This window comes from Rousettus aegyptiacus, unplaced genomic scaffold, assembly GCF_014176215.1.
Source record: "Rousettus aegyptiacus isolate mRouAeg1 unplaced genomic scaffold, mRouAeg1.p scaffold_m13_p_6, whole genome shotgun sequence".
NCBI lineage: Eukaryota > Metazoa > Chordata > Mammalia > Chiroptera > Pteropodidae > Rousettus > Rousettus aegyptiacus.
The window spans coordinates 94824017-94963014 of record NW_023416309.1 but is presented as its reverse complement, the minus strand read 5'-3'; the positions used below and the strand labels follow the sequence as shown (position 1 = coordinate 94963014).

At 51.7% G+C, this 138998-nt stretch overlaps 5 protein-coding genes, 1 long non-coding RNA gene and 1 pseudogene across 12 annotated transcripts; 4 read left to right on the top strand and 3 right to left on the bottom strand.

The window, feature by feature from the left end:
* Window positions 1–27939: 27939 nt before the first annotated feature.
* Window positions 27940–30583, top strand: LOC118603785. The gene is made up of 2 exons (XR_004951248.1): window positions 27940–28137; window positions 29039–30583. It is a non-coding gene; the product is annotated as an uncharacterized LOC118603785 (long non-coding RNA).
* A 901-nt stretch (window positions 30584–31484) lies between these two features.
* On the top strand, window positions 31485–60192 carry ITGA3 (integrin subunit alpha 3). The gene is made up of 26 exons (XM_016158465.2): window positions 31485–32153; window positions 39269–39396; window positions 39717–39796; window positions 41537–41786; window positions 43056–43142; window positions 43489–43696; window positions 44142–44338; window positions 45969–46057; window positions 46184–46320; window positions 46484–46570; window positions 47504–47571; window positions 47650–47786; window positions 48385–48534; window positions 48631–48728; window positions 49083–49230; window positions 49471–49539; window positions 50126–50205; window positions 50321–50398; window positions 50847–50949; window positions 51107–51289; window positions 51473–51595; window positions 52317–52430; window positions 53373–53471; window positions 57476–57601; window positions 57975–58116; window positions 58857–60192. Exons 1-25 carry the CDS (start codon window positions 31948–31950, stop codon window positions 58083–58085), a joined length of 3156 nt encoding a protein of 1051 aa, XP_016013951.2. The 5' UTR covers window positions 31485–31947; the 3' UTR covers window positions 58086–58116; window positions 58857–60192.
* Window positions 56171–56286, bottom strand: LOC118604078 (annotated as a pseudogene).
* Window positions 60193–64255: 4063 nt separating the features above from the next.
* Window positions 64256–78614, top strand: PDK2 (pyruvate dehydrogenase kinase 2). 5 transcript variants are annotated; one of them, XM_016158474.2, is made up of 12 exons: window positions 64256–64482; window positions 66299–66440; window positions 71284–71406; window positions 73567–73638; window positions 74006–74190; window positions 74441–74530; window positions 74725–74802; window positions 75792–75868; window positions 75959–76057; window positions 76239–76346; window positions 77013–77126; window positions 77702–78614. In XM_016158474.2, exons 1-12 carry the CDS (start codon window positions 64365–64367, stop codon window positions 77840–77842), a joined length of 1347 nt encoding a protein of 448 aa, XP_016013960.1. In that variant the 5' UTR covers window positions 64256–64364; the 3' UTR covers window positions 77843–78614. The 5 variants fall into 5 exon arrangements, with proteins under 5 accessions (XP_016013960.1, XP_016013962.1, XP_016013963.1 ...); XM_016158477.2 differs by lacking the exon at window positions 64256–64482 and adding an exon at window positions 64870–65729; XM_016158475.2 differs by lacking the exon at window positions 64256–64482 and adding an exon at window positions 65766–65965.
* Window positions 78615–79046: 432 nt separating this feature from the next.
* Window positions 79047–95599, bottom strand: SAMD14 (sterile alpha motif domain containing 14). Of its 3 annotated transcripts, XM_016158471.2 has the most exons (10): window positions 95276–95597; window positions 91702–91756; window positions 85143–85309; window positions 84382–84670; window positions 83581–83668; window positions 83409–83483; window positions 83163–83322; window positions 81779–81898; window positions 81536–81691; window positions 79047–80724 (listed from the first exon to the last, which is right to left on the bottom strand). In XM_016158471.2, exons 2-10 carry the CDS (start codon window positions 91742–91744, stop codon window positions 80569–80571), a joined length of 1254 nt encoding a protein of 417 aa, XP_016013957.1. In that variant the 5' UTR covers window positions 91745–91756; window positions 95276–95597; the 3' UTR covers window positions 79047–80568. The 3 variants fall into 3 exon arrangements, with proteins under 3 accessions (XP_016013957.1, XP_016013955.2, XP_036078018.1); XM_016158469.2 differs by having other exon boundaries at window positions 81536–81898; window positions 95276–95599; XM_036222125.1 differs by lacking the exon at window positions 85143–85309 and having other exon boundaries at window positions 81536–81898; window positions 95276–95599.
* Window positions 95600–99155: 3556 nt separating this feature from the next.
* PPP1R9B (protein phosphatase 1 regulatory subunit 9B) lies at window positions 99156–115762 on the bottom strand. The gene is made up of 10 exons (XM_016158466.2): window positions 113872–115762; window positions 109670–109802; window positions 108262–108382; window positions 106396–106500; window positions 105246–105381; window positions 104529–104681; window positions 104365–104418; window positions 101438–101667; window positions 101000–101096; window positions 99156–100789 (listed from the first exon to the last, which is right to left on the bottom strand). The coding sequence occupies exons 1-10, from the start codon at window positions 115249–115251 to the stop codon at window positions 100736–100738; spliced, it is 2463 nt and encodes an 820-aa protein (XP_016013952.2). The 5' UTR covers window positions 115252–115762; the 3' UTR covers window positions 99156–100735.
* A 12627-nt stretch (window positions 115763–128389) lies between these two features.
* On the top strand, window positions 128390–138729 carry SGCA (sarcoglycan alpha). The gene is made up of 10 exons (XM_016158546.2): window positions 128390–128537; window positions 129450–129569; window positions 129670–129824; window positions 129998–130070; window positions 130357–130555; window positions 131790–131952; window positions 132837–133045; window positions 133273–133299; window positions 138080–138272; window positions 138538–138729. Exons 1-9 carry the CDS (start codon window positions 128501–128503, stop codon window positions 138258–138260), a joined length of 1164 nt encoding a protein of 387 aa, XP_016014032.2. The 5' UTR covers window positions 128390–128500; the 3' UTR covers window positions 138261–138272; window positions 138538–138729.
* The last annotated feature ends 269 nt before the right edge of the window (window positions 138730–138998 follow it).

Genomic DNA, 138998 nt, shown 5'->3' with positions numbered 1-138998 from the left:
AATTAAACAAAACTTTCTTAATCTCTTTACTAAAAGTGTACCTTATTTAAAATCTGTATTAGTCTGTGTTCTCCAGAGGAACAGAACCAGTAGGAGAGTATAGATAGATAGATAAATAGATGGATGAATGGATGGATGACAGAGATACATATCAATCTACATATGTACATAGATAGATTTATTATTATTTATTATATTATTTATTATATTATTTATTTATTATATTATTTATTATAAGGAATTGGCTCACATAGTTATGGAGGAATAGAAGTCCCAACATCTGCAGACAGCAAGCTAAAGACCCGAAGGTCCCAGCCTGATATTCAGATCTTCAACAGATTGGATGAGGCCCACCCAAAGCAGAGAGAGCAATCTGCTTTTCTCGGTCTACTGATTCAAATGTTAATCACATTCAGAAACACCCTCATGGACACACCCAGAATTGTGTTTAACTGAATATCTGGGAACCATATAACCCAATCCAGCTGACACATAAAATTAGTCATCACAGAATCCAACTTCAATTTCACCAGTCCAAATTACCTCTGTGCTTTAAAATCATTTTCCCTGAGAAAGAAGTTAAACTTCTGATGACATTCGAGTATTTAAAAATGATGAGTATTTTAGGCATTAACCGTCTATGTGATGAATTTCTAGATGCAAAGGACCCGATTGATAAGCAACTAGTCTGTAGATACAAAACAGCTGGACATTTTTGAAGAGCTGTAAACTAATTTCCACAAGTTGAAAGACCTGCTGTTGCCAGTAAATAAACTCCTAAGTATTCCATGCTCAAATGTTTTTGTTGAGAGGCTATTTAGTTCAATGTCAGCGCATTGGACTGACATGAGTAATCGGTATAACGTGGGCTTGATAAGAACAGAGCTGCAGGTCAGAGTGAATTTTCTGTTTGACTGTCTGCAGTTTCACCACTGCATAAAAGGCTAGAAGTTGTCCTAAATAAAGGCTGTAGGCAGTTCAGAAAGTATTACTGGAATAGAAAACAGAAAGAGTCAAATTATTTTACCATGTCATGGGACAGAAAGAAATAGGTCATTGCTCTTTTTAAAAATTAAATATAAATAATATCTGTTTAATTTGTCCTACTGTATTTACATTCTCCTTTTTAATTGATTTACATTTACATATTTTAAGAATATGAAATAATATAGCTCACGAAACGTAAATGTCCAATAAAGAGTTTTAAAGAGTTAAAATATGTTGAATCACTATATAAGTACTTCTGAAACATATATTGTATTTCAACTATAATTAAAAAAAGAAAAGTTGGGCAGTTTCCACCCATAAGAAACTGGAGGACATGATGTAGGGGAGTGAGTAGCGGCTGCTGCTTTAGGGCAGGGCTTGGCAGGGGTCGCAGTTGAGTCTTGCCATACAACCCCCCCGCCCCCCCGCCCCTACAAGAGCACAGTGGACCGGGTCTTTCTCTCCCCACACTGCGACAGCCAGAGAGAGTCTGCTACCAAGAAAGAGCCAGAGAGAAGGTGGCAAGAATTAAAGAACAAAGCCTGGAATGAGGTAGGAGTCAGGGAAAGAGGGAACAAAAGGAAGGGAATTAAGAGAGAAAGAAGAGAGAAATGGAGAAGTTTGAAAATACAGACGAAGAGAAAGAGAATCATTAAAGAAAAGTGAGGAATAAAACAAGAAGAAAGAGGATAATTCCCACTCTGGAACCGAGAAGCCTGTCTGGGAATCAGACACCCCCACCTTGGGAGCCAGGCCTGGGGCCCCCCTGTAAATCTCTCCCTGTTGGTACCACAAACACTGAGGGACACACCCATTCCCATCCTCCATCCTGCTGCCGAAAGTCCAGGCCTTCGTTTTAAAAGGTATACGTCAGTAAAATGGACAATGGTGTTCAAGAGAAGCTACAAGAATATAACTCTGCATCAATTTCTCCTCTTTTATTGTTTAATCTCCATGTAAACACAGTAGGGCACCACTAAGCCTCAAAACCAGGTCTATTTTGCTGACAAAAGTTAAAATAAATTGAGAGGTTTAATTAAAAAATAAAGAAAAGAGAAAGGAAAAAACTATCAAGCTACAAAAAGACGTGGAGAGAGAGGTCGGCGGAGAAAAATAGCGTAGATGACAGAGGCTTTGTTTATCCCTCTTGTGACCAAATCAAAGCGGTGACCGAAACATGGAGCAAACAGCAAGCAAAGTCGCCTGGGATCTAGATGAACAGAAGCACTACAACTGGGGAGAGAAATAATTAATCAAGGTAGCACGCAGCAGAGACGCGAAGCTGCCCAGTCCCTAGTGGCTGAGTGGAACAGAGGCTATGGCAGCGGCAGACCTCTTAAAGGGGCTGTGTCCGCCAGCGGACTTTGACGGAGACGGTCCTGCTCTCTCTGAGCACCGGTGCTGGGTTGACTGTGCGAGGGCACCAGGGACTTATAGGGGGACACTACGTTGTTGGAGTGAGGCCCAGAGGTGAGGCTCTCTCTCAGTTAGAAGTACCGGCTGTTCCTCTGTTGAACCCTCCCCCATTCCCAGTGTGTGGACGCAGCGTCTCCATAACTGAGACATCATCAAACTGGATAACAGAGGTTGCTTTGCCTAGAACATTCCCCGAAGCTCTGCCTCCTCCAACTCGCGGCCCCACTCAAGCCACATCCAGTTGTGTCCTCGGTGAGTCCAGTGACAGCTGGCCTCAGTTTTTGGTGTGGTTTCTTGAGGGAACTATAAGCACAGCATCTGTGGACTGCTTGCTGAATCTTAACAGGTGGCCCCGGAGTGACACCGGCTGGGGCTAAACTTAGCCTGCAGCAGAACCTCTCTCAGGACTGTGTCGCTGGACACCTACTACACAAAGCCATGCTCATAAGGCCGGGAGATTTAGAAGCTTTACTTAGTACATAGAAACAGACAAAGAAAGGCAGCCAAAATAGGAAGATAAAGAAGCATGAGAGAACAGAACAAAGATTCAGAAATAATAGAGTCAAGAAATCTAACAAATGCAGAGTTCAAACCACTGGTTATAAAGATGCTCAATTAAATTAAGAGACATGTAGAGGAATTCAGTGAGAATTTTAACAAGAGATTTAAAAAAAAACACACAAAAATGGAAATGGAAATTATAAAAGAGAACTAGTCATAAATAAAGAACTCATTATCTGAGATGAAGAGTATATTAGAGGGAATAAAGAGAGTGGATAAAGAAGAGGAAAAGCCAAGACACTCAATCAGAATGGCAAGAAAAAAGAAACCAAGACTATAATAATAATTTAAGGAGCCTATGAGACACAATTAAATGTAAAAATATCCGTATCCTAGGGGTACCTGAAGGAAAATAAGAAGTTGAAGAGCTATTTGAAGAAATAATGTTGGAAAACTTCCCTAACCTCCATACCCAGGAAGCTCAGAGATTCTCAAAAAAGATGAACTCAAAGAGGCCCACACCAAGACACATCATAATTAAAATGCCAAAGGTTAAATACAAAGAGAGAATATTAAAAGTAGCAAGAGAAAAGCAGTTGGTTACCTACAAGGGAGCACCCATAAGACTGGCAGCTGATTTCTCAAAAGAAGCTATGCAGGACAGAAAAGCTTGGCACAAAATATTCAATGTGATGAAAAGCCAGGATCTACAACTAAGAATACTGTATCCAGCAAAGCTATCATTTAGTTGAAGGGCAGATAAAGAGCTTCTCAGACAAAAATAAGCTAAAGGAGTTTATCAACACTAAGCCAATATTACAGGAAACATTGGAGGGACTTCTTTAAGAAGGAAAAACATGTATCAAAAACATGAATAAATAATGGTAATAATTACATTCCTATCAACAAGCACCTCAAATGGAAAAGAATTAAATGCTCCAACCAAAAGATAGAGTGGCCAAGAAAACAAGACCCCTGCATATGCTGCCTACAAGAGACTCACTTCACATTAAAAGACACACACAGACTAAAAGGAAGGGGATGAAAAAAGATATTGCCTTGATGGACCTACAGGGTATTGCGCTAAATGAAATAAGTCAGATAGAGAAAGATAAACATCACATGATTTCACGTACATGTGGAATCTAAAGAACAAAATCAACAACAACAACAACAACGGAAATAAACTCATAGACACAGAGAATATTTTGAGAGCCACTAGATGGGAGGGTTGTTGGTGGGGGGGCGGAGATGGCGGAAAAGGACAAAAGGATTAAGAACGACAAATGGAGGTCTACAGCCATGCCACCCCGGACAAGCTCGATTTCGTATGATCTGGGAAGATAAGCAGGGTCAGGCCTGGTTAGTACTTGGATGGGTGCTGTAGGCTTTAAAAAAAAAAAAAGAAAGAAATACAAATGGATAGATACAAAATAGACATGGAGATATAAAGTATAGCGTAAGGAAAATAGTTAACAATGTTGTAATAAATATGTAAGGGGGAAGAGGGGTACTAGATTTAGTGGGGTGATCACTTTGTGAGTTATATAGCTCTCTAATCACTATGCTGTGCAACTGAAACTAATGTATACTGCATGCCAGCTATAACTGAAAAAAACTCATTGAATTGTACAATGTAAATATGAGGAAGTAATTGTTTATTATATTTCAATAAAACCAGAAGAAAAAAAGAGTTAAAAGAAAATTATAAAATATCAGAAGACAAAAAGAGATGTTATAAAAATATTGTTATATTTTCCCTCACACATATTACTTATTTAATTGGCCATACTATCCATCAGCAGTCATTGCCTCTTTTAACTAATCTTATTGTTTTGATTAAATAGCAACATTTATGGGCCAGAAAAGTAAATAATAGAGAATAACATAAAATTTCAAATAAGTACCTATTTCCATATTTTTATGTTAGAGTCATAAAACATGCACGTTATATAGGATATTATTTGTGCATGCGTGTGTGCATGCATGTGTGTATGCATGTTTGTGTCTGGGGTGGCCGTATCCCAGACTGGCCCTCTAAAAAGTTGGTCACAATGAGTAAGAGGTTTTGCTGCCTAATGAAAGACAGGGCACCCTCCCCCCATGGAGCTCACCTTACAGAGTTCAAATGATGTCAGCAGGTCCACCATGATGCTCAGTTTTCCGTGATTCCCTCTCCCAGCTTGTGCTTACATGACCCTCACCCAGCGGCCCTAGCTAGGAAAGCGTTTCCCCAGACTCAGTGCTGGGAGTGAGTCCCTGCATGAGCCCTTAACTACTTGCTGCATCCAAAAGGAATGGCCAAGCCTGGGTCCTGTGCTCACCTCAGAGTGGGAGGGAGCCAAGTCTCTCAAACACAAATTGAAAGAGTGGAGAAGTGGCTCCCCAAAGGGAAACCGAGGTGCTCTTACCAGAAGAGGGAAGAGATGCCGTGCAGGCAGAAGCATCCTCAGCTGTCCATTACCTTGTGGGCGGGGAGCCAAAGTGCTTTCTGCTAAATTGTTTTGGGCCACATCCCTAGAGCCAAACAAACATGCATCCACTTTATCACTTACCCTATTATATTGAGATGATCTATTGATGTGTCTCTCTTATGGGTTGGACAGAAAGTTTCTGAAGGACAGAGACCATGTCTGATCCCTGCTCCACCCCCAGCGCCTGACTCAGCCAGGGTATCCCAGGATGCCCAGTGTCTTGCTCTTGCTTTCAGCTCACGCATTCCTTGCACAAGTTCTTACACTCTTATGGCCTTTACATATACAGCTCTAGCACAAACCTCCCCCTGAGTCCAGAGCTGGGAATGCTACCATCTTCCGGACACTCTAACTTGGATGTCCCACAGGGGGCTCACGCTCCACCTGTTAGAAGTCGAACTTGCCGTCTTCATCCCTAAACATTCTCCTTTGCTGCTCCTCTCCTTAGCAACAGCACCATCGGTCACTCCATTTACTATCCTCTCATTTGCCCATATCAGCCAGTCCCCAAGTGTTACTGATCTTACCTCCCAAATACCTCTCAATCCTTCTGGCCTCCCCTTCTCACTGCCCTGTGCTGCCCAAGCCTCGGCATCCCTCTGCTGACATGCATCGGGCGTCCTGCTCCAGGCTTCCCTCAGTCTGTCCCTCTTCTGTAGCTGGACCCCAGCTCGAAGCTCTTTGCTGCTTCCTATCACTTTCATCTTCACCTTCAAGCCCATGCCAGCAACACTTAGGCCCTGAAAGCTCCTGGCCCTGCTGCTCTGTCCAGCCCTGCAAGAGCCTTGCATTCCCTAGGGGCCGGCCTTGAACACACTCGGCTCAGTGTCTGTCTTTCTTTAGGGGTGAACTCCTTCCCATCCTTGGAGACCAAGCTCACCTCCAAGCAGCCCTCCATGATACACAGTCCAGTCTGCCAGCCGAAAGCCTTGCCCGTGAGCTTCTACAGCTCTCTGCTTTTCTCATTCCTCCCTTCCATCCCCTTGTATTCATTTATTCCTTTTTTTCCATGGTGTCTTTCTCTCTAGGCTGTGAGTGCCCAAAGGCAGGGATGACATCCTTTTCTCAGTGACTCTAGCCAGAGTTTTTCACAGGGTTGGCACATAGTAGGTGCTCATCAATTGTTCATGAGTGAATTTGTGGACCAGTTACAGCGAGGTTGGTGAACTTTGTAAAGGGCCAGATAGAAAATATTTTTGCCGTTGCAGGCCATCTGGTCTCTGTTACAACAGGAAAGCAGCTGTAGACAATACATAAATAAAATTGTATTTACAAAATCAGAGGCAGGCTGGATTTAGCTTGTGAATTGTAGCTTGCCAACTCGTGAACTACAGAATGAACTCCCATGCCCCGCCCCTTTCATCCCCAGTGAAAAACCTGCTCCTGCTTTTTGTTCTAACCAGTTTCCCCTCTCAGCCCTGTCCCCCATGGCCCTCCCCTCCATCCTCAGTCTTACCCACCCGCCCCTTCCCAGGATGCTCCCCACTTCCTGTGCCTCATCTTCTCTTTCAGGCTCACAGCTACCTGTGGATTTCAATCCAGCCTCCTCCAGCCCAGCTACCACACTCCCTCACTCCCCCATGGGCGCAGAGACCAGGCCTTTGGACAAAGGATTAAAAAGCAGATTCTTGCTATGAATAGCACTTCCTTAGCAGATAAGAAGCATTTAGTTTGCAAAACATGTTTACCCACATTATTCGCTCTTGTCAGCCCCCGCCTCTCTTATCTTTTGCTAGGTTCTCTGAGGACTTTCCCCAGGGGCTCGTCCTCCTGGTCCCTACCCTGGCAGATGTACAGGATGTCAACCAGCAATGTTGGTCCCCAAGAAGGTGATCACTTGGAGGGGGTTTGTTGCCTCCTTAGAAAACCATGGAAAGGCAGACATAGGAAGGCATGGGAGATTTCGTTTTCTGGTTGGAAGCGGGGAGGAGAGAAGACAAACGGCCAAGGATCGGCCCGTGCCCCGCCCATGGCCTGAGTCTGAGTTCCGGTGGTTAGGCAGGTGGCAGAACCATTTATGTGGGAGACTTGAGCCTCTGAGCCCAAATGTAGCCCCCTTGGGGCCCATATGTCTAAACTGAGCACTGCCCTGGAACCCCAAGGACTGGCCATTTGGGAAGCACTGAGCGACAGCACCTGGAAAGGACACTGGTGTTCTCCCAGGGCACCATCAGGGGCCCTTCGAGTGGCTTTGTGGGCAAAGGTCTTCAGCTAGGAGGCTGGCACAGGGGAAGAGAGTGATATGGGATTAGCCTAGCACCTGCTGCTATGGGAAAGGTTTGTGGTCACTCATGGGCTTCCTTTGAGGGCTCCAGAGATCCTTGCTGTTCTAAATAAATTAGGTTCTGTGGCTAAAAGGGTAAGCAGCAAATGATTTCACCATACCTGGAACACTTCTTTATAGGGACAGAAAGAAGGGGACATTTGAGAAGTCACCATGTGTTCTGTAGCTGGCCCGGAGGGTGAAGAACAGATTGGGTGGAGGCAGCTATAAAAACTGGGCCTAAGAGAGGAAGAAAGAAAGGCTATAAACATCAGTCAGGCATGGAGAGGCAGAGCCACAGGATGCCAGAGCCAGAGGTACCCCTGATTATACGGATGGGGAAAATGAGGCCCAGAGAGGGATTACAACCTTCCCAAAGTCACACAATGATGTCTCCTGTATCCAGGCCAAGCATTTCTCTGTATTAGAGCTGCTGAGCTCGCTGCAGGCCTTTGCGGGTCCCCACAGCTCTGTGGAGTGAATGGCAGAGTGTGGCTTGGAGCCCTTAATGCCCAGTAGGGCTTTCCCTCAGAGCCACCTGGAATCTGCCCTCCTTCCTCTGAGGAGAAAGAGGTCAAGTTTCTTTAGACGCACGGAGTAGCAGGTGCAAATGACCCATCCTGGAACAAACCAAGTAATATAATGTATTTTGAAGTGGGGAAGAGACAGGCAGATAGACAGATAGAATTCCTGGCCCTTCCTCAGGCTGACTTTCCTGTCTGAGTGAGGGGAGGGGAACCCTCTCATTCTCTGTCTGCTTTGAGGACAAGAACAAATATGAGGGAAACATAAAAGTGAGACCGCAGGTAGGATTTTCCAAGGAGCAAAGGTGAGGGAGGAATCTCTGTCCTTGGAGGTTTTAAAAAATAAGATAAATCTGCCTGTTTGTGCTGTAAAATAAGGTAGTATGTCCTGAAGGCAGGAGGAGGACCAAGGTGGCCCCTGGATCAGTCTTAATAGCTACAATCCCAGGAGATTGGCCATGGGGAGAAGGACCATGCTGGACCCTGACCATGGACTGCAGTTATCCTAATAGCCACCAGGTGGCAGGCCTTCCCATTTTTAAATGGATGGGAACTCGCTGCTGGGAAATCAGATTGGCTGATGAATTTGTTTACTCATCCATCATTTATTCATTCATGGTTTTTATTCCCCAGGCACTTTGGACTCCTTCTATGCGCCAGCAGGCCTTATGCTGGGTGTGAGACGGAAAGAAGAGTAGCCAACATAAGGTCTCTGTTCTAGGCGCATAGCATAACTCCTCTCCACTCAGCAGCTGGTCATATGCCCAGGTCAGAGTCCATAACAGTACCCCCATGTCTGTGGGGCTGGACTGCTGCCTGGGTCTGTTCCCACTGCAGTCACGTGGAATGGTGCCCCTCACCCTTTATTCTGCAGTGAGAGCCAATGGGCAGTGGGCCCTGAGCGAGGTTTGGATTACCTCCCATCTGTTTCAGGTTGCCCGCAGCAGGTCTCATGTGTAGCCACACAGCTGCCCCTGGGGCTGAGGTTTTCTCCATCTCTGTTCCTTCTCCAGACAGGCCCAACCTCAAACCACCAGTCCCCACCGCGCCCCCCTTTCCTCTCTTCCTCCCTCACCTCTGCTCTGTTCTGGCAGCCTGTCTCAGAAATGTCTATCCAGAGAGCAGAAAGTGGGCGTCGGGAGCAGACGCAGGTCCCAGGTCCCAGGTCCCAGGGGCCCTGGGGCTGCTGTACCCTTTCTGCCCTCCTCGAATTTGCTCCCACCCCAACTCCATCTCCTCTGGGCCCCGGTGCCAGTGTTCACTGCCAGAGCATGTCTCCCATGTGCTGGAAGCACCCATGTCTTAGCTCTTTTCTCCATCCCCACCTGAGGTATAGCTTTAGGAGGGAAGAAATCCCACCTTGTGTATCATCAAAGCCCCAGGACCTGGCACAGTGCCTGGCACATAGTAGGTCTCAACAAATGTGGGCCGAAACATTCAGTGAGGATGGCCCCATGGAGCCATAGGAAGGCAGGGCAGGCAGGGGTAGACCTGGATGCTAAGAACACACCTGAGAGTGTCCATAAGCCCAAGTAACTGCCCTGAATTGAATCGGAGGACCCCTTGGACCCACCTCGATGAGGACCGCAGGAGCCTCAGTCTGAATCTTATGCATTGCATTGGGATTCAGGATCCGGCAGGGGTGGGGCAGCACCCACTGGGGTCGCTCTTTGTACAGAGCCCCTAGATGGCTTCCTTGGCCAGCAGCCATGGAGCCCTGTCCTCTGGAAGAGTGCCAGCCACTGCTCTGCCTTGTTTCCCTCTCCCCTCTTTTGCCCCAGCTTCCCTGGCAACTGGGAATGTCCTCTCTCAACCCAGGCCTTACGCCTTCTGACTCACGGTGCAGCTCAGCTGGAAAGCATCTGGCCATGCCCATGGCCCTGGCAGCTGGCCCATTTGCTCTGCGGGAGACCTTCTACATAGTCTTCCATTAGGATGTGTCTATTGAAAACTTTCTCACACCCAAAAAAATCCCCTCTGATAAATGACGGTGGCAAAGCACCCCACCCCCAGTGCTCCATGCCAGGTGGAGTGGGAGTCCCAGTCTTATCAGCTCATCACATTCCAAACATTCCCCATGGGTGGGGGAGGGGGTAGCCAGCAGAGGAGATTGCTGCTTGACTTGGATAACTTGCATCTCAGTTTGCTCCTTTCTCTCCACTCTGGCCAGGACCTCGGACCACAGGCTCAAGTTCCCTCCATGGGCCTCCCAGGCCCTTGCACCTTGGACTCATGTCTACCTTCTTACTCTTTCATTTTCTGGCCTGTTCTGTTCTTCCTTTCCCTCCATTTTCTCTCCTCTCTCTTAACCCTCTTCTCTCTGTCATCCCTAGAGTTTGTTGTAGGAAGTGGGGAGACCAGGCCAGGATTCTCTGCCAGGACTTCGTCTCTATTCTAAGCATTGAGAACTCCGGGTTTGGTCTGGCCCCAACTTGGCACCGCCTCCCTGTGTCTTGGGTCCAGCGCCTGCCTTCTCTGGCCATGGCTCCTCCCACCCTTTGGAGCCCTGGGGTCCTGGGGTCCAAGTTCTTGTCCTCTAAGGCTCTTATAGGCTGATGGTCTGGGACCTACATACCTGGAAAAAGTTCCTCAAAGCCTTTTTCTAAATGGCACAGGACTAGAAGCGAGGGCCAGCTTGTTCACCTGCCTCCCACCTCCACCAGCCCTGAGCCCCTTTCCTCTCTTGCTGAGGGAGGGGCTGCCTGCCCACCCAATTTACACAGCATCTGTGGGTATTGGAGCCAGTACTTGGGCAAAGTTGTATTGTTCCTAAAACACTTACACACACATCCCTTTGCCCTCTGACCACTTCTCAAATCTTGACCACAGAGCAGTGGCTGCAGAGTGGCTAGGATCCAGGAAACTCGAGTTCTAATTCTGACTCTGCCACTAACACGCTGTGTGACTTGAGGCTAGCTACTACCCTGCTCTGAGCCTCAGCTTCCCTGAGGAATGTAGAAATGTCCTGGTGGCCTCATATTCCAGAGCCAAAGAGGAACCCGCAGTGATCCGCTAGACTAGACTGAAGTTTTGACCAGGTTCTGATGGAGGACTTGGAGGGGACTCATCATGGAGGTGTTACCCCTTGGCAGACAAGTCTGTTTCGTTTTTTGAGTGGGGAGCAGGCCACTCACAGGGGCTCCCTGTCCCCCCAGTGGTCCCCAGACCATTCTCTTATCAGAGAAGTGTGTCCAAAAAAGTAGTATGATGTGGAGTATCTACACACATGTGCGTGCGTGCGCGCGCGCATGCGCACACACACACACACACACACACACACACAGCCAACATCAAGCATAATGGTGAAATACTGAAAGCTTTTCTACTGAGATCAGGAACCAGACAAGGATCTCACTGTCATCACTTCTTTCCATCACTACACCGAAGTACCAGACAGGGCAATAAGGCAAGAAAAAAAAAAAACATTAAGAGAAGTATAAAGAAAGAAATAAATCTGCCAGTCTTCAGATGACATAATGTTGCACAGGGAAAAAAAACCCAAATACACAAACTATTAGAATAAATAAGTGAATTTAGCAAGGTCGCTAGATACAAGATCAGTACAAGAAATCAAGTGTTCTCCACTATATTACCAGTGCACAATAAGGAAAAGAAATTAGAAAGACGACACCATTTATATGCCATAAAAGTATTAAACACCTACCTAGAAATAAATCTAACCAAAAAAGTGCAAGATCATTCAATAACACAGAAAACTACAAAACACTGAGAGAGAATTTAAAATACCTAAATTAATGGAGGGATATAGTATGTTCATGGATTGGAAGACTCAATATTATAAAGGTATTAATCGTCCCGCCAGTGTAAGAAAAGTCCAAACCTGTAGAGAATTTTTATGAGTTTATTTGAGCCAAACTGATGACAACTGTGGGGAAGTAAAATCTCAACAAATTGAGAAAATGCTCCAGAGAATGGTGGTTTTATCGCTCATTTTATACATTAGAAGCAAAGGAGATGTAAAGAAGGTTACATGAAACCCATTGGTGGTAGATTAAGGGGGTAGGAAAAAGCAAAGTGCAGAAATCTTTAGGAATGGATGAAAAGTAAAATAGAGAAAACACATACTTTGTTTATATTGGTGGGTGCAGGACAGTTAATGATTAACATTTATAGCACATAGGGATGGTAATCACGGGACAAGACAGCAACAGGGGTCTGTGGTCTCCTGCTCTGGTGCAGTGGGCGTGCCCTGAGGGGTCCAGGAAAAGGAGAGCACTCTGATGTTTCAAGGGTATGTTATCCTGGATGCAAAAGATAATAGGCTTACTTAAGGTAAAGGCTGACTTTTGTTGAGGAAGCTACATGCTCAGGCTGTGACTACATGCCATGATCCATTTTTAGTTCAGACCATCATATGTGGGTCCTTTTGGTCTCTGAGTTTGTAAGGTCCACCATGCAGGCTTCCCCTGAGCTCATCGGTTTAGTATGTGGCCCCTTTTTGGTCCACACTCCCCAAATCAATGTATAGACTCAATGCAATCCCAATCAAAATCCTAGCAGGTGTGTGTGTGTGTGTGTGCGTGCACACACACACTAACAAGTTGACAAATTCTAAATTTTGATAAATTTACAAATTTGTTAAAATTTGTAATGACAATTGACTAGCCAAGACTCCTTGAAGAAGAACAAGGCTGGAGGACTTTTAGCACCAGGTATTAAGTCAGGATGGTATTAGTGCAAGGATAGACCAGTAGAACAAAATAGAGATCCCCAAAACAGATCCACACAAATATGGCCACTTGATTTTTGACACAGATCAGATGATACTGCCATATTTTACTGGGAAAAGAATGTTTTTTTCAATAAATGGTGCTGGGTCAATTGGATATTCTAGAAAAAAGGTATCTTGACACCTACTTCACACTGTATGAAAACGAAATTCCAGATCAATTGAAATCTACATATAAATGGTAAAATAACTAGAAGAAAACATAGCATATCTTCATGACTTTGGGGTAGGCAAAGAGTTTTTAAACAGGATACAAAAAGTACTAACCCTAAAGAAAAAAACTCGATGAATTATTCTCCATTAACATTAAGAACTTCTGTTTATCAGAAGTCGCCATTAAGAAAGCAAAATGCAAGCTACAGAGCTGGAGAAGACATTTGCAATACAAAGGGCATATATCCAAAATATGTAAAGAGCTCTTACAGATCAATAAGAACAAATGGACAACCCGATAGAAAATGGATGAGAGACTTGAAGAGGCACTTCACAAATAAGCTTTCCAAATGACCTGCAAACACATAGGAATGTGTATCATCAGTCACAAAGGAAATGCAAAACCCACAATGAAAAAGAGTGACACTACTAAATACTGGCAGGGACGTGGAGCATGTAGCACTCTTGCACCCAGATGGTGGGAGTGAACTTTGGCACAACTTACGTTGGAGAAGTTTATGGCACCATTAGCTAAAGCTGAACAGATTCGGTCCCTGTGGCCCAGAGATTCCACATCTGGACGTGTAGCCAACAGAAAAGCAGACATTATGCTCCAAAGACATGCACAAGAACGTTTGCCATGGAATTATTGTCAGCAGCCCCAAACTGAAAACAAACAAACAAACAAACAAACAAATAAACAAACAACCCCCCCCCCCAGACATACCATCAGCAGTAGAATAGATAAATAATGGAGGTATATTCACATAATGGTGTATTCGTATAATGATATAATGAACAGCAATGGAAGCAACAGACTATAAGAAACAATGCAAATGAATCTCACGGGCTTAACACTGCGTAAAAAAAGCCACACGTGAAAGAATACATATTGCATGATTCTGTTGATAGAAAGTCCAAAGGCAAGAGAAACTGCTCTGGGGTGATAGAAGTCGGGATGGTGCTTACCTCTGGCGAAAGTGGAGATTGAGGGGAGGCACAAGGGGGTTTGGGGGATGCCAGAAATAGTTTATTTCTTGATCTTGTGACACTTTAGTAAAATATTCACATTACCGTAAAATAAAATGATGGTCTAGAGAGAGATTCACTAACTTGCCCAGAGCCACACAGCTCTCAATCAGGCAGTTAAAAGTCCTAGGTTCTTGTTCCTGCTTTGTTCCTTACTTTGTAAGGCCCTGGGTGAGTCATTTTGTTTTTTGCGGGGCTCAGTTTCTTCTCCATCTCTGTGGAGTGGGAAGAAAATCACATTTGCTATTGTAAGAGCTGGCGGCAGAATTCCTCTGAGGCAGAGAGCTCTGCCTGGGAGGATACTTTGCTGGACTCTCTCTAGACATGAAATGAAGATTAGTGTGGCTCCAGCTGACAGCCTGGGAGCACTCTGGGTTTCCGGAGAGAGCTCCTGAAGAGAGACATGCAGCAGGGAGGGCGGCGTGCAGAAGAGACACAGAGAGAGAGGGTCTGAGAGCCATCAAGACAACAAGATGGCGGGCACGGAGAGGGAAGCTGTGGCGTTTGAAGACCAGTGGTATCTGACATTCGGTGCTGGGTAGAAAAGTGGGCTTCCTTGCTCTTCCCTCACCCTCACCCCTCAGAAATGATCCGCCAGCCTCACTACCTTGGATGAGTCGTACTTAGGGAGGAATTAAAGGGAGAAGAGTTTGCGTTCCACACCTGGGTTGACAAAAAGCACAGAGCCAACAGCCCACAGGTGAGCGGCAGAGAAGTAAAGTCAGCAATCGCTGGAAATCAGAGGGAGAAGAGAGCACCCATGACCCTCGGGGTCGGGGCTCAAGCTTAAAACCCCAGTAGGGTTTAAGAGAGGATGAGTGAGCCTGGATGTCTGGAGAACTCAAGCTCCTGGGCGAGTGACCCTTAGGTCCCATGTAAAGTGAGCAGGGGAGATTAGACATCGTGTGGGGCCTGTCCCACTCAGTGACCTTCCACCAAGCTCCTTCCTACACTGGAGCAGGGCTGCAGAAGGTCAGTCCCTCTCAGCCAGACACTGTATGGACATGGTGGCCCAAGGCCAAGATGGCTGGAGGAAGCCATGTAAATTCACCTCACTGACATCCAGAAGGTAGGAGAGACCACCTTCCTACCATGCCCCACCCCCAGCCTTATCCTTGGGCAGAAGGACTCTGATCCCCAAAGAAACCAGAGCTTAAATGCAGACCATGATCCCTAAGGAGAGAGTTAGCTCTGAGGGCCTGGGAATAAGCTGTCTTTAAAATCAGGGGGCAGCTCGGGGGAGCTGAGAGTGAAGGCCGGGGGGAGAAGGATGTTTACCTGCAACATCTTATTTTGATCTCACAAGTTGGAATTCCCAACCATCTGCAGTCTTTACTGCCACCCTGTGGGGCCAGTGTGTACAAAAGGGGCCTCGCCTCTCACAGAGCTGTCCGCGGCAAGACCCCAGCCCGTCAGCAGTGCTTTCCTCACTCTATTGCACAGATGAGGCTCTGAGAGCCCCCGTCACATGCCCCAGGTGCACAGCCAGGAAGCCATGGTGGGGGAGGCGGGGGTCATGGAGAAGAGGCAGTGCCCTGGGTACTGAGTTGGTGGGAGGGCACGGTGGTTAAAGAAACTTCGGATTGGTGTGAGGATGAAAGGCCAGCAGGGGTGGATATAGTTGCCAAGAGAAATAGAACTCTCCTCATCAAGGCCCATCTGGAAACGCCACCTCCTCCAGCAAGCCTTCCCAGATGCCTTTATCAGAGAGGCTGTCCCCATCTTCATTGCCATCCCTCCAGCCTCCCAGAACACGGACCATACCAGACCCTACTCTGAGTGGGAGGCTTGCTCTGCCTGTCTCCCCACTTAATAGTGACTGACATCTGAGCAGCAGGAGTGGGGGCTCCTCTGGGTCTCCCCCAGGTGCCCAATGTGGGCTTTGTGCAGGGTAGGTGCTCACCAGCACTTTGTGGGTCAACCAGAGAGAGGTCAGCTCTATCTGGAAGACTTCCTGAGGGAGGGAGCCCCCTGGAGCTCAGGAGAGGCAGAAGGACCTTCCAGAGGTTGGGGGAGAAGAAAGGGAAGAAGAGGGGACTTCCGCTGGGGAGAAGTGCTCAGCTCTTCTGCGATAGCCACATATCCCACCACACACCTTGCTTCTAAGGTGGACCTGCCCTTGTTACCCTGGCTGGGAACCCCCACAAGGTGCGGAAGGACCAGCCCACTCCCCTGACTATTGTCAGCCAGGAAAGCCCAGATTTGTGGGAAAAGAGGCCATGACTGGGCAGAGGGCCCATCCTTTACCAGAGCCCTTGACACTCTCACACTCTGCCACACAAACCCTGGGGGCCTGGAATCTCTCAGGCTGACAGCCCCTCCCCACACTGGCCTTGTGCAGAATAGGGGCAACCAGGCAGCTTCCCCTCTGTCCTCATCGTAGTGGAGTAGAAGAGGCTTTGGGGGAAAAGGGAGTATAAGTTCACTTGGTCAGGAGAGGCTTGGCTGACTTAAAGTTTAGCGACTTAAACCACACCAAGAGGGAGAGATGCGGTTTGCTCCTATGTTGCCGCCCCAAACCTTCCAGGGTTTGGGCGGGGACTGGAAGGGACAGAGAAGGCCGAGGGCCTGGGATCTCAATACTCCAGGAGGACCACAACCACTTCTTCTGGTCCAGTCCCCCTCCTCCCACCAAACCTCTTCTAGATGGGCAGCACCTGGATTCCTTCCTGTCCCAGCCTGTCTGTTTAGAGATGAGAGATGAGAAGAGGGACAGAGGGACAGAGAGAGACAGGATAAGAGGTCAGAAGCGGAGTGATGGAGGCAGAGAACAGGGCAAGGGAAAGGCTCCAGAAGGGCCTTGGAGTGGGGCAGGCTGCCCATTGTTCTGGCCCAGAGGGAAGGAGCTGCACAGGGCTGGCTCCTACACACTGCCCAGATGGTATTTTAACTTTCTGGGGGCCCGCCCCAGCCTCCCTGTGCCCGCAGGTAGTTCTGGGTGTGTATCTAAGGGCTGCTGTGCTTGCCATGTGACAGTGAGCTCTGGGAGGTGGTTGCTTATCTAACAACAGGCCCAGGGCAACATGCCCACCCCTGTCAAGGTTCTTGATTATTTTTTCCTGTGGGCTCTGCCTCCGGGGATGCTTCCCGCCCAGGATGTAAGGCAGGCAGCAGCTTGTCTGGCCCAACCTGGCCCTGGGGGAGCCCCCACTATGAGGAGGCTGGATGATCTGAACCCGGGAGACTGGAGTGACTGCTTCCACCCCCATCCTGGGAGCCTGGGAGCTTGGGAGGCCCCCTTCCTGTCCCCAGTTTTCTAACCATTCCTCTGAGAGCAGGCTTGAGCCTTTGGGAGGCAGCCAGACTCCTGCCAGGCGGGTGGGCTGTGGGAGGGATCATCAGGCAGCCGCTACTGTTCTGCGTCTCCCATCCCCCACATAGGGTGAGCCAGGCTCCTGCCTCCTCCCACTATCCCCCCCTCCCCTCCACTCCACCCCACATCCAGGGCCTGCCTGCTTGCCCGACTGAGACAAGAGTAATGGACACAGCCAGGGCCTGATCCCAGCGCCTTGGTTCCGGGCCCAGCGCTAGCGCGCTGTCTGTAAACATTTGGGGACTGAATGGTGCCCACCCCTCCACACACAGTGGACTCTTTCCTGCAGCCTGGAGAAGGCCACAGTGTCCATCCCTCTACCTCCGAGCTGGGATTAGTGTTGAAGATCTCGGGGTCCAGCCTGCTGGGCCCTCGACCAGATCTGGCCACAGACAGGAACACCATCTCTTCATTATCCGGGGCAGTACCACTTCAGCCATCTCCTTGCCTCCAGGGTGGTCGGCATGAGCTGCAGCCCCAGAACCCTGAGCCTTGTCTCTTGGGTGTAGAATCCTTTGCTGAGGGATGTTCTTCCTCAAGTCTAGCTTCCGCCCTTCTGGTTGGTATCGGAATGGAAATGAACCCCTTCTGGCCTTCAGAAAGTTAACCGTGTCCCTCACTCCTCTCTCCTGTACCCCTCCTGGAGTGCTGTCCATCTGCTGTCACCCTGGCTGGAAAGGCCAGTCTTGGGTGGATGCCTCCAAACTCCTTGAAGGTCCCCTTCCCTGCCCCACCAGGAGCCTGGAGGAGACACACAGTTCTCAACCTTCCTTGATCTTTCCATTTTCCAATAGCCTCAGATTGAAACAAGACCTTTCGAAGGAAGGACGTCAGGATAGCTCTCACACCAGGAAGCTGAGGATCTGAAGGAATCACCAGCTACCTGCTGCAGGGGGGTGACTGAAGTAGCCTCCAGGAGCTCCCTGCCCTCACTTCGAGTGCCTCCCTCCTCAGGCCTCAAGCTGGAAGCAGGGCTGGGTAAAAAGCAGTCAGGCCTGCTTTTCTAACCCTGCTTCTTGGTCTCTGCAAGTGGATATCTAACCTCATCTCATGAGACTCCCTCGGCCCACTGTCTTGTGTAGTATTGGGCAAGTTATTGCAATCTTCTGGTGCTCAGTTTCCTCATCTGTAAAGTGGGGATAATAATTGTACCTACTTCGCAGGATTGTTTTAAGAATCGGTGAGAGGATGCATGTAGGGTACTTAGCACAAAATAGAGAGTAAGTACTCAGTAAATGTTAACTAGTATGACTAAGACTTTTAAGAGACTTAAAGGCTAAGTTCCCCAGGCTCTCTCAGCCCCGAGCTCTGAGTGTGCTTCTCACAGCCTGGGAGAAGGAAGGCTATTCAGGAAAATAACGTACTTTGGGACTAGACAGACTCTTGCTCCAACCTTCATGGCTCTGATCAGGCCAACTTGCCCCCCCACCACTGTCACCACCCCCCACTGGGTTCTCTCGGGCCCCCAGATATGGTGCTTTCCTCCCCACTCCAGCACATCCCACTTCAAGGAAGAGAGACATAAACATAACTGGAATGGATGAAAACCCCCAACATCCTCTCCGGAAGCACCAGGATGGTCAGGGCTCCTGTCTGGATCATGGAGGGTCAGGGAGTGGGGAAGCACCCATCCAGAAGCTATGGAAAGAGGGGTCAGGGTGGTCCCTCCAAAGGCTGTGCCCAAACCCCTGCTACCCCTGCCTATGCACCTAGTGGGTATGAAGTGATCTCATTGTGGTTTTGATTTGTATTTCCCTAATGACTAATGATGTCGATCATCTTTCGAAGTGCCTTATTGGCCATTCGTATATCTTCTTTGGAGAAATGTCTATTTAACTGTTTTTTAACCACTTTACCTGCACCAAGCTACTAGGCTGTCCTCCCCCCTTTCATTCCTCCCCCCGCCACAGTCTGTCTTCCCTCTAAGTGCCAGGCCCTTCCTCTGCTTAACTTCAGTGGCTTCCATGGCTTGCAGGCAAACCTGCCCAAATACTTTCTGTGCAAAGTGTTTTGTAAGAGTTAAGAGAAGTTTCTGTGAAGATGGTTCCATGGTCACACTCTGGTCAAAGATTTGGGATATGCTGCATAGTCTAACCCACTCCAGGAGTTTGCCAATGCATGTTGGCCCAGAGAAGTTCCAAAGCAAACAATTCCCTTAACCTGGCATTTCCCAAATAAATTTGACGATAAATTCACACTCCTCTTCTTGTGCTTTCTTTTTCACAGCTTTATTGAGATATAATTTACATATCTCACAACATACTCGTTTAAAGTGTATAATTCAATGGTTTTTAGTATATTCAGAGTTATGCGACCATCACTATAATCAATACTGGAACATTTGAATCATCCCCAAAAGAAACCCCATATCCTTTAGCTATTGCTCTTAACCTGTGCCCCCTTGTTTTTCTCTCTCAACCCCAGGCAACTACTAATCTACTTCTTGTCTATATTTGCCTGTCCTGGACATGTGATATAAATGAATCATACTATATGCAGCCTTTTGTGAATGGCTTCCTTCACTCAGCAAAACGTTTTCACGGTTCATCCATATGGTAGTGTGTATCAGTACTTCATTCCTTTTTACGGCCAAATAAGAGTCCATTGTGTGTATCAACTACATTTTGTTCATTCATTCATCAACTGATGGACATTTGAGTTGGTTTTACTTTGGGGCTATTATGAATAATGCTGCTATGAATATTCATGTGTGGGTTTCTGTTTAGACACATGTTTTCATTTCTTTGGGTATATACCTGGGAGTGGAATTGCTGGGGCAAACGGTAACTCTATGTATAACTTTTTGAGAAAGTTTCAGACTGTCTTTTGAAGCAATTGCATCATTTTACATTCCCACCAGCAGTGAATGATAGCTCCAATTTCTCCACATCTTCACCAATACTTATCTGACTTTTTGGTTCTAGCCATCCTTGTGGATGTGAAGTGGTATCTCACTGTGGTTTTGATTTCCATTTCTCAAACAATTAGTGATGTTGAGCATTTTTCATGTGCTTTTTGGCCATCTGGTTGTCTTCTCTGCATAAATGTCTCTTCAGATCCTTTGCCCATTTCAAAACTGGGCTATTTGTCTGTTTATTATTGAGTTGTAAGTTCGTATCTATATATTCCAGATATAAGTCCCTTATCAGATATATGATCTGTAAGTATTTTATCCCTTTCTATAGGTTATCTTTGAGCTTTTTTGAAGGTGTCCTTTGAAGCACAAAAGTTTTAAATTTTGATGGATTTCAGTGTCATATTTCATTCGGGCTGCTATAAAAATTGTCTCATGATTCTGGAGGCTGAAAGTCCAAGATCCGGGTGCCAGCATGGTTGGGTGAGAGTGGTCTTCTGGGCCTCAGGCTTTTGGGCCATCATTCGTTGCCTCACATGACAAAGGGACTAGGGAGTTCTGTGGGGCCTTTTTTATAAGAACACTAATCCCAATTATAAGAGCTTTGCTCTCAAAATCTAATAACCTCCCAAAGCCCTCACCTCTTAAAACCATTACCTTGTGGATTAGGATTTCAATATATGAATTTTAGGGAGACGTAAACATTCAAACCATAACATTCAATTTATCTATTTTTTCTTTTGTTGCTATTGTGTTGTATCTAAGAATCCATTGGCAAATCCAAGAACACAAAGATTTAGCCTCATGTTTTCTTCTAAGGGTTTTATAGGTTTAGCCCTTGTATTTAGATTCATTTGGAGTTAAGTTCTGTATGTGATCTGAGGTACGGATCCTACTTTGTTCTTTTGCATGTAGATAGCCGGTCCTCTCTTTCAACTCCCCTCGTATATTTATAAAACATCCAGCAGCTTCTCATAGAACTCTGGTGCTCCAGGGAACACCGATTGGAAATGCTAACCAACAAGATTAGGCCCAAGATTCTTGGCTTGGCCACAGCCTCTCAACATCTGCCCCCAACTTGCCTTTTCTCAATTTATTGAGCCTGGCCTCTTGCTGTGCCTTAGATTTGCACTGTGCACTCTTCTGACACTTTCCCCCATTCCTACCACACACACACCACCCATTTTTGCCTGTTTAAATCCACTCTAAGAAATAATAATAGCTTTCTATGTACCAAACATTTTCTTAAGCACTTTATTTACATTATCTCATTTAATTATTATGCTAACCCATGAGGTACACTCCTGTTGCCCTTATTTTACAGATGAGGAAGTCGAAGTTCAACATGGTAAAGTAACTTGCCCAAACTTACACATTTAACAAGTGATGGAGGAAGCATTTGAACCCAGGTCACCCGACGCTGGAGAACCTGCTCTTAACAAATCACTATCCTCCCCTCAACCTTTGCTTTTCACCGTCCTTCTTTCCACCACTTCACTGGTACCAAAATATATTTACCGAGCTCTACCATGTGTTTCGCTAAAGTAACAAGTTAGCAAGTGAGTAAAAGAATAAATAAAACAGCATTGTTGGAGCTGGAAGGGGCCCAAGTGGTAGCGTTCATTCCAGGATAATAGTTCAATCTGACAGGCAGGGAGGCTCCATGACTCATCCAGGGTCTCTAGGTGGGGCAGAGACTGTGGCAGGACCAGGTCTCTTTACCTCCTGCCCTGCAGTTTTGACACCACACCTGCTGTGCCTCCATTCGACATATGTCCATTAAGTGCCTTCTCTGTGCCAGGCCCCCAATCTGAGCTCTGTCTGGGGCGAACAGAAGAAATGCCTAGAATCCTGCTCTGTCTCTCTCCTCAGGGACAGGGGGCTTAGGCCTGGCAGGGTCCTCCTGGGCTTCAAGACCCTCCTGGTTGCTCCCCCATGCAGGGCCTTTCCTGGGCTCCAGCCCAGCTGTCTCTGTTCCCTTGGAGGGAGCCCTGGGAATGGGAGGCGGCCAGCAGCTGGCCAGGGGCACAGGGCGGGCCAGGAGGAAGGGCTTTGGGTAGGGTTCATTTCCTGGCACCCTTGTTTGCCACGTGCCCCTGTCTTCTGGTGGCTGTTTCCGCCCCACCCACAGCCTCCCTGGCTGAGTGGGCAGCTGGCCTGGAACTGGAATTCTCCCACCATCCTCTGTTTTGGCTGTCTTTCAACTGGGCCCTTCCCTGGGAACCCAACGGACCTGATGAGAATCCTGCTCTTCCCTCCCCCGCACCCTACCTGTGTGACCTTGGGAATGTCACTTTGTCAGTCTATGCCTTGGTTTTCCCTTCTAGAAAAGGTGATAATGGGACTGACTTCACAGGCTTGTCATGAAAAAATAAAGGACATAAAAAGCCTAGCACAATAAGACTCTCAATAAAAACTGGTATCTCTTTTCTCAGCCTAGCTCTCCCTCATTTTCCTCCTCCAGGAAGTCTTCCAGGAAGCTCACTTTCTCCCGTCTCCCGCTCTCTGTGTTGGATCCTAGTCTGAGCCCTGAGAGTGGCCTGTGATGGAGGTGCTTTGATGGGGTTACCCGGGTGCTGATACCCCTACTAGCTCTTGGGTGTCCATTTCCCTGACATAGACACACACACTCACGTCCCACAGTGAATGGGACCAAAGGGGACCCTCAGGGAGCGACATCAGTTTTGCAATAGACCAGATTCGATCCGATGCACCGCATTGACCTCCATGCCAAGCAGAGCTTTATAGTAGGAGCTACTGGCAGGATGAGAGAGGGGATCTGAGCTCGCTTTTCCTGGTGAACAGGGCTGCTGAGGGAGAGATAGCCACTGCTACCTCACCCCATTCCAATAAAAAAAAGCCAGCCACGAAACATTTACTGAGCTATTGCTATGTGGCAGGCACTGTGCAACTTCTCGTTTACTTTCCACAATGACTCTAGGATTAGGGTGCAATTTCTAACTCGATATTACAGATAGAGAAACTGAGGCACAGAGCGCTTAAGCAACTTTGCTAGAGCTAATAAATGACATCTGGCCAAGTGTGACAAATGCTCTATCAGGGAGAAACAGGGCTATGCTGGAGCAGGAAGCATCCGTCGAGACCCAGGGAGCCTGGGAAGATGATGGTCAGTTGGCCTTTAAGGAAGGGGAGCTGTCAATGGGCAGGAGGAAGCTGGAGCATTGCTTGCAGGCAAAGGCCTCAAGAAAGAGGTATTTGGGGGATGGAGGCCTGCCCAGTGAGCTGGGTTGTGTGGGGAGGGTGGGTGTGGAAGGCAAAGGCTAAAGGTGAGTAGGCAGTCGTAGAGGATTTCCTCAAGGAGCTGGGCTTTGGGCTTTCTTCTGCAAGGCATCCAAGGTTAGGTTTTGGAAGGGGTCTGATCAGAGGGGAGTAGGAGGAGCTCCTGGGGCCAGGTGATGATTATATAAGGGAAGAGAAGAGAAGGGCACGGTGTGTGGCTTAGTGCCTGGTCCCCCTTTATTTTCAGTGAACTAACCAAGAGTTCCCAGAGTTGGGCATTATCATCACTACTTTACAAAAAAAGAAACTGAGGCTCAGAGCTGACTAGGGGTGAGTTAGAGGCTAATGCAATATTGGTATTGGGGACCCCATTGCCTTGGGTAAGGGACTCCACTGTCTGGGGTAGGCAACCCCACTCTCTGGGTTGGAGTCAGGGCCTAAGCCGTGTTTGTGCTCTGGCAGCAAGGGTGGGTGTACAGTGCTCTGAGGTCTTCTCAGGGCATCTGTGACTGCAGAGGAGAGGGTAGACATGGGGTGAATAAACTGAGACCCCTAGGGTTGTGCTCGGGGTCACCAAGAAAGCTGGGACAACAATAGTGCAGAAAGGAAGGAAGGAAGAAAAGAAGGGAGGGAGGGAGGAGGGGGAAAGGAAGGAAGGAAGGAAGGAAGGAAGGAAGGAAGGAAGGAAGGAAGGAAGGAAGGAAGGACAGAGCTGAGGGACTGAAGCCCAGGTGCAAGCGGTGAGAGGCCTGTGGGAGTTGGGGTCCCAGGAGGCTATCATGGGTGAGTTTGCTGTGGGCACAGCCTGATTGTATGGAGCCAGGCTTGCATGGCCTGAGAGACATCAAAGCCAAGGCTGATGCTCCTCTCTGCTGTGAGTTTGGGGCGCACCATCTTAGGGTCTTTCCTGGGTTCTGACCTCCATGTCTATCTCTACCCCTGTCCTGGGGCTTCAGACCATTGTTACTAGCCAGACCTGTACCTCCACCCTGGAGGCCCTAGAGGTCCCCCCTCTCTGGCTGCCCCTGCTGGTGACCTCTTCATGTCCCCTGCACCCTGTAGCCACCAGCTCCTGCCCTTACCCCTCACCCAAATATTTCTCAAGTCTGTCTACATGTCTATAGCAGAGCAGACTTCACCCCTTCTTATTTCCAGCCCTGGATCAGCCCCTAGATGGGTCTCGTTGACTATCAACGAGAAACTTTTGACTCAACAAAGGCTGTCAGTTTACTCCTAGGCGTGAATCCATCAGCTCCCTTCAGTTCCAAGACCAGCAAGCTGAGGCCCAAACTCCTGGTCCTAGTGCTTTTCCGAGTATATCCTTTACCTCTAGCTGTTCTGTGCTAATAGTTAACTGGAGAGAGCAATACCAGGGGCCTGTCTAGAAGCCCTGCCCGCTCCACCCATGGCCACTAAATCATTCTTTGTGTCTGACACCCTTCCCTCAGCACCCTTTCACTCCCTTCCCCCGCCTTCACACTGCCTGAGTCATTTATACCCTAGGGCCCTAGTTTCTGTGGGTGATATTGTAATATCCTCCCCATGTGCTACTCTCTGCCAGGTAGGGCTGCCTGCATTTTAATGGGAAACTTCCAGAGAGAGGGGCCTTAAGCTTTGGAGGGTTGCCCAACAGTGAGAATTTCTGTGATCCCAGAAAAAAAGGGGAGGGCTGTTATGAAGAGCGGGATCTTCTGCTGCCTCCCAGATCAAGCCCCAGAAGGGCACCCTGCCTTGTCAATCATCAGACTCAGGGTCCTGAGCATGGGGCTTGTGCCTCCCCTGTCTGCCCTGCAATCTACTCCCTCTGCCCATGGCTACTCAGGGGTGAGATCCACATTGACTGGCCAGAGGTGCCAGGATGAGGTACAAGGGCTGGGAGGAAGTTACAACCTGTGTTACTCAGGGCCCCGGCCTGTCCGGGGCAGGCGGGGAGGAGGAAGTGAGTCAGTGGGCACAGCGATTCATGCCTCAGAATCCTGACTTTCCTTTTCAACCCGCTGAGCCAAGACGTTTGTCCCAACAGGATCCTGTGGTGGGGGAGGGGACTAGAGCAAGAGCCTATTTACCAGACAGAGCTGTCCTCTCACTCACATCCACTGGGCTCCCTTTTTTAAAGACATAAAGATTATGTGGCCTACTGAACTCAGCTGGACACACAGTGGTTGAAGACCCACTGTGCATGAGGGACTGTCACTGGAAATCCAGGTGTAAACACCACTGAGTACAACTACCATCTAGCAAATGACCTCTGAGTCCCAGTTTCGATTTTTTTCAACAAATCTGAGTCTAGTATCTTTATGTCCACCTTACAGTGAGGAATCGGAAGCTGAGAGAGCTGAAGAGACTTGTCCAAGGTCACAACCCTGTTAGTCTATAATCACACTAGAAGTTCACACTGTAAGTCGGTGCAAGGCCTGGGAGATTCAAGAGCGACTACATGCATGGGCAGGGAAGGTGTTATACGAGGGGCAGGGGTAAGGAGGAAAGGGAAAACTCGCGAAGGATTCAGAAGAACGAGTGAGTATTTTCCAAATGGATGAAGGCGTAAAGGGCATTCCAGGCAGAGGGACCGGCATGTGCAAAGATCAAGTGGCGTGGACCGGCCCCAGCATATCTGTGGAATCCCGCTGGAGACGAGGCACTGAGACAAGAGCTGTCACAGGGGAGTAGGCTGCGGGGACAAGGGAGAGATGCCGAGCCCGTTCTGGACACTTGGAATCTGAGCAGCCTGTGGATGGCCAGCCGGGTGGCTGGCAGGAGTTGAACATCAAGGCTGGCACTTGGGCGGCGTCATCAGCAAGTAGGAGAAGGCTAATGCACAAGGCATGGTGTGAGAGACCATGAACAGAAGCCCAGGGTGGGCTGAGGAGGACAGTCAGGGAAGAGGGCCAGGAGACATGCAGAGGAATTTAAATACAAAAGACAGTCAACAGGTCACTGGTGCCACCCTGGAGAGACCAGAGGCAAAGATTCAAAGACAACTATTGGGTTTGCCCATCAGGGGAAGCTGGTGCCAGAGAGAAGTTCTCAGTGAGATGAAGGAGGCTGAAGCCAGGTTGAGGACCTGGAAAGGGCCATGATAACCTAAGAGCAGGATCCCTCCTCCAGGGAGAGAGACAGGTGACTCCACTCAGATGATGTGACTTCTAAGCTGTGGTGTCCTGGAAGAATAGAAAGTAGTGATTAGGGTGGGTGGGTATGGGGCACCTGATGGAGGGCCTCACACTTTGCACCTTGGGCATCTCAGTATTTTCAGCTGTAAAGTACACAGTAGGCCATGTACACAGTAGGCTCTCAATAAATATTAGCTCCCTTTCCACATTTAAATTTACATAAAATGTTCGGAGACATGAAGTCACATAGGCACACTCATATAAATGCATAAGAGACCACGTGCAGACACATGTTTCAATCGTCATACATGTAGGAGTGTTCCACTAACAACCGCATGTGGTCCTCCACCCCCAGCAGAGTCTCTAGGGAGTTAGTAGGAGTGAGGGGAAGTAGATGAAGCCCCGCACCTGCCCAGATTTCCCAGCTGAGCACAGAACCCTGCCAGTAAGAAGGCATCTTCCCCAGAAATGGCAATGTCCCCGGGGGCTGGTGACTCAGCTCAGCTGGGGCTACCACATGGGCTCCCATAGCCTCCCAACCTTGAAGGGACCTCCTTGGTATCAAAGAATGCTGGAGTCCTAGAGGGCAAGCGAGTGCAGCAAGGCCAGGCATGGGTGACAGTGACAAAACCATGAAGAGGGCTGGAGGAACTAGAAAGATGGGGTATGTGGGAGGGCGTTAGCTGGCAGGGGAGTTTTCCGATGTTTGGGGTCTGCTCACCAGGATCCTGTGGGGGCTCCTGCCTTATTATTCTCAGAACCCCCCTACTCTTTTCCCTCTCCCACCCCAAGTATGCTCCACCACACCTGCGTCCGAAGTCAAGTCATATTGGTACCCTGGGGCCTTCTCACTCCCTCTGCCCCTCACTCCTTGCCCAAATTATTACACCAGTCCCTTCCTGCTCTCTCAGTCTCTCTTGGAAATGCCAACTTCATGCTGTAGCCAAATTGTTCTTTCTAACACTCCACATTCCCCCACAAAGCACCAGCCCTAAAATACAATGTAACATGGGTTTAGCCTGTTTAAATTTGAGAGCTTTCAGAATGTGAGGCCAGGAAGAATCCCTGGCCTATAGAAGATGCTCTGGTTCATCTTTGACACCCTTGGGGGTTCTCAGCTCTGTGTGGGTACACAGCAGGTTGTCAATGAATGTTCGAGGCTGACAGATTCTGAGCCAGGAAAGTCGCTGGGACTGGCCACTTGCCCCACCCACCCTGCGCCTGTATCTAGGTCACTGGAGAAAGGAAATCTGATAAACCCATTCAAGTTTCATAGCTCCTCCCTCCCTCCTCAGTTATTTGCATTTTCAATTCAAGTCAGAGATAGAGGCCTGAGTCTTAGTTCAATAGCAGAGATTTGGTCCACTTAGTTCAACAAATATTAGGAGCTTTGGAATACAAAGAATACCCGTAGAGGAATAATGAGGAATATTCTCTAGCCCTTTCCTTTCACAGATGGGGAAATCAAGGCCTGGAAGAAAAAAGTAACTTGACTGGAGGAGGAAAGGAACTTGCTTAAGGTAAGAGAACAGGAGGTGGCCTGCATTCAACCCCCATGGCACCTCGATTCCACTCCATCACTCTCTCTCCACTAACTGCCTGTGTGCGTCATGTCCACACGCTGGCTATCCGGTGAGAAATGAGGGAGCAAGTGGTATGGTCTTGGCTCTTGGAGAGTAAGATGGGTTGAGTGGGGGAGGCAGGCAGAGGAAGGCTGGTGCGTACATATCAAGCACTGAATAAATAGAAGCTGCCTTTATAGAACTTTGACTTTGTTATTGTCGCAACTGGGAAAACTTCACCTCAAACCAGGCTCCGACTCTTCTGCTTTCTTCTCTCCTGAGGCTCCCTCTTGCTAGTCCTTTTCTTCTTCCTTGTCCAGATACTCCTCCTCTAGGAAGCCTCCCTGACCCTGCAGCAGAACCCACGGTTGCATTTTGTCATAATCACCACAGAGGCAGATGGACTCTATCCAAGTTGTTGTTCAATGTCAAAACTGATGACGCCACACACATATCAGGAAGAAATGAAAAGTTTTATTATTTACATAATTGAGGTCTCTGAGGGAGCAGGGCAGGCCTCTTAAGGAAGTCTGAAATAGCTTGAGAGCCAGGAAAGGAGATTGGCCCAGGATTTTTACTGGGTTAGGGAGTAAGGTCAGGGTCAGCATTTGTGCAGGAAGAGTTTGCATGGCTCAAATCTCCCATGAATGCCAAAGGAGGGAGCACAACACCCGTGCTTTCTCATCAGCTTGCCCAGGTGGGGGGCACAAGAGGAAGGGGGAAGGGTGATGGCTTAGAAGCTGCCAGCAGTCAAACTCCAAAAACGTGACTCAGACTCCTCATTACAAATATTATTCACGTGCCCTTGTTTCTCTCTCTCTGTCTACATTTCTAAACGGGTCACTTCTCCACGGCGAAGAATTGACATGATGAAGTCAACTGAGAGATGAGATGAGGTTGTGGATGATGTCACTGAAACCAGAGCATTTCGGACATTTGACACGAACTTGGAATTTCTCTTTCTTCATCTCTCCAGCCCAGAGGCCCTTCCAGTCTCCAATTCTCCCTCTACCATTCCATCTCCCCCAGATCTGTCTGACACTCCCCTACATTCCTTAGCTTGGGCCCTCCCTCTACCAGGCGTCCCTGCTCCTGCTCCCACATTCCCTCTGGACACTCCCCTGGAATGGAAAAACCATCCCTCATCCCTTTCCTGCTGTCAGCCCCAGGGTCGGACATGCTGGTAATTCCTGTTGGGGATGGCCAAAGAGATAACGCCTGGCATGGAGCCCTTCTGTGTCATCGCGGGATTCTCGAAGCTATTTCAGGAGGGACTCCTGCCCACACCGAGTGTCCACTTTGGCCCCTGAGCTCTTGGCTCTGTCTGCCTCCCTATGTCCTGGAACAAGGTGGAGGAGACAGCAGCAAGCCAGAAAAAGATCAAGATAACAGTTCAACTTTCAGCCCTGTTAGCTTCCTGTTCCTTGACCCCAGATATCTCCTAACCCCTGGAGGCTCTGGGCCACAGCTGTGGACAGACCATGGAGAGAGGCTGGGTGGCTACGGGCGTCACAGCCTTTGAACAAATGCTATCCTAAGGGTAGACAGGGATGAGTGTCCGTCTTCTTCCCAAACACCACAGAGAATGCTGTTATCGCAGCTGTTACTATTTAGGCACATCTGGTTGCCTGACCAACATCTGCCTGGAGTCTGTCTCTTAAAGACACAGCTGTGGTCAGTAGCTTCCAGTCCTAACTCTACCTCCCATGAGCTGCGTGATCTCGGACATCCAGGTAATTGGTAAGTCAGATGAGGTTGATAATCCTGACTTCGTAGGGAGGCCGGGGAGATGAGATGAGAGTCTGTATGTGAAATGATTCATCAGCTGTAAAGTTTGGCCTGAGGCCTTCCCGGGCTCTGATTCTAATTTTGTACTCCTAATTCTTTATTCTTTTCCTTAAAGAGGGCTCCAAAGTGTACAAGCTTCAGCCCCCACCAAACCTAGATCTGCCCTGAGTACTGCACGAACGTTAATTATTAGTTTAAGTGGTTGAGAAGGGCTCTCAGGTCAGACAACACAGGATTAAAATCCAAGCTGTGTGGCCTTGATCAAGTTGCTTAACCTCCCTGAGTTGTCTCATCTTAAAACAGAAAAGACACCCAAAGATTGTCGTGAGAATGTAATTTAATATTTGTAAAGCACTTAGGGTATTCCTGCTGCGTAAGCACTTACCACATGGTAGTATTCTTATTATAAACTCTTAGACATAGAGGCTCTAAAGTGAACTTCAAAGGAGTGAGTGCGGAGGGCTGAACTCCTGGACCAAAATAAGAACCTTCTTTTAGCCTATGGAAAAGAATTGCCAGGGGAAATGGGTCTCTGTACAGCAATAAGAGAAATCCGAGTTAGACCCAAGAAAGTACATAGTGACCTTTTAAAAAAATAAATAATCAAATTTATTTATTTTCATAGTGACCTTTTGAAGTTCCCTTTCAGTCGATTCTTCTGCGGATAACCAGACCTTCAGGCTCCGCCCACCTACCTCCAACTGGCACCACCCACTTACACACCTGTGGGGGCTGGTGCCCCTGCCCAGTCTCCAAACACTAGATCTGAGCCTGAGTGGGAGGAGGAGAACTTTGGGATTCTGCTAGGCTGGCTCTTAGAAGCAGTGGATGAGACATTGTGTAGTTTGGGCCCAGGTCCCTGCCCACGCAGGATTCTCTTAGAAGGGACTCAGTCCCACATCGACGGCCTTACAAGGGAGACCAGAAGGCGCAGCCTTTTGGGGGAAAATGTTGTCTTGTTGTTACTTATAATTATGGATGCTTGGTTATTTACTACTGCTAAATATTTGTCTAGCTTTGCTGAGGGGTCATTCCCAGCTAGGATCAGGGGTGGGGCAGGTGGGCAAGAGAAAGATATCTCGGCGAGGACAGCGCAAGGGCCGATTCCGAGGAAAAATGCCCAGAGACCTCCAGCAGCCTCTCAGAAACTCATAGTGTGATGGGGGCGAGTTGGGCTTTTCAGCCAGCGGCGCGCGGGGGTCGGTTCCCAGATGTGCCAACGCCGGGCGGCGGTGGCCACGCCTGGAACGGCCTTTCCAGCAGCAGTAGCAGCCGCAGCAAAGCCGCCGGACAAATCCCACCCCGGGCCCCATGAGTCCAATCCGTCTTGTTTGGGAGGCGACGCAGCTTGGGAAGCAAGGGGCGGGGAGGGGGAAATCCAAGCCTTTGGGGGCTCCCGACAGGTGTTTGGGGGAGAGGGCGGAGCCCTGTTAGGGAGGATGAGGGAGGGGCGGTGCTGCCCCTTTAAGAGGCGGTGGCCGAACCGGGACCTTTTCTCCTTCCCCGGAAGGAGAGCGAAGCCGCGGCTGGGCGCGCAAGGTGGGGAGGTGCGGAGCTGGGCTTTGGGAGGCGGGGCGCGCGCGGGGGGGTACCCCGCCTTTCCGTGCTCCTTGCGGTGGACCGGTCTGCCTGCTCAGATCCGCCGCCCACCCGGGATCGCAGGCGTCTGTGCGGCCAGGGGTCGCGGCCGGGACAAGCTGGGAGCACAGTGCCCGGGGCGGGTGGGCGGTGACCCGACGCAGGGCAAGCGGAAGAACAGACCCGCGGACCTCCGAGGCGAACCTGAGAGCGCAGACCTCGAGCGGACGTGAAACCAACCGGGTCCGGGGGCCAGGAACTGCTCAGCGCTGCAGGGCTCCGCGCCGCTGCCGCTGCCCGCCCGAGCGTTCCCAGGGGCGCGGGGAGCAGGTGAACAGGTCCTCACGCACAGCTCCACGCCCTCACGCGCTCTCGCCCCGGCCTCCGCTCCCGCTTGCAGCCATGGGCCCGGGTCTGCGCCGCGCCACCCGCGTCCCGCGCCGGATGCTTTGCGCGCTCGCCTTGATGGTGGCCGCTGGCGGCCGCATCGCCTCTGCTTTCAACCTGGACACCCAATTCCTGGTGGTGAAGGAGGCCAGGAACCCGGGCAGCCTCTTCGGCTACTCGGTCGCCCTCCATCGGCAGACGGAGCGGCGGCGGCGCTACCTGTAAGTGAGGCTGGCGGGGGTGGGGTGAGAGAGAGTGTGTGTGCAGGGTGCGGATCGAAGCTGAGTCCGAGTCCTGGCCCGCGGGCTTCCGGGCCTGATTGCCGCTTGCTCCTTCGCCTGCTGAGTCTTGGCGGGAAGTGGAGGGATTGGGCGTGGGATGGGGGTCAGTAATCATTGGCAAGTGTTGACCCAGCCAGAAGCTGTCTAGACGCAGCTCCTCATCCCTTTCAACCTCCCTGGGGAGCAGAAGTGGGGTTCTCGTTCCTGAGCCCCCTTCCATTCTGAGAATTGAGTACCTTGAGTACAGCAAGCCTTTTCTCTCCAGGGCTGGGAGCTTGGGGAAACTGCAGTATAAACACCTAGTGGATCCTCCTTCCCTGTTTCCTAGGAAGAACCTAAGGGCACATGTATTTAAGCTTTGCTCCCTTTATACCTTGCATTTAGTCTGCGGCCACGCTGCCAGCCACACCCTCTGCAGAGCCAGACTGGAGGGCTTCTCAACCCGCTTGGCCGTTGGGGTGAGGCAATGGTGGTGGGGCGAGTCTTGGCGTTTGGAGCTGTCCAGGAGCTCTCTCTGACCCCTTGAGGGTGGGGGAGTAGAAGAGAGAGCAAGGGCTTTCCCAATTCCTGCTTAGTCTCCTTCCCCCCCCCCCCCCCCCCCGCACCAATCCAGCAGTGACACCCTCTCACCAGACATCTTCCCTGCATTCCACAAATTCATGTTGAATCTTCAACCCTGAGTGTGTTTGTTTGGTTTGAAGAGGGAAATGGTGTTTTTCTCTTTCTTCTGTTCTCCTTCCCCAACAGCTGCAAGGAGAAGGAGGGGAAGAGCTAGGCACAGGGGAGAGAGGGGAAGGAGATTGCATCCAGCTGCTTCTGCCTACCCCACCCCCGCCCCCACCCCCACCATACGCACTCATGTCCAGAGGGGCATGTCCAGGTTTCAGATGTTTCTCTGCCATTCCCTCAGTATGCTGAGGTCAGAATTTGGGCAAGAGGACACTTGGAGGTGAGGCTGCCCCAGGAGGTAAGGAGTTTAGGACAGGTCAGGAAGGCCCCATCACTTTAGGCTAAGTGACCAGACAGACTTCTGCTCCTACCTGGTGTCTGACCTGGTTGAGCAAGAGGACCTTGTCAGAAAAAGGGTGTGTTGAAACCTCTCCAAGCTCTGGCTAGGGCCTGCAGAAACTTGAGGAAGCTTGGAACGTCCAAAGTCCAACCTCTGCCCCAGCCTTGGCTCTAGCCCTGCTGGCCCAGCCCCTGTCCAGTCTACCTACCTGAACTTGGCCTCAATTCCATTTACCTTCTGCAGAGACTAGGGCCACCACACCCTTCCCAGCTTGGCCCCAGCAGCTGTGGTCTGGCCTTGGCCAACCCTTCATCTTTTGGAGACCCTAAGTGACCATCAACACGAGTTTCTATATTGATGCTCTTTCTGCCCCTACCCAGAAAAAGATTTTCCGATTTTCCAATTTTCCATGCAGAAGCTGCATGATATAAGGCAACATAATGTAGAGAAGATTAAAAGAGCAAGAGGAAATAATGGAAAGCTGGAGTCAATAAAGGATTCTGCACCACCACCACCACCACCACCTTTGCTATGTAACCTTGAGCAAGAAATTTCCCTTCTCTGGGCCAGTTTTCCCTAAAGAGGGGCTGGACCCGAATCTATATTCTCCTTCTCTGTTGCCCTAAAAGAGGCAACTTGGCATTGTGGAGAGAGAAGAAGCTCCAGGGTTCCATTGCCAACTTCCTGTCTTGGATCTATCACGAATATCTGAGCCTTAATTTCCTCGCATGTCAGGGGAAGGAGAACAACATACCTTCATGGGATGATAGTGGGGCTTGAATAAGATAATGCGTGTAAAATGGTCTACATATGCCAACACACAGCTGACGGCTCTTGTGCTAAAGCCTGGATGCACCCTCACCTTCCCACAGCCTTCGCCGAAGATGGCTGAGCAGAGGGCTCTACTTTTCTTCTTGAGCAGGCTGAGATGGCATTAGGCCTGCCAAGAGCCCAGAAAGTTCTAAAACTAATGAACCTTAGAAAGGCAGGTTGTTCTAGATAGAGTTTGGGGTAATTCTCTTGGGTATCTTCAGTCCTTCCCAGGAGTAGTTCTAGATCTTGGCTCATCTCCTCATCTCACTGAATTCTGCTCCTTGGCCCTTTGGGAGAGCCAATTGGCCCAGTTGGGCTTAGCTGCAGCCAGCTGTGTAGCCAGATGCGAACAGCTGCCCAAGTGCACAGCTCAGGGAAACAAGCAACTTGAATTGCAGTCTTCAAAGTCCCTTTGGAAAAAGGGGAGGGTTCATGGTCCTGAAAAGCTCTGCCTGGGGTTCATAGGTTTTCTGGAGGTGCAGGGACCCTTGAAAATATATATAAAATCATGTGTGTTTACACAGTGTTCTGGGGGCAGGAGGAGGGGAGAGTATAGCTTTCATCATATTCCCAAAGAAGGCCTTATTTCAGAAATGGTTAAAAACCCAGGTGCATACCCTCTTTTCTCCCTATTGCCTCCATCTCTGGACTGGGGTTCCCTGCCTACAACATCAGAGGCTTACCCCAATGCAGGCCCCAATTTCTTAGTCTCTGGATGTGAGAGGTGAGGAGCTGGGCAGAAGACCAGTGGGGAAACTGAGGGACTATTCCTAAGACTATTCCTAGCACTATTCACTGACCCCCTGCCCCCAGCACCTGCTCTTTATTTCCTCCTGGGAATCCAGGTGTCCTAGTCTGGCCTGACCTTGTGGACTATGGGAGATAGCTCTGGGGCCCTCCTTTCCCTTTCGTCTTTGCCTGGCAGTGAAGGTTTCTGGGAAGCCTGGGGCTGGAGTAGCTGCGGCTCCTGGAAGATGAGGTCATACCTGAGGGAGGCAGGAACTAGGATTACCTGCTGTGCTCTCCCAAAACATGTTTCCCTGGGCAGAGCAGCCACCTGGCAGCCTCCAAGGCTCGTTCCAGAGGAAATGGGAATAGCAGCTGCGGCTGCAGGCAGAAAACCTGCATGTGTCGTGTCCTTCTCTCTCCAACTTACGAGTTCAGGCCAAGGAGCTTTAAATTAGGTGGGAGTCAGGGGAAGCCTGATCTTTTAGAAAAATAAGTAAAAGGGGCTTGGTCAGAGCTAAACAAAGGAGGAAGAGGATGTCCGTTACAGCAGGAGAAATTGAGATTAGATGACATGAAGAATGCCCTAATGGATCAAACATAAAAAAACTCTAAGGAGCAAGGAAGAGGGGAAGTGAGAAAAACAGCCTTGTTCTTTTTTATCAAAGTCTTAGGCCAAGGCTTCTTTTCCTTGTCCCCTCTCATTCTGTCGCTTCTTCCAGCTTGTTGCTCTGGTTCTAGGGCTGAGTCACCAGAGGAGAGAGGGGGCTGGGTGGGTAGCTGGGGAAGTAGGGGGAGGACAGAGAGGGCTGCAGTTTCAGCTACCATAGGAACAGCCTCTGGGGAGTTGGCTAATTCGGGCAGCGGAGCTGGCACAGAGCTGAGATCTAGGCATCTGAGAGCTGACCCCACCCCAACCCTGGCTCAGAGCTGGAGCATCCCCTCCCCAACCTGTCTGAGGTGGAAGAGGACCCTGAGGAATAACACATGTGGGCCAGTTGGGCTGTGTGCTAGACCCTCTGGCTCACTCCATGGCAACTGAAATCTTCCCAGTGGAGCCACCCCAGCACCCCCCTGAGGTGAGGAGTCTGGAAGTTGACTTTTATAGGCTGTTTCTCTGAGCATCACCCCACCCTAGTGCCCCCAGGGGGAACTTCTTTTCTTTGGGATAAGCCAGTCTGGAACCCTGATATCCCTGGGTCCCATTCCCTGGCCTCTTCAGATTCTACTGCTTTCTATTTGACTGTGCCATTAGCTTTGAACTGCCTAGAGAAAAGTGATGGGGCAGGCGTGAGGAAGTGCTTTTCTAGAACTTGGAGCTCAGGGGCTCCCCAGAGGCCAGGAGGGGCTGTCCGGTTGGAGCCAAGGGAGAGGGTATAGAGGCAGCTGTTTGAAAGCCCTTAAGAGGTCATTTTTCCCCCACCCCCGCCCCCACCTTCCACAGGGGCTCCCTGCCCACCTACCCCAGCCCAGCCAGACTCCAGGAGAGGTTTGGTCTGATCTCCTTTCTTTCTTGCTCCAAGAGCTAGGCAAAACCTCACACCTAACCTCCTCCCTTCTGATTGCTGCTGGTAGGGTGGACTCAGTAGTGGTCTAGAAGGGGTCAGCTTTTGGACTCTGATCTAGACCAGATCCAACAGCTGGCTGCAGAGTGCTCATTTGCATATTAATTTGCATTGTCTTTGCATATCAGTAAGGTCTCTCCCACCCCCTGGATTCTCCCCTACCTGGCTGTGGCTGAAGGCAGCTGGACCAGACTCTCTGCATACCCGCCTTCCCCCATCCACTCTCAGTCCTCTGGCTGTAGACCCATTGGATCCTGGGCTGGGAGCCAGAGGGCCTTAAAGGGCCTCTGAGCAGTCCAAGTTAGAACTAAAAATACTCCAGGGGGGTGAGGGGGGGGGGCTCCCAATGGAATCTCTGGGGAGGGAGGGGCCTGGGATTAGGGCACTGGCCCTGCCCCACCCCAGTCAGTGGGCACAAGATTGCTGCTGGATGAGGGCTGGGAGGGTATCAATGATAAGGAGATTTATTTCAATCCAACTGTCATTCATACCCAGCTCCGCCTGCTTGGTTCCCTAGGAAACTTTGAGGAGGGGTCCCTCAACTGACTCCCTCACACATCTTGGGCAGGGCAGAAGCAGAGACAGCAACACTACCATTGCATAGCTCCTCAGGGACCCCTTGCCCACTGAGGGAGGCCTGGACTCACTCCTTCAAGGCCATTGTAGCTAACCCGCAGCCTCCACCTCCAGCCAGATCTGAGCTCCCACCCTGGATTGACTCTCTGCCAGGGTCCCACCCCCACCTTAGTGATAACCTGGTTTCCTTAGGCCTCGGGAGTGCTACCATGTCCCATCCTCTGCTCCCTCTAAAAAACTGGACTAGTCTGTTAGTTGCCCTCTCCTCCGGATTCCCTAACCTGGTGGGACTGAAATTGCTGGGTGCCTGGGAGGAGGTGTGGGGGTGTGCTAGGGCCAGTCTTGGTGCCACAAGAATCAGACAACAGTGCTCACATTGGCCATGGCTTCATGGTCAGAAAGCCCCTTCGAAGAAAGAAACCACTTGCTCCCAAACAACCTTAGGAATTGGTTGGACAGCTGCTGTCCCATTTTACAGATGAGGCACTCAGGGCTCAGAAAGGGAAATGAAATGTCACCTTGAGGCAGAACAAACCCTAGAACTAGGCCCTTGGGCTCCCAGGCTGAGGTGTTTCCCACAGGCCGTGGCTTCCCTCTCTCACCTATCAGGCATGCTAGGGGTGATGGCGAGGGGTAGTCAGGCAACAGACTCACCAGGCACCCTCTCCAGGCCAGACAGAGGGTGACTAACCAGCCTGGCTGCCACACTGGCCCCCTGCCAGCCCTCCTGCCTAGAACTGCTCTGCTTAACAAGGCTGCACTCCTTTTCCCAAGAACACTTCCCCAGGATGAGGGCTAAGCTGAGATGTGAGGTGCAGGCAGAGATTTCAACCCCTTCCCAGTACCCCCAGGCAGTGCATTCCTGACAGCCAGTGGGAGGAGGCACCCAGGCCCTAACATGCCCAGGGCCTGCCCTGCCTACTCCCTGCAACCCTCACTAACAGAAGGTATAGGCGGGGCGTAGCCCGGCACTTTGAGACTCTGGCAGGAGGCCCAGAGCCCAGCTTCTGAGCTGGGAGCCTCAGGGAGATAGTGTTGCTGGGCCCAGATGGAGGGGTTCCTAGGAGGTACCTGCCATCCAGGAGGCTGGGTCCATTAGAATGGAGGAGGTGGTCCTGACAGAATGCCCAGAGGCTGCAGAGAGATGATGCCAGGAGAGCAGGAATAGTAGGACAGGATTCTCAAACTGGGATGCACAAAATTTGGGAAGCATGTTAAATAGGCATGTTGCAGGGCTCCATCCCCCAGATTCGATTCAGATGGTCTATGATAGGATGGGGAATTTGCCTTTTTAACATATATACCAGGGATTACTGATGCAGGCAGTCCAAAGACTGTCTTTTGAGATATTATTTTAAGGCTGATCCCCTGTCTTCCTGTCCTCTAGTCACCTCCCTGGTATGAGATGGGTTGCCAGGACCCAAGCCCCCTTGAAGGAACTTGTAGTCAGTGTCCATAAAGATAGGCAGGCTGGGGACAAGGTAATAGTCCTCACCCATCCGCACTCTCATACCTACCTTCCAACAACACTGCCCTAGGGCCACATTGTCCAAAATGGCAGGTACCCAGTCCCACCAATTACCCATGTGCCTGTCTTAAGGTGGCAGTGGGAGGTAAACATCGCCTAGGTCAGTTAGGAGCCCATGCCTCCTAGATCTAAGTCCTCAGATAGCCTAGAGAGGAAGGACCCGGGTTTCCAAAAACCGACGCCATCCCACTCCTCACATGTTCTCCCCTGGGGCCCCCTGGAAATTACACCCTGCACCAGGATTCCTCCAGTCTTGCTTTCTTCAGGTCGACCTTCATCTAAGAGGCCACATCATTCCTTTCAAAACCCAGATCTGCCCATGTCACTCCCTTGCTTAAGATCCATCCATGACTTCCCCAAGACCCTTCCTACCCTGCCTTCTTGACTCTCCCCCTGTTCCCAGATTCCGTCTGTATCAGGACCCTGCAAATCCCTGAGTCACCCTGCTTGCTCATGCTTCCTGTCCCTTGAACATACCGTACTTGTGCCCAAAGTACCCTTACTCCCCTTCTTTACTTCATGAACCCTGGTCATCGTCCTGAAACTCAGACCAGGTCCTCTCTTCCGTGGGCTTTCCTGACTGCCACTCATGCAGAATCTGGACTGGTTTGCTCCCTGCTTTCCTTTCATGAGGCACTGACTGCAGGTACCTGCTTTCTTGCCTGCCTTCCCCTTCACTGGGCACTCCTGAAGGGCATGGGCTGGGATCTATTCATCTCCGACCCCAGAGTTTGGCTCACACAGCCTGGCACAGAGCAGATGCTCAGTTAAGGCAAGTCGTTTGAAGTGGGCTTTGAAGAGTCTGAGCCCAGGCCCCTCCTACCTCCTCGCCCCTCAGGCTCCTGGCTGGTGCCCCCCGGGACCTTGCTGTGCCTGATGGCTATACCAACCGGACCGGTGCTGTGTACCTGTGCCCACTCACTGCCAACAAGAACGACTGTGAACGGATGGACATCAGAGAGAAAAGTGAGGGGAAGGGGCTGGGGATCAGTGCTGGGACAGGAGCCTGGTGGAGGGGGCAGCACAGAAAGAAATGGTCCGGAGGAGATAGAAGTCTCACCTGGGCAGTTTCTAATCGCTCCTTGTCCATCGAAGAGGGAATCCTAGAGGGGAGTGGGGCCATGTGGGACTCGTGGAGCTCAGACTGTGACGGGCTGGGGAGAGGGAATAGGGAGGGCTACACTGCTGGAATGGAGTACCCAAGAGGGACCAAGCCCTGCCCTCCAGAGGCGCTAGGCACTAGGAGGATGAGGCGCCCTGGTTCATGATCCCTCCCATGCCCACAGGTGACCCTGACCATCACATAATTGAGGACATGTGGCTGGGGGTGACTGTGGCCAGCCAGGGCCCTGCAGGCAGAGTCCTGGTAAGTGGGCATTCACTGTCAGCTCCCCCTCCTCCAGCTCTCTCCTTCATCTCCCAGGAGCTGGGAAGGAAAGTGTGTGGTACGTGAGCCAGGATCTCGCAAACGTCCATTTCTGTGGCTGTCTGTGTCCCTTGGGTGTCCTTTGATCCTTCATTTATGGGGTGGGGAAGGTGGGGGGGGAGTGTGTGGTACTCTCCCAAGGTCCAGCATAGCCTGGGTCCTGTCTAGATCGCCACTTCCTCCCTACTCACCCTCACCCTCATTCCCGCAGCGCTCACACTTCATGGGAACAAGCTGAGGGAACTTCAAGGAGGAAAGGGCAGACAGGGCCTCAGGGCTCTGCAGCGTGGTCTTGATCCTTACTGGGCGGCTGGCTGTGGAAGCGGCATAGCCATGCTCACCCCAGCTCACCTGGATTGGGTTTGGGGCCACTCCCTACTGACAGTTGTCACCTCCCGCCCACATTGCTCAGTGCCGTCCCCCCTAGGGTGTCAATTTCTGAGTCCCAGACAGACAAATATTTTTCATTTTTAAATTGATATAAAATTTCCATATATCGAAATGTACAGATTTTAAGTGTCCGTGAGTTTTGACCAGTTATATACCCATGCATGTAATTTATTCAAGAAATGGCATATCTTCATCACTCCAGAAAGTGTGCCCCTTCCAGTCGTCACCCCCATAGCCAGCACTGTTATGATCTGTCACTTTGAATACTGTTTTAAGCTCCGAGTTTGCATCAGTTCCCTGAAAACACCTTTTCTAGACCCCTGTTATGGATGGTGTGGGTATTAGAACCTGGGTCCATCAGCGTCATCTGCTCACCCATCCATTTATTCAATAAGTTTTTAGTGAGCACCTACTGTGTGCCAGTACTAGGAACTTAGTGGTGATTCAGGTCAGGCTTGGCCCTGTGTGAGTGATGCTCACAGCTGAAAGGAACACAGAAAGCAAGCCCACAAGAACTAGGCCTGGGTTTTGCCTGGCCCCTGGCTGTTTTAACAAATACCCTATTCTGATTGATTTGCCCAGTAACTACCAAACACCTCCAGTGTGCCAGGAGAAGCTCTGAGGGAGACAGTGCACGCAGCCTAGTGCTTAACAGCTCAGACTTCAGAGTAGGACAACCTTGGTTTGAACATTCTTTGCCTCTCTAGAAGTGAGATCTTAAGCAGAAACCTTTTCCTTGTGCCTCAGTTTCCCTATCTAAAATGGGAAAAGTAGATGTCCCTACTCCATAGGGTTGTTAGGGGGCTTAAAAGAGTTAATATGTGAAGAGCTTAAAATTGTGACTGGCCTATAGTAAGCACTCATTAAGTGTTAGCAGATGCTATTATTTCATCGTTAAATTATTTTAATGGTGGTCTTCTGGTTAAGAAGGCAAGGTCATCTGGGGACAGTAGAGAAGCAGGTTCCTTAATCTCCTTGGTATCTAGCTCCTCCTAGACCCCAGAGCCTGAACCCCACATTCCCTCACCCTTTCCCCTTTCATCTTGCCAAGATCTCTGAACCACTCTCAAATCCAGTACCTTCTGGCCTTCCAAAAAGTGTTTCAAATCTTCGGAACAGATTTCTGAACTCTAGACAGGAGCTGCAGGACCTGGCATCACTGTGGGAAGAAAAGCCAGGAGGCCCCTTTCAGCTCCTCCCCCACAGAGCCAGAGGCGCACAGGGCTAAAGAGATGGCTGGCCCTGGGTCCCTGCTGTAGACTCAGGCTGTGTGCTGGGGTGGGTCCCCAGGTCTGTGCCCACCGCTACACCCAGGTGCTGTGGTCGGGGCTGGAGGACCAGCGGCGCATGGTGGGCAAGTGCTATGTGCGGGGCAATGACCTAGAGCTGGACCGCACTGATGACTGGCAGACCTACCACAACGAGATGTGCAACAGCAACACTGACTACCTGGAGACGGGCATGTGTCAGCTGGGCACCAGTGGCGGCTTTACCAAGAACACTGTGTACTTCGGTGCTCCCGGTGCCTACAATTGGAAAGGTGGGGACCATGGGGGTAAAGGAGGAACAGAGACCACTTAGTCAGTCACTGGACAGCCAGCTGAGACCCTCCATACTATAGGATAGAAGAGACAGGACTCCTCTGCCAATGTTAGCAACCACCACAACCTCTACTATTTTAAAGCAGTATGTGCTAGAGGCTTTACACATATTATCTTAATTAATCTTAAAATACTCTAGGAAGCAGGTATTATTATACCCATTTTATAGAAAACTGAACCTCAGAGAAGTGAAGTAAATTGCCCAAGCCAACAGCAAATTTGAAACCTGAATTAGAACGCAGGTCCATTTGACTCCAGTTTAACCATTTAAAAACGTATTTAAAAAGTAAATAACTACTAAATGGTGCAGTAGGGTTTGGTAAAATAAAGAGTAAAAGTGCCCCTCCATTCCCTCGTCCCATTTCCCAGCTTATACTACCAAGAATCTTGTGGATCATCCAGACTCATCTTCAACACACACACACACACAGAATCGAACTAAACATGCTGCTCTGCTACCTTCTCTTATCATTTTCAATAAACAGGGCAGTTTTTTGTTTGTTTGTTTCATGTCAATACATATAGGGCAATCTTTTGGGGGCTGCAGAGTAAAACCTTTTATCAAGACGCAGGCTTGTAACTACCATGCCACCCCCTGATGGTCCACACCCTCTCCATCTTTGCTTCTCCACCACACAGGTTGTAGCAACAGGGACTCCTTACCCTTTACTGTACCTGACTGTTGCAGAATCAACAGGCAGAGGGAGCCCAGAATCTTGTCCTCTTGGCCAACAGGTGGCCTGGGGCATAGAAACACCTCCGGGCTCACCTGAGGCCGAGGCCTCTGCTCGCCCCTATAGTCCTACCTCCCACCTTTAGAACCTTGGCAGGACTGCAGGTGCTCTCCAGCAGTGGAGGCCAGGTAGGCAGGCTGAGTTTGGGGGCAGGACCAGGAGGAGATAATGGCATGGAGTCTGGCCTCAGTGTCTAGAATTGGAGAAATGTCATCCAGTATCCAGGGGCTTGGATGAGCAGATTCCAGCCATGTCTCTATAACTAGCTCCCCATCGCTGAGACTTGCTTTTCTCATCTGCAAAATAAGAGTCATTATCTTGTATGACAGAATAGTTAAAGAGGAAGTGATTTGCAAGTGACAAAGTAATCACAAATATTTTAAAAAGGTTATTATCCTTCTCTGGGGAGGGTGCCTGGACTGATGGAGGAAAGGGATGGTGACTTATACTTCCCCTCCCCAAATCCTTGTGAAGGAAACAGCTACATGATTCAGCGGAAGGACTGGGATTTATCCGAATATAGTTACAAGGGCCCAGAGGACCAAGGAAACCTCTATATTGGTGAGTCCAGTTGTGGTTGCCCAAGGGGTGGAAGAGGAAGAGGGGGTCTCAGTCCCTGGCAGGCTGGCCCTCTCACCTTCAGGTGGAAGAGTGAGGCCAGGGTGCAGGTGTGACTAGTGGCATTTAGTTCAACTAGCATTTATTGAACACCACCTGTATGTACCCAAGATGCAAAGCCCTTACCCTCGCAGAGCTCACAGTCCAGTATGCAGGCAGGACTGGGCACTGGACATTCAGTGTTCACTTTCCTGCCCAGCTTCGAATAGAGGAATAGAAGATAATGGGTTTAGATAGAAGGAGACAAAGCTTACTGGGCCCTTGATTGACCACCTTCCCCCCTTCCCAGGGTACACGGTGCAGGTGGGCAGTGCCATCTTGCACCCCACGGATATCACCATTGTGACGGGTGCCCCACGGCACCAACATATGGGCGCTGTCTTCTTGCTGAGCCAGGAGGTAGGCGGAGACCTACGGAGGAGGCAGGTGCTGGAGGGCACGCAGGTGGGCGCCTATTTTGGCGGTGCCATTGCCCTGGCAGACCTGAACAATGATGGGTGAGGATCCAGGGACATTCTCTGGGGCCAGGGAGAATGGCGAGGGGGACGGGCTTGCCAAGGCAGGGAACTGGAGGCTTGCAACTTTTCATTTGTTTGCATGTTGTTTGCAGGGATTTGCAAAGTCAATTTTGCCTGTTGATTTGCAATTAGACTTTATGGGATTTGGGGTATCTGCACGTCAGTCGCATGACACCTGCATCTCTTTGTCTATGGCTCTAGTGGATGTGGGCTGTTTCGGTGTGACCTGTGCCTATATGGCTTCTTCGCATGTGTTTTCCATTAGATGGGTCATGTTGGCATTACATGTCTTTCCCACGACCTATGGCCGGAGAGGCCTTTGTACAACTGTGCGCCCTGGCACAACTGTGCCTGCTAAACAAGAGTTATGCTGCATATCTGGGACTGACCTCACACTCTCATTTCCCCCTCCTTTCCTGTGCAGGTGGCAGGATCTCCTGGTGGGTGCCCCCTACTACTTTGAGCGGAAAAAGGAGGTAGGGGGTGCCATCTATGTCTTCATGAACCAGGCAGGCACCTCCTTCCCTGCCCACCCCTCCCTCCTTCTTCACGGTCCTAGTCACTCCGCCTTTGGCTTCTCCGTGGCCAGCATTGGTGACATCAACCAGGATGGATTCCAGGGTATGAGCCAGCATTCCCACCCCAGCACCCCCACTGACTGAGTGCCAGCTGCATACCAGGTTTGACAGGGCCAGAAGAGGAGATGGGATGGGGCCCAGGCCTGAGGAGCTCACAGCAGTACTAGAGGACGCACAGAGGGATACAGCAGAGGCGAGGAGTGGATATGCCACCGGGCATCGAAGGCTGTGCTGAGTGTGCACGGTGGAGGGGAGCAGAATGGGCGCGACATGAGTGTGGGAGTCTCGCCTGACATGCCCAGATCTAGTAGGTGGGAGGTGTTCACATCAGAGATGAGGCTGGAGAGGTAGTATGGGGGTGGGGTAGAAGTTTTGAAAGCCAGGCAGAGGAACTGGGGCTTTATATTTGGATAATGGTAGAGGGGTATCCAGAAAAATTTTTGGGTCAGAGAAGTAACGTGATAGCTTGGTGCCTTGGTATCTTGAAAGATCATTCTGGAGGGAGATATGGGATGGATGGGGGGGATCAAGGCTGGGGTATTAAGATCAAGAATGTAATGTATCAAGTGAGAGATTTTAAGATCTAGGATAAGGTGGGAGCCACAGATATAGAGGATGTCACCAGAACTCTGTAGCACTTAGGGACCAATCAGACCTGGATGTCAGGAAGAGTGACAGATCAAGAGATTGAGCCTGCTTGCCCTGGGAGCACCTGGCTTATATAGAAGCCACTTCTCTGGCATCCTCAGTTTCCCAGAACACAGCTGAAAACCAAAAGGAAGGCAAAGGAACCTCTAAAGAGGCAAAATAGGTGCCAGAAAGTTCAGTTAACAGAGCCCAAGCACTTACTGATACGGGAGGCGTCCAGTTTCCACTCAAGACCTACTTATTCTTCCTTTACATACTTTTCTAGCAAGCTTGGAATTCTGGTTACTTAACACCTTATCAGATCTAAGGCAACAAACTAGGAGGTCAGTAAAGTTTAAGAAGCTGAAACATTTTGAATTTATTTGTGAAAATAATAGTGAGAATTTTAAAAATCTGGACATTTGAACAAGTAAAGGTCACTATAGAGTTGTGATTAAAATCTGAGCTCCCCATGTTAGACAGACATGAGCTCCAATATCCTTTTCTCTACTCACTAGCTGTGTGACTGGGTTTTCTGAGGCTGTTTCCTCATCACAAAGTGGGGACAGTAGTACCTACTGCTGGCACTCTTGTGAGGATTAAAGGAGTGCTTGATAACTATCTGGCAAAGTAACCAATGGGGAACGTTTGCTTTTGTGACCCTATTGGTAAATGACATTAAAAATACAGGTGTCTGGAGGGGAGTTTGTAGGGGAGATGGAAAGCACTGTCATAAGGGAAAATAAACATCAGCCCGTGGTCAGGAATCTGGCGTGTAGGCCTGCCCGAGACATTAACTTGCTTTGTGACTTTAGGTAAGTCACTTCCCTCTCTTGGACCTACTTTCCAACATATAAAAGGAGGCAGTTGGGTGCCCAGTGGTCCCAATTTTAATCCTGAGCTGCAGAGCTCCATTCCCTGATGGTCTGAACACTGCCTGGCCAGTTGGAGTCAAGGCCGTGCTGGGCTCTGTGGCTGGAGCACAGGGTTGGGGATACGTGGGCACACATTCCGCAAGGTGACCCCATTCTGCCTGTCTTCCCCAGACATTGCTGTGGGAGCTCCATTTGAAGGTTTGGGAACAGTGTACATCTACCACAGCAGCTCCAGGGGGCTTCTCCAACAGCCCCAGCAGGTACGGATGGACAGGGACTCAGCGACTCTACCCTCCTTTCACTTACCCACCCCTCCCTATTCCCCCTGGGTCTCATTCCCCAGAGCCTATCCCAGAGTTTGTCCACATCTCTCCCCCTACCCTCAGATGATCCACGGAGAGAAGTTGAGAATACCTGGGTTGGCCACCTTTGGCTACTCCCTGAGTGGGCAGATGGATGTGGATGAGAACTCCTACCCGGACCTGCTAGTGGGGAGCCTTTCAGACCGCATCGTGCTTCTGAGGTGAGCCAAGGCGACAGCGGATAGGGGCCATTCTCTTTCAACCTTGTCTGCATGGAGCCCTAGCTCTGTCCACTGTCAACGCCAGGTCCACACAAGCCTGAGTCTTGGCCTGGCCTGGCTTGGGGCAGCAGGAGGTGCTGATATCTATGTATTTTTTATGCAGGGCCCGGCCTGTCATCAACATCCTCCATAAGACCTTGGTGGCCAGGCCATCTGTGCTGGACCCCACACTCTGCACAGACACCTCTTGGTGAGACTCTCAGCTCTTGCTCTGCCCACCCACTCCTTATGAATAGGCAGGCCAGAAGGGGCCCTGACTCCCAAACCTCTTCCCTGGCAACTCCTGATACACCACCATTAGTGGGTTGATTCTTGGGGTAAGCATTGCCCTCCCTAACCTACCTCATTGAAAAGCAAAATTCCTTGCAGAAGGTTATAGGTGAATTGGGGGGTGGGCGGGGGTGGAGGCAATAAGGCATGGTGGTCTGGACCGCCGGCTTCAAATCCCAGCTACGCCCACTGCAGGGGTAGGGGTGAGTTCTGTGGAGTGAGAGCCTAGAGGAGGAAGGATGAGGGGGACAGGTGGACAGATGTTGGGAAGAAGAGAAAGCCACCTTGAGCAAATTATTAACCTCAGATTCCTTGCCTATTAAACAAAGCTAATAATAACCTATTCACAGGGTTGCGATAATTAAATGAGCTAATGTACAAAAATCCCTTAGCATGGTACCCTGTGTACCCTAAGTGCTCAAGAAATGTTAGTCACTAAGGTGTGACCATGGTGGTGATGACCCCCCATGTCTTTGTGTGAATATTGGATCAGAAGGCAAAGGTAGACCGACTAGGGAAGCATGGGGGTAGGTGGTATCAGGGGTCTGGACTGGGGATCCTGCCCAAGACCGGTTGGGCCACAACAGACAAATGACTTCAGGCAACTCCTGCTCTCAGGGCCTCAGTTTCCCCATTGGTGACCTCTATCCCTGTTTTCTATGGCTCTACTGGGAGTGGGGAGGGAAGAACCCAAGGACACCCGTGACCAGCTCTGTGGACTCCCCAGTTTTGCCCCTGCCTTTCCCCTGAAGGATGCTGTTGCCCCTTGCGCAGTAAAGGGGGTGAGAGCTAGGGCCTGGATCTGTATCCTGCAGTGACCAGGCCCTCCTGTACATCCCCTGCCCCCCACCAGTGTGCAGGTGAAGCTGTGCTTTGCTTATAACCAGAGTGCTGGGAACCCCAACTACAGGCAAAATATCAGTGAGTGCTGGGGTGCAGGGTGATGGGGAGGGCATGCTCACCTGGTCACTTGCTGACCACCTCATCCTCCTTCTGCAGCCCTGGCCTATACACTGGAAGCTGACCGGGACCGCCGCCCACCCCGACTTCGCTTTGCGCAGAGTCAGTCAGCTGTCTTGCATGGCTTCTTCTCCATGCCTGAGATGCGCTGCCAGACGTTGGAGCTGCTCCTGATGGTGAGGGAGGGGCAAGGGGAAGGCCATGGGCTCCACATCCCTGGAGGAGGTAGCTAGCATCCCCCCAGGTCCAGGGTGAGGGACTGGGGTCTCCGCAGAGACCGAGGTGGGGGAGTGTGCCTGGAAGGCCATAGGTTTTCAGGGGGTACAGTGCGCAGCACCCAGCACTTGGCAGAGGAGAGACAGAGACCCTCAGAGTGGGGATGGGGCTAAAGGGCTCTTCACCTTTGAGAAGAGTATGGGATGTGTGACTCCTTGTTTGGCTAAGCTTTCGGAAAAGGGGTCCATGAGTTGGGAACAAGCTCAGCTCCTCTCTGGGACATTGGGAAGGAAAGGAAGAGCTCAACCTGGGATGAAGGGAGGTTCATACCACCCCAGACGAATCTCTGGGGAGGAGGAGCCCCATCATCTCACTGGGGATCAGGGTGGTAGGAAGGGGGTCAATTCGTGATCGAACCAGAGTGGGGTTCAGCCTTACTGGGGTGTTTTCAGGGTGGAGGGGGGCCTCAGCTCCTCTCTAGGGGCTCGGGGTGGTTTGAGGATTCAACTCAGCCGGGAGGGCAGTGCAGAGCTGGGCTCAGCTCGTCCTCCTTCCCAGGACAACGTCCGTGACAAACTCCGTCCCATCGTCATCTCCATGAACTACTCTTTACCTTTGCGTATGCCAGAGCGCCCCAAGGTGGCGCTGCAGTCCCTGGACGCCTACCCGGTCCTCAACCAGGCGCAGGCTCTGGAAAACCACACCGAGGTGGGTGGGGCCTGACTGAAAGGGTGGAGCTGGGAGGGCTGTGGGATGAGAGGGCACTGTGGGTAATGGGACTTTCACGCCTCCGGCCACTTCCAGGTCCAGTTCCAGAAGGAGTGTGGGCCGGACAACAAGTGTGACAGCAACTTGGAGATGCAGGCAGCCTTCGTGTCCGAGCAGGGGCAGCCGATCAGCAGGTGCTCTTTGGGTGGCTCCAAATGGCCGAGGGTGGAGTGGCCTCTATTGGCTAATGGGAATTGGGGGCGGGGCTTATTGGTTAAGGGAATTAGAGACCTGCGCAAGATCTGAGGGGCGGGACCTCAGAGGGAGGCAAGTCTGAGCCGAGGGACTTTAATTGGGCAGGTAGGCTGTGTATGGCTGGCCTTCGCTGGCCAGAAAAGGGGCTTTCTTCTCCAGGTGAGCCTATAGGGCGGGGTCTGGCTAGAGAAGGAGCTTTCTTTACCTAGTAGACACGAGGGGTGGGGTCTAATTGATCTGGGGTGGGCCTGGGGCGGGGCTCTGGACTCAGTCTGGAGCTCCTCCCTCCTCAGGCTCCAATACAGCAGAGACTTCGGGAAACTGCTCTTGAGCATCAATGTGACCAATATCCGGAGCAGGCAGCGGGCTGGAGAAGATGCCCACGAGGCGCAGCTCACCCTGGCGGTACCTCCCGCCCTGCTGCCGTCCTCAGTGCGCCCTGTGAGTGCCCACCCAGGGCTCCGCCACATATTCGCATCCCATATGCATGCCATTTACATGTGTTGTCCTTTGTCATGTGTCCCCTCTCCTTTGGGCTGGTCCTCCTCAGGTATCTACAGAGCCTCTGTTGCTTGGGGAATCCTGTTCTCAAACCTCTAGGACTTCAGACCCTGTGCCATGGGGAAGGGGTGGGACCAGCCCTACTCTGACCACCCAGACCTGACTGTCTTCTTTCCTCAGTTTGGGGCCTGCCAAGGCAACGAGACTATCCTTTGCCACCTGGGGAACCCCTTCAAACGGAACCAGAGGGTGAGCACTGTTCACCCTCTCTCAGACCACGCCAGTGAATTTCTTATCCTTCTTGCTTCTGCCTGCCTGCTTCCAGGGCTTCCTTGAAGCAAAGAGAGTAAGGAAAGAGATAAGTAAGTGGGGGCGGGGTGGGATCCAGAGATTGAGAAAAATGGGGCCAGTAGAGACCTATGTACAAAGCTAGAGCAGGTGGAGGTAAGGAAACTAATTTTGCTGATCACCAGGCCCCAAGCCTAACACTTTGCTTCTTTTATATGACATAATTCTCGCAACCTTCTAAGGTGGGAGATGCTGTTTTACAGAAAGGAAACACAGGCTTAGAAAGTTTCAGCAACTTGCTTAAGGTCGTATAGCTCAAAAGTAGCAGAAATGTCATTAAAAAATAAAGAGGAAAGGAAAGCAAAGCTGAGGCTGGGAGATTGAAAGAGTGGAGATGGGTGGGGAGGTAGAGACCCCTCACTCAGAATGGGGAGAGAGGAAGACAGAGAAGCAACTCGCAAGCATCATATTCAGCCATCTCCCAACCATGGCATCACCCCTGCTTGGCCCCAAACACCCCTCTCTGCCTCCCTGCTCCTTCTGGCAGATGGAGCTACTCATCGTCTTTGAGGTCATCGGGGTGACCCTGCACACAAGGGAGCTCCAGGCGCAGCTGCAGCTGTCCACGTGAGTGACCTTGCAAAGCCAGTCTATGTCAGGGTTAAGGTGTCCTGGGGCCTCCCCCAAGCCCCAGCCTCAGCTGACATATCTCCCTCACTTACTTCCTGCACTCCTTTTCTAGGTCAAGTCACCAGGACAATCTGCAGCCCATGACCCTGACTTTACTGGTGGATTATACGCTCCAGGCCTCACTCAGCATGTGGGTACCATTCCTGTCCCTTCACCCCAGCCTGTTGCGCCTGAGCTAGGGCCTCCCTGTCCCCAGGTTGTCTCACGAGCTCCTCTGACATACCTCTCTTGGTCTAGTATCCTTAGGCCTCCACTTCCCCTGGGTCATTGCTCCCCTTAACAATGAGAATCACTATCATTATTGTTAATATTATTATTATTCCCCCTGCGAAGCAGGCATCAGTGGAGGAATCAGCAACTCCGGAGCTAAGGTGTTAGTGTGGCCCTACCAGCTCTTGACAGCTTTTTGTGCTAAAGATTTTATATTTTTCATCTCATTGACTTCTCACAACAGCTCCACAATATACCAACAATTAGTAACTCCACTTTACAGATGAGGAAACTGAGGTTCAGAAAGGATAAATAACTTGCTTGAGACCACACAGCTTGGGCAGAGCTGGAATTTTTCTTACCTCTAGGGTGAGTCGCCGGCTACAAAGCTACTTTGGAGGAACAGTGATGGGTGAGTCTGGCATGAAAACTGTGGAGGATGTGGGGAGCCCTCTCAAGTATGAGTTCCAGGTAAGGAGGCCTCTTGAACCCTGGGCTGGAGACTCCTGGGAAGGGCAACGGGTCATGTCTTTCTGGATCTGAGGTCCGAGAGTATGAAGGTTGGGGATTGATGAAATGGAGGTGGTTTTCCAGGAGATGGTGGCCATGAAACCCTCTCTGCTCACAGGTGGGCCCAATGGGGGAAGGGCTGGCAGCCCTGGGGACCCTGGTGCTAGGTCTGGAGTGGCCCTATGAAGTCATCAACGGCAAGTGGCTGCTGTACCCCACGGAGATCACCATCCACGGCAATGGGTCCTGGCCGTGCCAGCCACCCGGAGACCTTGTCAATCCTCTCAACCTCACTCTCTCTGTAAGGACACCACAGGGATCTTTCAGTTGTACCTCATTTGCATGCTTCAGGGCAAAAAGGCCAATGTCTTCCCCTCCTTCCCCTCACACCCCTTAGGGCACCTGTGTCTCCCCCGCCCTTTCTTCCTCTTCTCAACTCTGCTTCCATTCCTTCCTCCCGGAAAATCTCGTCTTCCTTCTTCAGGTCCCTGGGGATAGGCTGCCATCTTCACATCGCAGGCGAAGGCAGCTTGACCCAGGGGGAGGCCAGGGCCCCCCACCTGCCACTCTGGCTGTTGCCAAAAAAGCCAAGTCTGAGACCCTGCTGGTGAGTGTCCAGGGCAATATTAGAGAGGATTGTGCCCACACGCCCAGGGGAAGTACAAAGCTAGGGGGTTAGGTACTACTTACCAGAAGACTACAAGCTGGTGAAGTTATGTGGCCCCTGTCCTCAGGAGTCCCCAGTTAGAAGGGACAGACTCATCTGCCCTCAGAGGGTATCCCATTGCCCTTGCCCTTGGGGAGTAGCCAATACAGTGGACCAAAGGAAAAGACGCTGCCTCTATTCCCAGGAGGACAACCTGTTGGGGGTGATACAGCTACTTAAAGCTTTGCTGGTAGTTAGGGCTGGGGAGTGGGGAGGGACAGGACAAAGTGGGGCAGGGTGCCCTCTGTCAGAAGAGGCCCGGGAAACAAGTCGAGGCCTAGATAGATGGAGAGGTAGGAGGTGGTATCCCAAGTGGAGGGAGCTGGCATGCACAAAGGCTCAGTATGGGAGGGGCCTGGCAAAGGAATGTTGGTGACTGGGCCCCATTTCCATGAGCAGCGATCAGACTTCATGTTACCCACTTCCTGGCACCTATATGTGCTTGGCCCAAAGAATGTGCCTTTAACGTGTAAGTGTGGGGGGAGGGGGAGGGCACGGGAGTGAAAGGATGAAGCCAGGTCTCTTCGAGTCAGCCCGAGGAGGAGTTGAAGGTAAAGAGGTGAAGCATGAAGAATTTGGAGATACAGACTATCTCATGTCCTGCATTCCTTGTCCACCTCAGAGCTGTGGCAGTGACCACACCCGCTGCGTGTGGCTGGAGTGCCCTATTCCCGATGCCCCTGTCGTCACCAATGTGACCGTGCAGGCTCGAGTGTGGAACAGCACCTTTATCGAGGTCAGTGCCTGGGTCTGGAGGTCTCTGCTGTCCTCCACCTGGGTGGGGAGAACAACAGGGAGAGGGTAAGGCCGGGGTCACAGCAAGGCCTCATGCATGTGTGTGTGCATATGTGTGAGTTGGTGTTTCAGTGACAGTATTATGTTTGATGCATGGTAGGCTGTACACCTGTCACTGTGTGCTGCGTCGGTGTTACTTTGTGTGCGCGTGTGGCTATGACATGTTTGTTCCAGCCAAAGTGACCTCTCAAGTCCATTGTTCTGTCATGCGTCCATGACTTTCCCACCTCCACGCCTTTGCCACGCCACTCCGTCCCCCCGGAATGCCAGCTGCCCCTCCGTTATCTCTGCATGCAAACGCTTATTCAGCCTACAGGGTCTCCCTCAGATGCTTCACCACCAGCGAGGTCTTTTTCAGCTGAAAATGACTTCCCCTCCTCCGAAGGTCCACAAAACCTTCTCAGAAGCCGCACGTGCCACTTGTCATGCTCCACTCTAAGTCGCAGTTGCTCACGTGCCAGCCTTCTCATGCCACCTAGACCAAATTTCTGTAAAGGAACAGATTATAAATCATCACGTTTGTGTTGCAACTGTGCGGTTCCACCACTGTAGCTGTCATAGATCATACATAAGTGAATGGGACTGGCTGTATGCCCAAAACACTTGATCTACAAAAGCAGGTGGCAGGCCAGGTTTAGCTCACAGACCTAACCTAGACCGTGACCTTCATTGTCTTTTGCTGTCCCAGCATCTAGCATAGGACCTGATGCATAAATAAATGAATGATGTGCATTTGTGTATGGGGAGGCCTGGCTGTCAGAGCCTTTGGGTGCTGCTCAGGGATACTGAGTGGTGGGAGGGTGCTCCAAGTCAACGATGCTTAGGGTCAGGAGGCTCACAGGGGCTTCAGTTGCTTCTTTTGACCCACTCTTACTCCCTCCAGGATTACAGGGACTTCGACCGAATCAGGGTAACCAGCTGGGCTACCCTGTTCCTCCGAACCAGCATCCCCACCCTTAACATGGAGAACAAGACCGTGCGGGTGAGTGAGCGTGTTCACGAGACAGCGGTGCCTGGCCAGAGAGCATAGGAGCACAGGGCATCTTTTCAGAGCGCTATCACACAGTTTTGCTATGTGGTTCTCGATCTCGGCAGCACATAGGGATCCTCTGGAGAACTTCGAGTGTCTGGATCACACCCCTGAATAATGAAATCTGAGTGGAGGTGGGACACTGGTATTGGTATGTTTCAAAGTCCTTCAGTGGATTCTAATGTGCAGCCAGGGCTGAGAACCTCTCTTTGAGTTTATTTGATGCACACAACATCTCTGTGAAGATAATCCATCTCTGTGGGAACTTGGAGAAAAAAGTTACATCCAGAAGAATAAATATGAAAAAAATTGCTAATAGTTTGGTGTGAAAAGGATGTAAGTAGAGATATGTAGGAGATACATATAGGAGACAAATGGAGGGTTGGTGAAATACGTTATGGTACATTTCCTAAAATAATAAGGTGGGAGACGGAGTTCCAGAAAGATTGATTGAACAGTATAGAAATTTATTTTATTATACAGATGGCATTTTTAATCAGTGGAGAGAAGTAGATTATTAAGTCCTACTGGGAGAACACATTTGGAAAGTAATATAAACTTCCACCTTACACCATAAAAAATATATTTGAGTTAGATTAAATATTTAAATAGAGGAAGTAAAACACAATATGCCAGAAGAAAATTTAGAAAATAATTTAATGATAATCTTTATTTGGGGGAAGAGAGTATTCTTTTATTAAACCCAGAAGTCACAAAGGAAAAATTCAACAAATTAATTTAAATCTATATAAATTTTAAATCTATATACAGGAAATATTGCAGGTTGGATTCCAGACCACTGCAATAAAACAAATTTCATAATAAAACAAATCACATGAATTTTTGGGTTTCCGAGTACATAAAAAAGTTAGTTTACACTATCATCTGTTAAGTATCCAATAGCATGATGTCTAAAAAAAACAATGTACACACCTTAATTAAAAATTCTTTATTGCTAAAAAATGCTAACCATCATCTGAGCCCATTGGAAAAATACTATACTTGATCTTAGCCAAAAGCCCAAGAAGTGATTGTTAGAAAAATAGAATAGACTTGCGCAATGCAGTGTTGCCACAAAGCTTCAATTTGTAAAAAACGCAATATCTGTGAATCACAATAACATGGAGTGCGATAAAACAAGTATGCCTGTACAGCAAAAGAGATAGTTAAGAAATTAAAAGGGAAAGTGATACCTTGCTTTTTAAAACATCTACAGCATATATGACAAAATATTGAGATATATATATATATACATCTATACATATATATACACACACACATATATAAAAATATATATATAAATATGTAAGGATAAAGGGCATAAAGATAAATGGGTAGTGTATCTAGGGTGACGTACAAATGTTCAACTCAATAGTAAAGATGTGATAACAGCAGTGAGACTTTTTCCATTAGATGGGAAAATACGAAAAAGAATAATGCTGGCTGGTGCTGATGAGGTAGAAGGCAATGCTTTTGATTGGTGTATAAATTGATGGATTCTTTTTAGAGATGAGTTTGTCAATATCTATTAAAGTTTCAAATGCACATTTCCTTTGATTTAGCACATGATAATATATCTTAAGGAAATAATAGGAAAAGTACGTAAACATAAATATATAGAGATATTTTAAAGCATTGTTTATAATGACATAAAATTGGAAACAAGCTTAATATCTTTCAGTAGATTAGTTCAATAAATTATGCTGCATTTCCTACAATGGAAATGCAGTCATCATAAGAGATTAGGTTGATCTTTATTAACTGACATCAATAGATGATAATATTAAGTGAAAAGAGAAGCAGGTTGCAAAGGAGTGTATGCAGTACACATAGATCCCATTATGTGGAAGAAATAACATATATAAACATATACATTAAAACTTATGGAAAGGGATTCACCCAAATGTTGAAGGTGTTTATTTCTGGGGAGTAAAATTAAAAGAAACCTTTAATTTTCTTTATATCATCGATATTTTATTTATTTATTATTTGGAATGATTAAAACACTGAGAGGAGATAAACTTTTCCTTCTAGTTATCTATTTATTTTAATTTTTCCTCCCCCCCCCCCCGCCCCCCGCTTTTGGTAACATCTGCTTGTTCTCTATATATCTGGATTTGTTTCTGTTTGGTTTTACATATCCTTTTTTTTTTTTAGATTCCACATATAAGTGAAATCATGTTATTTGTCTTTCTCTAACTTATTTCACTTAGCATAATACCTCTAAATCTACCCATGTTGTCACAAATGGCAAGATTTCATTATTTACTATTACTGAATAATATTCCATTGTATATATGTACCACATCTTCTTTATCCATTCAGCTGTTGATGGACATCTAGATTGCTTCCATATCTTGGCTATTACTAGTAATGCTGCAGTGAACATAAGGATACATATATCTTTTCAAATTATTAGGTTTTTTTTTTTCCTTCAGATAAATACCCAGAAGTGGAATTACTGGATCATACGACAGCTCTATTTTTAATTTTTTTGAGGAATCTCCATACTGTTTTCCACAGTGGTTGCATTAATTTGCGATCCTGTCAATAGTGCACAAGGAGTCCCCTTTCTGCACATCCTCACCAGTACTTATTTGTTTTGTTGATTTGTTTATAGCCATTCTTTATATTATTATTATTATTATTTGTGCCTACAACACCTGGTCTTCCTAGGTGGTCTCTCATCCAAGTACTAACCAGGCCCGACCCTGCTTAGCTTCCAAGATCAGACTTCGGGCTTGTTCAGGGTGGCATGGCCGTAGACCATGGACTGTGGCTCCACTGGGGTGTGAACTCAGGACCGTCCACTCGTAAAGCAGACGTGCTAACCGCTACACTATGGAACCATATCCTTGATAGCCATTCTGATAGGTGTGAGGTGATATCTCACTGTGCGTTTGTAGTTTTAATTTGCGTTTTTTCTGATGATTAGTGATTTCGAGCGTCTTTTCATATCTGTATGTCCTCTTTGGAGAAATATCTACTGACGTCCGTCCTCTGCTCAGTTTTTCAATTGGCTTGCTTGGTTTTGTTGTGTTAAATTATATGAGTTCCATATATATCTTGGATAGTAACCCCTTATCATGTGTATCACTTGCAAATATTTTCTCCCATTCAGTAGATTGTCTTTTTGTTGATGGTTTTCTTTGCCGTGCAAAAAACTTTTTAGCTTGATGTAGTCCCATTTGTTTATTTATTTGTATTTTTTAAAAAATCAACATAATTTTAAAAGAAATAACACTCATGTATAGTCAGAAAAATATATATGTAAAATATAAGATAATTTTATAGTACAAATTATATATATATATCTCCGTAGTAGGAGAAGGAAAAGAATAGTACTCTATGCTATGTGTTTTTAAATTTTTTTGTAAATGTTTATGGAGTGCTTGCTGTGTACCAGGTATTGCTCAAAGCAGTTTACTCATATTAAACATATTTAATCCTCCCCAGCAACCTATGAGGTAGATATTATTACCATAATCCCCATATTGCAAATGAACAGAGAGGTTAAAAGACTTGCCCAAGGCCACACAGCTGGTGACTAGCACAGCTGGGACTTGAACTCAGGTAGTCTGGCTCCAGAACCCATGCTTTTTTCCACTTAGCTATATGCCTTACGATCTCCTTATCAGAGAGCATCCAATGGAGATTTGGAAAGGTGAAATTACTTGTCCAGAGTCACCCAGCTAATCAAGGAAGGGCCTGGTACCCAAGTCCGATATGTGGGTCCCAAATTCAGGTTGCCTCCCAGGTCTGAGGCTGCTCCTTTGCAGCCAGGAGTTAGATGAATCAGCTGCTGTCAATGGGCAGGCAGGGGCTTTTTCCAGTCCCTGAGTGCCCCCTACTGGCAGTAGGTCGAAGCAGGGTCAGGGACCAAGATGGGACAGAAAAGATGAACTTGGGGCCTGAGGGAGCAGGCATAGAGCTGAACCCCTTCTCACCCCCTCCAGTTCTCCGTGGACATTGACTCTGAGCTGGTGGAGGAGCTTCCAGCTGAGATCGAGCTGTGGCTGGTGCTCGTGGCTGTAGGTGCCGGGCTGCTGCTGCTGGGGCTCATCATCCTCCTGCTATGGAAGGTTAGGAACCCAGCCCGCGCCACCTGGACTCCTGTCTGGGACCTCCTGCCAGCAGACCCTTGGCAACTCTCCCTTTATCCCACTCCTCACTTCCATCTCACCCCCACCCTTCCCCATGTCCTCCTACCTCTTCCCAGCTTCCAGTCTCCTGCCCATCCTCACCTCACCCACTGAGATGCTCTTGCCTACGTTAGTGGGGGGACCTTCAAGCCACAAGGGAACCCAGTAACTCTACATTCTCGTCACACCACCCAACTGGGGCTAGGACTTTGACCTCCAGGCTCCCCAGCCCTAAACCCCAGTCCATGAGTGCTGCTGGCAAGAACCCCCAAACTCTCCCTGATGGCCCCTCCCCACCTCCTCCCCTTCGCAGTGCGGCTTCTTCAAGCGAGCCCGCACTCGCGCCCTGTATGAAGCCAAGAGACAGAAGGCGGAGATGAAGAGCCAGCCGTCAGAAACAGAGAGGCTGACCGAAGACTACTGAAGGGGGCGGCCCCTGCCCCCGGCCCACCCGGGTAACACGGCCTCCAGGCTCTCTTCCCCGAGCCCCTCAGCTGGCCGGGGCCTCTGACTCTGTCCTGTCTACTCTTCTTCCTTTATGGGCCCTCTCCACATCTCACTCTGTCCCCAGCACCACCCCAAAGAGCAGGCCACTCTCTCTGCCTCCCCCCCCCCAACACCAAGGGAAAGTTCAGGGCGTCAGCTCTCACCACCCTCCCCACTGAGCCCCTCAAGGACTTGGAGCCCCAAGAGGGAGCCCTAAAACCCTTCCCTTGTCCCCTTTGCTGTCTGGGGATTGGAAAAGGGTTAAGACCAAGATGTTGTAGTTCACAGGGCAAATTCCCGGAGCGCTTCTATACCTTCTTCCCACCTTCAGGGAAGGGGGAGATTCGTAGAGTCCTTCCTCCTGGGAACTAGCACTTTTCCTCCTGGGAGACCCCTCCAGGGTGACAAACCAACCTCATATTATGGTCATGGTAGACCACCACTCTTCCAAGCATCCCATTAGCTGCCCCTCTGCCTCCATTTGCCCCTCCCTCTCCTTTTCCTCTCCTCTCCTCTCCTCTTCCTCTTCCTGTGGGGCTTGGGGTGGGGAACTTGTCCTTCCTGTCTCAGCACAGGAAGATAGCCTGTGTTTGGATCAGGGGTCCTGGCTTTGGGGACCTCTAAGTTGGTGAGGAAGGGGCTGGGTACATCTTCCCAGTGGCTCGAGAACCAGTTGCTGATAACTGTCCTCTTTTCCCCCCAACTTCAGTGTGACTTCTTTAAACGGACCCACTATTACCGGATCATGCCTAAGTACCACGCAGTGCGGATCCGGGAGGAGGAGCGCTACCCACCTCCAGGGGAGACCCTGCCCACGAAGAAGCACTGGGTGACCAGCTGGCACACTCGGGACCGATACTACTGACATCCTCCCTGATCCCGCCCCCGCGCCCCCAGTGTCCCCTTCTATTTATCATAAGTTATGCCCTGACAGTCCACAGGGGCCACTGCCTTTGGCTGGCACCAGCAGGCTCAGGCACACACACCTCTTTGAGCGCATACATGTGTCGTCTGGCCACAGGCTTTTCCCTGCAGGAGTGCTGGGACCGCGGACCTTGCTATGCCAAGCACGTCACAGACCCGTGCCCTGGACACATGTGGATACATGTTGGTCCCACTGTGCTTGTGCACCACAGATGGTTTATGGACATGTGTGTCCCAGCCTCTGCTAGAGCCAGGAGGAAAAGGCTCCCAATGTGGTGACACCTTTCTTGTTCACACTGGACCAATCTCGAGCCATAGTCACTGGATGGACTCTGCTCTCGAGATTAAAACTACTGACAGGAAACAGCCCGCCAGGCTCTAAGCTATATAGTTCCTGGAACCCATGCCAGAGAGCGTGAGATCTGCCTGAGGTTGTCTAAGGGGGTATTTGTAGGACCCAGCATGCTCAGACACAGAGCAGAATGAACTAAAATGAAGGTCCCCAGGATGACTTTCTTTCATGGATCTCTGTGAAGCCTCTCTCCTCAGCCACAGCATGTACTAGCAGGGAACGTGGCCTAAAGGAACAAAGATAGACATCCTGATGTGCTGTGCTGGGCCTGCCCTGGGAGCACAGTGGAATCCTCAGTAGAGGAGGGGACCAGCCCTGGGCCAAGGAGATGTTGGACGGATACATAAGAAATACCAGTTCTCACCCATCACTACCATCCTGGGCTCTGAAGGGCCTGGAAATACTCCCACAAGATCACAGAGGGAGCGACACTTGAATGTAGGACAGGGAGGAAGTCCTGTCCCTTCCTCATTGGCCAGACCCCACTCTGCCCCCACTGACCAAGGGTTAAGGGCCAAGAAGTGGAGTTCTTGGCTGTCCTTGGCTTTCATCACCTGTCAGCTCTGCCTTCTGCCCCATGGGCTGAGTCCTGAGGCCCATTCTAGAAGTTGAAGCTGGTTCCAAAAACCCTCTCCTGCCCCTTGCCTATTGGCATCTCCCCTTACCCACTTCATGGTACTGTAGTAGGGGAGCTCCCTCTCCCTCCTTGTGCCTTCTTTGTATATAGGCTTCTCACATCAACTAATAAACAGCTCCCTGTTTGTACACACTGCATCTGCTTCTACCTACCCAACCCCCGGCCCCCCCTTACTAACCCCATTTGATCTGATGGCTGACATCTAGCTGACCCCCAGATGGACATAGCCTGGTGCAAGGGTCTTAGAGTTTGAGAGGGTGAAGACTGTGGAGGAGATACCTGCCCCTTCTCTCAGGAGTGCCCTAGCCTAAGGGCTGGTCATAGACAGGAAACCGAAGTGTAGAATGTAAGGTGAGGGGAAAGACCTGAGTAGACTGGATGGAAGCCAAAGTGGCTTCTTGGTGGCCAGTGAGCTGGCCCTGTGGAGGGCGGAGGAGAGAAGTGATGCTCTGCAGAGTCTGGAAGGGGTAGGAAGCTGTGGTCCTGGATAACGGTGGAAGGAGGCTGCATCCAAAGGTGGAGAGCCGAGAGCCCTTGTCTAGGGGCTGCATTCAAAAAAACCTGCTTTTCTGCCTCAGTTTCCCCATTACCAGCCACAGGCACCATGATGAGTAGATGATCAGAAGGTGAAGCAGTGACCTAAGGCTGGAAGGACTGAAAGGTCATAGTATCCATTCCCTAGCCTCTGGACAGGAGAGCCTGGAGCCCTCGTCGCATGGAAGCTCCCCCAGGGGTGCTTAGGTGCTGAGCTGGCATAGTTCACAGTATTGGATCAAGCCCTCCACTTCCTCTACGCTAAGGTCGTCCCCTACACACAGGCCTAGGGAATGGAGCAAGGCTGCTTTCCTCATGATGTCTTCATCCTAAATTATGGCACAGGTCCTTCTATTAATTGTTCCCAAGGCTGTGACCTTTGGCAAGACTTCACTGAAGGCTGGATTGTATTGCCCAGAGAAGCCTAGAGGCAAGTTCCTAATTCAGCTCCTCTGGGAGCCCACAGACCCAGGCCCTTCTCCCAGGAGCTGCTCCTGATGTCTGCCTGGGTATCTCCCAGCCTGCCTGCCCCACTGTGGCAGCTGCCTGCTCTCTACTCCCTCCACCAGAGCCCACATTACATAGAGTCCTGGGCCCAGCGACCCCCTCTTCCTATGCTGCAATTTATCCCTTCCCAGGTTGATTGACAGCAAAATGTCCATTTCCTCTAGAAAAACCTCATCCCCTACCCAGAGCTCTCAGAACCAGTCACCAGAGACCTTAGTTTGCTTTCAGAATCTGGGTTATTCACTCAGTCATGTGGGTTATCAAATGTGGATTATCAAAATCCTGCTCGGGTTGAGCAAACTCAATTAAGCTCGGTCTAGTGCTTTGCAGCCACCTCCTGCTAAGAAAAAGTTGGTATCTACACATCCCTCTGGCCAGCTTTATACACCAGTCGCCAGTCTCCTGTGAGCTGCTGCTTGGATGAGAGCACAGCACTGTTTGTCCATCTCTCTCTCTCTCTCTCTCTCTCTCTCTCTCTCTCACACACACACACACACACACACACACACACACACACACACACACTGGTGAGACTAAGTCATCATTTTCAGGACTGGTACAGTTACAGCTTTTATGAAAGAAATAATGGCAGAGATGCAACAATGTCTACTTTCTACAAAAGGAATCTATAACCCAAGCTTACTGAGCTCCTTGGAGCCACAGCACCTCCCAGCTGTTCCAGAAGAGGGTCTTGGCTCTTATATCACTAAAATGACCCACAAGGTGATGCTGCCCCTTCTAGGCAGCGGCAGGACTGCACTTCCTGGGCCCTCTTGGTTGTATGAAACCATGTGACTAATTCTAGCCAATTAGTTGTGAGCAGGAGGGAAGTAGATCACTTTTGGGCTGAGACAGTGAATTACTGGGTGATTCTCCCAGTTCTGCTTTCCTTGCCTCTGCCTGCTGTGGAAGCGTATGTTGAGATGAAGCTCTTGTCAGTCTAAGTCCCTGAGAGGCCCCCACCAACCTGTGTTGTACCCGTAGTAAGAAGTTTGAGGATTTAGGGGATTTTGTTACCTCTGCATCACCTAACCTAGTTGACTGATCCACCAAACCATGCCACTGCCAACACCACCCTGCAGCAATCTCTGCGGAAAGAACTGTAATCCAAACACATAACCTACATTATGGAAGTCCAGCTCTAAGGGTAAGATCATGGGAAATCTCTTTTCTTCTCCTACACCTAGCCTCAGAGGTTATGGCCTTTTCCTTGTTACTTTAATTTTGACAATAATGGTAATAGCTGCCATTTAGTGATTCTTCGCTATGTGCCAGGTATAGGGGTAGGCTTTTTACATATAGTATCCCAGATACTTTTCCAGGCAACTTAAAGACTGTACTCACCAACATCATCAATTACTTATTTGCAAGCTGGATGGATACCTGGTGGTCCTCCCTGATACCTTTGTGGCATGTCTCCCTGGTGACCCCAACTTCTTTTTTTCACCCTGTTTACACTTCTTTGTGTTAGGTGCTGTCCCTGGTGCTGGAGAGAGAGCAGTGAATAAGGCAGACATAACCCTACGTTCAAGGAGCTTAAAGTCTAGTGGAGCAGACAGATGAGCCAGCTGATGATTACGACCCTGTGTGATGAGAGTTAAAATGGCGCTAAGATCAGGAGGTCAAGGAATACTTGGAGGGGGCCCATAACTCAACCCAGCAGCGTCAGTGATCTGAAGAATGGGAAGGTGAAGGTGAGAAAAAAGAATGATCCAGGCGGAAGAGACAGCATTTGAAGCAAGCAGCTTGAAGATTGGAGGCTGGCTCAAGGTAGATGAGAAGTATGGCTGGGAGCTGAGCAGAGGAACATGGAGAGATGAGGCTGAAGAGTTAAGCCAAAGCAGATCACCTGAGAACTCGAAAGGCTCTAGTAAGAAGTGGGGAGCCACTGAAAGACTATGAGCATGGGAAGTAACAAGTTCAGATTTGTAGCTGAGAGTGATCCCTGGGCCTCGGTCTCCTTATCTATAAAATGGGTATAATAATAGCATAATAGAGTTATCTGAAGAATTAAATAAGAAAATGCATGCAAACAGTGCCCGGCCTGTAGGTTATTATTCATTCAGCTGAGACTTTCTCCCATTGTGACCCCTTGCATATAGCTCCATGATGGCTATAATCACATTGTTATATCTATTTAATTATTTATTTATGAAGTGATCTCCCAAATTCAGAAATAAAACAATCGAGGGGAAGACCATATCTTAATCCTGTCTGTGTTTCCCTGTTCCTGGCACAAAGCCTAATTAGGCACTTGGCAAGTTCAGGTCAAGGACAGAACAGTGAAGAGCACAAACATCAAAGGGGCGAGTCGGACGACAGGACATACCACGTCAGACCGCAAGAGGGCGTGCTACGTTCTTACCAGAGAGCCAGGGCTGCTGGGGAAGAGTGGGCTTCCCGGCTCCCAGCACAAATCACCTTCCAGGACGTTTCTCCAGGGAAGCCCAGGGCGGAGAAGATTGTTTTCTCTGGTCAAATGAGCTAGAGAATAATAAACTTATTTTGAAAACTGCACTCGTAGCACTGATTTTAGGGGCTGTCTCCACCACTGCTGGTCGTTAAATCAGGGTTTTGACGTTGGGTGTTTCTCAACTGGAAAAGCCTTTTCTTGAACTACTTGGATGCCTGTGGAAGTGGGTGGTCTGCGCACCTAGATGAGGGATTATGTGGACTTGCATCCTGATCCTGAAGTTTGCGAGCATTCAGTCACTGCCGTCCGGACTGGGAACCCCCTGAAGGAGAGCAGGTCGGGATCAAGACAGGTGACACGGGCTCCTCTGGGAGGACAGGGATTCGTTGTAAGCTACCCAGACAATTTCAGGGTAAGCACGTGAAGGTGATTCGGGAAGGGAGCGAGGAAAGTGGAAAAGGAGGAGGAATAGCAGGTCTCTGGAAGGGAGGGGTTAATCCGCGTTGGGCTCGGAGGGGAATCCAGCCTAGTGTGCGGGGCAAGGAGGGATCTCTTCGCCGCCGGGAGAAAACAACTCGCGGCTCTGAGCCAACACGGGTTAACGGGGAGGGCCCGGGGAAGCCACGTGCCGAGGCTGGAGGCTATTGGCTGCTGCAGAGTTGTTTGTGAGTGGCCATTGGTGGTGTCGGGGCGCCGCCTCCAGCTGATTGGCGGCGGCTTGGAGGACCGCCAGGGCCGCGGAGGGGAGGAGGAGGCCGAACCGCGACGCCTGGCAGGGCTGGGCCGAGCCGAGCGCCCGAGCCACCGGTACCTGGACTCCAGTCCGAACCCGAACCGCGGTGCCGCCACCATGCGCTGGGTCCGCGCGCTGCTGAAGAATGCGTCCCTGGCAGGGGCACCCAAGTACATCGAGCACTTCAGCAAGTTCTCTCCGTCCCCGCTGTCCATGAAGCAGTTTCTGGACTTCGGTACGTAGTGGACAGAGGGCGTCTGAGCGCCGGGACCTGCGGGAGTCTGAGTGGAGCGAATGCAGGGGTCCCGTCCAGGAAGGATAAGCGCGGAGAAGAGAGGCCCTGAGTGATAGGGAAGGGTTGCTTGAAGGAGTACAGGAAGGAAAGGGTTAACAGGGAGGCAGCGACAGCCGGGCCTGAAAGGGCTATGGGTACCCTGGCTGAAGAGACTCCGTCTGGACTATTAATGGGAAGTGGGGGGCGGGGACCCTAAGAAGGAGGGATCCTAGGTGTCTTCTTGATTTTGTGAGGGGCCTTGGAGAGTCATTCAGGCATAAAGGGTCCTGACGATAAGACTGGGAGACAGAGAGGAAATGGGGGTGGGGGCGAGGATGCTGGTGGGAGTAACAAGACAGCGTTTGGAGGTATGGCCACATGGAAGGAGACCTGGGCCGGGCATCCAGGGGTCATTTGTGGAAGGGGCTCTTTCAAAGGATGCCCGAAGGAGAGAGACCCTGACCAGGATACTTCCACCCAATGAAGGAGCTGGCCCCCAGTTGGCCCAGTGGGCAAGGACACTTGAAGATCAAATCCCCTTGGGCCTGGGTGCTTGTCCCAGCTAGGCAGGGGCCCAGGGCACCATGAGATGGAGTCAGGCAACTCGCACCCACCCTTGGCAGCCCCTGGGTTCCTAGGCCAGGATCACCTTCCACAGCGTTCTGCAGGGAGCTCTGGAGCAGGAGCAAGGCTGTGCCAATGTGGTGACTGAAACAGACATTGTGTGGGACTTGTCTGTCCACGTGGTATTTCCATGGTGCCAGCTGGGAGTTGGGGGTTGCCCAGGTCTCTTAAGAGTTGAGACATTGCCTGGCTCAGGTTACATCTGCGTCACTGCTAGGAAGGGGCAGGGAGGGGGCCGCCAGGACACGGAGCACCTGTTCCTCTGGTCTCGGCCTCCTGCCCCCTGCCCTGTTTGAGCTTCCCCCCTGTGGGGAAGCCACCTATGCCTACTCCCAACCCACAGCAACTGTCCAGTCCAGACTGGACCCCGATTACAGAAATGTCACAGCTGGAAGGGGCTTACAGTAGAGTGTAGTCCACTTGCAGTACAGTGGGGGAAACTGGGACCTTAAGAGAGATGGTGACACCTCCTGGGTGACAGAGTTGGAAGGAGAAGCTGGACTAGAACGTAGGTCTCCTGACTCTAGCTTGTGGCCTCATTTAATCCTCTACCCCCGCTTTCTGAAGCAAGGCCAAGGACCAAGGTATTTGGGTTACCATCCGTTGACCCTGTCTTCCTCACAGTTGGGTGGATATTAATGCAGGGGTAGCTCTACAGTGGTCATCAAGCCCAACCTTGGTGAAGATGAGCTAAGCCAGAGATGGCACTAGGAGTCTTCAGCTACGGTGGTCCAGGCAGAGCTCCCTTCAGCCAGGGCCCAGTCCTGGGAAGGGATGGTTTCCCCTGGCTGCTCTGCCCACCTAGATCAACTCCCCCAAAGTGAGTGTCTGCTAGGAGAGAAAAAGAGAAGAAACGAAGTAATTTAGGCCAGAGGCCACTCCAAGTGGGCCCCGGATCAGCCCTGCACCCTGTGGTTGAAGGAGAGCAGATTCAGCTGGGGGTGAGGAGAGGAAGCAACCCTCCAAAGGGTTAGGCAGCATGGTGTGGAGGGTGGAGCACTGCAGGGCATTAGGGGATCTGCCTACTCTGTGCCCCCAGTCACTTCTCTGAAACCTCAGGAAATGGAGGACTTAATCAACTTGATCCCTGAGACGTCCTCTGGTTCCAATGGTTTGCAGCACTATGGGCTCATGTCTCCCTCTTTCCTACCAGGGTCCAGCAATGCCTGTGAGAAAACCTCATTCACCTTCCTCAGGCAGGAGCTGCCTGTGCGCCTGGCCAATATCATGAAAGAAATCAACCTGCTTCCTGACCGGGTGCTGAGCACACCCTCGGTGCAGCTGGTACAGAGTTGGTGAGACCCCCGGTTAGATCCCCACAGCTCCACTCCATCGCCAGATGCCCTGGGCGCAGAGATGGAGTCTCCAGGCGGGAATGGACACAGAGGGCAGGCACGGGGGTGGGGTGAGGAGTTGCCCAAGGTCAAGCAGAATGCTAGGTCAGAACAGGGACAAGGTCAAACCCTTAACCTTGTATCTGTGGGACAGCCCTATGCCTACCACCCTCCTTTCTCTGGAAACCCTGGATCCACCTAGGAAATCATTTTCACAGCCAAACCCCCAAATCAGGCTGTTGTCAGCATTCTCCCCCAGCCCTGGTCATAAAAACTCAGCACTTGTGGGGCAGTATTTACCTGGGGTAAATTTGTGGGAAACAGAAACAGAAAGAAGCAAATCTTCAAATCACATAATACGAGCTACAAGTCAGACGGTTTGAATGTTGGAAAACACTCGTAGACACAGGACCTACCCCCCAAAGAGCTTTAGAGGGCAAAGACCGAAAGTTTATTGCACAGAGCCGCAGTAGCAGAGGGAAAATCCTCAGTAAAACTCACGAACTCCGTCCAGGGTTCAGAATTGGATGACATTAGCTCACGCCAGTCACATGAAGAATAAACAAGTTTACTTTGTAACTAGGCATGTAAGTAGCTAATCGTGGTTAGTCCTTAGTGGCACTTGTGCAGAAATCTTTTGCTAGTTCTGGCTGTTGGGGGTGTAGTCTGTCTGTGGTTTCCTTTTGGGTTTAGGAGCACCAGACTGACTTTCAGTTCAATGTCATGCTAAGGGAACCCTTGATCTCAGGGGAAGGATAAAAGAGGGCAAACTACGTGCTCCGTAGACAGTGGTAGCAGCAGTGAGCTGCTGAAGAGTTAGTTTTATTTAAATTAAGAATCAAAAATTACTTAAAAGTAACATGGATTAGGGTCTCTTATCCTCATTGCAGAAGTGTAACATGTTCACTTTGATATTTGGAAAACAGAAAAGTAGGTAGAAAAGAATGCCAACCACTGCCCTCCGCCCCATAACCAAACACTGTTAAGGCTTTGTAAGGTTTTGTTAGTGCCCTTCCAGCATTTTTTTCCTATGCACGGACCTGCATATGCATGACTTGTTCTTATTAAATGAGATTTGGGAAGGAAGATGTTTTGTGCAAGGCTGGGCACATAGTCAGTGTACAGTGAATGTTAGTGGACTCAGAAAGTTGTGGGGAAGTTGAAATGGGTGCATGAAATGGTAATGTGTCACTGGGCCTTACATGGTACCTAGGTGAGCCTAGACCTAGAAAGAAGGGAGGGCCAAAGCACTTGCTTATATAAAGATGTGGAGGCAGGAAACCACTGACTAGGGCATCCGAGTGCTGTTAGTGAAAGCTAAAGGTGGGATGGGGGGACAGAGATGACTTTCATGTAACCCGACCAGGTCCCGTCTTGCTAATCCCTTGTCCAAGACCTCTGAGCTCACTGGCATTTCCCACTATAGGGCGGTTTGGAAGTCGTGGGGATGAGACAGAAGGTGCCATCTGCTCTCTTTATCCCGCTTCCAGCTCTGTCTGGCTGATTGACTTCGCTACCTCTCCAGCTGGTCCTTGACTCCAGGACATGGCTTCTCAGGCCCCTCCCTGGACACTGTGTTCCGAGGAGAGCCAGGGGACTGTGAGGAGGGTGGGGAAGGTGGAGCAGGGAGCTTCTGAACTGCCCACGATGCCCCTGTGCCCCCTTGGATTCTCTTCCTGATAATCAGTAACACTTACCGAGGCTCGGCCTGACTTATTCTTCTCTCAGTAATGTCAACCAACAGCAGAAGACGTTAGGCGAGAGAGAACACTTCCCAATGGATGATCAACTTAGAGAAGGGCAGGCGGAGGGCTTGCTGAAGTGTCTGACACACTGAAGAGACAGCCTGCTGCGATTATTTCCAGAATGGGCATTGGCTGCAGCAGGAGGGACTGAGGTCTGAGGGAAAGAAGGACTTCCTGACAGGGACAAGGTGGCTGCCTTGAGAGAGTGCAGACCTACTTCTGCAGAAGAACCTCCTGCCGGCTTGGATGGTAGAGGCAGTGGAGGCGGGCAGAGTTTATATGAGAGAAGGGGGACAATCTACCAGGGAGCCTGGAAAGAGGGCCACTAGTCTCAGAGTCTGATGAATAAGGAACAAAACCTCCTCTTTAGAAAACGGAGAAGCCCTGGGCAAATGGTAGTAGCAGCAGTGGTGGTGGTAATTGTTAATGTGCAGTAATAGCTAATGGAGTTTGCACTCAGCCTGGGAGAGGCACTAGGCAGGGATCACTGTGAGCAAGTGGCAAATTCCTGATTCCAAATAAACCTGATCAAGTATTTCAACTAGGTAAACTCGATGTACTGGGAACCTGTTTTGGAAGTGACTGGAACGTGGTAGAAGGCCTTTGGTTTGGCATCAGCAGGCTTGACTTTGGCAGACACTTACTCCTTGTCAAACCACGTGACCTCCCTGAGCCTTGGCTTCCTTGTCTGGAAAATGGAGATTCAAGCTGTTTCTGAGGGTCAAATGCCACTGCTAGATGTGAAAGTGTGGGGAACATTATCAACACAAGCGACATCCCGGGCTTCTAGGCTGCAGCACCTCCAGGCCAAAGGTGATGTGATTATGGCAAAGGTTCTCTTAGACAATGTGGTAATGATAATGATGATGATGACAAAAGCAAACATATCTGGAGGGCCTGCTGTGCGTCAGGAACTGTTCTAAATGTGTCCGCATATTAACTATTTAACCTTCACAACAACCTTAGGAAGTGGGCCTTGTTATTATCCCCATTTTATAGACAAGGAAACTGAGGTTCAGAGAGACTAAGACTCTTGTCCAAGATCACTCAGGCAGTCAGTGGGAGAGCCGGGATTCCAACCCAGGCTGTGTGATTTGAAGGGTGCATTCTTGAAGGGAAAGGCAGGGTGCTGTGTTCTGGGGCAGTGACCTGGAGTCAGAGATTTCACATCGCAAGTCAGTGGGAAAGCGGGATTCACATTATGGGATCTTTTTTGACAGCTAGTGTTGCTGGAGCACAGAAGGGGCCACTTTGATTCCTTTCAGGAGAGGAAGACAGCCTGAAGGATATGTGGAGTTGGTAGAGATGTGCTTCCCAAAAATGGAGGGCGAAGGGAGAGTTGCAGAGTGGAATCCGATGGCAGCCGCTCCTGTCACTAATAGAGTCTTTGCAGGGGTTGTAGGGAGAGGTGTGGGAGGCCATATGGAGCACCTTCACAGGAACCTCCCTGGCATGTTAGCAAGGTATGTGGACCCCAGACTCTGCCTGTGGAGGACTCCACCACCATCACCATGCAGGCTCCTGGCACACAGACCTGCTCTGCCAAGTATGGTGCTGGGGCTTTAGCCAAATCCTCCCATTGACTCCCTCAGCCACTGTTCATATAGTCAGAGTAGAGACTAGTAGAGACCTGCATCATCTTCTCTGAGTGGCAACTGCTCTGAATCCCATTTTATAGACAGGGACCTGAACTGTTCAGTGGACTCTTTAGGGCACAGCCAGCAATGGGACCCAAGCTAGCCTGGCTCAGTGCCCACACTTGCCACCTCTCTGCTTCCAAATGCGAGACATGTCTGTCACCTCTCCCTTCCTCATACAGCCATCCTTGTTCACTCTTCTTGTGCCTGGCAGCTGTGGATGCCCACAGGCACACAGACTAACACACACTCTTCTTGTGCCTGGCAGCATGGCGCATGCCCACAGGCTCACAGACTTACACACACTCTTCTTGTGCCTGGCAGCATGGCGCATGCCCACAGGCTCACAGACTTACACACACTCCCTCACTCACTCAGCGCTCCTTCCTGCTCCCACACAAGCCTGTGCCCTGCGCCCCAGCACTGCTTACTCATTTCAACATTACTCCTATACACACACTCTCTCCCTTACCTCCCCGACACGCACACGCACATGCTTCCTCCCTCTCCTCTCCCAAATGTCACCTCTCCTGACTCCCAAATCCAGGGCGCTGGACTGGCTACAAAGCACCAGAAGGAAGGGTTGGGACTCCCACATTACCTTGAAGTGGGAGGAGGCTCCAGATCTCACCAAGCGAATCTTGTGTGGCTTTATGTACTGCTGAAGCTGGCAGGCCCAAGCCTTCCCTAGGCACTATGTTGGGCCTCCCTCTACCTGCTGAGAGCAAGTGAATCTCGAAGCGATGCATCAGTCATTGTACCACTGCCTACAGGCCTCCCATGTCGAAGCCCAGTTCTTTCTCCGACGCTCAGAGGGGTGTGCAGCCCAGGAACCAGCATGGCTCCAGCCCCAGTGTCTCTCCCTTTAGGACAAAGATCTGGCCCAAGGGTCAGAACTGGTGTGCTAGGCCCCTGGGGGGCTTCAGGCCAGGGCTGGGGTCCCCTGGGGGAAATCCTTCTCATCTTCTGCTCTTCCTTCCAAGAGAACACCCAGGACCACTCCCCTGCAGGAATGGCTCTACAAGGGAGGCAGGCAAGGATTCTAAATACTGCTTCACAGTTTTGGAGACCGAGGCCCCATACCTGGGCTGGCAGGCACTGCCCATTGCCAATCCATCCTGATGCCCTGTGCTGTACTTCATTGGCCATGTGACTAGTCCCCATTTCTGTCCTCTGTGGTTCATTAGGCAGCTATGGAGGGCTGGTGCTAGCAGCTAGGGCACTCACCCTATTCCTGGGTACTGGGACTCTGATTCCCTCACTCCTGGCCAAGTACCACCAAGCTGGTCAGGGCCTCCTGGCTCCAACCACCTCCCTCTCTGTCTGCCCCCTGGGTCTTGGGAAGGGTTCCAGGGCTCCCATTTTCCAGCTGGTCAGCAACCCTGCCTATCTCTGCCTGTCCCCAGCATTGTTCACTTGCAGGTCCTCTCCCCCAATTCCTTCTCCCTCCAAGAAGCACGTGAGCACGAAGCTTTATCCCGGCATGATAAGGGAACAAGAGATTGGAGTCACATGGGTCTGCAAGAGAGAACCTCTGCTCTGCAGGTTAACTTCCTCATCTGTAAAATGGGGCTAGCAATGGGTAAAGAAGGGGAGCAGGCAGTCACGGAGCAGAGCCCTGGCACAAGGCCTGTGCCCAGTAAATTTTGGGTGCCACCACCATCGACATCAGAGTGTCACCATTAGAACCAGTGTAGATGGTGAACAGTTGGCCACGTGGTGTAGACTTGGCATCAGACAGACCTGGGTTTGAATTCCAGCATGGCTGCTTACGACGTGTGGCCTGGGGCATATCATTTGCCCTCTCTGAGCTGCAAAAAGGAAGAAATACTGTAGGTCCTGAAAAACCTTCTTTTATTCAATGTCATTTCATTATAATGCTGATGAGATGCTATAAGAACTTCACTCTTATTTATTTCAATTAGCCCATGGTAAAATTGGTTGTGCCATAGTCATTTTTTCTTAAAATTACAGAACCTATGACAATGTTAAGTGAGGACTTACTGTACTGCATGCTTATAAAGGCTGCAGAGAGACGAGAGACCCTGTGTAGACTCTGAGCACAGGTGGGCACTAACGGCCACTGTGTAAGTGCTGGCTGTTGCTATTCTCCAGGAAGATGAGGTAAGGCTTTAGGCATGACACTCTGGTTGTCTGCTGGGGCTGCAGGGATGGTTTTCGTTCACTGGGCTCTCTCATCAGTGACTGCACTGACCCCTGGGTGGGGTGAGCAGGCAGGGCACACCAGGCCTGGAACAGTTCTGTTCTTGCCATTGGTGGCTGTCCAGAGCATGACAGATTAAAACATGGTGTGATTCAGAGCCTATATTCAGTACAACTTGGAGGAGGGTATCATGTGCTGCCTGGGAAGTCAGAAGATGCACTCAGCTGTTGACAATGTTTGAACCACTATTCATAACAAGAGCAAACATTTAGAGTGCTCACTATGTGCTAAGTACTGTGCTAATTATCACATTTAATCCTCACCAAAAAGCAGTGATAGCAATAGATATAAAACCCTTCTTTTTCCTGATGAGGAAAGTCAGGCCCAAAGAGGTTCCATGACTTACCTAGGACTACACAGCTCAAGGTGGAAAAGCCAAGACTGGGACCCAGCAGAGCCAGCTCCAGAGCTAGCTCTCTCATCCTCTTCTCTCCTGTCTTAAGCAAGAGAGGAAAGGGCCTTTTCTAGAGAGACTGTTAGGCCCCAACGCCCCCGCCCCTCCCCCCACCTCCCACTCAGGGCGCTCGGTAGCCCCTCCTTCCCGCTGGCTGGAAGTGTTACTGTCAGCTCTCCTGCCTTCCCCAGGAGATCAAGCTGTGAGCTGGGCATGTTGGCAGGGAAACAGTGGGTGTTTTGCTCAGGGGGCCAGGGGACAGTGGCTCCAAGTTGGTACCAGCTACTGCCACAGGTAGGCCTGGCTCCCTTGCAAAAGCTAGCCCCCTGCTGTCCCTGAGTTCAGGGTTTCCCAACTCTCCCTTTGGTTACCCAGCTCTTTTCTAGGTCCTGAGGAAACTAGCCTCCTGACCAGGCCTGTAGATGGAGGGGCAACAAAGAGCTGCTCATTCCTGCTGGGCCCTTCAGAGTAGGGTGAGCTCTTGGGCTTGTCAAAGCTGGGTCTGCTCACCCCACTCTGGGTCCTGCCCATCCGCCATTTAATCCATTTCCTAGGTGGATTGCACAGCTCCCGCTGTCTGGCCCGTACCCATCCAGCCTTGGTTGGGGGTGTGAAGCTATCATCACTCGTTGGGAGCCCTGGGCTGGCCACTCTGCCAGCTGTGCCCATGGCATGCAACAGATACTAAGATCTGTTTCCATGATGGGGCTCAGGGAGGTAGAGTGAATTTCTCTTAGTAAAGTCTCCCCTGTCCCATCTGGGCCGCAGTCTCCTAATCCTTGAAACCTCATAGGTGGTGTGGTCTCCAAGGCCCTTCTAAGACTCCTGTTCTAAGATTCCCAAGCAAAGCTGCTCTAAGGGGGACCAACATATTAGGGGTTTTCTTGCATAACTCCCTGTGTTGTCAGAAACTCACATACGGATGACATGAAGTGAGAATTTGTGATGTAGCTTGTCAGCCAGCACAGCTCTGTGTGGTGCCCACAGGAGGGGCAGAACCGGAGTTAGGGCAGCTGAGTCAGGTGGGAAGGGGGCCTGGGCTTCAGCTGAGGTGATGTCTCCCCCCGCCACAACCCCCTGTGCACAGGTACGTTCAGAGTCTCCTGGACATCATGGAGTTTTTGGACAAGGACCCTGAGGACCGTCATACTCTGAGCCAGTAAGTGAGGGCCCTGGTTGGGGGAGGGAGAACAGGTATAGGTGAGTGACATCTGTGATCACAGGCCCAGGGGCAGAAGTGCCAGCAGGATGGAAGAAATGACTCCTGCCCTCAGGGATATCCAGTCTGAGTGGAGAGACAGCCCCTGCCCTCAGTGTACCCTGAGTCTGATAAGGAATCCATGCCCTGCCCCTAGGGAGTGCTCAGGCTGTCAGGAGGAGTCAGGGTGGGCTTTGCTATGTGTCCTTTGGGTTGGGAAGGGTCAAGTGGTGAAGACACTATAGAGAGGTCAGAAGTGGAGGAAGAAGTCTGAAGGTGTCCCCGGGGTTGGGCCTGGGTGAGGCCCAACATCAGCTGTCCCCTGCAGGTTCACTGAGGCCCTGGTCACCATCCGGAACCGCCATAACGATGTGGTGCCAACCATGGCACAGGGCGTGATCGAGTACAAAGATGCTTATGGCAATGACCCCGTGTTCAACCAGAACATCCAGTACTTCCTGGACCGATTCTATCTCAGCCGCATCTCCATCCGCATGCTCATCAACCAGCACAGTGAGTGGACAGGCAGTCAATGTCGACATGAAATTCATTGTTTACAGAATGCAAAATTATGTCACCTCTTTAAAAAGTGTCCAATGTGGTATTCACAACTCTCATTGGAGTGGTCGGGGTTAGAGGAGAGAGGGCAGGAGGATGGGGAAGGGGCAGCAGAAATAGAGGTGGAGAGGGGAGAGCCCTGGGGAAGAGGGAGAGCAGGGCAGGCTCTGCGGCCCTGCCAGCAGCACCCTTCTTCCTGCTGCAGCCCTGATCTTTGATGGTAGCACCAACCCAGCCCACCCCAAACACATCGGCAGCATTGACCCCAACTGCAGCGTCTCTGAGGTAGTGAAAGGTAAGCTGTCCCTGCTCCGTGAGCCTGGTCTACCAAGGAGCCCCGTGACCCCTCCAAGCTTACCTGGCTGGAGGGTGACCAATTCCTCAATGGGTGGGGGCCATGTCTTCATGGGTTTAATGTTGGTGATGCCCAGTGTCAGTGCCAAGAAGACTGCCTGCTGGGTGGGCCACCCCATTCCTCTGTTCTCTTAGATGCATATGACATGGCCAAGCTCCTGTGTGACAAGTATTACATGGCCTCACCTGACCTGGAGATCCAGGAGATCAGTGGTGAGTGAGCAAGGCTGTGTGTGTGTGTGTGTGTGTCTGTGTGTATCTGTGTGTGTGTGTCTGTGTGTGTCTGTCTTTCTCTCTAAGGGCTGGGGACGTGGGAGAGCAAGGTGAGTTGGGGAGTCAGGAAATTAACTATTATCTGGATAAGGGACAAGCAGAGCTGTTATTGTATTATTATTAATATTATTTATTTGATAAAAATTTATTAAGCAGTAAAAATAAGCAAGGTCCTTGACTGAATTTTATTCATCTTTATACTGCCCAACACAGAGTCTAAGATTTTTTTTATTCATTGATCCATTACATATTTATTAAGCTCCCGCTACCTACAAAAGCTCTGTGCCAGACACCAGGAAAAGACATTTAGTCCCTAATACCAAGAAGCTCTCCAGGCTAGAGTGATTCTTAGGAAGCAGGGTGCTGGTTTCAGAATTACCTGGGCAGCAACCCTCCCATCTCCCTCCAGGTGAAAAAGCTCTCCAGGGGATTCCGGTATCCAGGTGGGTGCTGGTAGGCTGGATATAGGATAGATCGATGCTATTTGAATGGATGAATGATGGCTAGTTGGATCCATAACCAGTGGATAAATGGAAGGATGGATCTGTACTCTGCGAATAAATAGATAGATGGGAAGGACAGATGTTTGAACAGATGTGTATATTGAAGGACAATTAGATGGCTGAATGGACACCGAATGGGTAGATCGAAGAATTAATGGATGTTGAATGGACATGATGGGTGGATGGATGGACAGATGGACAGACAGACACTGTATAATGGATGGATACTATATGGACAGATAGGTGACTGAATGAACACTAAATGAATGGAGAGATGGATGGATGGATGCTTGGTGAATGGATGAGCAGATTGATGGACAGTGGACAGTGGTTAAGTGCTGGGTGCTGGATGCTGAGGAAATGAATGCTGGCTGAATGGTGACCTCTTGATAATTTTCTGATCATTGGTCTTGACTTCCCTGGCAGCTTCCAACTCCAAACAGCCAATTCACATGGTTTATGTCCCCTCCCACCTCTACCACATACTTTTTGAACTCTTCAAGGTGAGGAGGCTGGGGGATGGTCCTTAGTAGGGGATGGGGCAGTTAGGCTAGGCTTCTCTCACTCATCTCTTAACCTCTTTCCCTCCACAGAATGCCATGCGAGCAACCGTGGAAAGCCATGAATCCAGCCTCGTTCTCCCACCTATCAAGATCATGGTGGCCTTGGGCAAGGAAGATCTGTCCATCAAAGTATGTGATCCTTGACTTTGGGGACCAGAGAGAAATAGAGTGGGGACTTCCCTCCTGCCAGGAGATGGGCTCAGAAAGACCCTGGGGATGAGGAAGACTAGGAAAGGTCAAGGGTGTCAAGGGGTGGGGGGGGTGTGAAAAACAGGTCTGGAGAGCCCCTGACATGTCCCATCTCCCCCAGATGAGTGACCGAGGTGGGGGTGTCCCCCTGAGGAAGATCGAGCGACTCTTCAGCTACATGTACTCCACAGCACCCACCCCCCAGCCTGGCTCTGAGGGGACTCCATTGGTGAGATAGCTTCATTCCAGCTCCCTGCCTGCCTTCTAAAGGATTCCTATCTGTCCCTTCATCTCTTGTTACCAAATTCTCACTCTTCCCTATCTCTTGCTTCCTTATCTCTCATGGTCTCTCCATTCTTGTGTGGCTGCGTGTGATGTCAGCCACCTCTCTGGAGGCTGGACCTCCCTGCTCCTCCCATCTCTCTCCACCCTGCACCTCCCTACCTATCTGTGGGTGTCTGTCCATCACTTTCCCACAGTTCTCCCTCTCTCCTCTATCTGCCCACAAAGTTACTACCTGTCTTTTGGTGTTGTTCAACTCATCAGCACCTCTCTAACCATTCCCAGCAGAGCAGGCAGCACTGGTTTGGAAAACTAGATTTAGAGGAGTCCTGTGACCTTCCCAGACCCCCTGGCTCTCAGGTCTCAGCTCCTCTCCCTGCCCTGCTAACTCCCCGTGCCCCCACAGTGCCTCCTCAGCCTTCCTCCCTCCCCTAGACTGATGGTCTGCATCCCACAGCCCCCGTTTTGCCTCAGAGCCTTCCCTTTCTCCTATCCCTTCCCATCCCACTTCTGGGAATACCCTTGCCTGATCCCAGCTCAGCACTTCTCACTCAGTGCATCTGTTGCTGCAGCACCAGCCTCCTCAATACATTTCCTTCCTGCCCCCTTGCAGGCCGGCTTCGGGTACGGGCTCCCCATTTCCCGCCTCTATGCCAAGTACTTCCAGGGGGACCTCCAGCTCTTCTCCATGGAAGGCTTTGGGACCGACGCTCTCATCTATCTCAAGGTGAGGGCCTCTGCCTGCATGCCCTGCCGGGGGGGTTGCTGACAGGTCAGGCAGGTCGGCCTGTTAGGTTTCTTTTACATCTCTCCAATCCTTTCCTGATCCCAGACTGAAAATCAGAACAAAGATACAGTTCCCTGAGCCCCAGATGCTCCCTACTTGGCAGGCAATTTGAGGAAGTACATAATCCATGACGAAGACCTCTGTTCTGGGGCCCCTTGACTTGTTATACCAGAAGGAAGGGGGGATCATAGAGAATTTGTCATTTAGCTGGGGAGAAATGGAGGCCTAGAGTTGATGACCTTGTTCAAGGTCACAGAGCCCAGTCTCCTTGTTCTCCTTCCATGACCCTTTGAGTGAGCAGTCTCTTTGAGTAGGTGGGAGCAAGACACAGAAGGAGAGACCCTTCTGAGGCTCTTCCTGGGTTGGGGTTGGTTGTTTGAGTGTCTGGCAGCTGGCTAGACTGAAATGTGGGCCATAGTCAGTGATCATCAGAGTGCACCCTGGGGCCAGGGTGGTCTGCTGAGGAGGAGGCATGGCACAGGGCAGTGGGAGAGGCTGAGCCTTGTACTCTCCAGGCCTTGTCCACGGACTCGGTGGAGCGCCTGCCCGTCTACAACAAGTCAGCCTGGCGCCACTACCAGACCATCCAGGAGGCCGGCGACTGGTGCGTGCCCAGCACGGAGCCCAAGAATACGTCCACATACCGTACCAGCTAGGGGCCACTCGAGAGGACGGACTGCTGTCTCTGGGACCGGCCACCACGGTGACCCTCCTCATCACCGCCCCCAGGTGGGAGGAGGCTCCCCCTGATGACCAGCTTGTGTCTGTGGAAACTACTGCGGTGACCAGTCTGTGGTGGCCCCTAAGTGCCAATCTCTTGCTCCACAGTGACCCTTAGGTGGTCTCCCCGGTGTCCAATCTCTGTGGGCGACCTCTGAGGATTGGGGGATGTCTCCACCGTGCCGAAGTGTCCCAAAGATACATTTCTGTGGTAGTCCTCCTCTCTGAGACCAGAGCTTCCACTTTTCTGCCAGGGGTCCTGGGTCCCCCTTACTGCCCTCCACAGCCTGGCCTTCCAAGTGGGTACTCTTGCTTGCCTTATTCCCTTAGCCCACACAGGCACCCCAGCCCTGATCCTGCATCAGTGTTAGAATGGGACCAGGTGCCCCCCAGGTCTGGGTGGTGGGTAGGGAAAGGGGTTGCACCTTTGGATCCCTGGTCTGGAGCCTAGTCCTGCAGCCCCTCCCTCCACTCTGAGCTTCAGGTCAAGGTTGAGAGGGAAGGCGTTCTTACCTGGAAATCGCCCCTAAAGCTCACCCTTAAAGCAGAGTTACCTGGGAGGACCCCGAGTTCAGCACCCGGTTAGGCTGCTCGAAGCCCCGCAGGTGGCTCCAGGAGTGTTTCTGCCACCTCCCAAGCCCTCCCCTGCATGTCCTAACGTGCATACACCCACCCACCTGCCTTACACCTACACCACCTGCCTGAGCTCCAGACTTTCTCCCTAGAATGCTCTGTGTACATAGCTAGTTTTGTAGCCCTGAATGCCCCCACCCTTCCCCTTAGCACACAGGGGGTTAAAGTTGTGTGTTCCTCCCAGTGGCTGTGATGGTAACAGCGACATCTACAGTAAAGAGGAGATCCAATGAGAATTCAGCCTGGCTGCTTTCCTGTGGGGAGGGAGATCCACACTGTACAAACGACGAACGAACGCGAACGAACGTAGGCAGACTGCAGTTCCTGTGACCAGCATACGACGTGCTTGGGACACTCAGCCCAGCTCAGTGCATGACTCCGTGTACCAAAATCACAACAGCAGGCGTAGCCATTCACTCAGAACACCTGACAGCGTGGCACCCACCACACTCAGGGCGCAGCACTGCCCCCGCCCAGGCCAATCCCCCATGGGGACAGAGAGAAAGGTCGCTGGCACATCATAAGTGTTTATTGAAATAAACCGAGTACTGCTATCCCCCTTCACATGCAGGTTGGCGCCCATACAGCTCCTGATAGTTTCAGGGATCTGGGTGCCTTCCAGTCTCCCCACTGGCCCCTCCACCGGGCCCAGATGGTGCTGGTGCCCCCATGTCTCAGTTTCCCTCTGAAGCCCCTCTCCTAGCACAGACAGCAGAGAGAAGGAAAGGGATGGGTCGTAGGGACAGAAGTGGCCCTCAAGCCACAGGCCTTGGGCAGGAATGAGGGGAGGTGGCATGCACTGGGTCCTGCCCACCGCTCCGGGCAGATGGGAAGATGTGGAGGAGGGCTTCTAATCAGAGGCCTCCTGGCTCCATCGGTAACTCTGGCCAGTGCTCTAGAAGCTGGCCCAGGTGCTGGCCGGCACCACACCTGAATGTTCCCTCCCTAGGACAGATGGCATCTGTGAGCTGCTGGAACACACTCCACCCTTCCTTGTTGTCTGTGAACCAGTCTGCACTGACTTCCCGTTCTGGAGTCCCCTGAGGCCCTGCTAGGGACCAGGGCGGTTGGAGGAGGGCTGGTAAACCCTTCCAATCTAGCAGCTTCCAGGAGACCTAGATTTGCTTCTGTTTCACTAGGGTGGAGAATTCACCAGTTCGGTCCCACCTAGGCATTGGTAAGAAATGTCTTTTGTCCCTACCAGCTCCCAAGATTGTGCTGTCCGCAGGGAGGGCTCAGGCGCCCTCTGAGGGAGCAGCAGGAGAAGTGGGCCTGGCTTGGAGAGCAGGCCAAAGCCCAGCCTGACTGGACTCTAGGAGGGGCAGACCTGTAGGGATGTCATCTCACCTTTGGGACTACAGGACAGAGAAGGGGAAAGGAGGAGGGTTTCCTCCTCCCTTCTGAGGTCTTTGCAAAGACCTCATGGGATAGCCATGCTGCTTTCTCTGCTCTCTTGTTGGGGCCGATTGGGAGTCTACCCCGAATTCAGCTTGCTGTAGTGCCCACCAGCCTCCTTGGGGACAGAACAGAGTTCTCCCTACACATAGCCACCTTAGAGAGCTGGAGAGGAACAACTCCATCCACCTACTCCTGCCTAGATGCTCAGCCACTTCTCTGAGCCCTGGGATCCTGGGACTCCGGGGCCGTCTCAGGGCCTCTGGAAGGCAGGCAGGCAGGCATCCTAGCTCACTGCCGCCCCAGCACCACCGTGGCCTGAGGGCAGAGGGTCAGGCTGACCCAGGTGCCTCTGGGCCCCCAGACTGGCTTTAGCTCTCTGGTCTCTTTTCCCTTTTCCCATGATCTGCCACCTCCCCCAGGAACTTCGTGCCAAATGAATCCTTGAAACCGATTTATTACTGGGCCCTCTCCCTGGCGTCTCCCTTCCTGGAGGATCTAGGTCCAGACAGACTGACAGGGTGAGATTGGGCATGTACCCCCTGAGAGCGTGGGGCCGGGCCAGCCCAAGCTTGGTGCCCAGGCCCTGCCTCCCTGGGGAGGCCTGTGCCCGCCGTGCCTGCCTCGCCCTCCCCTAGCTCTTCTTGGCCTCCTGCTCCCTGCGCCGGAGCTTCTCGCGCTGCCGTGCAGCCTTCTCCTGAGCCTTACGCTCCTTCTCAGCAGCTGCTGCCAGCTCCTTCACCTTCCGCTTCACCAGTGCCCGGTCATGTGAGCTGCTGAGCCCCAGGCTCTAGGGGAGGAATCCGAGGGTGAGGGAAAGCGCTCAGGAACCACCCCCGGGTTCTTTGTGCCCCTAGCGTACTCTCTGGAGCTCTGCCAGTCCTCTCTGAAATGTAGCCTCTATCTCCCAGACTTACAGATAGATCAGGGCCCTCAGGGCGAGACCTTGGTATGCGAGTGGTTGGGAGAGATGAGGATGGAGAGTACCAGGACCTTTGCCAAACTCATCCCCCTTCCCACAATCTTTGGCTTCCATTTCTCCACTTAGGATTTTAGCCTTAGCATGACCCTGCCATTCCCCTGAGGCCCAGAGATGGGGAGCAACTTGCCCAAGGTCACACAGCTGGTGGTTGGGGAGGTCCCTTCCCATACCAGAGACTTCCTGGGGGACTCTCCTCTCCTCCCCTTCCCAAAGCAACTGAGCAGAGGGTTGGAACAGGCCAGAGACCTCCCGGCACAGAGATCTCTCCCTCCCCCCAATCTCTCTGTACTACAACCAGCCTCCAAGACTAAGAATCAGACAAGGTGATTAGGGGAGAGACTTCCTTCCCACGATACCAGGAGTCTTATCAGAGTCAAGAGTCAGATGATATGCTAGCCCTGAGACTTAGGCTGGAGCTTGAAGGTCAAACCAAACGGCTTCAGTTTCAAGTCAGACTGAGAACCCATGCTAGGGTGCAATGATTAAGCAGGCCAAGGACCTTGCCTAGAAGTCAGAGGTCAGGGCAGTGGCCTCAGGGGGAGTGATGAGGTCAGGATGAGGGGATCCTAATCCTTGCTTCAGGGTCTGGCTGCGCTGGGGCCCTTCTACTATGACCCACCTTCAGCTTGCTTCCATCCAGCTGCAGAAGCTGTGGCCCGTCCACCTGCCGCGCGGCAAACTCGGCGGCGTACTGTTCCAGGTTGAGGCTGTGCAGCCACTGGCCCACCTGCTGACTGGTCCAATGGTGGACAGTGGGGAGAGGTTCATCCAGGAACTGGGGTGGAGACCAAGGAGAGTAAGGGGGGAAGATGTGGCCTTTGCCCTGCACACCTGGCAGAGTTAGAGGCCAGGACTTGCTCACCTCATCTGAAGACTGGGACAGCGTATGGTAGGGGTAAGAACATTTGGCCTCTTGCCGGGGACCACTTGGAATCTTGGGGCTGCTGCTGGGGGGTGTGGAGTCATCACTCAGAGTGGATTCCTAGACAGGAGAGGGTGCATGCCACTGAGGAGAAAGCTTGCCCCCAGCCCGAGGGAGTCCCCTCTAACTCACCCACCCTCGTCTAGAAGGAGCTGAAGTCCTGGACTGGGTACCAGCAGTTGCTCAGTGCACCCTATGCATGAACCTGGAACTGGGCAGGCACATATGACATGGTGACTCATGCGAGGCATTGGGATCTGAGGCCTCTGGGAGGACATGGGGCTAGAACTGAGCCAGGCAGAATAGTAGTAGGAATGAAGATCTCAGACTAGATGTCAATTCCTACAGGCAGTCAACCAGGATTCCTCCAGGCTGGGTCAGGTGTCCTTGCCTTGAGCCTCCCCACTAGGGCCTCTAGAACCCTGGCTAATAAGTGGCTGATAGAGGTCCTCGTCCTCACTGGACTGTGAGCTCTATAAAGACCTGAGCTGTGTTTATTCACTATGGTAGCACCAGGGCTCAGCACAGGGAAGGAAGAAAGGGGAGGCAAGCTAGGAGGGAATAAAGAAGGAAGTCTGAGGTCAGAAGGGACCCCTTCTCCCCTGAATTCCCAGTTTTTCCTCTGCCCCAGCTGCACATAAGGAAAAGAACCACAGGACAAGCATTGGGACGGGGGTCATAGAGAGCCTGGCAACTTGATCCATGCACAACTGTGGGCAAGTCCCTTCTCTCTGAGCCTTCATTTGGTCATCTGTACAATGGGGGTGAACACGCCTGCCCTCCCTACTTCACTATGCCTTTGTGAGTGTAAAGCACAAACATGCCTTTGGAGTTTTATAAACTGTACAGTGCCGTGTGAACACAAGCAGACACTCGTTTCTGTTACTCAGTCTCACTTCTCCCACAGGGTTGTGAACACTAGCTTGGCTGGGGTCCTACTCATCTTCGTATCCCCCAAACCTTAGCCCGCCACACAGGTAGTCCAGTCCTAAGACAGGATGTGGGGCTAGCACTGAGCCAGCCAGAAGAGTTAGCGGGAATGGAGGAGACCTCAGGCTGGGTATACACTAGAGGAATCATAGTGTTCACCGATGTGCATTGAATGAAGCAGTGAATGAATCAACAAATGAACTACTCTAAATATGAATGAGTGAACAAGTGAATACATAAACTCATGGATGAATGAATGAATCATTGAATGATTCCATGGATGGGCAAATGATCTCTAGGAATGCCTAGATCCTTGCTCGAGCCAGAGGGAAGTATGCCGTCATCTCACCTGAGCCTGAGAGCCAGTATAGGGAAAAGGAGGCCATGGACTTACCTGAGAGGCTGACTTCTTAGGGCTGAAGCTCTCATGTTTAGGAGAGCAGGCAGGGGAGGTGGTACTGCCAGAGGATGCCGAGCCCTTGCCACTGTCTGTGAACCAGGAAAAGGGCAGGAACGGGGAGCCCCCTGACCTGCTGGATCCCTCCACTGACTCCCTGTGGAGAGAGCACCCTGCATAGGTGTGGGCCCACAGGGAGCTATGGGCAGAAGCTGTGGCTGAGGTGCCATGGGTACCTCTTACCTGCTGCCCATGGACAGGCGGTTGCTGCCCTTGTCCTTCCGGCTCTTGCTAGTGGATGCTCGGCGTAAGGTGACCCTGTGGGAAGGGCAGGGAAGTGGGGTAGTGCTGCCCACTGTGCTATGCTGTACCCCGACAGCTCCAAGCTTTTGGTTCTGGCCCCTCCTCCACTCACCCCAGGTCCAGGAACTTTCGGCGAGTCTTCTTATCCAGGCCGATGGTGGGGCTGGCAGGCTCAGGTGGGCTGGCATCCCGGCTGTCATCTTGGGGAAGAGGGAAAGAGAATAGCCTATGCGGTGGCCTGCCTGCCTCCTTTAGCTGCCAGTGTGAGGTGGTAGAAATTCTCTCAAATCATACAACCTGCCTGTGGTGCCCTTGACTAGCTAGCTGTGTGACCTAAGACAAGTCACTTTAACTCTCTTAGCACCTGCCTATTTCATGGGACCTAATCGGATGTTTATAAAAGTCTTATGCAAACCACAAACCATTCTGAAAAGGTGGGGACCACTAACTACTATTTGCTATTAATTTTACCTTGGCTGACTTCTAACCAGCCTTCCACTCTTGCTTCACATGTCACCTCCTCAGAGAAGCTTCCAGAGTGCTTCCAACTAGGTCCTTTCACCCTGATGGGTCCTCTCCCACCACCGTGCCCATTTCTTGTATAGCACTTACTACCGCTTGTAACTAACTATACGTTAAGGGATGATTTGATTGCTTTCCCTCAAGAGTATAAGTAATTATTTCATTGTTCTTCCTCGAAGCTACAAGGGGAGAATGAGAACTGCATCTGTTTGCTCGCTCGTGTGTCCAGTGCCCAGCAGTGTCGGGCTCTTCATAGGCGATCAGTAGACGAATGAATGAAGTGTGGTGCTGACGTTCCTCTTCTCTCCAAACCACCCTGTCCCACCTTGCCCAGCCCAGCGCTTGTGTCCCTGAGCCTACCAGCAGGGGGCGCCGCGCGGACCCAGCTCACCTTCGCTGTGCGGCTCCGCGCGCGGGTGGCGGCGCACGAAGCTAGGCGAGCTGTCCGAAGAGGGCGCAGAGCGCGGCGGCGAGCAGGAGGCGGCGGCCAGGCCTTCGTGTGAGGCGGCGTTGTGCAGGGGCCGGTATCGGATGAGCGGCGAGGGCGGCGGTTCGTCCTCGTCCAGGCTGCGCCGCAACCCGGGAGGATCCAGGCAGAACGAACCCCCGGCAGGGGACCCCGGGCCCGAGTGCAAAGGCGAGCGCAGCCGGTGCAGGGGACTCCCGCAGCCGTCGGTCACCTGCGGGAGGGGACAGCCGTTCACCACCAACCCTCCTCCCGCTTCCAGGTGGGATCGGGATCTCGTTTCACCCTCTAAACTGCTCAGAAGTCTCTGAGCAGGGAGCCAGGACTCCTGAGCCTTTCAAACCCCAAGCGGCGGAGGGGTGGGGGGTAGGGGGTGGGGGTGGGCAGTGAGAGGTGGGAGACAAGAGACTGAGGCTTTCGGTCACATTAGGTTGGGGTTGAAGTCAGCCTTTTTCACTTACTACTGTGTGACCTTGTTACCGAACCTCTCAGAGCCTCAGTTTCCTCATCTGTGAGATGGGAACGATAATTCCTTCTTCGAAAGAATGGAATGAGTCAGAAATGAACACAGCTAATGTTTGTGAGCATTATTATGTCAGAAGCCTGGGGTGTCTCCTTTCCCTGGAAGGCGGTTTGGAGGGGCAAGAAAGGTGGGTGGGGTATGTGATTGGGTAGGTTTCCCCAACCTTGCCTCCGGGCCCATCGGAGCCTTCGCCATCCTCTGCAGAGCTGGCACTGTCCCGAAGTCTTGAGCGGGAGGGCCGGTGTCTCCGGCCCTTGGCCAGCAGTTGGGCCCGGGCTTTGTGTAAACTGCTGTCCAGTCTGACTGTCTCTGGTACAGCCAAGTCCAAGTCTGCAAACCAGGCAAAGGGGTCAGAGACTAGACACATGAGGACAGAAAGCCCAGAGGCCTACCCCAAGTGGCCACCTGCACTCACACCCCAGACATTCGACAAATGTTTCCGAGTGCCAGGCACAAGGAGTACAGATGAGATGAGAAACAGGGTCTCTCACAGTCTGTGGGAGAACCAGACATGTCAGCAGGTAAATAGAGCAGTGCGATGGAACCTCGCACATGCAGAGGGCAGGACCACCCCCTTTGGATGGGTCAGAGGAGGACACACCAAAGCTGGGTCTTAAGGTCTGCAGGGGAGTTTATGAGAGGAGGTTGGCAAAACTGGTATGTGCAGTGCTGAGAAGCAGGGGAGTAGAGGAAAGGGGGCACCTCCAGGGCAATTGGAGAGTCAATTTGTGGAGGGAAGGGCTAGGGGGTGAGGCTGGAGAGATCATAGTAACAATGGCTACCACTGAAGAAGCACCTACTGTGTGCCAGACAATGTATATGTATCACCTCCCTTACTCAAAATAACCTGGAAAACTAGGGACAGCTATTACACACATTTTAGAGCTGAGTAAACTGAGGCTCAGAGAGGTTAAGTATCTTGACTAAAGCCGCCAGCTAGCAATGATCTAGGATTTGAACCTGGCTAGTCTGACTCCAGGGATTGGGCCTGTTGGGGACGCTGGCTTGCTGTGCCATGCTCAGGTCCACACTCAAAGACAGCAGAGGCAGGGGCAAGGGAGAGCGTCCACAGTCCCCAGAAGCCTGTCTCTCCTTTCCTGGGGTCCTGGATGAGTCCTTGGAGGAAGAATGGGCAAACCCAACGGATTGTGCATAAACCCTATGCTCCTAGTTTCATTTTTCATTTGCTCCACCCAAAAATGAAGCCCTCACCCTGCAGTCTCTTTCAGTCTCCAAGCTTGGTACTGGAGTCTCCAGGCAGAAAAGGTTCTTCCCAGACTTCAGGATGGGTTAAGACCTTTCTTCTCCACTTCACCTGGAATAATCTCAGGGATCCCCATCTCATCACCCATGCCCATTCTGCATCGTTTGCTCCTCTTTCTCTTGCCTGCAGGCACCCTGTAAGCCGCCCCAGTGGCTCTCCTAGTTATACAACTACCTATGTCTGTTTTCAGCCCTGACCCCTCCCCTGAATTCTAAGACTGGGCATCTCAGCACGTGCAGGAAAATTGCCACATCAAGGCACCAGGCACCTCAAACTCAATCCATCAAAACAAACCCATCACCTTGCCTCAAACTGGCTTTTGCTGTGTTCCCCGGCTCAGTGAAAGGCCCCGTCATCCACGCAGTCACCCCATTCAGACAGCTCCAAGCTGCCCTGCCGCCTCAGCCCCAGACCCAGTTGGTCATTCATGTGTCCAGCTGCCTACTTGACACTTCCATTTGGATATCCAATGGGCATCTTCAACAAACATGTCAAAACTGAACTCCCCATTCCCACGCTGCTCCTTCCATTCTGGCCAGCTCAGCAAATAGCAGCTCCATCCTTTCGGCTGCTCAGGGCAAACTCCTAGAGTCATCCCTGATTCCTCTTTCCCTCTCACCCTACAAATTGATCCATCCTCAGTTCCTGTTAGCTCTACTTCTGAAATATATCTAGATGTACTGAAATATTTATGGTGAAATGACAAGATGTTTTGGATTCGATTCAGGTGAAGAAGACTGGCGTTGGCAAGGGGATGTAGATGAAATAAGACTATCTACGAGTTGACAGTCATTGAGGTTGAGAGACGAGTACATGAGCATATGATGGAGTACATTGTGCTACTCTCTCTACTTTTGATTTCCCACAATATTGTTTGTATGTGTCTTTTACACACACACACACACACACACACACACACACTCACATACATGCATATGTATGCAGAGAAAGAGGGGAGAGAGCATAGAAAAGAAGGGGAGAAGAAAGAAGAGGAAAGGAAGGGAGGGGAGAGGAGACGAAGAACTCCTCACAGCCTCCCTGTCTAGGTCACCATCACCTCTTGCCTCCCAGCTGGCCTTCCCTCCTCCTTTTTTTCCCATTTACAGTCTATTTTCAACACATCCACCAGAATGACTCTGATAAAACATGTCAGCTTGTGTCACTTCTCTGCTCAGAACCCTCCAGTAACTTCCATCTCACAGAGTTGGAGCCAAACAAAGTCTCTCGGTGGCCTTCCAGACGGAGTCTGTGCTGCCCTTACCTCTCTGAGCTTCTAGTTCTCTCCTTCACCCAGCCACTCTGGCCTCCTGGCTCTTCCTCATGCAAGCCTAGCCTGTTCCTCAGGGTCTTTGCGCTTTCTCTCCTCTTTCCTGCAAGGCTGTTGCCACAGATGTCTGCATGATTCTAGCCTCACCTCCTTCAGACCTTGGCTTAAATACTTTCTCTCACTGAGGATTTCGCTAACCACTCAATCTGTAATACCCCAGAACCCTCATCCCTATTTTTTTCTATACTATTTAGCATTACTGGCATACTATATATTTTACTTATTTCATTTATTGCTTCTCTCTACCCATCAGAATGTCAGCTCCATGAGGGCAGATGTTTCTCTATTTTGTTCATTACTCTAACACAGGCATAGAATGGTGCCGGGCACATAGTGCTTAGTAAATATTATTTTAATGAAAACACAGATTTGCCTCCTCACACCCCAGGAATCTGGCCTCTTCTTTCCAAAAGGACCAAATTGCCTTAGCTCAGGCCTCCACCAGCTGCCCGCCTCCCTTCCCCAATCCCCTCATCCTAAAGCATGGTTTTGGCATCTGTCCATACATAGCTCCCTGTCTCTGGTCTGCCTCCCCACCCACTTTCCCCAAGCTAGGAGAAACTTGCTAAAGCAGATATCTGACTGTGTCCCATCTGCTCCTGTTTTTGAAACCCCTTGAGTGTAAGAGTGGGGAGGGTTGGGAAGTGGGTGTCCCAAAGCCAACAGCATAAAGCCCATGCCCCCCAGCCCTCCATTCAAGGCCTGAGGGGCCCGGCCCACGCTCTCTCATGTTGCCCACATTCTCCCCTCCAAACAGCATGGTCTTATGTTAAGCGCAGAGGCCTTGGAGCCAGATGGCCTGGGCTGAATCCAGTTCTGCCACTAGCTGGCTGGATGGCCCTGAACAAGTTACTTACATTTAGCTAATGGCTTCCTCATCTGTAAAATGGGGTCATAATAGCAGTGTCTTCCTTATAGGGTTGTTGTGAGCATTAAATAAGATAATCCATATAAAGTGCTTCACCATAATGCCTATGCCTTGGCAAGTGCTCGCAGCACCAGCTGTTGGTGGTGGGAGTGGGGACAGTATGAAACCACCTATGCCAATACCTGGACACTGACCTCCACCTTCATTTCCCACCTCCATCCCTATGTTCCTGCTGCTCCCTCTGCTCCATCCCTCTCCACCCCTTCTTTGTCCAGCCCTCAACTCCAATGTGTCACTCCCCGCTACTCCGGACAGCTATACCTCTTCAGGCTCGCCACTACACTATGGTCAGGAATGAGTGTCCCATGCCAATCTACACAGCAGAGGGTGACGCGCTTGACAGTCTATCAAGTCCCCTGAGAACCTGGTACAGGGCCTGATAGGTCGGCACTCAGTAGGTGTTTGACGAATTGAAGCAAAGTCACACTGTGTGGCCCGGTGCAGAGCACACAGGTGCTGATGAGGGTCGCCGACAAGGGTCGCCGACGAGGTCAGGCCCTCACTCCATCCCATCCCACGTTTTGATCCTCTGCGCAGCACTCAGCCCATCTAATGCGTTCCTTGTTTAGCCCTGTGTGCTTTGTTATCAGCACCCCCTACTTGCCCCTGTGCTAGCATTCAAGCTTCGTGAGGGCAGGGACTTTGTCTGGCTTGCTTGGTGCTGTCTCCCCAGGGCCTACAACAGAGCCTGACACACATTAGGAGCTCAGTAATGTTTGTCAAATGGACGAAGGAGACAGAGAGTGACTGGAGGGGGCTACTATTTTAGTGAGGTAGCCAGACTGAGATCTGGGTGACAGTAGAAAGCCAAGTTTGTAGAAAGAACAAGAAAGAGCTTTCCGAGGAGGGGGTATGGTGTGGCCATGGGCTTGGACTGTCTGAGGAGCAGCAGGGGCCAATTTAGCCTGCAAGGAGAGAAGACTGCCTGGCCGAAGGGGAGGGTTGACCAGAGAGGATCTTAACAGTTGTCCAGGGGCAGCTGGTGGGGGCTTGGAGATGGGAAAGTTTCTGTCAAAGGGCTGCAATCTTGGACCCCAGGCTTGACACCACTGCTCTGGTTCCTTAGCTGCCCCTGCTTCAATTCTGGTGTTTTCAGACCCTGGGGCTGAGCTGGGTGAGTGAGCCCTCTGTCCCCTGCCCCCAGACACAGAATCTCCAGGCACTGCCTGGAAGCAGCAAGGATCGAGGAAGGACCCAAGAATAATAATAATATCAAACAGTTATTGAGGTCTCACTGTACGGGGAACCACTCTAACTGCTTCACAATTACTACTAGCTCATTTAAACCTCCCCAAAACCCTAGAAGGAAGAGACTAGGAATCCCCAGGGAGCCGTAATTTACCTGAGGGCATATGGCTGGGGAAGAGCAGGCCAGGGTTACAGGCAGCCTGGCTTCGGAGGCATAGTTGTAACTATCAAGCCCACTAAACCTCCTCTGAGGCCTAGATGGGAGTGATTTGTGAGTCCTACTTCTCATTTTACAGGTGGGGGAACTGAGGCTAAGAGAGGAAAGGTTTGATCCAGGGTGCAGAGGAAGTAACATCCTGGTCTGTTGGCTCTCAGGCCAGTGCTCTTGCAGCTTTGGGTGTGGGGAGGCAGGGGAAGGAGGAGAGATGATGAGCATCCTCTACCCCTCTAGCACTTGGCTCCTGCCCAGCTACCCCGGGCCAGGGAGAAGGGCCCTTTGCTCCTGACTCTGGGCCACATCAGGACCATGGTCATCTTATTTTGGAGGATCTAGGGAGCAAGGTGGGGCTAGCTTCTCTTTAGGTCCCTTGCTCTATCAGGCCCCCTTGCCTCATTCCATCCCTCCCTCCATATCCCTTTCCTCTCCACCTCACCCCTCACCCCCCACCCCCAGGGAGTTTCTCCGGCCCTGGGCAGTGGGAAGTCATGAATATTTAATTGCATTTCACATCAGGAAGCAGGCAGAGCAGGCAGCTAGCTACCTCAGCAGGTCGCGGAGAAGGAAAACAGGAAGGGTTGGGGTGGGAGGAGGGGGAATGAAGGCCAAAAAGCCCCAGAAAGGGATCCTTATAAATATTGCTGTTGTAACCGGCATGTCCACTCTTCTCTGTCATGCCAGAGGTCAGGCCAAGCCTGGGTGGAGATAGAGCAGCTCAGACTCTGAAGCCCAGCGGCGTTTCAAGGCTTGGGGAGTCCTCGGGGCAAACCCTCCACTTCACCGGCCTCAGGGAGAGTGAGTGGGAAGCAGCATTCCCCAGGAGCCAGGAGGCAGCAGTTCCTGGCTTTGCCTGGCTTGTGGCTATGAGGCCGGGAGAATGAGGTGAGCAGGGAAGGGGAAAGTAGAGAGGGGAAAGACCATAGAGATGAGGAAAAGGCAGGGGAGGAGAAGATAGGAGGCTCTGTGGCATTCCGCACCCAAGAACCCCTGGAGGTCACACATATACAAATGTGAGTCCTGAAGGCAGCACATGTTAGAGGCTTCAGGTGGCTTCTTTCTGTCTCCATCTCTCCCTCCATGTTCTTCCGTGATCCTTTGCTCACTGACTCCTTTACCAAATCCCACTGGGAAACTGTCTACCCCTGTGCATGCTGGGAACTCTGCCCCACCAGGTGGTCTTTCTCCAATCCACACAATAGAAAGACTGCAGCGGGTAAAGGATGGTGCAGGTCAGTATGTGCATGCACCTCAGTGTGTATTGATGCTGTGTGTGTGTTATGCATTTGGTTTCCGTGTACATCCGTGCAGAGTGAGGTCCCTTATTTATGTGACTCAGAGGTAATGTGTGTCACCTGTGCTGAGGGATACAGGTATACAACACAGTGACTGATAGATAGCAGGGAGTTAGGCAGTCTGGAGTCCCAGCTCTGCCACTAACCTGCCATGTGATCTTTAAAGCAAGTCACTTCAGCACTCTATGCCCTAGGTTCCTTGTCTGTAAAATGGGCACACTTATGAGCATTCTTATGAGGATTCAATGGTACAGTGAGTGCGTGTGAGATGGGGGTGCTACCCTAGTACCTGGCATGAGACCAGCACTTAATAAATGAAGATCCTTATAAATATTGCTGTTGTAACTGGCATGTCCATTCAGATAGTGCTGACAAATAATCAGGATGTAAGGCCACCACACACACACACACACACACACTGAAGTCCCCAAGGGACCCCAACCCCCTCCCTCCCACTTCCCCATGCCAGGTGGCCTTGGCTAGAGATAGGACCAAACAGCACTTACCAAAAACCTCATCCACGGGTTCTCGGAACTTTGAAGAAGCCATGACTCAAGAGAGCTGGAGAGGACAACGGGGAGGAGAGGAAAAAGGCCGTGGATAAGAGGTTCAGGATGGTGGAGGCCAGGGAGCTGCCAATGGCCTGTTCCTGGCTTCTGGCCTTCCCTCAGAACTCCTCCTCCAGTACCTGGAAGTCATCTGAACCATAGCCCAGATTGTGGGGGTTGGAGCAGGAGACAGAAGCAGAAGGCAGGGGCAGAAAGCAAGTCCAAGATATAGTCACAGGCTAAGTTCTGTGGTAGGCCCAGCTGATTTGTTGTGTGCCTCCACTCAGGTACTGAACTTTTCCCCCTCACTCTCAGGCCTTTCCATCTTTTGCCTTCCCTAAAAACTTTTAATCATCATGAGTTATCCAACATTAAATCTAGGTGAAATCTTGGAGAATATTAAACCAAATCCTCTCATTTTACAAATACAGAAATGGGAGAATGACTGGCCTAAGATCACATAACAAGTGAATGGCACAATCAGGACCAGAACTCAGGTTATTCCATCCATCCATCTATCTCCTTCCCTACTTATCTATCCATCTGCTTGCCCATTCATCCATCTATTCATTCACCCATTCATCACCCATCTATCCAACCATCTATCCATCCATCCATCCATCCATCCATCCATCCATCCATCCTTCTATTCAATACTTACCCCCATCCATCCATCCACTCATCTTTGCATTTATCAGTTCATACCGTCCATTCATCCATCTTCCCAGCCATCACCCAGTCCTGCCTCTCCCCACCCACAGTCACTGGTGAGCTCGCCACCTGCTTTTGTGAACACAAGCTGTTCAGGAAGCTGGTGCTATCAGCAGTAGGGCCACTGTTCTTGACAAAATCACAGTTCTAGACAGACTCACAGATGCCAGAGGGTATGAGGAGTACTCACAGCACAACAGTGGACAGCCAAATCTCTATGACGCATCAAGTACATTCTGGAAAGAAGTGTGGATGGGTAGGGGTTTTGTTTTGTTGTTGTTGTTGTTGTTGCTGCTGTTGTTGTTTGGGAGGAAAGCAAGAAGGAAGGCAGGTAGAGAAGCAGGATATATGCAGCTGAAACAATTTAGGCAGCCTTCCTAGTGCATAGGATTGTAACAGTCAAAACCAAGGCTTGGGTATTAGAGGGACAGGGGAATTCCAGATAATCAAAGAGTAAGGAAGTTCAAGGACATGGATACACTGCATGGCTGGGATGCAATCTCTAGTTAATTGCCCAGGCACTGGGCAAGATCATACATTTGGCAGGTATAGGAGAGAAAGGCCATGTGCCTATTGGGGTCTTTCCCAACTCTCGCCATGAGCTGGCCTGGCTAAGGATTCTCTTAGTCTCCCCACTTAACAGATGGGAAAACTGAGATGCAGGAGATAAGAGGCAGAACAACCTTGACCCCGGTTCTCCTGCCCTTTATCCCTGTCCTGGGTGATGATTTGCAGTTTTGGAGGGTGCTCATGAGGAAAGAACACTATAGGGAGAAAGGTAGAGAGAAGGGAGCTGGTCCATACTGGTTAGGTCTGGGAGGAGTTTCAAAACCACCTCCACCCCAGGCTTCATGGATGCGTGAGGTTGAAAGTAGAAAATGAGGTATGAGAAGGGGCCAGGGACATGGGCCCTCCTGCCATTCTTGAACTCTGGGTGCTAGTAGCAAAGACATTTTAGAACTTTTCTTCCTGTCCTGAAGGGCCAGATGGGAAGGGAGGCTGCCCCTAAGAATAAACCAAATTCGCTCATTCAATCACAAAGCTTCATCTGATCAGGACCCAGCTGCCACCTCCTCCAGAAAGCTGTCGTAGATAGCCCTCCCTCCTCCCATTTGTCTACATAATTTCTAAATCCACCCTTCCCCATCCACTGGGAAATGAGGGATTTTTCATACTTCATCGATTCCCTAACTGGGTCATAACTCCCCTACAGCTGATGGACACTCCCTGAAGAGAGGGGCCAGTATGCCCCACCAAACTAGGGACTCTCTGAAAATAAGATTGGAGGCTCCCCGAGGGCAGTTAGTGGTGTCTTCTCTCTTAGACTACCTGAGATGGAGATCCCTGTGGTCTTTTTTTTTTTTTTTCAATTACAGTTGACAGTCAATATTATGTTAGTTTCACCATAGGTTCTTTATTCAAGGTCCCAGTCCGGGGTAGAGGTCCTTGAGGATGGAGTCCTCCTTTAGGTACCCTCTGGAGTGGGCTGGGGTTTCCAGTTCACACCCTGCCCAGGCCATCCTGATTCAGCACAAAATGCTTTCTTTTCCTCCCTTCAACAACTAATTCTCTGGGGTGTATATAGGGGACCCTCCCTACACTGTCCCGCAGGGAACTCTGGGAAGAAGATATCCAGGAGGTAGGTCACCAGGCCCTTCCCCACCAACTCCCTCATTGCAGAACTGAGCTACAGAAAATTAGACACCCACCCCATGACCCATTCACACTACACACACACACACACACACACACACACACACACACACACACACACTCATTCACACACTCATACACATCCAACCAGTTAACTGCCACAGGGTAGAAGTGAACCTGTTCCTCCAGACTCTGACTCCTCTGGGCTACTCCTTCCAATTCCAGCTCCTGAAGGAGGAGCACCAAGGACTTTTGACCCTTCTCTAGCAGGAAGGGAGGCAGGTGAGATCGAAGCTTCCTGACTCAGGGTAAGAAGCAAAGGGAAAAAAAGGGGGCACGACCCTGGAGAGGGAATGGAGGAGTAGGAACAGAGACAGATGGACAGGTTGGTGGGGGGCTCAGTCCACAGGGCTGCAGAGAGAAGGAAGAAAGAGCAGAAAAATAGATATAAAGACAGAGTGGGTCTAGGGAAAGCAGTAGTGGAGAAGGGCCACCAGCAGCCCAGAGTGAGTCCCAAGGGAGGGGTGTGAAGAGAGAAGGAGAATCCGATGTGGGGGAGAGGGCAGTTCCAGTGGGGCAGAAAGGAGTCCTGGAAGAGCAGAAAGGGACCAACAGAGAAAAGTGCAACTGGGAAAGGCCAGGAACGAATGGCCTGGAGAGGAGGCTGGGGGTAGGGGGAGGCAATTCTGCAAGTAGAGAAAGCCAAGCCCCTCTCCCATAGGCCCAGTCTTGGGGCGCCCGGCGACCGATGTCTCCTCCAAGCATCGCTGAAGACGGAGTAGGGGTGGAAGACAGGGCACCTACTGTGCTCCCAGGGCCCCTAGCCCCCAAACAGAGCTGGGTGGCTAGTTTCTCTTCAACACCAGTATAACTCCACGCCAGGCAAGAAAGAGTTAAGCCCTCTCCCCCTTCCCCCACACCAGTTTTTTTAAATTAATTTCTGGGGGGTGGGTGGGAGGGAAAGGATTAGAGACACAAATCCTATCTCCGCCCCCTCCCCTTACAGCCCAGCACCCTAGCTCCGAGCGGCCCCCTTAGGGATGGGGGAAGAAAGGCCCTTGTCGCTTCCCCGCTACAGCCACTCGGAATCCCACCGCGAGCCCGAGTGACCCCCTCCCAGCTCTGCTTCCCTGTCCACTTTAGGGTCCTTAGAGTCCCAGCCCCTTACCTCCAGCATCAGTCATCTTCACCGTCCGTCGCCTGGGGAACCCCTCCTGCCCATGGTGCTCGGGGTGGAGGGTACCGTCACCCTGGCCGCGGGGGGCTCCGGGCTGGCTCAATCCACTCCATCCCGGGAGTGGGGTGGGGGTCGGCGAGGAGGGTCCAGGAACTGGAGGGAAGGGTGGAGGGAGTGTGAGAGAGAAGGAGGTTTGCAGTAAGCAGGAGGCGCGGGCGGGGCTGGACCAGGAGACCTGACCAGGAGGATGCTCCGTACGTGTGTGTGTGTGTGTGTGTGTGTGTGAGAGAGAGAGAGAGAGAGAGAGAGAGAGAGAGAGAGAGAGAGAGAGAGAGAGAGAGAGAGAGAGAGAGAGAGAGAGAGAGAGAGAGAGAGAGAGAGAGAGAGAGAGAGAGAGAGAGAGAGAGATTGAGATGGAAGAGAGAGCGGGCGAGCTCCCCGCCCCGCCTGCCAGCCCAGCACAGCCGGACGCGGGCCCCCAGCCTGGCAGGCCTATACGCGTCGCGTCGCGTCGGTGGGGCTCTGCGGGGGTCCCCTCAGAAGCGGCAATGCGGGGGGCGCGTGGCGGGGAGGCCCGGCGCCCGGGAGACAAAGAGCGGGAGGAGGGGGAGGGAGGGGCGGAGGCGGCGCGCGGGGAGGGGAGTAGGCGGCCCGCGCCGTGGCCTGGCGAGGGGATTCCGTGTTGCCGTTACTTCCCGGCCCGCGGGAGTAGGGGCGGTGGGAAGCTGCCGGGACCCACGAGGCTTCCGCTTCCTCTGCAAGGTCCGTAAGGGTTCCTGATCCATCCATTCAACAAACGTCCACCGAGTGATCGTGTGCTCCGAGGCCCGAGGGTACCGCGGGGAACATACAGAACCCACTCGGTCTCGGCGGTCAGGGTTCGCGGCATAGTCAGGGGGACAGACGAGTGGGGAGGCCTTCACAATCCCCATGCTGCAAAGCCTGGTTCAGCAAGGATACCTTGGCACCCGCAGAGCACACGCAGGCGGGGAGCACGGAGAGGATTCCTGGAGGAGGTGATGTGCTTGGTGGCCCACTCCTGCAGGCCAGGGCAGCAGCGTAGAAGTGCTAGTTGGGCTTTGCGGGGCGGCAGTTGTGGGGTGGCGAGGGGGGCCAGAGAGGAAGATGAACGAGACTGCAGGGGCGGCGGTGGATGGAGGCCTTGCCTTTTATACTCAGCCTTAGGGGTAAAAGTAACTGAGGAGGGAGGGGCTTAGACTTGCATTTTAAGAAGAACCCTTGGCTCCTCTGTGTAGAATGGACTGGAGACGGCAGCCTGAAGCCAAGGATATCCCTCATGTGGCTGTTGAGAGATGAGGGCAGTGGGCATGAAGATCAAAGACCAAATTGAGAACTACTCAGGATGCAGAATTGAAGAGGTTGACAAGATTTGAGGATTGGCTGACCATTGAGGGAGGAGGGGTGTAGGATGACTGCAGGGCTTAGCTTGAGCATGGAGCCCTGGGGGTGGTGCCAGCAGTGATGAGGGAATGAGAGAGATGAGATCAGACTTGGAGGTGGTGAGCTGGAAGTGGAGGCAGGCCAGCCGGGGGAGATAATGTAAAAATCAACAATTAGCTACCACACTGTGATAGCTTAGGGGGGGGCCAAGCACTGTACTAAGCCCTTTTCTCAGATTGTCACCCTTGCAATAAAAATGAGGTAGATGTTCCTATTACCTCCCATCTGAAGAGGGAAAAACAGACTTAGAGGAATGAACGTGGTTCATTAAGAGCAAGTGGTGAGGTTGCACATGGGTCCAGCTCAAGTCTGTAGGAAGAGAGCTCCCCAGTGGCCCATCAATTTCTGCAGTCCCGGGTCTCCAAGGGGCTGTGGGAGATAGCATGTTGAACGACAGTCTTGAGACTGTGAATGAGGACAGAATAACCTTTAGTGGCTAAAGGTGTCCACGGAGATCTATAGGAGTTTTGGGGTGTCTGGCTATCTTCAGAATCTGCTGGCAGCCATGGGGTACTGGCTAGATTGTGGAGATCTGGGGGGGGATGACTCTGGGTAACAGCCTATCAGGGCTGTGTCTAGGGTCTTTATAGAGGACGTGGTTTGCCAGGCAATTGTTAAGATCTGGGTGGTAGGCTGGAGGTGGGGGATTGATTAAAAGCCCTATAGGAAGTAGGGAAATGATGGCTATGTAATGTCAGCATTTGGGGGTGGGGGCAGGTTCTGTAAGAGGGTATCTGCTAGGCTGTAGGACCTGGGAGGATCCCCTGTCCTAGTGACGTGTAAGTTTCTGGGAGTCGAGAAAACCTTCGTGATTTCCCTTCCATATGGTAAGTGTTGGGGTTGGAGAACACCTGCCCAAGCTCCTAAGATCTAGGCAGGTGATAAACAAGCCTCATTTAGGTCTGCCCAGAGCTACTTGACAACCCCAAATATGGACATACCTCATGGATGAGTCATATCTCAGGCCTGAGAAACAGCAAAGCTACACAACAACCCCAGCCCCACACCACATTTACTTAGGCTAGGACATGGGGCTGATATGGTGTGCAGGCCTCTCCCCTAACACACAGGACAGATGGGGGCAGCAGGACCCTACCTTGGATGCTCAGCCCATCAGAGCAGAAGCCCTCACCTCACTCCTATGTCTGCCTCCCCACCCACAGAGATCCACCACTTTGCTTCTTGGGACTTCTTGGCTAGGTTTCCTGAGCAGGGTCTCAGTGACCTCTAACTCTGGAGCCATAACCTGTGACCTTGTAGTTTGGTGGTCTCTGATCTTGGGATTCTGCCACTTGGATCTGTCTCCTAGAAGTGTTCCAAGGATGATCTACTTGGAGAAGATGTCTCGACAGGCATGGTCACCATGCTAGGTTTCCAGGTGCCCCTCAGGTTTCCTGGTGGCAGGACTTGGACAGGTTCTATATGGCCTTGAGGCAAAGAACTAGGATCCTTGAGAAGCTATGGGAAGCCAGAATTTGGCTTGACATGAGAGACTTATATAACAGAGCCATCAACAAGGGAGTGGCTGCCTCTAGAGTTGACTGCCACAGGGAGTTCTTATAGAAAGCACTTATCTTGGGTACTGTCAGAGACCCACCAAGGTGACCTTGAAGGCCCCTGATGTTGGAAAGGGGAATGTGAGAGTCTCCTTGGGGGCCAGGCTACTGAACACAAGTGCCTCAGTTCTCGCACATACACACCAGCACCCAGAACGAGGAGAGGCTGGTGCTAGGAATGGCCACAAACCTTGGCCCACTCCCCACTTCTCTCACTTCTCTGGGACTTCACCATGGCTTTTCCCTGAAACCCTGGCATCTGGACTCCTGGTCCCAAATGTATTAGAGCCAGTGAGTTAGCAACCAGACCGGCTGGCCCAGAACAAGGGATTCAAACTATTTAAGGCCTCTCCAGTGGCCCCTTGGAGAGATTCTCTAGGACAGCAGATTTTCTGGGACCCCGGGGACAAAACTACTGACATGTCACCTCTCACCCTCAGCTGCCACCTTCTGGAAACCTTAGATCCTTTGTGTACCTCCTATAGTGTGCTTTGTGAGAGGAGGGGCTGGGTATTCCCATCAGGTCAGAGGACTTCTCTGCCAAGGAACTTGGGCTTCACCTCACCATGTCTGACACATGCTCAAATTCTGTCAGAAGCTTGTAAAAAGAGGAATGCGATGCAGGTAGGGAACTATCTGGAAACTCCAGCCCTACCCAGCTGGAATGGGTAAAAAAGCATAGTGTTGGTGGGAACAATAGTAGCAGAAAGGGAGTGAGCCCGAACCTGGGACAGGGGATTTCCCTATAAAGATCCTCAGGAACAGAGTAGCACTGGCGGGAGACCACCACTGGGCACAGACTGGCATCCCGCCCCTCCCCCATCATCCTGCGAATCAAGAAACCAGGCAGCAAGGCTCTGGGGGCCGCTTTTATGGGGATGACCTGACAGAGGGCATGGTCCGTACAAAACCGGGAACAATACATACATATATATATTATATACAGAGACGCAGTCCTGCAGAGGGCGGGCAGAGGCGGCAACCAGCTCGAGAAACCGGAAGCGCCCCCGTGGTCCCGCCCACCTGGCCCCGCCCCTCCATCTGCCCGGGTGGAGGTGAAGCGCTGGGGCCTGGGCGCTGAGACAGCCAGCTCTTTCAGGGGGTCGGGAGACGTCTTGGGACAGGAAAAGGGGGGTGGGGTGGGCGAGAAATACTGATCGATGGCATGGTCTATTTACAGGGGACGAGAAGCCAAAACGGATGGGACAGGGTTGTCTGTTTAAAAAAATGAACAAAAAACCCAGGCTGGGGCAGGAGCATGAGGAAGGGACAAAATGAGAGATGGTTTCTGCAAGAGGAGGGGACCTGGGGGGGGGGGTCACACCTCCCTTGGTCCAAGCCCCAATTTGGGGTTAAAGTGGGAAGAGTCGATTTCACTTAGAAAGCAGGCTGTCAACAGGGCAGCCCTGGTCTCCAAAAAGATGAGTAGTAAAATTTTGCCCTCCAGTCAAAACATTGGAAAACTGAGTGGGTGTGGGTGTGGGTGGGTGAGGCTGAATCTCTGTGGTGTTAGTACAAGGCTTCCAGGTGTGGCCCTGGACAGGGCAGGGCAGGGCCTAGCTCTCAGTAAGAAATGTTCCCTTTGCCTGAAACCTAAAACCAGGGTTTCTGCAACCAGGCCCCCAAGCCCACATCCTCTCCTCCCTGACATTCCCAGTCTTGGCCAGGAAGCTCGACCCCAGAGGCCACAGAAGAGTTCCAAGAAGAGGTTATGGCTATTTGGCACCAGGGAATGGCGGGGGAGAGGGGAGGCACAAGGAGAAATTGAGGGCTGCTGCCCCCCTTTTCCTATTTTCACTCCCCTTTTCCCGAAGGATACAGGAGAAATCAGTGCAGGGCCAGGCCCAGCCTCCAGGCTTTGGGGTGGACTCTATCCCTCCTGGGAGAGGGGGGATGGGGATGGGAGGAGGTGTGGAGGCAACCCCTCCCAACAGGAGGGTCAGAATGCAACAGAGACAGCACAAAGATGGGGGAGGGAGAAGGGCTGAGAAGGTAGAATCTCAAGTCAAGAAGCCCAAGGGCCACCCAGGGGGACCCAGTGGGCAGGGAGCAGCCTCCAGGTGGTGAGATGCTGGGAGAGCCCCCAGCCCCGTTCCAGTCCAGAGACAAAGGCTGGAGGTTGTAAAGTCTGGCAGTTTGGTCTGCAAGTTCTTTTGTCCATCCACCACCCAGGCCAGCCCTTGGCATCCCTTGGCCTCTGTGTTTCAGCCCCATGGGGCACGAAGAAGGCCGTCCTTCCAGCCACCTCTGTCTGCCTGGGCCACCATAAGGGGGCCTGTAATATGGGCCCTCTGGTCCCTGAAGCTGGGGGAGGTGGGGTGGAGGGGTGGAGGAGTCGGGGCACCTGTCCCCAGGCTGGTAGGGGGTGGGGTGGAATATTGAGGACAGGGGAGAGAGGACAATGGGAGGGGATTCGGTCAAGGAATGATTCCTGTTAAGTAGAATTAGAATTCCTCAGTGTTTGCAGGTTTCCTTCCAGTTCTGAGATCTGAAAAACAAAGGGGAGAAGGAGTCAGGCCTGGGTACCAGGCATGGGCCCTGCCCCTTCTGTTCCACTGGTGGGGATATGACTCTGAGCTCTCAGCCAACAGCATGACTCCACCTCTCTCCCTCCAGGATCCACAGAGTGAGTGCTAGATGAGGGCTTACCTGCTGCTCCCTTCATACGGCCCTGCCCCCGGGGGACTTCTGGGCCTACCTTGTCCAAGAGCTTGTCCATCTCCTCCTTCCTAGCCAGCTCCGACTCCTCCAGAACCCGGCGCTGTGCAGTCTCCTTTTTTAGGAACTCGATCTCCCTGTAGATCAGTGGCGGACAGACAGTGGGTAAGGGTACATGGACTGGCTTCCAGCCAGGGAGTATCAGAGTTCTCAACCCTGTCGTCATCTCCACCTGAGCAGCTCTTCTCTCTCCCTGTTCTCAGGTCGGGGAGAGCCAGGTATCCCCAAAGCCTCTGGGGTCTTGCTGTGCTGGCTCTGGTGGCATCATTCTGGGCCTGGGTTCCTCCAACATCATGGGGCCCTCCAACTTCTGTGCTCCTCACCTCCCTACTCGGAAGTGTGGAGGGACTGCCACAAAAGGCCTTTCAATCCTTCTTGGGCCCAGGACTCCCTCCCCCCAGCCCCCTTGTTCACATACTTCTGCTGGTAGTCCTTGATGAGTCGCTTAGCCTTGCTGTACTTGCGCTCCAGGGCCTGGTACTGGGCCTGGGTCTCCCGTAGGTGCTCATCCACAGCCTGGCATAGGCTCTGGGCCTCGCCCCAGTAGCCCTCCAGCTTCTCCATGCGCTCCTTGTTCTCCTCCACACTCTGCTCCAGCTGGGCCTTCTCCACCCGCCACCGCCCCTTCTCCTGCTCTAGGGTCTGCAGCTGAGAGAGGAAGGAGCAGCCTGGGGTTGGCGAGGGCCAGAAGAAGTCCAGAAGCGCCCCCATTCTGCACTGGGGCCAGAGTCTCTGAATGATTCCTGCAGATATAGAGCCCAATGTGCCCCACCCCTACTACTAACTCCTTGGCTGACCCTGAGAACCAAAACTGGAGAGGGAAGAGGTGGGAGTTCTGAAGCTGAGGTACCAGTCAAAGTCCCTCACACTGTACCACACTGCTAAAAGGCAGGAGGCCCAGGTTAATCACTGACTAGCCCGGGTTAATCACTGTCAAGGCAACTTCTGTCTTAAGCCTCAGTCCTCTGATCTGTAAAATGGGAGTGATCCTGCCTTGCCAAGCTCACAAGGGCTACAGTGAGGCAGCAGATGTAAAAGAACTGGGCAGGTGAGGGTCACCACTGCCCTCTGTTCCCTCTGCAGCTCTAGCCCTACTGACTAGTCCCTGCTTCTGTGGCTTCTTGAACACTCCTGGCTCCTCTTCCAGCTCCTAGGCCACCCCAGTGCAGACCTCCCAGCCCCAACAGCTCAGTCCTAGAGCCTCTGTTCTTGCTATACTCACATCCCACACCCCCTCTGTGCACTCAGAACCCTGAGTCCCAAGCTCCAGCCCAACCTTGCTCCCAACTCCTCCCAGGCACCATGCCCCAAACCCGAACCCCACCCACACAAACTTATTCCTCCTTTCTTGTCTAGCCCACCATTGTTCAAAAGTGCCATCATCTCACTGCCACCCCAGCACTCAGCCTCAAGCCCCTGCCTGCTCCTCCAACCTTGCTAGCTGCAAACACCACTTGCTCTGTTCCCCAGCCACACGGGCCTTCCCACAGATCCTCAGACTTGCCAGGTTCCCTCCTGGCACAGCATTTGCTCGTGCTGTTCCCTCTGCCTGGAATGCTCCCATCTCCCCTCTCCCTTGCCTCGTCATTTCCCACTAGCTCACCCTTCAGCACTGCTCAGAGTGTCACTTTCCCCAAGAAGTCTCTGTGAGTCCCTCCAATGGCACAGCTCCCCCGACCCCCCAACCCAGATCAGATCCTGCTGCTCTAGGAGCTCAGTAACCCTGTTGTCTCCTATAGACTCCCATGTCGGTCTGTAATAATACATTCATTGATGTGCAGCCTCTAAGCTATACAAGAGCAAGAATCAAATCTGCTTTTGCCCATCGCAGGGACTGGAACAGTGCCAGTCACCTAGAAGGCACCTGAGAGATGTTTATAGATCGAAAGCATGAACAGACCTCTGACTTGTCCTTCCCCTTCATGCTGTGCATCCGCCCAGGTACATGGCCTGTCATCTCGACCTCAGCAATACAGCTCCAACCCGATCCTCCCTTCCATACCTTCTGCCATTCTCTGCACAGCCCTGGCTGGCCCCCACCAGGATACCACTGGTGCCTCTAAGTTTGCTGGCCTCCAAGTCCCGCCCACCCACCCTCATGCCCTCCCACTTTATAGGCAGTGTGACCTTTCCTCATATGCCTCCCATGTGGCTACAGGTACATGGCAAAAGTCCTTAGGGGAGAGTCAGGACGCTGCAGCTGCAGCCCACCCCGGCAAGCCAGCTCTGCTCCCACTTTCCACCCACAGGAACGGCTGCCACAGTGCACAGGCCTTCCGGAGCCAGCCTCCAAGCTCAAGTTTGTCTCCTGCCATCAAAGCCTTTCCCCTGCCTCAGTCATCTAAATCTGCCCTTCTCCTGAGGCTCAGCTTCACTCTCTCCTCTCTCCATGCATGGCGGGTATAAACCCACGTGTGGGTGTACTGTCCGCATGACCCCCGTGTAGCCTGCCTCTCCCCACCAGACGGGAAGCCCCATGCGAGTTGGGACTGCTAGTGTGTAGGCCCCGCAAAGGCCGAATGCAGACTTTTAATATGAAGTCTGTGCATCTCCATGCCTGTAGGAGCGCTGGCACCCAATGTGCTCGTGTGGGTGTCTGAGCATGGTACATGTGTGTGATCGCGTATGTCATATGTGTGTCATCATCTGCTAGCATCGGCATCAGCACCTCTGTGAGAAGGCACATGTCCTGTGACACTCTTCTTGCGCGATGGCCATGTCTGTGGCCTCACAGCAAAGCAATGCAGAGGGGACCTGCATACCTGAGCTGATGCACCCAGGTGTAATGGGTCTAGCGTCTGTGTTCTGTCTGCATAGAATGGGTGTCCGGGTGTCTGGGTGGGTAGCTCTGTGGGTACTGTGTGCCTGGGGTCCAGGCTGGCATCTGCCTGTGTATCTTTGGGCAGTTTGCATTTATTGCTAGACCTGCATGTAGAAGACACGTGTGGGACAATATGAACGTGAAGACATCTAGAGTGTAATTTAGCGTGCTTTAGTATAATAACTAATAGCTCAACTTTTATTGAGCACCTATGATGTGTCAGACACTGTGCTAAGGACTTTCCATGTGTTATCTCATTTAATCCTTACAATGATCCTACGGTGTTGGCACTCTTATTATCCCATTTTAAGGTTCAGAGACTGATGCACAGAGCAGCAAGTGAATGGTGGAGCAGATGGGTCCAGAACTCAAGCTCATAACACTACCCCCTCCCTTGCCTCAAAGTAGCTTGTTCTGTACGTGCCTGTGGGTGATGGGTGTTAGTGTATGTAGGTGTGAGGATGGGGGATTGTCCCCTCAGCCCTCAGACCACATCCATGCCGCACTCCAAACACATTGCTCACCTTTCTTTTCAGCTGCTGGATCTCGGCCTCAGTCACAGCATGCTTGATCTGGAGCTGTAGGGGAGAGGGGCAGGTGCTTAATCCCGGCTGCAGCAGGCAGTGTTACGGGGCGGGCCGCTGGCCTGCCTTTGCCCTCCACCACCCCAAAGACCTGCTCCTCCCACCTCCTTGAACTTGTGCACCAGCTTCTCAGGCTCCATGTCCACAGGGGACAAAGCATCCTCATTCTCTGCCAGCTCGAACACCTCGATGGCCATCTCACTACCCGGGAACGTGGGGCTCAGCTCCTCATCCTCGTCAGTGGCATACTCTCCTGTCTGTGAAGGAGATAGAAGGCCATGCATCTTGCCCATCCCCGCCTCCCTCAGGCCTGACGACCAGGCAGGGCTTAGACTGGCAGCAGTCTGCCCATGTCACACTGGGAGCTAGCCCCTCAGGAGTACGGTTCATGCCTCCCCCATCAGACTGGGGGCCATATCAGAGGCATGGTTTGTGTCTTTCCCTGAAGCTGTGGGTAGTTCTACTATAAGACTGAGAGCCCTGAAGGAACAGCCTGTACGTCACCCCTCACACTATGGGTCCCCTGAGATTAGGGGCTATGCTTCCCCGTCAGAGTGAAAGCTCTTTGAATAACTGTGTTTTCCTTGTAGGACCAGGAAGGGTCTCTGAAGCCAGAGGTTGTGACTCCTCTAACAGACTCGAAATTCCTGGAGGGACGAGTCTGCATCACGTCCCTCAGACTGGGGGCTCCCCGGGGATAGGGAATGGTGCTCTTGGCTTCTTTAAAAGGCTTGGGAGAGGGGCAGAGGCAGAGGATGACTGTAAAGCTCCATCCAGCCACCAGGGGGCAATAACACCAGCAGCCAGGCAGGAGTCCCTACCTCCTCGTCATCCTCCCCGTACTGGGCGTATCTCTGCTCCATCATCTCCCGTTGCCATCGCTCCTGTTCCAGGGTCTGCTGAATTAGCTGGGCCACCTCGCTCTGCTCCCCTGGCCGCTCTCGGCCAATCATAAACCTGCAGGGGCACCAGTGTCATCCCCTTCGCCTCTGTCCCCCTTTGCCACCATCCTCTCTGGTGCTCCTCTCTCCACACCCAGGCTCTCCCAGGGGAGGTGAAATGAGAGGGCTGAGTCCAGAGGCTGTAGAACGTTAATAATGAATGGGGGAAGCGGGGGGCCCTTATTGGGTTTCCTTCCCAGGAGAGGCAGAGCCCCACTAGCCTTCCTGGCCAGTTTTCGGGGAGGGGTGTTGTTAGGGATAGGGGACATGTGTTCAAGAGCTGCCAATGCAGGGGCTCTGACCCCACCACGTGGGAGAAAACAAGGCAGAGGATGGCAAAGCTGACACACCCTGGCAGGATTGGGGCTCTGGAGGGGTGTCTCGTGTCTGCTCCAGGCTGTGAGCTTCAGGAAGGGGCGGGATGATGGTGACTGAAGATTAGGATGGAGAGGAAATAGTGGACTTCCAGGCACCAGCCCCTCCTCTCCGTGGCCACCCACATCCTGTTTCTCTCTCCCACCCTTTCCTGGGGGCAGTACCCCTCTTGGAGGGGGCAGGAAGTGTTCCCTGAACATTATGCCAGGGAGATACACAGGGAGCTTCTAACAACATCCTTAATTGACAGGACAAAGGAGGAGAGTGCTCCGAGGATTATACAGGACAGGTGAGGAGGAAGGGACAAAATGCCCAGTAGGTGACCCCAATTTGGATGTTATTCTCCCCGTACACCTTGGTTCTTCAATGAATGAGTTGGGACAGGCAAGGGAAAGGAGAACGAGATCAACAGGCCAGTTTGGAGACTGAATGCTGTTGACCAGCAGCGGTCAGGGCCCTGGGAGAGGAAGGCAAGCATGGGGCGTAGGATGTGGGCACAGCAATTCCTTTGGGCAGGGAGGCAGTAGGACGTCCTTTGTAAGTTGGGCCACCCAGAACCTTAACTGAGTGTGAGCAAATGGGCAGAATGTCTGGATGCAGACCAAGTCTCCTGCCTGCTCCCACCCCCCACCCGCCCCACCCTCTCGGCCCTCACCGCACACGGCCCTTGGTATTCCGGAGCACGGAGGCTGCAAAGCTCTGGGTCACTCCCACCAGACTGGTTCCATCCACCTCTACCAAGAGATCATTCACCTGGATCCTAGGGGAAGTGACATTGGTTAGGGGGGACATGACAGGAACTACAGAGCTGGGGTGGAGATGGCCCCTCTCCCATCAGAAACTCGAGGCTCAGTCCCCACAGGGACCTGGGACTTTGTCTACCTGCATAAAATGTATATGAGGCCTGAGGATCAGTTATCGGCCAGACCCACCAGTGGGCAGTGAGACCCAGGCAAGCAAAGCACACATAGCAGTGTGACATCCACAGCGCACGTCACTGCCATGCACACTGACGTAGGCCCACAGCCCTCTTCCATGTACACGTCTGCGTAGATGTGAGTCTGAAGATTTCCTCCCAAATGCCTGAGACCCACATAACGTACACTCTTGTATTCACACTCTGTCCCACAGGGTCATCTCACCCTGATACAAGGGCATAGCCTCCAACACATTCCAGCTGCGGTGCTGGAAGCCCTTGTCCTCCACACAAGAAGGAGAGAGATGGGGGAGGTCCAGCCTGGCCTGCTGAGGGGAGTGAAGGAGTAGGGAGACCCATGGTCACCTCCTTCCTCCACTCTCACCTCCCTGAAAGCTCCAGGTCTTCTCTTAGGGCTCCCATGCAGAAATGGGAGAAACAGCCTATTTTAAAGAGCTCACCCCACACATCCCACATGTGGGCACGAGCTCCTGGACACTCTCACCTGCACACACACTTCCCAAACTACTAATAGGCAACCATGGGACAGGCTCTAGAAAGTCCAAATGAGGAGGGTAAGTGAAAGAGAAGGGACGGCATCTTCTTTTTCTCGCATCCCTTCCACCCCCGCCCCACCAATGCCACCTGGGCTGCAGCAGGCAGAAGCAACCCCATCTCTACCCAAAGTCACCCAGCCCTCACAGGGACACCCACTCACCTGTGGCACATGGAAGGGGTCTGGGTTTGAAGGTATCACCACAAGGCATCCCTGATATCAACCTCTGACTCTCAACAACCCTAGGGTGCCCCAAAGCCCATCTCCTTCCCCATTGCAATGCACACACAGTGGAGCAGCCCACAGAGGGGTCACTGGACTCCAGGAGGCCTCAGATGACAAACACGGGTGCACACGCACACACACAAACAAGGAGCAGCTTCCTGTCTAGGCACACCCCCACCAGTCTTTGTAGCCACACCACACACCTGAATCCCCTTTGCTCTCTAGGCTTCAGCTATAGCTGTCTGCTTTGGTCCCCTGCCTGTAATATTTCTTAAGCCTAGCTAACTTCTGCTCATCTTTCAGGCATCAGCTCCAACATCACTTCCTCCAGGAAGCCTTCCCTGATACCCAGAGAGCTCAAGCCTTCCTTTCTATGCCTTTGTGGCGCCCTGTACTTTCCCACCATTTCACCATTTTCTGTGTGTCTGTTGGAGTATCTATCTGCTCTACCACACCACAAGCTTCCCACGTGCTCTCTGCCCTCATCACTGCCTCCCCACAGCCTGGCACCACCCCTACGAAAGTCAGGGACTAGATATTTGCTGAATGAAGAAAAGAATGCTTGAATGAACTCTACCAGGCACACAGCCTCCACGCCTATGCTCTCCCTACCACAAGCCAATGACATACCCCAAACCAGCCTGTCCTCAGCCCCCCTAGAACACAAGCGCTGGGAAAGCAGGGGTTCCGTCTGTCTTGTTCCCTGCTATGACCTCAGGCATGGACCAGCACCTTGCACAGTAGTGCTCCACAAACCTCGGAGCCCCTCACAGGTAGTGGCCTGTCCCAGAGATGACAGCTGGTGGGGAAGGGGGGGCCGGTACCTGCCATCTCGATGGGCTGCGCCGCCCTCTGTCACAGTCTTGACGAAGATGCCCAGCTTCTCCAGGCCCATGTCCGCCCCGGCCCCCATGCCAATGATGCTGATGCCCAGGCCCTCGGCGTCTGTGGAGGAGAGGGCGGTGAGAGGACGGTGGGGTGGTGAGAGAGGCTGGTGGCGTGTGTGGAGGTAGTGAAGGGGGGGACAAGGAGCTGTAGCCTGGGTCTTGCAGGAGACAGAGTGAGAGATCCACCCCATCTGTAGCCTTCACTCTGGGGCACAGCCCCACCTCAGGAACAGTTCCCATGCTTGGGGGTGTCCCACAACTGGGGAAGGGATGAGGTTCTGTCCACCCTGTCTTTGCCAAGCCAAATTGGGTGTTCTTGGGTGACTAACTGCTCTCTGCCCAAAGAACTGATGGCCAGCAGAGACTGCTGAGGGTGGCCTGGATGGATGGGCCAGAGACTACGGTGTATGTAGGTGAGGGTGTGTGGAGGGGTTAGGGAGGGGGTGGGATGGGGGGTGGCAATGGACTCAGTCTTCTCCCTTTCTAAGCAGTCTTATCCATACTCACAGCCTCAGTGACCTAAGGCCTCCTGCTCTTCTCTCCTGTGAGGCCCATGCCCCTCTCCACAGCTGCCCCTGCTGGTCCCATAGGCTTCTGACATCCAAACTCATCTTCCCCCACAAACAGTCTCTTCCTATCCATCATTTCTTCATGGGGCCTAGGAGTCACCTGGATTCCTCCCTTCCCTTCACGACCTTTTCCCAAGCCAAACAGCCACCAGAGACTGACGATTCTGCCCCCTAACCCATCTCTTAAGTCCACCCACTTCTCATATGACCATAACCTTGGTGATCTCTCCCCATCTACTTAGGACTCCACATCACAGTTTGGTGAGGTCTTTCTAGATCCCTTTCCCACACCTTGTGATGGCTTCCATCTTAGAAAAAAGATAGTGTCCTTCACATGGTCTCCAAGGCCTCGCTTGCACACCCTTCTTCCCCTCATTGTTCAAATCCAGCCAAGCCTGTCTTCTCTCTTTCCCGAACACTCCTCCCCTGAACTCCTCCTCTTCAGACTCAACTGAAGTATCACTTCCTTGGGGAACCCCCCATCCTCTGAATCCGGTCAGGTCTGTAAAATGCTGTTTAGTGGCCTTTCCCGTCCCTCCCCAGCACCTGTTACAGTACATAAGGAGTTAGTTAGACATTACTGTTCCATCAATGTCTGCTGTCCCCTTTGGTCTCCCAGGATGCAGCCCACAGTGCCCTCAGGAACCTGGCACCAGACTAGCAGTGGGAGCTTGGGGCTGGACTGGGGTCCATGTGGCTGTGGGGTCATGACAAGGGCCCGGGGCAGACGCTGGCACCAGAGAGGAGCCCCGCATGGCCTGGGCCTGGCCTCTCACCCTTCTCCAGCTCCACAGGGAACAGCTCCAACCTCTCCACCCGCTTCTCCAGCTCGTATTCAGCGGAGGCCGCCATGGGATCCACATCCTCGTTGCGACGATCATAGTCCTCATTAGAGTAGGTGCTGAACACCTGAGGAGAGGACCACTTGTCAGAGGGACCAGCAGGAGGGCAAGGGCAGAACTAGTGTGGGGAGGCCAAGAGGGCAGGCTATGCTACCCACCGATGTTCCCCTCTTACCACGGGCTTCCTCCAACCCCCAGACAGGCCAAGATATGGCCTCCCCCAGCCCTGCGATGACCCCAGCTTGGAGTGAAGGCCCTTCTACTTCTGGAGACCATGAGGCAAAAATGAAAGGGCTGCCGCCTTGTCCAATCCATGCTGTTATTCTCTCCTGCAGCCCCAATGGCATAAGCATGGGCTGCTGCAGAAGGAAAGGAAGACCCATACAGGAGAAACTGTCAGATTCAGGAATCCAGCTCCCCAGGTCAGAAAGAGACCAACTGACAGGAGCAGAGAGAAAGTGAGAGATGAAGACCCAGAGAGCCAGACAGGCAAGGGTGGACACGAACACAGACACAGACAGCAGGATAGCGGAAGGAACAGGCTGAGCAGAAGAGGGGAAGAGGAGGAGGGGAGAAAGAATGGAGACGCTGGAGGATGCCAGATGGGGAGAGAGGGGGGGATCTGGTGTGAGATGCAGGGAGGGGGAGGGGAACAGGAGAGATAGGGATGGAGAGGCAGAGGGGCACCCAGGACACAGCTGACCTGAACCTGGAGTTGAGGCCAGGGTAGGGGAGGAAGGCAGGAAGGACCATGTTCACCCCAGCGGAGGAAGGGAAGGCCCTCCACCTTAGGTGCCCCTCAGGTGGTAGGAGTGGGGGAGAATGCCAGGCCCAGGTGGCCTTGTCCGCATGGCCAGGCCTCGGTCTCCCTGCAGCATCACAGCTCTCTGAGGTTGGCCCCTATCCCCAGTGCACTGTGCCCTGGTGAGACAAGGGTCTGGAGGAGGTGGCAGTCTCTCTGACACTGTCCGCAGTGAAACCAGCATCCATGGGGACACTGAGCTCTGCCTGGTTGTCCCATGTGCCCCTGTGCTGTCTCCCTCTTTTCCTGTCTCTCAGCAAAAAGGGGGATTCCCAGCCTTACTTTCCTCCAAAGAACAGAGAAGATAGGCCAGGGGATCTGTGGTAAAGCCCAATTCTAGGTCCAGGCAGGGGTGCCCCCAGTGGGAGGTTAATGAGTACCATGTGGGGTACCATGATGTGTTTGTGCTTCATTGCCTGCAGTGACAGGATGGCATCACTTGGAGCCAAGTGGGGGCAAGGAAGGGTGGGAGCAGCTCTGTCAGATGGCTGAGCCTGAGGCCTAAGGAGCTAGAGCGGGACACTGTGTCCCCAGAGGCCCCTGCCAGGGCCCCCTTTCCTCCAGGAACAGGCCCCACAGGCACCTGGCAGGCAGCAGCACTCTTGGGTCCCAGCCTTTGTTTGGGCTCCTCCATGTCCTCTCTCCGCCAGCAGAGGCTCACTCCCAGGGCGGTGCTCACAGGATTAAAAGCACAGCTGGGGGTAGGGGGCTATGTGACCACTTAACTCATTGCCCTCAATTTCACAGCATCAGAGAAACTCGAGCTCAGGAGGCTCTTAAAGCTCATTGTCAATAGTGCAGTGGTTGGACTGCTCTCCTGACATTTGGCCAGCAGGCTCCAAGTCCCCTGGAAGGATGGTCACCCGGTCTGCAAGATGCCAGGTCCACTATCTGTGTTAGCCAGGATAAGGCTGTATCCAGCTAAGCTCTGGTGGGGCAGTCACTTGTGACTTTGTCCCCATTGCACATGTGCCCCAACTCTAGGTCAGGAGCTGGTGTGAACCTGGATCCGACGAACTGGCTTTAGCTCACTTTTGCATCTGAGTCCCCTGACCCTCTCCTCTGCTCCAACAGATAGGGACAGATAGGGTCCCTTCATCCCTCAGGCTTTGTGGTGGCCGGAGTCGCCAAACCCCTCCCCCCATGCATGTGTGCACATGCGTACACACACACACACACACACACACACACACACACACACAGAGTGACCTCCAAAACACCCTCACAGCCTGTCCTGGGTTTTGCCCTCCCCTTGTTTCTTGGCCTGTTAAATCCTGCTCCCTGCAGGATTGAAACCCAGGCCTCAGGCTCAGAGACCCCAGACCACCCATTGCCCACCACTTTCTGCTCAGCCTATCAGAGGGCCCTGGGCCCAGTTCCCCTGCCCCAGGTGACAATCTAGAATTGGACTCTGTGTCTTCAGCAGAAGCCTCCATAAAGGCAACAATTGGGTCATCAGCGGGATGCAAGGCCCTTAGTATCAGTGAAGGGTGGGGGCAGGGAAAGGGAAAAAAAATGGAGACCCACTGTCCAGGGCAGGGAGGAAGAAATCCTCGGCAAGGTCAAAAGTCAGACACAACAAGGCAGCACCACATGCCACTGGCTCCCACACTCCAGCCAGCAACAGCCACCAGGGAGTCGGGGAGCACTGCTCCAAATCATGAGCTATTTTTTACCCCAAAATCAGGGTAAGGTGTCAAATATAGACAGACAGAGGCCCAGGACTGAAAGACCAAACTCTGAGGGGATCAGGTGGTTCTGAGAACTGGTGGTTGGTGGGGTAGGTGGGCGTCCTGCCTCCTTCAGTGGTCCTACCCACTTCTTCAGCATCCCAAGAAACACCATAAGCCTCAGCTCCCTCCAGGATCCCATTGCTTCAGGAGGGGAGAAGGCTTAGGAAAGCAGCTATAAGGTTGTAGCTGGGGAAGGGGCTGGCCTGGCTGGAGTAGCACTTTATAGGCCTCTTGATAGGAGGTGGGAGAGGGACAGAGGTTAAGATACTCAGGGGCCAGTGAGAGGAAGATTGGGCAGCTTCAGTGTTCAGGAGTAGTTATGGAAACTGAGAGCAAATAGATGAGGGGTTTGGCTAGGGAGGAGTAAAGGCAGGATCCCGGCCAAGGAAAGTCCAGGGGCCTGGCACCCCTATTCAGTGGACCTGGCGCTGGGCACCACTGAGCCTGGAGTGGTGAGAAAGGGCCATCTAGGCTGAATGTGGTAGCCAAGAATGGAGAGTGGAAGGTAGTGAGGGGGGTGGCCTGGGCTCTTCAGTCTCCTCAGGGGATGCCCCTGCCTGCCCACTAGCACTGTTCTGAGGATCTCAGGGTACTGGCACAACCCACAAATCAATTACCAAGAGTAATGGTGGGAATGGGAGGGTGGCAAACTGAGAACTCAAAAATGGGGCAGCTCCCACCCCTCTTTCAGGGCACCCAGATGATGTGGCAAGAGCAGTTGGGGCCTGCCAAGGCCATGGGAGTCTGTCCTATTGAGCAGCCAAAAGCAAAGGCATGCAGGCTACTGCCAGGTCTCTGGTGGGGGAGGTTCCCATCTGGTTTTCTCCCGGCCCTGCTGAAGCCCTGGCCCCCTCAAAGGCCACACAAAGTGCCTGCTCTCTGTAAAACGCAACACCTCTACCTGGCCTGCACAGACCTCAGGAGCAGGGCCCCAGCACCTGCCTTCCCCAGAGCCCAGTCACATGGCCCCAGGCCAGCTCACCCTCAAAGAACTGCTTCCCTCTTTCACTTCTGCAAAGTTGGGGTGGGGGCTACAGGCAGGGTGGAGGAAGGGCTACGGTTCCCTGCACCTCGGTTCCCTGCACCTTCGTTTTGGCAAGTTCCTGGCTCCTCCCTCCCACACTGTGTGCAGCACCTATATAGGGGGAAAGCTGGGGGTGTCTCTGAGCTCCCCTGACCTCTCCCACTCAGAGTTGGGTAAGGAGCAATGTGGGAAGGATCTCCTGAGCACACGGGGACACACATACACACCCACCCACCCGTCTCACCACCTCTGGTAGAAGAATGTCTGGGAAAGAAAAAGCAGGTGTCCCAGGACCCGTAGGTCGGGTGGGTGCGGCCTGATCGCTGGGCGGGGCAGCACGCAGAGGAACCTGAGGGCAGGTCGGGGCAGGCCACTGCGGGCTCTGGACTGAAAATCGTCCCCTTCTGACAGACAGCTGGAACTCCCCTACGTCCCCCTCAAGGTGCTAACTTCTCCGAAGGGGGCTGGGTAGCAGGGTCTGACTCAGCCTGCCAAACCTGCAGGCGGGCGGGCGAGGCGGGGGCGACAGCGTGCACGTGGCAGGGGCGGCGCAGGGCAGGGAGGGGGGCTCACTTACTTGGATGGGCGCCGTGCTAAAATGAATCTTCCGGCTCGGGGCCGGGTCTTCTTCCTCCGAGAGCCCCGGGATCTCCACGCACCCCGACTCGGGCTCGTAGGGGGGCTCCCCATCCTCCTCCTCATCTTCATCGTCCTCTTCCAGGGCACTGCCCCCAGAGTCCTCCCCTAGACCACTGTAGGCGCTCACGTCCACCAAGTCTGCTTCTGAGAAGTCCTCCTTCTTGGACTCATCCGCCTCCTCCGGGGCCACGTCCGGGGCCCGGCCATTGCCCATCCCTCTCTCGGGCGCTGCCACGGTCGCCGCCTCCTCCTCGAGAGCGAGAGCCGTTTGGGTCTTCTGCTCCTCTGGTGCGGGGCTGCCTGTGGTTGCCAAGGTGCTGCCATTCTCCAGGGCCGCGTGGACCGTCACCTCAGCCTGGATCACCTCCCCTGGCGCCGCCTCAGCCTCTGACTCTCCGCTCTCCTCCACCTCCACGGGCTTAATCTTGCGCACCTCCCGGGGCTTGGGGGGCGGCCGGGCAGGGGCCACTCGATGCTGCGGGGGCTGCTGCCCTCCCGGGCCGCGCTCTTTCTCGGCTGCGGCATCCCCCGACGGGGCGGGCGGGGGCGGTGGCGGCTGGAACACCCGGGACCGCTTACTGACCAGCTTCGAGTTGACCTGGGGGGCCCCAGCGGCCGCGGCCCTGGGGAGCCCAGGCCCGCGGTGGAGGCCGGTCCTCGAGTCGGCCTTCTCAAACACAGCGCTGAGCTGGCTAACGGTGGGCGACACGGCGTCGGCGTCCAGCTTGTCCAGCGCCTCGGTGCTGCCGTTGAAGCGCACCACGACGTCCAGCTTCCGGTCCTGCAGGCCAGCGCGCTCCTGCCTCAGCAGCCGCCGCGCCGCCGCCTCCTTGTCGCCGCCCGCGGCCGTCGGGACGCTCCGTTCGAACAGCTTCCGCGTCTCCTGCAGCCGGGACGGCGGGTGCGGCGGCGGCGCGGGCTGCGCGGAGGGCGCGGGCTTGGAGTCGAAGCGGCTCACGCGCTCGGACACGCTTGTGCCTAGCTTGAGCAGGGCGCTGTGGTCCACGTTCTCGTTCAGGCTGCTGGCCCTCGGCAGCGACAGGCGCACGCCGCGCTCGGGCGCCCGCGGGGCCTCCGTGGGGCCCGCGCCGCCGCCCGCCTCGCCCGGCGGCCCCGCCGTGGTGCCCATCTGCAAGAACATACTTTTGATGCGGTGGACGTTGGAGCCATATTTCTTGTGGTGGGCCGCCTTGGGTGCCTCGTCCGGCCCAGGAGCGTCGGGCGGCTTCAGCGCCTGGATGCCCGCCTCGTAGGCGCTGCGGTGCGGGGAGGCGCTCCGGAGGGGACCCCCGGGCCCCCGCGGCTCCGTCTTCATCATGGTGGGGGGAGCTGGGTTCGCATACCCCCGCTTCCCGCTCCCCCCCTCCAACCGGCGGCTGGCCAAGTCTGGACCACCTTCCTCTCCCTCCAAAAAAAGAAACCCCGAAAGGCCTTTAATAAGCTCCCACCAAAACCAAGCTGCCAAAGACAGTTAACCCTGCTTTAAAAAAAAAAAAAAAAAAAAGGGAAAAAAATCTCCGAGCGCCCTGTGTGGGTCGCCTCCCCCAATTAAGCTGCCGAAGACAGCCGGCCCCGCTTCTAAAGCCCGAGCGGCCTAGTCTGGTTCCCCCACACCCAATTAGAAAAGCGGTGGCGGGCCGGTGGGACCGCGCGCCCTGACCGTGAAACAGCGGCAGAGGCGCCGGTTCACATCGTCCGAGGCGGTGTCAGCGGGGATGGCAGCCCGGGCGCCCCCCACTCCGGCCGGGGACCTCGGCTCTCGGGGGGCCCAGCACCCCGGCGCCCATGGCTGCTCGGCTGGCCCGGGCCGTTCCGCCGCCGCGCTACCCTCCCTCCCTCCCTCCCCCCCGCGCCCCGAGCCTCGGTCTTTCTCTGGCTCTGCCCGAGCGGCGGCTGCCGGAGACCGAGCGGCTGCCCTTCTCGCCGCCGCCGCTGGGGAACTGGCACCTCTGGGTCCTAGAGGGATCGGATTTCCGGGGCCGGCGTCTGTGAGCCCTCCCCTTCCCCTCCACCCGAATGTATCTCCTCCCGGTCCCTCGCCGACAGCCTTCCGCTGACCCCAGATCCTGGCCTGTCCTCTTCAGTGTTCCCATCCCAACCTTTAATTGCGGCTTATCACAGTCCTCGTATCGGCATCCGCACTGAATAATGAAGGGAGGCAATCCAGCCTCAGTGGTCTCAGTGAGGGGCGGCGGGGCGGGAGGGGGGCTCTCCATCCCAAATGTGCAGGGAGGTTAGTGAGGAGGAGCAAAGGATCATTTCCCTCACGGTCCTTCCAGCTACCTAGCACGATTCAAGGCCATCAGCATCGAAATCGCTTGGCACTTTTAAATTTGTTCGCATTCAGATTTCTGGGTCCTCCTCAAACTTTGTGAAGCAGAATCTCAGGGGCTGGGCCCAGGAATCTGCATTTTAACAATTTCCCACAGGAAAACTTTTGCACCCATCCTCTAAGATGTGAAACCTTGGCCCTCTGTTGCTAGCCTTGTGGGGGAGGAGGAAGGGGACTGGAGAAAGGAGTCCATCCTCATCACCCAAACTGGCCTTTGCCCTTTGAAAGTCTGAAGAGTGTATCCTATCACCTGCATGCTCTGCACCCAGGCTGAAAGGGAGGGGGCAAAAATGCCTATCTTCATGCCTCTGCTAGGGCACTCTTGCCTCTCAAATAGGAAGAAGAGTTTTGGATCAGGCCTTGGGCGAAAGTTTCACCAGTGAGAGCTCTATCTTGATCCTCTGAAAGGATCCTGGCCACTGTATGTGTGTATAGAAGAAAGGGTGAAGGATGACATTGACCTATATACATCCTCTGTCTTGGCAGCCCTGAAAGCTCTTTTGATACTACCCCCATCCCTCACTTACACAAGGGGCCTGGGGTGCTTTCTACCCCTCCCCACCAGCCAGGGCTGGGAGTGGAGGTCTACCCTCTAGAAAGGTGGTCCCCAACCCCCGGGCCACTGACCGGTACCGGTCCATGGCCTGTTAGGAACCAGGACACACAGCAGGAGGTGAGTGGCTGGCAAGGGAGGGAAGCTTCTTCATCTGTATTTGCAGCCGCTCCCCATCACTAGCATCACTGCCTCAGCTCCACCTCAGATCACCAGGTATTAGGTTCGCACAGGAGTACCAGTTCCTAGTGCCAAAAATGTTGAGGACCGCTACTCGAGACCAATAATAGATGTATTGCTTCACTCCACAGATCACAGAAAATGATGAACATTGTGGGTCCTAGGACCCAGAGAACAACTCAGGCACAAAGCCTCCCCCCCCCCCCACACTCCCAGCTGCTTCCTGCATCTCAGGCCTTCCTGCGGCCTCTGCCTCCTCCCCCTCCCTCTTCCTTTCCATCCTCTTCCTCTTCTTCCCAATTTTCCACCCTCTTCCCCCCTTACCTAGAAGGGTTGTCAAAGGGAAATCTCCCACCCCTCCACTATAGGGGCGTGTGTGGGTTTTGTGGGATATAAACCAGTCAGCACGTGCAAAAGAGCGTGGGGGGATGGGGTGTGGGAAGCCGCCTGGGAACCCTGAATATTGGGACAGGGAGGGGCCAGGAACTACTGGACTGGATCCTGAGGCTGGCCAGCCTGAGGCTAAGTGAGAGGGAAGATCTGGGTTCTGAGCTGAAGCCGGAAATAAACCCAGACCTTAGGCTTTCCAAGGCCACCTGCATCTTCTTTGCCCAGCTGCCCAAGAAACTTCCCCCTCCCTAATTTTACATTTTGGGATGGGGCGGAGTGAAGAACCCAACCTCAATCTCCACTCTCACCTAATCCTTCTTAGAAGACCACTTTCAGGAACAACCTTTGGGACACTTGGGTTTCCAAGCTCAAGTCTGAGGCTTAACACCCCCAAGGCCCCCCAATCCCAATATGGAAGTGGGTGAGACAGAAATCTCACCTAGCTGGGGGTTGGAGGTTTGGGCAGAGTGTCCTCAGAAGTTCTGTGTGGATTGGAGAAGGGTGCAGGCCCCTGGGTGTTCTGCCCAGAATCTCCCACACCCTTTGGTGAGTCATCTTAACTGGTCCCAGGCCATGGGGTCTGTGCCCACGCTTCTGGCCAGGTGGGAGGTAGGCTCCTAAGGGTGGGAAGAGGAGCTCAGAAGCAGCCTTCAGGCCCGGGGACCCTGGGACCCCCAACAACATCTCCAGCAGCACCTTGGAGTGAACTAGAATTCTTGGGATGCTTGTCCTGAGACTTCCAAGAGTGAAACCCCTTTAAGGGCTCTGGGATGCAGGAGGGTGGAGCCAGCCCAGAGCTTGGATGTCTGAAACTAATAAGTGGGATTATTATTTCATGGGTTCCTGCTTAGCTCAGTGACACCCCCAGCCAGAATTCCCAAAGAAGCTTTTATGGAGCAATAAGTGCTTTACCATCACTCCTACCCTGCTGTCTGGAAATAAGCCCATTGGCCTGGGAAATGGGTGGGGAATGGTGTTATCTCCTTCCCCTCCCTGCCAGTCTCCAACAGTAAACATTTGGCACACCTCCCTACACAGTAAGGGTGAGGAAGGCAGTTACTTTTGGAAGGGTTACTATCCAGACTGGAGGGTTTAAACCTAGTTGTTATTCCTTGGGCCGTGACTCCCAGCTATCTCCTCTGGTTCATTACCCCAGAGTAATTTCATTATTCTTTCTTTTTCCGTTGTCCTTTGTGGAGGAGGCCTTGATGGTCAAGTTGCCTGGTGGCCATTGAATGGAAGTTTCTTCCTTACCTTTGCCCTGGAATAGAGGGTGGAGTGGTTCCCAAAGTTGACCCAGGAGCTAGGCTGTTAGCATTCAAATCCTGGCTCCACCACTTACTAGCTGAATGACCTTGAACAAGTCACTTAGCCACTCTGTGCTCTGAAAGGATACACTGAGGTGAAAGTGGCTGGAACACAGAAGATCCCCTGCAGGGAAGGAGATGCCATTTCTAGTCCTTGCTGAAAAGGCTGAAGGCTTCTATAGGAGAGGTAATCCGCTTCCACTCCTCCTCCTGATAAAGCCCCTCCCTGTGTTACCACCTACCCCCAAATCTGATGAGGCCCCTCAGACACTGTTCCTCGAGCCTTGCTAGTTTTAAACACCAGGTGTAACTGTAAAGTTGGGTGATGCAGGCTGGGAGACACCTAATTTGTGATAAGACCTGGGGTCAGGCCCTGGCTGAGAGCCAAGGTTGGCTTTTCTTCCCAGCCCTGGGGCCTTGAGACTCAGCCTCTGAAAGTGGAATTTCCATGGCCATGGTCATCTGAGCAGAGGCTAGCCTTCGGCTGCTTTGCAAAGAGCTAGTGGTTCCTGCCCCAGTCACTCTCCTTATCTGTCCCATTTTGCTAGGGACTCGGGCTGATACAAGGAGGCTAGAATGATACGAGGAGGATGGAAAGGTGTGTGTGTGTGTGTGCATACTTTACATACTGCACTCAACTCCCTGATGTCAGTGTTGGAGGGCCTTTAGTGGCCCTTGGCTGATCCCTTTCCAGAGGGAATGAGGAAGGCTGAGATGTGGAGAGGGAAGTGACTTACCTGGTTTTGGAGGAAAGAGACCAGGCTAGGGTTCACCAAGGTCTGAAGTGAGTCCTAGCTCCACTCACTTGCTTAGTGACCTTGGACGAGTCATTTCCACTCCCTAGGCCTCAATTTCCTCAAAATGCTCAATTTGGATATCTGAGTGTGTTTTCTGAGCATGGGCGATCCTGGGTCTCCCCCATTTTCTGTGGAGTTGAGCAGAAAGTGAGCTTTGAAGCCAGATTATCTTCATTAGAATTCCCAATCTGCCACCACCCAGTTAAGGCACTTCAACAAATTCTGCATCAGTCAAAAGGAGGTAATATACCAACATCATAGTGTTGTGAGGATTAAATGAGTTAGAAATGCATAAAGCATTTAGAATAGCTCCTGACAGAAAGTAGGAGCGTGGTGTCGGCTGTTATTGATTGCATGTGCATCTGAACATGTATGAATATGTGTGCACATGCGCACCTGTATGAGCAGATACGGCTAAAAATGGGCATGTATTTGCAACCCTCTGTGTGTCTTCATGGGCAAACATGGGCCTCTTGTCTCCATCTAAGGTCTATTAAAAGAAATTCAGCACTATAAACACCCACTGCCTATAGCTCCTCCAAATCTTTCAAAATCACCCCTGGAGTGAAGGTGACCTCCCATCTCTACCTCCCAAAGGGTTTTTCATTCCTGACTCTTGGTTCTTCAGTCTCCCATTGCCTCCGCAGGGAGAGAGGTTTCTTGGAGTCATCCCACAGCTGGGAGACTGCCTTGCTGCCTGTGTCCCTCTGCCCCTCCCTCCTTTCTTTCACTCACCCTCCACACTTCACTCTAGTGCCACTGGAAAAATTCCCGTGCATCTTGGAGATCCAAAAGGGAGACCAAGGAGGAATGAGAGAGAGAGAGAGAGAGAGAGAGAGAGAGGAGAGAGAGAGAGAGAGAGAGAGAGAGAGTTGGGGGCAGGGAAGGGATGGGGCAGAGGAAAGATTTCTCCAAATCATCAGTTGCTTTAAAAGAAAGCCTATATTTAGCGGGGTTTAGAAGGCCTGTAAATATGTATTTTGCAACACAGACAGCCATAGCTATGGGAGCCCCAGAGATATGCAGGGAGGTCAAAGAAAAAAAAAGTAACCGGAAAGATTGGGCAATATATTTTGTCATCAGCAGATTCGAAGAACTCTTTCTACTGCCTGCTCCAGCTGCTAATAATACACATTACTGAGTTTTGATGGTAGTTTCTATTTTTCATCTTCTTACTAGATCTCATGCATTGGGTGCTGGAGGAGGAGATTGGCTCTCAGAGTCACCTTTCCCCACCAGCCTTTGGGTCAACTGTCCTGAGTCAAGACAAGGAGCATCCTGCCCCTGCCAGCTTCCCTCGGCCAGGCTCTGTCGCACTGATGTGGCACCTGGCACAGGTGCAGCCTCCATGGTGCCAGCTCTCCAGGCTCCCACACTCAGCCCCTTGTATTTTATGTGGTCTTAGGAGTGAGGGATGGGGGTACCACTCCTGCCACTTCAGTTCTGCTTCTTTCTTTAAAAAATTATTTATATTTATTTTTTTTTACTTTTAGTTTGCAAAGTTTCTTTAAAAATAAGATTAGTTCAGAAAATCACATAACAATTTGTAAATACTAACATTGTGTCATTTTTGCTTCAGGCTCTCTCATATAAAAGAAATAGAACATGAGAGTTTGAGCTGAAGCTCCTCCTCTCTCCCTAACCCCATTGCCTGCCCTGCCTACTCTCACAAATTGGAATGTATCCTTTAGAGCACATACTTTTTTTTAATTGTTAAATATATATAACATAATATTTACTATTTTTACCATTTTGTGTACAATTCATTGGTATTAAGTACATTCACATTATTGTGCAACTATCAATTACCATCTATCTCCAGAAATTTTTCATCTCCTGAAACTGAAACTCTATACCCATTACATACTAAGCCCTCATGTCCTTCTCTCCTATGTCAGCCCCTGGCAACCATCATTCGACTACTCGAGGTACCTCATAGAAATGGAATCGTTCAGTATTTGTCTTTTCATATCTGGCTTATTTTCCCTAGCGTAATGTCTTCAACGTTCATTTGTGTCGTAGCATGTGTCATAATTTCCTTCCTTCTTAAGTCTAGCTATAATTTCATATTTTCCGTATACATATAAAGCAGCATATAGTAATATTTTATGTATTATTAAAATGTATATAACGACTATCATACTGTGTGTATCATTTGTCTTTTTTTTTCCCATTTGACATATTTTTTTTACAATGGAGCCATGTTGATACATATGGCTTTCGTTCATTTCAATTTCTGTTTATTATTTCATCATGTGAATACACCACAATTTATTTGTCACTTCCTCTACTGACAGGCATTTGAATTGTGTCTATGTTTTGCTATTATAATCAGGACTGCAATGAATACACTTGTACTTGTCTGGACCATTTTTAGAGTGTATACCTAGGAGCAGAAAGCCAGGGTTGTAGGGCAGACACTTTCAACTTGACTGCCAAACTGCTCTCTGTAGTGACTGAACCAATTTATGCTCTCACCACCAGCATTTGTGTGTGATGTCTTGTTCGACCACATCCTTGCCAACATCTGCTCTCGTTAGACTTTATTTTTGCCAATCTGATGGGTGTGAAGTGGTATCTTATTTGAATCTGCATTCCCTATCTATGAGGTCAAGCGTCTTAATGTGCTCATTGGCCATCTGGGTTTCCTCCAGGCAAATTGCTTATGTCCATATCCTTAGCTATCTATTGCAGCTTTTGATACAAATTATAGTAAACCCAACTAGTTGTGGTTTAAGCCAAAAAAGAATTTTACTATCTCCCATAACAAGAAGTCCTAGGATTGGTTAATTCAGAAGCTCAACTGTGACATCAAAGACCAGGTTCTACCATACCCTCCTCATCATCTGGGCTTGCCTTTTAGATTGGCTCCCTCATGGTCCATTATGGTTGCCTAAGCTCTGGGTGTCTTATGCAGACAGCAATGTTCAGAGGCAGAAGAAAATGAATGCTTTCTTCTTAGTGTCTCTTTCCCAGAGGCCCCACAGGAGATCTCCCTTCTGGTCTTGCACGGAATTGCATATATGTCCACACCTCAACCAAGCATTGACCAGAGGAACTGAATTGTCTGCTATATTTAGACCAATCACCATCTGCATGATGGGCTAGGGAAGGCCTAGCTTCCCCCAAAACCTAGGCTCTTGATTCCTGAATCATACCCAGGTTCTATTAGCAAGAAAGAGGGGAAAGGATGCCATTGGAGTGGCACTCAAAAGGTCTGTGCTTTCTTTATTGATTTGTAGGCAGTCTTTATATCCTGGATACCAATCTCTATCTGTTTTATGTTCTGCTAATATTGTCACCCAGGCTGTTGCTTGTCTTTTAACTTTGTTTATAATGTCATTTTCATAGCAGAAAGCTTTGTGTTGTTGTTGTTGTTGTTGTTTTGTAATGTAGTACAATTGATCAATCTTTTGTGAATTGTGTTTCTTGTCTAAGAAGTCTTTTCCTACCCTAAGATCTCTTACATTTTCTTTCTAATTATTTAAAAATTTTATTTTTCACTTTTAGGTCTTTAATCCATCTGGAATTACTATTTATGGATTATGTGAAGATTTTTCATATGAAAAGCCGAATGTCACAACACTTTTTATTGAATAGTTTATTCTCTTTCACTGAATTGCAATGCCACTGCCATCATAAATCAAATTACCACATAAGCTTGGAACTGTTTCTGGGCACTCTATTCTATTGATCTCTTTGTCTAGCCCGGCACCAATACCACATCGTTTTAATTACTATCGCTTTCAAATAAGTCTTGCTATCTGTTAGAGACCTATTCTTTTTCAGAATTGTCTTGTGTTTTCTTAGTCCTTTGCTCTTCCAATGAATTTTAGAAACAGTTTCCCTAGCTCTCTGAAGAATCCTGTTGGAATATTTAGTGGACTTGTATTGAATCGATAGATTAATATGGAGAAATTTTCTTCATGACATTGAAGCTTCTCATCCCTAAAATTAATACATCTCTCCATCTCCCAATTTATTCTTTTTATAGCCTATAGTTTTTATAGTTTTATAGTCTATAGTTTTTCTTCCCAAATATCTTTAAATGTCTAAGCTTTTTTTCTGAGTTCTGTACAATTTTCATTTTATTGTAAATTATTTCTTTTAAAAAAGAAATAATTTATTAGTTTCTAATAAATTATTGCTCATGTATAAAACACTGTTGAACTTTGTATTTTACCTGTACTGGGATATTAATCTCTGTCCGGCAACCTTGCTGATCTCTCATAATAACTCAATAACATGCCTGTACAATCTCTTGGATTGTCTATATAAATCATACATCTGTAAAAAAACATGTCAGAGATTGTTTCTTTTACTTTCCTAATCCTTCTGTTACTGAGCAGTGGCTTCAAAACTTGCCTTCTCCCAGCTCTCAGGCTGTACCAGTGGGCTGGCCCTGGACAGCTATTGCCTTGCGCTGTCAGTTACAAATAAATAAAAGACCCCTTACTTTCTCCAGAGCTTTACAGTTTACAAAGCAGTTTCGCTTCCATTACCTTGTCGATCCTTGTTACCCTCTCTTTATAGAGAGGGAATGTCTCGGTGGAAAGGGCTCTGGGCCCCACATCCAGAGACCTACTGTGAGAATACTGTACTGTGGGACCACAGACATTCCTTCCTCTTGTTTCTCCTGTAAGCTAAAAAGTTTGGCCCGGGATGGTCTGGCATTCTCAGAATCATGACTCAAGACACCCCTTTGAAGGCTGAAGTCTACCAATAAGAAGGAAGGATGATTCTGGGTACACATAGGTCCTCAGGCTGGTGCTCCCAAATGTGGGGAGGGGAGGAAATGTCCTTGGGTGTCTGAGGGTTGATATAGGTGGTGAGGAAGAGGGCACTGTATCCAGCCTCCTGCCTCCATGCTGGTTCCCCTCTCTGTTTGGAAGAACATCCTCGGGACCCGGAAGGGGAGGACGAGGTACTGCTAAAGGGTGAGGGACCCCTCCTCCCCTCAACTCGACTCCCTCTGGAATCGCCGCGCACAGCCCTAACCTCTGACGCGCATTCCCAACCCCCAGCGGGGCGTTCCGCCGCCAACCCGTCTCTCCGCCCACGCCCCGCCCCAAAACTGCGCAGGCGCAGATCCTGGCTAGAGCCGAGAACGCGCCCTCTTGTGGCGAACTGACAGCTCGCACCCTTTGTTGTTGCGCTGGGGGCTGCGAGGAGGCTGGCGGAGAAAGATGTGGGTGGGGTCTGGGAGGCAGATGCGACAATCAGATCACAACGACGAGATTCTCTTTCCTTTGTCTTTCATGACAACATATAATCCCCCGTTTTAGATGCAGACGATGAAAATATGGCCTTCGGAGATCCAAACACAGGTTCATAGAGACGGAAGTGGCATGAGAGAATTGGGAGAGAAGAGGCATGCATTCAATCAATCATTCATTCAGCAAACATTCGATGAGATGGGGAGAGACAGGGACAAAGAACCAGAGGGATTAAATTGAGACACTGACGGGGCCGAGATCTGATCCGACAGAAAGCTAGGGAGGCAGGTGGGGATGGCAATGTAGCAGGGACAGAGACCCAGTTAGCTGAGGACAGGTCTTGAGGTGGCAGAAGTTAAGCAGAGGAAAGAGGAACCAGGGCTGGGCTTTGGGGAACAAGGCTGAGATGCAGAGGCCTGACCCCAGATGGATGCTCCAACTGGTGACGACCAAAGCAGAGCTCAAGATGGGACAACTTAGCACTAGGAGGGATACCAGTAGCAATAAAATAAAGCAATCAAATGTGTTTCAGGCCATAAAGTTATAATTATACTTTTTCAAAAAAGCTAATTGGTCACAATTTGAAGGGTGCTAGGGAACCAACTTATTATTTGGAAATTGGTAAATACAGGAACAGAGTCAAACATTTATCCTGTCTTCCCTGTATGTGCTGTAAACCACTCAGTAACCAGATAGTAAGTGAGGGGCAGTTTTTCTGTCTAGAATTATTCCAGCTAATAAAGGAAGGGGTGATTGAATTTGAATATCATCATTTTGTTTAAAAAAAAAATGAGTGGATGGATGAGGCACTGAGAGCATCAATGGCTGCTGTGCCCGTGAATGGAAGAAGCGATACTGTCACCTATGAAGTGACCTTGCCAAAGAAAGTGGGACCTATGCCTGATCAGGACTCTTCATCCAACTACAGTTGATGGGAAATAACAATGTGCAGGAAATACAATTTACAAGAAGTACAGAGGTCAGAGGAACACGGGAAAGAAGATCATAGAGATGCAATCAGCAAAATCCAGACTGTGGAAAAAACTACGCAAGAAATAACCTGGCTCCCTTAAGGAGCAGGGGAGGGGGGAGAGAGAGAGATTTAGAGTTAGAGCAGGAACTTACAGATTTAAAGAGATTTAAAAAGGACCTGTTAACCAGTTTCCATGTGTGCACCTTATATGAATCCTGATTCATACAAATTGTAAAAAAATAAAACAAAATGATATTTCTGAGAAATTGGAAATTTGAACACTAGAGATCTTGTATTGAGGAATTATTATTAACTTCGAGGTCTCATCGTGTGACTAAGTATAATAATGGTGATTATGTTAAAAAAGAATCATTCTCTTTCAAAGGTACACACTGGAATATTGACAGAGGCAATGAAATAGGGAAAAATGGAAAGGGGTATAGATGAAATGAGACTGGCCATAAGTTGATGATTGTTGAAGCTGGGTGATGGATATGTGGGGGCTCATTATGTTAATCTGTATACTTTTGTCTTATTTTAAAAATTTCTAAAATACATTTAAAGACATTGTGACCCCCTCTTCCCGACATTCAGGCCCCAACGAGTAGAAGGTGCTGAGTGTTACAGCAGCAGTTTGCAAATTTAGACAGTTCTGAGGTGGGGAGGTCCCCTGAGGGGCCAGAGGAGACTTTTAGGGGACTTCCATCTGGTTCCTGACATAGTCTCTGTTTCCTCTGGTTTTGGGGAAGCAGAGAAGGATCAGTAAGGAAGGCTGGCTTCTGTGGGTTTGGTGGCACTGGGTTCGGGCACTGCCACCTTAAGACAGCTGAGGGTATGAGTGGGTAGTTCTAAAAATAGCAGGGGGAAGCAGCAGGGGGGCAGGAGGGAGTCACAAGGAGCTGCTGAGGGGCCGAGGCCTGGGCGGCTGGCCAGGCTATGGCACCTCTGCCTGCTCCTCCAGAGCCTTCTGAGTCTCCATCTGCCTCCAGAACCTTTCTCCCTCTTGCCTTCCATCTCTGAGAAGGCAGAGAGGTGCTAAGGTGATTCTGGGACAAACACTGCCTTGCCTGAGAGCCTGAATGGACGCTAACTCTGAAATTTGCTGGGGACGGGTGGGACCACCGCTTGGGGGGAGAGAGGAAGAGACAAGGACTAAGAAACCTGCTCACCAGGCACCCCAATTTACGGGCCAACACTCACTCCTTCAGGCCTGACCCAGAGCAGGTCCTAGGTGTCTTTGCCTGGGTGTTTGGTTATGGGGGTGAGGTGGCAATGCCCTTTGTTTCAAGGTCAGGAGGGATGCTCACATAGACACCAAAAATTTTGGAACACTGGTATCCATGGGCCCCTGCCTCCTTCTCAGGGCTTCTGGGGAGGGTGCCCCTCTGCCTGCTCCAGGGAGGAGGGCACTCTGCCCTTTTCACACCGGGACTAGGATCCTTTGGCTGATGCAGAAAGGAAGGGGAAGTGGTGCCATGGATTGAGTCTTGACTGGGCTGAGTGCTTTACATGCATTCAGCTGGCTAGTAGTGTGGCCTTGGGGAAGTTTCACAGCCCTTGTGCCTCAGTTTTCTTATCTGTGAAATGGGGACAATAATATGATAACACCTGCTTCGTGGAACTGCTGTGGGATGGAATGAGTTACTCCACATAAATATGTGTCCAACCCTCAGCATGTAGCTGTCATTACCCGCCAGCATGCAAGCCCCACATGGGCAGGGGTCTGTTCACCTCTGCATCCTCAGTGCCTGCTACATGGCAGGTGCTCCGTTAACGTATGCTAAAGTCGTGATTTTGTGGGTGCTACACAAAGACACCAAGAGATGAGCACTATTCTTGCCAGTCTGTAGTTGTGGAAACAGAGCCTAGAGAAGGCAATTGACTCTCTCAAGGCTGCATCTCCAGTAAGTGGTCAAGGTGGAGTCATGTCCGGGCCTGCAGGCCTCCGAGCCTGTGCCCCATTCCCCACCATCTCTTCCTGGCTGGTCCTTTCCAGACCGCTCTCTTCTCATACCCGGGGTAAGCGTTGGGAGTGCTTGGTCTAGGAATAAGGGCTGGGTGAGTGGGGCCCTTGCGTGCTGTTGAGGAAGCTATCATCTAGCCCCCTACACCTGCTAGTTGTCAGGCCCAGGTCCAGGGATCTAGAAATAATGAGATCCTAGTCCATCCTAGAAAGTGGTGTGGTTGGGCTGTGATGGGGGCTCAGGGCCACCCAGCTTGGCCTAGGGCAGGACAGAAGGGCTTCAGGGATCATAGGATGCCTTTGCTGAGTTTTGAATGGTGAGTGAATGTTTACCTGATGGACAAGGACAAGAAGGGAAGTCCAAGCAGAAGGCACAGCTTGAGCAAAGGTGAGCAGCCCCAGGAGAGTATATCAGGTCAGGGGGCAGCAGAATGAGGTTGGGCTGAAGCCTGGGGCTGTGTGTGTGTGTGTGTGTGTGTGTGTGTGTGTGTGTGCGTGCGCGTGCAGTCAGGGTAGAGAAGGAGATTCTAGGCAGGATAGCCAAGTATAAGAAGAGTCTGAAGGCCACCAGCAACTAGGGAACTCAGGGCAGTGGAAGACATTAGGGTTTTAAGGGGGGCCTAAGGTTGTCAGGTTCGTGGTTTAGAAAACTACTCTGGTTACTGGAAAGGGCTGACTGGAAGGACCTTGTCACGTGAGGAGGGTGTCCACCCCAGATTCAGTGCCTGCTCTGGGTGGGGAGGGGGAGCGCCCCACTGGGGCCCAGCTGCTCTGGAACACCTCCCTGTCCCTCCTCCCACCCCTCCTCCCTGCTCTTGTCTCTGTCACTCACGGGGCTGGCCAGGCCTGGGCAGCCATGGCAGCCGCACTGATCTGGATTCCTCTTCTTGCCGGCAAGTTGGGGCCTTCTTCAGGGAGAGGCCTAGGATGAGGGGGTGGAATTTAGCAGTGATGACATAGAATTAAAGGAAGTTCCTCCGGGGAGTTGTCTCAGGGGTGAGGGAGGGGTCAGAAGGACTTTGGGACATTAATGCTGCTGCTGTGGGGTTCCAGGGAACTAGGGCTGGAGACTGGGCCCTGGATGTGGGAGCTGGGAGCTCGGCAGGGTGAGGTGTCCTAGGCCAGGGTGGGTCTGATAGCACAGGCCCAGAGTGTCACAGGCCCTTTAATGCGCTGACCAGGCTGGTTTCTTTCTAGGTCTGGGCTAAATTTGGCCCTGGGAAGGTGCAGTGCCCTCTGGGGCAAGTACTTTCTCTGGGCCTCAGGAACCCCTGTGCTCAGCTCTAGTGCAGGCCCCTTTTCCCCTTGTATATCAGGGGAGGTGGGTGGGGGCCCCAGAATGGCTATCCCCCTCCTCTAAAGGCTCCTTCCCTTTCCACCACCCTTCTAGGCTCCCACTCAGCACTGGGGTCTTTTCCAAGTGCCCTTATCCATCCTCCTCCCGCGCCCCCCGCCACACACACACAACACGCAGTACACGACACACATCCCACACCAGAAATCCCACACCTCTCTCAGTCAAACATCAGGCCCTGCTCACTGGACCTAAAATGAGGAGTGGGGGGCTCCCACGAATCCAAACCAAACAAAGCTCCAGGTCCCATCACTGATTAAAGTGTGCGGCACCGACGGGGCCCCATTCCGTCCTTTCCTGGGAGCCAGCAAAGAAGCCCCTTTCTCTCACACAATTCTCCCAGTCCTGGTCCTTGAGGGGCACCAGGGACGTGGGGCCAGGGGGAAGGGGTGCATATCCCAGTCCCAGGGCTGAGGCTGGTCTGTGTCTGGGGGCTGCGGGGTCTCCTTAGGCCTCCTGGCAGGGCTGCGGGGCACCAAGGCCCAGCAGACCACTCTGCACCCCCTCGTGGGCCGCATCTTTGTGCATACCTTGGACCATGAAACCTTCCTGCATCTTCCTGAGCACGTTGGTGAGAAGGCCTGATGGGCAGCGGCATGGGCTGGGGGTGCCTGGGCTGGGGCTGGTGAAAGCTCCTTGTGCCTCCAACCCCTTCTCCTCTCTTCCACCAGCTATCCCACCCGCCATCCCTGTCACCTACCATGCTCACCTCCAGGGACACCCAGACCTGCCGCGGTGGCTACGCTATACGCAGCGGAGCCCCCACCACCCTGGCTTCCTTTATGGTACTCCCACCCTGGAAGATCGAGGACGCCAGGTCATCGAGGTACCAGCAGGGACCCCAGTGGGCTGTGTCACATGTGGGTGTTAGTTCACGTTCCTGCACATTATCCACATGCCCCTAATTTGGTAGTAGCTCAGTCCTCTCCTGCCAGGTCCCAACTGTACCACTTTCCTCCCCTAACCTCACGTCTGGGCCCTCTTCCCCGTCCTCTCCAGGTCACAGCCTACAACCGGGACAGCTTCGACACCACCCGGCAGAGGCTGGTGCTGTTGATTGGGGACCCAGAAGGTACCACTTGCCCTGCCCCACCTGGAAGGGTGTGTGTGGAAGGGGAGGCTTGATGAGCAGTGGGATGCAGGGCATCCTGGAAAGCCTCTGCAGCTGCGTTCTTGGCTGTTCGGCTGACAGTCGTCTGTGAGTGTTAAGGAAGGATATTTGGGGCCTGTGATGTATGGGGTGTCAGGAGGAAGGAAGGAGTCTGAGGGGATATAAGGAGGAGCTTGAGTCAGAGGAGGCTTGGGGAGAATCCATGTAGGACTGGGCGCATCCTGAGGTGCCAACCTGGCTCTTCCAGGACCCCTGCTGCCATACCAGGCTGAGTTCCTGGTGCGCAGCCATGATGTGGAGGAGGTCCTGCCCTCGACACCTGCCAGCCGCTTCCTCATAGCTTTGGGGGGCCTCTGGGAGCCTGGGGCGTTCCAGCTTCTCAATATCACCTCTGCCTTGGACCGTGGGGGCCGTGTCCCTCTTCCCATCGAAGGTCGCAAGGAAGGGTAAGCATGAAACCCAGGAGGGCTTCCTGAAGGAGGAGGCAGCTTGCCTTCTGTCTGGGTGGTGGGCATAGAACACAGGTCTCCTTAATTTCCAGGTAGGGCTTTACCCATCTTCATGCTTCCTCACATGATTCTAGGTAGTTTTTGCCAGATATCTTTGCTATGAGCATTTTGACTGCAAGCATTTTACTGCAAACATTTTCACTGCATAACTAATTGATCATAAGGCAATTTCACTGTAAAAGATAAAAGAGCGAAAAAGGAGGACATTAAAAAAGACAGAATGAAACATGAAAAAAATAACAAGACTTTATAGCAAAAAATTAAAATACATTGTTTTCAAAGTATTATCATCTGTGCGAGTGTGTGTGTGTGTGTGTGTGTGTGTGTAGCTTGTTGATTCGTTTTGTCTGACATCGCACTTTTTTTCTTTTCTGCTAAAATTCCTTCCTTCGTTAAGAAAAGTATCAGTTTCCAACTAAAGAGTCGATAATTAATGCTCTCGAAGACTTGTGAATTAGTGGCTGCTTCTCTCATATTTAAATGGCTTGGTGAACGTGGTTGTGACAGGTGAGAGGGATGACTGTGCTCCCCGAAGGGCTCGCCAACAGAGATGATCATTTTCAAGTAGAGTGTGCAATCAGGCTTTACGCATAGTTGTTATTATCCATTATTTTCAGACCACCGCATCTACTCGGCACACAGTATAGACCATGATGAAGATTAAGATTTAAACAATATAAAACAGGAGTACCGTGAGAACCTTGTCAATGGAGAAATAAAACCAAACTGACAGAAAATATTAAATTTGCTGGATGTATACCAAACTGCCAATCAGTTCAATTACCTTATGGTCAATTAGCTATGTGGTGAAAATGCTTTCGGTGAAGATGCTTACTGGGAAACTTGCAGACACGCCTCACGACGCCCGTCTCTACCTCCCAGGTTTACTCTACTGTCCTCTTCCCGCTGGTTGCCCTTTCGTCTCCTTCTTGCCCTTCCTGCACCCAAACCCTTGTCATCCTAAACTCCACATTTCCTGTGCCCCTTGAGGGCATTGAATGTCCAGCCTTCAAAGGACATTCCTGGGGAAATAAGCTCCCCCCGCGAGACTGGGCTGTCCTGTATCCTCTCACCATAACCCCAGATCGCAGGGGACCCCTGTAACCTCCAAATCTCCAGTGTTCAGTGATACCCTCCCAGTTTGCTGACAGTGGCTTCTATCTGGGCCCAGGGTGTACATCAAAGTGGGCTCTGCCTCACCCTTCTCCACCTGCCTGAAGATGGTGGCGTCTCCCGACAGCCATGCTCGCTGTGCCCAGGGCCAGCCTCCGCTTCTGTCCTGCTACGACACCTTGGCACCTCACTTCCGCGTTGACTGGTGCAATGTGTCTCTGGTGAGGAGGGACCCTGGCTCTAGGGTGGGGACGGAGCATGGCTCCCATCACAGTCCCCTCCCTCCCCTTCCCATCCCAGCCCCTCTATTTCTTTCTCTGATTATCCCCATCCTCTCTTTTCGCCCACTGCATCCCACACACAAGTTCCACTTTCTCCCACAAGAGAGCGACAGAGTCCACAACCCAGGCAAGGGCTCTCTTGGCTTCTGAAGTTCCCAAAGTGCCCGACCTAACAGCTAGAAAAACCACTTCCACAGAGCCGTTCCACAGCCTTGATTCTGCCAAGGGGTCGCAGCTCTGTCGGCTTTCTTCTGAGGTGTCACCTAGCTCATCCGCCCGCGGTAACGGACAGATAGCTGTTCGTTATAAACCAGAGATGTTCACCTTCACCACTCACTGCTCTTTGGTGACTGAGCTGAGGTATCCAAGGTCCCTAGTGTACCCTGTTCCTGTGAACTGACCAACAGCACAGCCAGGGACTGGTAATCAACAACAGTCTTGAGCACTTGCTAAGTGCTGGGCACTATACATTCAACATGTTTTATCCTTATGACCATCCCAGGAGACAGGTACCACTATTAGCATTCCGACTTTACAGGTGAGGAAACTGAGGCACCAAGTTATCCCAGTGACATACGTGTCTGAGTCAGGATTCAAACTTAGGCAGTCGGACCATAGAGCTGTGCTCTAACCGTCCTATGGTCCTGCCTCTCTGAGAATTTCTCTCCTGGCTCTTAGTCCAGTGCTTATCCTGCTTGGTCGCCTGAGCTGGGAGAGGCAGGCATGAGGTGGTAAGAAGTGGTGCCCCGGCCCTCCTGCCCTGTCCCCCCAGGGGTCTCTGTCCAGCCAGCTGCTCCTGAGTCAACCCTGGGCTCTCTGAGCAGGTGGATAAGTTGGTACCAGAGCCTGCAGATGAGGTGCCCACTCCGGGCGATGGGATCCTGGAGCATGACCCGTTCTTCTGCCCACCCACTGAGGCCACAGCCCGAGACTTCCTGACTGATGCGCTGGTCACCCTCCTGGTACCTCTCTTGGTGGCCCTGTTGCTCACCCTACTGCTGGCCTACATCATGTGCTGCCGGCGGGAGGGACGGTGAGTGTGGGGGACAGAGGACTGGGAGGACAGTGTGGCTGGCGCTCAGTCTGTGGTACTTTTTGCGACATTTGTGCTGCATGGGGACCCAGACCCCCTCGGGGAATGGGGTACTCAGCCAGGAAAAAGGTGGGGACCGCTTTCTAGGTGGCTCAGGGCCCGGGTTCTGCCTGGCACCGGGAAGGGATGATGGATAAGAGTTAATTTCTCCCTTTGCTTTTCTGCAGGCTGAAGAGAGATCTGGCCACCTCTGAGTGAGTAAGGAAAAGCTGGGGATGGGTTGGGAGCCCCCCACACTGTTGCACTGGACCCTTTAACCTCCATGAGTGGCATAGACTAACCGGATTGCTGGGATGATGGAGGCTACCCTTGGCCTCTGAACTCTAGCCTTGGACTGGCTGGATGCTGGGCATGACCTATCCTGGCCTGGCCTTCTCGTTATCTAGTCTCTGTGGAAGAGCCTAAGGTGAGATGGGACAGGGGAGGGGAACTGACCAGGCGTCAGGGGTCTACTGCCAGTCTAGGGGAAAGGATTTGAAGAGCAACTTAAGTAAGAGCCTTTCAACACACGCAAACCCACACACACTTCCCTGTAAGTCAGGCGCTTGGTTTACTGTCCTGACTCACAACTGGGTTCTGCCACACAATTACTGTGACCCCGTCTGGCCTCAGTTTCTCCACCTGTGATGTGGTTGGACCAGCTAATGCCTGTGGACTTTTTCAATTTCCCCAGCCCTTCCCAAATCCATGTCACCCTTATTTTGCCCAGGTTTCCCACACCCCTGGCCTTATCCCTCCTCTGTGCCCCAGCCCGCTTCCTTTCCCACTTCCTCGAACCCCAAAGATTCCAGGAGGCAGGTGTTAAATAAGTTAGGCTCCTTTTATTCTCACAGCACTGAGCCTGTGGCGGGCCTGGCCCCTCTGCCTGCTTGCCAGGCCTGCCTCATTAATTGCGGCGACACTTGGCCACTCTGCGAGCCCCCTTGACCAGCCGCTTATGTCCCTGTTTGGAGCTCAGGGACAGCCTGTGCTGCCCGGACCGGCGCCGCCCAGACCGGCGCTGCCCAGACCGGCGCTGCCCAGGCTGGTGCTGCTGCTTCTTCTGCTGTCTCTTGGCCTTGGGCTTGAACTTGGAGGCGAACTTCTTGCCCATGCGGAAGGAGCCCAGAGTGCCCCTGCCAGTCACCTGCTTGAGCATGCCTTTGTCCACTAGCCCCTTGAGTGTTTTCTTGAGGCGCCAGGCATTGCGGGTCATGTTGTAGCCCGTGGCGATCAGAGCGTTCTTCAGGGTGTTCAGGGACACGCGGCTGTGTTCCCCCTTGTCCGCCATAACCCTGAGGATCACCTTGGATATGCTGGGCTTCCGGCGGACTTTGGGGCAGGCGCGGTACCCAGTCTCACTCTTGCTAGGGACTCCTGACATGCTGGCCTGCCGGCCTGCACCCAGGACACTCTTCGAGGCCGAAGGTGTAGTTGAGGGTGGTAGCGAAGTATCTTTCTGCATCTCTCCCTGGGGTGGGTGAAGGGAACTGGGTGCGAGGGCCTCCAGGATGGCAGCTGGCAGTCTCCACTAGGTTGTTTCTCAGTGGATAAGGTGCCTCCCAGTTCCTGGTTTCCTTCAGAGGCTTCCTCGTAGGGCTCTAGCCAGGAGGAGGACCAAGGATGATCACCCACGCTGGCCTCCACAGATTTGTGCCTTGGGTGCAGGGGGTGGTAAGGTCATCTCTGTGGTGACCTCAGGGGGACATTGTGAGGCCACTAGAATCCTGCGAGGGTCACAGTGGCCCCATTGTTCCCTCCTGGGAGAGGTAGATAGGAGATACCAGGTAGTCTGGGCATCTGACATGCCAGGTACCCTGAGAATAAGTGGCTGTGTGGGCCCAGTGGGGGAGTCCACAGGTGTGTGTGCGCCTATGCGTTTGCATATATACATGAGTGCCCACCCATTCCAAGGTGTTCTGAGACCCCAGTTTTAAACCCATCATTGTTACCCCACCATCTCAACCCACTGGGTTGAGGAGTACCAACATTTTTAGAATCAGAATGATACCAACATTTATGAATTTTTAAGGGGAATAAATTTCCAGAGTGAAAAGAATGTAATTCCTTCATCTACTTAAGTCAATTTAATTCCTTGATCAATTTTCTGTACAAAGCAACGAATGGACTTTGTCCCGCCTATTTTCATTTTTATTTATTGGAACTTTTTTCTCATGGGGAATCAGTGGTTTTCTATGTAAACTTTACAACGGGGATTTTATTCCTCAAGTTTTTTGGCCTGTGCCAAATTTGATCAATCATATCGTCTTCCATTGCGACTGTGGATATTCTCTTCTGACCAGTTATTTTCAGCACATCCAGCTTTCTTGAGTCAGCTTTGCAGTTCCGATGGTGTCAGGAAAATCTGCTTCTTCCCTCAATTTTGAATTGACAATCATTTTTACCATGCGCGATATTAGCCCTTGTTGGTTTGGATTTTGTGTTGATTTATTTCTATAAGCTTGCTTGCTTGCTTTCTCTTTCTTTCTCTCTCTCTTCTCTCTTCTTCTTTCTTTTCTTTCTTTCTCTTTCTCTCTTTCTTTTTCTTTTTTCTTTCTTTTCTTTCTTTTCTTTCTTTTCTTCTTCTTCTTCTTTCCTTCCTTCCTCTTTCTTCCTTTTTCTTCTTTTTTTTTTCTTCTTCTTTCTTTCCTTCTTCCTTCCTCTCATTCTTTTTCTTTCTTTTCCTTTTTTGCTTTTCAATGCCTACCATTTTCAAATTGTCCACAATTTGTGATTCTGTGGCTCTCTTTTCACCTATGTCAGATTTTACCGGTTGGGAAGTCATGCGGGCACAGCGGCCATCTCCTGTAGTCCATGTGCCGGAGCAGAGCTCAAGGGGCTGTGTCCTAGTAGCGTAGCAGAGTGTGTGTGTGTGTGCGTGTGTGCGTGCGTGCATGTGTGTTTGTGTGTGTGCGTGTGTGCGTGCGTGCATGTGTGTGTGTGTGTGTGTGTGTGTGTGTGTGTGTGTGTATAGGAAGGCTGCCCATTCCTTCGTCTGCCCAAGTGGTCATGTGGAAAGACTATGGGGGAAGGCACCTCGGTTCTGGCTTCTGCTCATGCTGTGGAAAAACATTCCCAGAACATTTTCCCACCTGTGTGTGTTGTCAGAGTAATGAGACCCAGATGTGGGGCTGAGGTGAGGGAGGAGCCTATTAACCGAAGCGCTTCCCCCACAGGGGCATTACCTGCCTGGCTGCCCCCAGCCCTCGGCATCCACACACTTCTTGCTCTCTTTCCCCCTCAGTCTCCCCTTGCCTGGGAATGGAAAATTGTGTTTTGGACAACTCGGCTTGCCAAATTCCAGGCTCAAGAGCTCATTTTGACCCTCCCCTAGCCTTCGAGGGGGACTCCACCTCCTCCTGCCAGCCAGGCAGGACTGGGTCCTACTCCACCAGGAGGAGTGTGGCCCATGCAGTGTGGAGCTGGGGAATCCTTCCTCCACTCTAATCCCCCGGCTCTAGCTGGAGCCTGTCTCCACTCGCTGAGGCTTGGACATGGGTGGCATTGCTCACCCTCCTCCAGGTGACCCATAACCCAGTTGCAGGTAGGGTTGCTTCTGCCCTGCCTAGGGCCCCACCCCGTTAAGAAAACCAATTCTTATTGTTTGTAATGAAAAGTTAGGGTTGTCTGTCGGACCTGGCAACCAGGTAGTCTAAAAAAATGTCTCCAGGTGAGGCCCCACAAATGTGGATGGGTTCTTGTAAAAGAGTTTGGAGTCATCCCTCCACTGGAGGCCAATTGGGCCTACTGTAATAAAATGACACCACTGATAATAATAGCAATTGAAGGCTCCCTATGATAATAGCTACCACTTGCTACATGCTGACCAGGAGGCATTCCAAGTGTTTTTCCTGTATTAACTTATGTAATTCATACAACAACTGCATTACAGTCGAGGAAACAGCAGCACAGAGAGATTCAGTAATTTGCACAAGATCACACAGCCAGTAAGCAGTGGAACTCATATGCGAACCCAAAGCAAGTCTCCATGCTTAACCATTGTGCTACCCTGCTTCTCAGCATGAACTGAAGCCTGCCCCTGGGCAGCAGAAAGCAAGTCCATGAAAACATCCAATGAGCATAGTGTTAGCCTTCTGAGGAAAAACAGGTGCTAGAGCTCAGGAAGGACTTTCCAAAGGATGTGGCCTTCGGTTCGCTTCGCTGCTGGGGTTTTAGGCCTGTTGAGGCTGGAGCCTGGTGCAGACCTCCAGGAGGCTCGGATTGAAAAAAAGACCAGGAAACAAAACTCTGGAGCTAGTCAGCGCTGGGGGCCGACTGGGGCAGGGTGTGAGGGGTCAGGGTACAAAGGGAGAAAAGGACAGGCTTGAGGAGCCAAAGAATAAAATAGTCAAGGCCCGACAGGACATGAGGAAACAGCTTGGGCAGAAGCTAGGAGGGGAGAAAAGGTGGAAGATGTAGATTTGCCAGTCTAAGAAGGGGATGGGGCGGGAAGGAGAGTTGGAAGATCAATGGTGGGAGGGAGTATTGGGGGAGGGAGCTGAGTGCTAGAAGGGACCTAGAGGTACCTCAAGATATAAAAACAGAAAACAAAGCCCAGTAAACACTGGTCTCTGGAAATATATATCCACTGTGGGTATCTTTTCATGTCTTAGTATCTCAAGAGCTCTTACCATGTGCCTGGCACTTTTCTAAACACCCATTTAATCCTCACAACAATCCTAAGAGGTAGGATTGTTAGCCCCATTCTAAAGTTGAGGAAACTGAGTCATAAAGCGGTGAAACAACTTGCGAAGGACACACAGCTTTGGATCCAGGCTACGTGCACCCAGAACCCCTGCCTCAGTCACTGGGCACTGAGCGGGGACCACAATTTCCTGTTTGCCCTTCCCTGCTACCCATCAGGCATGGGAGTCTCTTCCCACACAACTGGGGAAGACTGTAGGATGGCTCAGAGGCAGCACCAAGCTGCGCCCCCAAAGTGGGGCGAGGGGCTGATTCCCAGGGCTGATGACTCTGCTGGTCCTCTGCCCCCAGCATCCAGATGGTCCACCATTGCACCATCCGCGGGAATACGGAGGAGCTGCGACAGATGGCAGCTAGCCGAGAGGTGCCCAGGCCACTCTCCACCCTGCCCATGTTCAATGTGCGCACAGGCGAGCGGCTGCCTCCCCAGGTGGACAGCGCCCAGGTGCCCCTCATCCTGGACCAGCACTGAGGGTCTGCCCAGGTGGGTCTGTCTGGGCTTGTTTCTCGGAACAAGGCAGCCTCCCTCTCAAGGCTGGAGCAGGTGGTGGGGCTGAGGGAAGTCAAGGGAGGGGCACACAGACCTGCGCATGTCTGGGGCAGCAATGTGGAGGGGCGGGGGGCTCGGCAGTGCCAGGGCTATGCCTCCTAATGCCAAGCTCGGGGTCGGAGGGTCAGGGTGGGGAAGGCAGGAGAACCAGGGCCTGGACCTCACAGCTCCTCACTCGATCTTTCCTCTGCCGTTCCAGCTCCAGCCTTGGCCTCATTCTTTCTTCTCCCCCCAACTCAAAGAGCAGCCACCACCCAGGGCCGCATCTTTCCTTCTGATTTTGGCTCCTGGCCTGATGGACCCCAGGCTTGGAACAAGCAGAGCGATGGAGGTGGGGGCAGTGGGGGTATCTGGGGTCAGCATCCCCAGAATAAACGCTTGCCGCTCTGCACATCCCTTGCTGCCTTGCCTTCTTCTCAGCAGCCTCCTGCCACCCTGCGGCCCACTGCCCCTGGTTGCCCTCAGAGGCATTTCGCTATTTTCTCAAGTTCTCTGGAAGAAAGAGGAAACTGCTATATGTGACCCTCGTCTTAATCCTTACATGAATCTGACAGCAAGGGAATTATTGGATCATTTTATAGATAAGGAAACTGAAGCCCAGGGTGAATAAATGATAAGGTCACAGAGCAAGCAAGTGGTAGAGCTTGGGTTCAAACCCAA

Excerpts from the sequence above, each read along its gene's own strand:
- ITGA3 (XM_016158465.2), top strand. The coding sequence starts at position 31,948 with ATGGGCCCGGGTCTGCGCCGCGCCACCCGCGTCCCGCGCCGGATGCTT. Across the intron at positions 39,397-39,716 it reads GATGGACATCAGAGAGAAAA|GTGACCCTGACCATCACATA; the intron begins GTGAGGGGAAGG and ends CCATGCCCACAG. Across the intron at positions 41,787-43,055 it reads CGGTGCCTACAATTGGAAAG|GAAACAGCTACATGATTCAG; the intron begins GTGGGGACCATG and ends ATCCTTGTGAAG.
- PDK2 (XM_016158474.2), top strand. The coding sequence starts at position 64,365 with ATGCGCTGGGTCCGCGCGCTGCTGAAGAATGCGTCCCTGGCAGGGGCA. Across the intron at positions 64,483-66,298 it reads GAAGCAGTTTCTGGACTTCG|GGTCCAGCAATGCCTGTGAG; the intron begins GTACGTAGTGGA and ends CTTTCCTACCAG. Across the intron at positions 76,347-77,012 it reads GCTCTGAGGGGACTCCATTG|GCCGGCTTCGGGTACGGGCT; the intron begins GTGAGATAGCTT and ends GCCCCCTTGCAG.
- SAMD14 (XM_016158469.2), bottom strand. The coding sequence starts at position 91,744 with ATGGCTTCTTCAAAGTTCCGAGAACCCGTGGATGAGGTTTTTG. Across the intron at positions 85,310-91,701 it reads ACCCGTGGATGAGGTTTTTG|ACTTGGACTTGGCTGTACCA; the intron begins GTAAGTGCTGTT and ends CCTGGTTTGCAG. Across the intron at positions 81,899-83,162 it reads CTAAGAAGTCAGCCTCTCAG|GAATCCACTCTGAGTGATGA; the intron begins GTAAGTCCATGG and ends TCTCCTGTCTAG.
- PPP1R9B (XM_016158466.2), bottom strand. The coding sequence starts at position 115,251 with ATGATGAAGACGGAGCCGCGGGGGCCCGGGGGTCCCCTCCGGAGCGCC. Across the intron at positions 106,501-108,261 it reads GCAGCCCATCGAGATGGCAG|GATCCAGGTGAATGATCTCT; the intron begins GTACCGGCCCCC and ends CACTTCCCCTAG. Across the intron at positions 105,382-106,395 it reads AATACCAAGGGCCGTGTGCG|GTTTATGATTGGCCGAGAGC; the intron begins GTGAGGGCCGAG and ends GTGCCCCTGCAG.
- SGCA (XM_016158546.2), top strand. The coding sequence starts at position 128,501 with ATGGCAGCCGCACTGATCTGGATTCCTCTTCTTGCCG. Across the intron at positions 129,825-129,997 it reads GAGGACGCCAGGTCATCGAG|GTCACAGCCTACAACCGGGA; the intron begins GTACCAGCAGGG and ends CGTCCTCTCCAG. Across the intron at positions 133,300-138,079 it reads AGAGATCTGGCCACCTCTGA|CATCCAGATGGTCCACCATT; the intron begins GTGAGTAAGGAA and ends CTCTGCCCCCAG.